The 140,326-nt window shown below is 52.7% G+C and overlaps 3 protein-coding genes and 1 long non-coding RNA gene across 29 annotated transcripts in view; 1 reads left to right on the forward strand and 3 right to left on the reverse strand.

The window, feature by feature from the left end:
• Positions 1-29,979: 29,979 nt before the first annotated feature.
• LOC112650722 (cytochrome b-c1 complex subunit 7) lies at positions 29,980-34,860 on the reverse strand. Of its 6 annotated transcripts, none has more exons than XM_049103816.1 (5): positions 34,726-34,751; positions 32,433-32,547; positions 32,032-32,107; positions 30,811-30,977; positions 29,980-30,191 (listed from the first exon to the last, which is right to left on the reverse strand). In XM_049103816.1, the coding sequence occupies exons 3-5, from the start codon at positions 32,057-32,059 to the stop codon at positions 30,114-30,116; spliced, it is 273 nt and encodes a 90-aa protein (XP_048959773.1). In that variant the 5' UTR covers positions 32,060-32,107; positions 32,433-32,547; positions 34,726-34,751; the 3' UTR covers positions 29,980-30,113. The 6 variants fall into 6 exon arrangements, with proteins under 6 accessions (XP_048959773.1, XP_048959775.1, XP_048959776.1 ...); XM_049103818.1 differs by having other exon boundaries at positions 32,036-32,107; positions 34,726-34,749; XM_049103819.1 differs by lacking the exon at positions 32,433-32,547 and having other exon boundaries at positions 34,726-34,860.
• Positions 34,658-105,720, forward strand: PTDSS1 (phosphatidylserine synthase 1). 6 transcript variants are annotated; one of them, XM_025433582.3, is made up of 13 exons: positions 34,658-34,771; positions 64,930-65,021; positions 73,594-73,638; positions 76,435-76,559; positions 79,523-79,681; positions 82,723-82,874; positions 86,484-86,625; positions 88,538-88,650; positions 91,358-91,423; positions 95,379-95,478; positions 102,441-102,509; positions 103,025-103,094; positions 104,678-105,720. In XM_025433582.3, exons 3-13 carry the CDS (start codon positions 73,629-73,631, stop codon positions 104,785-104,787), a joined length of 1,116 nt encoding a protein of 371 aa, XP_025289367.1. In that variant the 5' UTR covers positions 34,658-34,771; positions 64,930-65,021; positions 73,594-73,628; the 3' UTR covers positions 104,788-105,720. The 6 variants fall into 6 exon arrangements, 5 of the variants coding, with proteins under 5 accessions (XP_025289367.1, XP_025289363.1, XP_048959771.1 ...); XR_003130393.3 differs by lacking the exons at positions 34,658-34,771; positions 104,678-105,720 and adding exons at positions 54,921-55,192; positions 95,911-96,020; XM_025433578.3 differs by lacking the exon at positions 34,658-34,771 and adding an exon at positions 54,924-55,192.
• MTERF3 (mitochondrial transcription termination factor 3) lies at positions 37,664-58,856 on the reverse strand. Of its 6 annotated transcripts, XM_025433587.3 has the most exons (9): positions 58,791-58,856; positions 55,658-55,724; positions 51,656-52,004; positions 50,638-50,790; positions 46,043-46,232; positions 42,631-42,778; positions 42,194-42,265; positions 40,913-41,074; positions 37,664-37,952 (listed from the first exon to the last, which is right to left on the reverse strand). In XM_025433587.3, the coding sequence occupies exons 3-9, from the start codon at positions 51,987-51,989 to the stop codon at positions 37,758-37,760; spliced, it is 1,254 nt and encodes a 417-aa protein (XP_025289372.1). In that variant the 5' UTR covers positions 51,990-52,004; positions 55,658-55,724; positions 58,791-58,856; the 3' UTR covers positions 37,664-37,757. The 6 variants fall into 6 exon arrangements, with proteins under 6 accessions (XP_025289372.1, XP_035564430.1, XP_025289370.1 ...); XM_035708537.2 differs by lacking the exon at positions 58,791-58,856 and having other exon boundaries at positions 55,588-55,724; XM_025433585.3 differs by lacking the exons at positions 55,658-55,724; positions 58,791-58,856 and adding an exon at positions 54,515-54,579.
• Positions 105,721-134,584: 28,864 nt separating the features above from the next.
• LOC112650799 (uncharacterized) overlaps positions 134,585-140,326 on the reverse strand; it is a 13,257-nt gene continuing 7,515 nt past the window's right edge. For 6 of the 11 annotated variants that reach the window (XR_007407107.1, XR_007407109.1, XR_007407104.1 and 3 more), the window contains 5 exons: positions 139,556-139,793; positions 138,284-138,438; positions 137,634-138,035; positions 135,078-135,198; positions 134,585-134,789 (listed from right to left, as the gene is read on the reverse strand). This is a non-coding gene — a long non-coding RNA (uncharacterized LOC112650799). The remainder of the gene's footprint in view (positions 134,790-135,077; positions 135,199-137,633; positions 138,036-138,283; positions 138,439-139,555; positions 139,794-140,326) is intronic. The other 5 variants (XR_007407112.1, XR_007407113.1, XR_007407110.1 and 2 more) reach the window with 5 other exon arrangements.

Raw genomic sequence — 140,326 nt, forward strand, 5'->3', positions numbered from 1 at the left:
CAAGACTCCCTTCCACGCCTGCCCAACCTCAAAGATCACCCTCGGAGGTTGTGTTGCCCTTGTCATCGCCACAAAGTTAAATCAGGTTGGTGTCTCTCCTCCTGACTTCCTCACTTTCCAGAAAGAAACGTGGATGACCTCGGCGGGGGGAAAAAATGCTCTCAGCTGGAGGGATTTCAACAATCTAGTCCGGTGAAAGGGGTCTCTGTGTTGAACTGCAATTCAAGGGACAAGCAAGTGAGTCCTTTATTTGAACGTTCGGGGATTTCCATCCGTAAGAAGAAAAACACAATCCGTAGGCAAGATTTAAGACCAGAAACTGCAGGTTTGCAGGCTGGTAAATTTTTCTCGCACTCTGGTCCATATGGCAATAGCAAACGGAGTCTCTGATTTCCTCCATTTCTTTGGAGACCCTGAAAAAGTATACGTCTGCAAAATCAATATGTGTTTCCTCTTCTGCCATTTCAGATGATAGACAAGCACAGGCCCGGTCTCATAATAGAAATTACGTCGTGCTTTTAGGTCGCCCCAGAAATACGCACATAGCAATGTCCAAACTCATCAGGCAGTTTCATCTCAGAGCGCTCTGGTGTCCGGGGCCGGAAGCTCGTGGGAACGCACGTTCACATGGCTCCTGGGAAGCTTCGAGGACATCTAGGCAACGTCTGACGTTGATTAGAACACTATATTCCAGGAGAAACGTCCCGCAGGACCTTCCTGGAGGAGAGGGTCAGCACGCTGGGATGAGCCCCGGGGAGCCCACGGTAACACAGCTGGCAGCGGGACCGGCTGGCGGGATCGGGCCAGAGGCCCACAGTCAGCCCAGGGGTGCGACCGAGAGATCCGGGCGGGCGAAGAGAGCTTTCAAAGGCCGTGTGCCCGGGAAATTGCGTGACACTTGTTCTGAGCAGAGAGAGAGAGAGGAGAGGCAGGAGGGGTCCCTCTGCAGATCCAACCCCCAGGGTCCTGGAGCACATCAGCCGGACCAGAATGTGAGGGGGGGCGGGTAGGAGAGCACAAGGGCGGAGAGGTCTGCTACTGGGGCGCTGGAAAGGCCCCCTGGCACCATGGAAAAGTCACATTCAGGCTGTGCTCCCCCGAGGCCGGGACTCAACCTCGGGCTCTGCGCTTGGTTCATTTACGCGTCGCCTGGTTTGGAGATTCAGCAGCCAACGGAAGGCGCTGCCCCGTGAAGCCCACAGCCCACGGACGGGGATTCACAGCAAACCCCACTCACCTGGGCCGGCAGGAGGAGACGGGTGTCACGCGATCCGACCAATGGGGAGCAGGGCAGCCCAGAAGGCAGGGGCCTCAGCAGGTGCATCCTCAGGGCGCACCTTCTGAGCTGAGCCCTGGACCCAGTGAGGGAGGGAGGCCGCTCGGGCACAGCAGCCTTGCACGAACGTGTGCCCGGCGTGTCGGAGAACACCAGAGACACGGAGGCGGGCGCTGCAGGGGAGGTGGAGGGCCAGCTGGCGACAGCCGTGCACCTGGATGTGATCCCAGGCTCTGCTGCAGCTTCTCACCACCGCATTGACGCCGCCCCGATACCCTGGGTACCACCCTGCTCCGCCGACTGCCGCGTCCGAGGGGCTTCCACGGCACAGAAGCACGAGGGACTGCTGCCGGGACCGATGGCCGGCCGTGAATGTGCGCCGCCGGGACGCGCTGCTTCAGACCCTCTGCCCTCTGCCCGCCGCCCGTCTGCTGCACGAATGCGTTACACACGGTACAGGCCTGCATCGCATGCATGGCGCGGACTCTACGTATGTTTAAAAAGCTCAAGCTGAAGGTAACTAAATGCTGAATTTTAAAGCTGAATTAAAAATCAAAAAGTTATGAATGTTTGACATACCTACACCTGCTCGATAACTTTCAGCGCCATTTACTTAAGCAAATTGTGATGCATAAAATCACATACGTGAGTCAGTGACTTATATAAATGTATGATAATAATAGCAATGTCATCAAAAATTTTTTTGATTACTCAATTTTTCAAGAGTCAAGAAAATTATTTTTCAGCAAAAGAAACAATGGGGAAATTAATTTCTTTTTTTAAAACATTTTTTTAGAGATTTTATTTATTTATTCATAGAGACACAGAGAGAGAGAGAGAGAGGCGGAGACACAGGCAGAGGGAGAAGCAGGCTCCATGCAGGGAGCCCGACGTGGGACTCGATCCTGGGACGCCAGGATCACACCTCAGGCTGCAGGCGGTGCTAAACCGCTGCGCCACGGGGGCTGCCCGGGAAATTAATTTCTTTTTAAAAAAATATTTTATGTATTTATTTACTTTAGAGACAGGAAAAGCGAGAGCAGGAGGAGGAACAGAGGGAGAAAGAATCTTAAGCAGACTCCATGAGCGGAGCCTGGAGGCTGATGCGGGGCTCCGTCCCCCAACCCCGAGGTTGTGACCTAAGCCAAAACCCAGAGTCAGAGCTGAACCAACTGAGCCACTCAGGCAGCCCAGGAAGTCAAATTAACTTCTCAAAAATTATTTTTGGGGACCCTAAGTTTTCATTTTATTTTATTTTATTTTTTTAAGTTTTCATTTTAATTCAATCTGAGAAGATAATCGTTGCTAGATATATTCATCTGACGTTGCGGGCATTTTTTTCTCTCCAGCACTGACATAATTCTTTGTGGAATCACTTTTGTAGAGTTTGACGTAAACATGCTTTTATTCACCCAGTTATTTATTAGTTGACATTTTACTTAATTCTCAAAGATAGAGGCTCTGAGGAGCAAACACAAACAGCATTCACGGAGCAGCTGCTGTCAGCCACCACCCAACATGGGACTCTGAGACTGCGCGGTCAGCGGGGACACAGACCTCCGAACACACCTGTTCGCCACGGTTTTGCAGCATTTTGTGTAGTTTCCGTGAACTTGATGTCAGTGGTGAAATTATTGATGATGGTACAATTTAGGGCAAGGCCGCGGGCGTCGGTGGCTAACTGGGCTGCAGGAAAAGTCAGAGGAAGTGATGAAGTCAAGGGATGGGGGTCAGGGCGTTGGGGGAATCGTGTGTGTGGATGATGCCGAAGCCTCCAAGCGTGGTGACAGGAGTGAAGAAGTGAAGCTCCCTCAGAGCTGCTCAGAGCCAGCCCGTGTGTGCCTTAGTGTGTGTGTGTGTGCGTGTGTGTGTGGTTCCGGTGATGTTCAGGCTCCTTCGTGACAGGAATCCTCATTTCTGGAGCTGCACAGAGAGTTTCCATTCCTTGTCACCATAAAGCCACGATCAGAGTTCCTAGGAGGCCCTCCTATTTCCTCGTTCAAAAATCAAGTTTCTGTTTTATTTCCACTGAACTCTAGTGAAAGACCCTGGGAGCCGGCATGAGAGATGAGATGAGGTTGGGGGGTTAAGAAGAGGGAAGGCTGCATGGACTTCAGCTGGTTTCTTTGTGGCGGTAGACTGGCCCGGTTTCTCTAACGCTGCCCGAGACTCTGCTCCTCGTTCACACGCTCCAGCCACGGAGGCTACAGGCCATGCTCCACACCGGCAGGTCGGCCCCGCTGCGCTTGGTCAATTCTACGTTTAAACTTTGATCCATGTCCCAGACTCCTAAACACTATCTTTTTTTTTTTTTAAGATTTTTTTTATTTATTTATGAGAGACCCAGAGAGAGAGGCAGAGACCCAAGCAGAGGGAGAAGCAGGCTCCATGCAGGGAGCCCGACGTGGGACCCGATCCCAGGACCCCGGGGGTCACGCCCTGGGCTGCAGGCAGGCGCTAAACCCCTGAGCTGCCCAGGGGTCCCCCTAAACATCATCTTTTTGCAGAGAAAGGACCAAGATTTTCAGTCAGATCATGCGTTTTGCTGGACTTTCTTGACTCCAGGACATGATTTATGGTGAGTTAAAACTCAGCTCAATCAGATTCATTTTCAAAAGAAAGAAAGAACAGAAGGGAAGCAAGGAAGGAAGGAAGGAAGGAAGGAAGGAAGGAAGGAAGGAGGGAGGGAGGGAGGGAGGAAGGAAGGAGGGAGGGGAAGAAAGAAGAAAGAAAGAAAGAAAGAAAGAAAGAAAGAAAGAAAGAAAGAAAGAAAGAAAGAAAGAAAGAAAGAAAGAAAGGAAAAGAAGGGAGGGAGGGAAGGAGGAAGGAAGGAACAAATGAAAAAATACCCGAATGGTGTCATTGGATGGATCCTGCAGTCCGGAGACTCCATCCCACCCCGACAGTGACTGGAGCTTCCCGGGTCCTGGGGTGGGGCTGCCCTCGGGACCACGCGAGCCGCCCGGGGACACGGCTGCCCCGTCCTACTAAAATGAAGAAACCCCGTTCTCAGAGCGAGGCCCCCCACGTGCCTGATGCGTGGCAGATGCGCCCCATCACTGCCCCCCACCCCGTTCTTCTGCAGGACAGCCACGTGGCACCAAGGGCCGCAGCAGGTGTATCATCACTGACGTCCTCCGGCTGCCTGCGTGTCCCCACGGGTCGGCCCAGGTAACTCGGAAACCATTAGGACACGGGGACCAGCGGGACACAAGGAAGAGACCGCGGCCTCAGGGATCCCCACTTGGCCCGTCATGACCATCAGAGGGTCCTTGGCCAGTGGGATTCCTAGTGCCCCCCCCATGCGACAGCAACACCGGGGAGCCGGAGGGGACCCCGGGGCTCCCGTGTGGCGTCGCCCTCCCCGAGGAGCCCAGGGCGAACCGGGCCGGGGGCTTCGGTCGGCTGGGGAGTTCCTTGCAGGCCGTGGCTTCATGCCGTGCCGGGTGCGCACACGTGCACTAAGTTCCACGAGGTCTGAGACTGTGGAGCGGGGAGGAAGGCAAGAGGACCACCGTCCCTCCCTGGGCGAGAAAGACGCGAAGCCACGTCCCCGCAGTCCTCAGAGGTCAGCTGGCAGCTGGCGGGAGCTCCTGGGGCGCAGCTGGGTCTCACCTCCCAACCCTCCGGCCTCCGCCGCCACCACACCTGCACGTCTGAGGAACGTTTGTTGGAATTAGGTGTGTCATACCTGCGAGCCCCAGGCACCCACCCACACGCTCTTGCGTGACCCTGGAACCACCCCGTTAGACAGAGGTCGCTGCCCCCATCTCACAGACGGGACCACGGGCTCCGAGAGGAGTGACAGGAGCTGTGCCCAGCTCTTGTAAAGCCAGGTCTGGCTCCCCACGCCAGGCCGCCGCCTTTGCGATGCAAATTACTGGCCTCACCCCCCGCCCCCGCCCGCCCCCGCCCGCACCCCAGCCTGGCTTAATGCAAGCCTTGATGGCAGGACCTCCACGGGGGCTCCTCCGCTATCTTGGCAGCCAGAACCCTGCACGAGGGCAGGGACGGGTGCAGGCCGTACTGGTAGAAGAGGACACCCTACGCGGGCTGGCGTCTTACAGCCTTTTCCCGGGGGTCTGGCTCAAGCCCTGGCGTATCAGAGGTCAGCAGGAGAGTAAGAGACCCTGAGTGAGTCCAGAGGCAAACGGAGGGTCAGCCTAAACCACCCACGCGGAGACAGCCCTTGCCCCAACGGCCTTCTGGAGCCCCCCGCACGGTGCTGACGGTGGGAGTCCTACCGTCGGGGTGCTTCGGCCTCCGGCCCCCCAACAGCGGATCACTGTGTAGCCATGACTGCAAGGAAGCAGACTCCCACTGGGGCCCTTGTCAACCTCTCCAGCCCCATCTGCCCAGCTGGCGGCCACCCACTTTGCCATCCTAGATGCCCCCAAGGACCTGTGCCCTCTGCGCCCAGCCCCACAACACCACCACCCCATCTCCTGCCTCTTTACCTCTGCTTACGACTGCCCCGGATCCCTCCTCCCCACTCTTTCCCCGCCTACCCGCCCCAACTGCTAGTTGTATCTTATGACTCCACTTAGATGCCACCTTGATTTGGGGGGAGGCCTTCTGGGATTTGCCCCCAGGCTGACACACGGGCCTCTAGCTGCCGCTTCCGCGTATCTCCGGGGTCACCACATGCCCGCCTCCCACTAGGCTGTGGGTTTCTCAAGGACGGAAACCGTGTCCTTCATCTTTATGTCGCCATTTCCACGGGAGCTTGGGGAAGGGCAGGGGGAGAGGGGGAGAGGGGCTTCCCACAGATGGCGAGGTTGGGGCAGCAGAAGGCAAGGGAAGATGGTAGCAGTTCCCCAAGCCGGGGACGGCCTCAGGAAAGACTCCGTTGCAAATATTGGAGATGAAGGATATAATTGCAATGGGAGGCGCAGAGGGGGAAAAGCAGGCGAGGGCACAGTGGACTTGGTCCTCGCTGCCGCAGCCAGGGGACAGGCCCCAGCGGGGGCAATCGGATTCTCTAGGTCGGTTGCTGGGGCTCCTCTTTTCACTACGTAAGCGATTCGGACGGTACGTGCTGGCCTCTCCCAAGCTCGTACGGCTGCGCCAACTGTGCATAGTGCACATATTCCGTCGAGATGAATGTTTATGCTGAGCCCCTTGCACAAATACACAACCCGATGAAGTTTCTTCCCACCAAAGCTATCACTGAAAGAAACGTCGAGCCCGCGGTACGCGGGGGTTTGCTGAATGTTCATCCCGGGGCTGTGCCAACGTGGGACTCGCAGTCGTTCCGCGTCTATCAGGCGGATAAAAGGCGGTTGCATAAAATCATCACCAGGTATCGTTTTCACAGGGCCCCAGTTCACGCTCACCAAGTAATTCTAGAGGTAGGAACCTTTCCAAAGAATTCCTGCAGAGCTGTCCCGGGATAAAATCTGGCGCATTGTGAATATTAAATGGCAATTTTATTTAAAGAGTCGTAGCTCCTCGGATCCCTTCTGGCTGACTCGAATGCTGCTCCTCGTCTATGTACTTTGGACACATTTTCACTTTCCCCTAAAAAGAGCTTTACTGCGCCATCATCTTCCTCCTGCCACCCCTCCCGCCAGGGAGCCCCGTGCTGGAACCGACGGCCTGTCGGTGACTCTCGGCACGTGTCCCCAAGGCCGGCACGCTGGGCCATGCTGCCGTTGTCCCAGCCCTAAGACGCAGCCGACGAGTCCTAACACCTCCGGTTTCGTAGCTGCAAAGGGTTGCAGGGCTGTCCTACGGTTTCTCCGCCAGCGGGAAAAGGGCTGCACTTCGATGACTGTTCCACCCGCGTCACGTCTCTGGCAAGCGGGGGGCTGGAAGATGGATGTGGCCTGGAGCAGCTTTAGTAGTTTTGTGCAAGTATTTCGAGTTTACGGCCATAAAACCGAGCCAACTGTGCAAAGGCCAAACCATCTCACCATCAGTCGTGGCAGCATGACTTTGAGCCTCACCCAACGATAATGATTTACTGTTTGATTAGAGGAGGGCACAGATGGATGGATGCAGCCGAGCAGTCATTCTTCGGTGTGTAGTATGTGCCAGGCGTGCTGAAGCATGCGGAGGCTGAGGGTTGCTTGGTTGGTTAGGTTTTTTTTTTTTTTTTGGCCCTAGTGGTGGGAATGCACTAATCAAGGAGTAAAAACTCCCCTGTTTTTACGGAGGAGGAGGGCAAGGGATGTGATGAGCACTGGGCGTTGTACTATATGCCAGCAGGTTGAATTTAAATAAGATTTTTAAAAATAATTAAAAAAAATTTTTTTAGAGGAGTGAAACATGAAATGCTCGCGGGCTGCGCTGAAGCAGTCTCCGTGGCAGTGGTGCTGGCGCGGGTGCTTCTCAGTGCTCGACGGGATCTGAGCGAGGGCTCTGGCCTGGTTCCCTCTGCCCGGACCACCTGGCGTGGCCACGACTTTGTGCTTTTCTCTACCAACCCCGTGGCTGGAGTGAAGGACCGAAGCACCTCGGTGGGAGGGAGCGACACCCACGGTGGGTGGGCGCATCACCAGCTGCACCAGCCTCAGCTGAGCTTGCGCCCTTCCCTATCATCTATCCTACAGATTCCCCTCAAGTTATCAGTTTTCCTTCCCTTTGCAGCCAAATGTCTTGAAACAGGAACCCATCTTTGCTGCCTTATTATTTTTTTATAGCTTTGACCCCCCTCCGGTGAGTCCTCGGGGCCGCTCATGCTGAAGACCCACTTGCCTTACCACCCCGTGGGCGCACCCCAACCGGCCGGTGTCTCTCCTCTAAGGAGACGTGTGGCAAGACAGTTAACGCCTGTTGGGAACCTAACAGGTGCCAGGCATCGGCCTAACCGCGCGGTAACTCACTCCGCTCTCACAGCCGCGGTGGATCGGGACAACCATTAGCCCAGTTGACAGACGAGCAAGCTAAAGAGGTGGAGTGACTGGCCCAAGGTCACCTGTCTCAGGGAGGAGCCGGAAACTGGGCCCGGAGAGACCTGATTCGCCCGGAGCCGTCAGCGCCCGCTGCGTCCCCTGACTTTCCCAGAGGCCCTTGCTCCTCTCCATGTCCCACCTTAGCAGGTGGTTCAGCGCAAGAGGACACGCGGGCATCCCCGGGGACGGGCCCCTCCTTGTAGCTGTCGGTGTGGACGGAGGCCTGCTGCCCAGCCCCAGGCGGAGGCCGAGGCGCGGTCCAGAGGGGCCGGTCAGGGCCCCAGGGACGCCAGCAGCCGCAGTCCCGTCGCCAGGCCCGGCCCACGGACCCTGGACGTGCCAGAAGGGCCTTCTTCAGGCGGAGGAGACGAGGCGCATCTTTGGGTTAATCTCAGCAGGTCCCACCGTCTCCACCCCACCCCCGCCCCGTGAGCTCCCCACCTTCACCACCACTTCCTGGGAGAGCCCGGCCGCCGTTCCGAGACCTGCCCGGGCCCCGTGGGCCTTCCACGTACTGAGCCGGGGCCCTGCAGCCGGCACGCAGCTGGGCTGTCCCACGCGGGGCTCCACGCCCCTGTGCGCGCCGCTCCTGGGTACGCGGAGTTCATCTGAGCATCGGCGTCAGGTGCACCCTGGGGGACTCGCCGCAGCTGCAAGCCTAGCTGCCATCTGTCCCCGTCACGCCCCGTGTTTTGTTTCATGATCTCAGCAGATGCTCATCCCCTCCAGGCCCAACAGCCGCCCCGGCACCCTGCGGAAGCTGAGCCAGTGTGGGGGCGCCGGGCTGGGTTCCTGGCTCCGGGGAGCCCATCCTCACGCCGACCCCTGCCCGCTCGCCGGGCCTCTGCACCCCGCAGCGTAGTGATGACACTTGCCCCGGCCCAGCCCTGGAGCTACCGGGGCACACCTGTCCCCTCGCTGCCCGGCCCGCTATCTCTCCAGCCTCACCTCTTCCACTGCCCCCCTTTCTCCTGCTCTGTCCACAGCGGCCTCTTACCCGTTTCTCCTCCAAGCACGTTCCCTCCAGGAGCCTTGTAGTTTCTGGGAACTGGCCCGATCCCTCACACCCTTCGGGCTGCTTCTCCGGGGTCACCTCCGCGGACAGGTGCCTCCAAACACACTGGCGGTCCAGCCCGCGTTCTCCAGGGCCCTGGAGCCTGCCTGGCCGACGCCATCGACCTCTCACGTGCATGATGACTGTCACTGGACACGTGGCAAGCCCTCGGCTGGCTGCTGAGTGGATGACGCCCCGAGCGACTGGGAGGCCCTCGGGAGCCAGTATGCATCATTCTTCAAGTCCAGCGTCTGGGAGCCGTGGAAATAGGACAGAACAGGAGCTCGTTACTTGCTCTACGATGCAAGTGGGAGGTGCGCGCAGGAAGAGAACCGCAGGCCCTCCCCGCGGCCCGGGGCCACGCGCCGTCCTCGCGACTCCCGGCGTGGCTGCCACGGCCCCCACGTGAGACGGATGAGACTCGGCGTCACGGGCCCGGGGGGCTTGTCCCGAGGCGCCGCTGGTGTAGGGCAGATTGGGATTCGAGGCTCGGCGTCCCACCGGCTGCCTCTGCGGAGACCCCACCGCCCCGCCCCGTAAACAAGCGGACATTTGGTTCAGGCCACGTCCCACGATCAAGGACACGCATCTAGGTAGGGAATTTAAAACAGAAAGCTTTCTTCTAAGTAATCACTTTCCGTGATCCGTACGTACACTTTCCCCTAGGTCGGTGATACCCCCAGGGTCCCCCCCAGCGGAGGGAGAAGGGATACTAAACACCGTGGCAGGCACCCAATCCCGTGGTGGATGTGAAGGGCCGGGCGAAGCGCAGCAATTAGGAAGCCGCGGCCAAGGTCACCCCCAGCTTTCGGACCAGCCGCGTCTCTGTCGGGAAGACGAGGTCGTGTGACATTCGTGAACTTTTCACTTAGAGGAAAACAGCGACAAGGAGGATTTGCAGGTACAGCCCGCGGCCCCGCAGGGCACCAGGCGCGGCTCCCGTTCGCCGCGTTCAGGGAGGGCTGTTTGGAGACCGGCGGGTCTTGCCAGAGAACTGAAGCCTGGGCTCGTTGTATAAAATTACTGATTTTTAAATATTTTGCGTTTTCGTCAGCCTGGAGCTGGTGCAGGCGCCAGATGACGCCATTCCCCGGGTGGCTCTGCTCCGCGGAGTCAGTCCAGGGCACGCGGGGGCCGGAGGCCTGTGTGGACACGGCCGGGGCGGCGGCAGCCAAGGCCACCCGGAGCCAGGCGGCACCTGCCGTCCCCACGGCCGTGCTCCCCGCCCCCCTGCGGCCTGAGCCCCCTGAGCCCGGCCTCCCCCGGCCTCTCCCAGCCTCCAGCACTGCTGGCTGCGGCTTGGGAGCATCTCTCTGCCCTGCCTTCCCACCTTCTCCGTGGGCCTGTCTTCCGACAGTACATGTGGCTGCGTTTAGAGACTCCCCGGGTGATGGGAGGTAGTGGGGAGTAGGGACTCCCCACACCCCCACACCACCATGCGTGTTTCTGCCGCAGGACATTATACCGACCACTGCGTGGTCTAAGGGAAGCTTCGCACGTTCCAGGGCTGAAGGTGGACACATGCATTTTAGGGGCTGCCCTTCAATCACGGGCCGACCCACCTGCCCCGGCCACCTGTTCGGCCTCACCTCCTGCTCCTCTGACCCTTGCTCTCACCTCCCTGGCTTCCCTGCTATGCCTCGTGTACACCACGCTCAGTCCTGCCCCAGGGCCTTTGCGGCTGCTGCTCCCTCTGCTGCTCCTCCTTCAGGTCTGGCCTGACTCCCATCCACCTCCTCAGTGAGGCTCCCCGTGGCCGTGTTCACCACCTCAGCTCGCCCTGCGTCTCAGGTACCCCTTCCCTGCGATACTCTCCTCCTTAGCGCTTACGTCAGACATCCCTACCGCTTCGCCGAACGCACAGCAGCTTTCCCATAAGTGCAGAAGGCAACTGCCGGAGGGCAGGGCTGTTTGTCTGACTCCCTGAAATGTCCCCAGCACCTGGAACGACGCCGGGCCCATCGTCTTTCAGTATTTGTTGAAGAAACAAGGGCGTGGAGCACTTGACTCCCTGCAGGCCCTGTGCGAGGGTCCTGTGGTCGCTGCCTCACTTTAACGCCTGCGACGATCCAGGTGCAGACCGTTATTCCCGTTTTGCAGGGGGGGAAACTGAGGCTGCCAGGTTGGCTAAATCGCCCAAGGCCACACGGCCAGAAATAAGCGCAGCCCCACTGCCTGCCCCACGCCCGTGTCCACCGTGGTCACAGGTCCCTGTCGTACTGGTCAGCTGGTGCTGTGGTGACAAAGCCCTACTGACGGCTTGGCGGGGGGAGGGGGCCTGGAACGACAGACGTCTGTTTTGCTGTAGTCCCGACGCCTGCAAGTCAAGCCAGAGGCCCGCGTGCCGGCCTCCGGGGCCTCTGCTCACCCGGAGGCCTGTGTGCCGGCTCCACGGGGCCTTCCGCTGGGCGCGCTGACCACCCCCGTCCTGCAAAGATGCCGGCCCTACACCTGGGAGCCTCCCCCGTGACTCACCTGCCCTCATGGTCTCTCTGAAGGCCGGTGGCCGGAGCTCCCGGGAGAGGAGGTCCACGCGCGCGCGGGGCACAGTCAGCCCAGGACGCTATCTCATCGGACAGCACACGGAGGGGGGAAGGACCCCGTTAAATCGCTGGTCCCTAGCTCACCTTCCCGTCTTCAGCGGCTCCTTCTCTTCGGCCCCACAAACTCAATGATAAACAGAAATCTGTCCAATTAAAACAAACCCCACAGGCTTCCCCCCGGGGGTTTGGGTTGGCTCCCTCTCCTTTCACCCCGATCCCACAGGGCCGCTCCTGCTCTCGCTCCCTCGCTTGAGACCATCCTCTCCTCCCCACGTCCGCTCGCATCACTTTTCCAAAACTCCCAAGGCCAAGGCCCGTGGCTACCCCCCCTGCCCCGCCGTCACCGTCCACCCTCCGGATGTCCCCCCACACCCGGGCCTCCTCCGACAACTCTGATGCTCTTGCCTCGACAAAGGGGGGAAGGAAGCCGGTGGGTGGTTTTGCAGTCGGTGTAAGAACCGGGGTGTCTGTGTAGGGCCTCGGTACCTGAGGCTGGTATGTGGGGTGGCCGGGGAAAACACGGGTTACCGGGCACTACTTGGGCCCTGCTTCCACGGAAACAGTCCTCATCGATTATCTGAAATTCAAACTTAATCGAGCGTCTTCTGCTGCTAAACCCGGCAACCCCGCTGGTATCCAGTCTAGGTGAATGGATTCTCCGAGCCCTGAAGCTCCAGTAACGTCTGCTACCCCCAGTCGGTGCTGGTTTGGGGAGTAAGGGGACTAGGTAGAGTTCTGAAGAGGCTAAGGGGTGAGGAGGGGAGGACACCCACAAGACACTAAATGCAGAGAGCAGAGGAGAGAGGTAAGCCCGGAGACCCCAGAGACGTAGGAAAGGAATATGAGGTAGCCGCCCTACGTGCAAAAATGAAAAAACGTTCAAGCCAACTGATTTCAACATCAAAGGAACGTTCAAACGTGTTCTTTTCAACAGGAAGGCTGTTCATATTGTCTGTGATGTGGCTTAGAACAGGTCGGTGTAGACCCGGGCGACCCTGCCAGACCTAGACTGCAGGGCACCCTCGGAAGGAGACAGCACACGCCCTAGACAGCTGCCCCCCGCCTCGACGCCCCAGTGGGTTCTAAGGGAGCATCAGGAGTGTTCCGAGAATGCCCGACAGTGGAAGCGCTGGGGCCAAGGGGTGGGGACGGGCGGCAAACTTCGCGTGGGCACTCTGCATGGCCGGGATGGGGGATGGGGCGTCCAGCACCTGGGCCCCTCGGAGAGGCCTACTGCGCTCACCCTGTGGGTGAAGGTCGCATTCCAGTCCTGGGGTGAGGGGACGGCCCAGCGTGTGGGACTGGGACCTGGGCGGTGACCTCGGCAGCACCTCCACATGGCCCAGCTGGAGCCCCAGGAAGAGCACGGGCTGTCCCACGGGGCTGCAGTGAGGAGCCGAGTGGAGGACGGGGACAGTGGGAGGCAGGCTTTGTAGTACCAGGGGCGGTGGCCTGGGCTCCCCTGGACCGGGAGGGGGAGGGGCCTTGACTCTCAGGTACTGGGAGGGGGAGGGGCCTGGCTCCCCTGGACCAGGAGGGGTGGGGCCCGGGCTCCCCTGGACCAGGAGGGGGAGGGGCCTGGGCTCCCCTGGACCAGGAGGGGGAGGGGCCTTGACTCTCAGGTACTGGGAGGGGGAGGGGCCTGGCTCCCCCGGACCAGGAGGGGTGGGGCCCGGGCTCCCCTGGAACAGGAGGGGGAGGGGCCTTGGCTCTCAGGTACTGGGAGGGGGAGGGGCCTGGGCTCCCCTGTTCCGGGAGGGAGAGGGGCCTTGACTCTCGGGTACTGGGCTCCCCTGTACCGGGAGGGAGAGGGGCCTTGACTTTCGGGTACTGGGAGGGGTGGGGCCCGGGCTCCCCCGGACCAGGAGGGGAGGGGCCTGGGTCTTTGGCGCCTGTGACCGGTCTGTCTGAAGGATTCCGAGGGCTGGCCTGGCCGGGAACAGAAGTCGGCTACGAGGGACCTGTGTGAGCCTCTTGCGACAAGGGCGCTTGCCCAGGGGCCCTCATCTGCAGGAGCGGAGAGACGTGCGTGGCCGTGGCCCTCCCTCTGCTAGGTGTCAAGGCCGCGTGAAGCACCAGGCCTGATCCCCACCCCAGGGCCCCGGCTCCGGGTTCCCCTTGGCCCCGCGCGCCCACTCTGGGCAGGTGTCACCCCATCAGCCCAGGGGGAGAGCTGATCCCACGGTGTCCTCAGGTCTGCGGCAGGTGCAGCCGTAGGCCCGCGGGGGGGGGGGGGCAGCAGGGGAAGGTCGTGGGAGAAAGGAGCCCCGGCTTCTGCCCCTGGAGGGAGGTGGTCGTGGGAGAAACGGTCCAGGGCACCAGCAGCGCTGCACACCCGACGCCAGGGGGACGCGGTGGGTCCCCTGCATTTAACCAAAGGCTGTGTTTTCTCCTAAAGGGAGAGCATCCAATGCGCAGCCTCGCTGGGGCTCCAGGGCTTCCCGGCACCTGCAGGTGGGGCTGTGGCCGCCCCGGGAGCCCGGGCTTCTCCCCACGTCTGGTCCTCGCCGCTGCTCGGGCCCGGCTGGCACCTGGGCGAGGCCACGGCGGCCCCGGGTGCCCCGAGGGGAACGCAGGCCCCCGGGATCCGCGCGGCGCACCGTCTCCGGCGGCTCTGCTCCCGGGTTCGATTCTCGGCTCTGCGGATGGGCCCCGGGGAGCGCGGGGTCGGGTGGTCTGTGGGCTCGGCCCCCCCATCCCCGCGGGCATCGCCACGTGCTGCTCCGTCACGGGCCGCGAGGTCCCCGAGCAAGGCCTCCGGGGCGAGGCCGACGCGCCGCGCACGCGCAGTAGGTCTTCGCGGCCTCCGCCCCCACCTGGGCGCTCTGGGTCTCCGCCTGCGCAGCACCTGCCTCAGGCCCGGCCCTCTCGCTCCTCCCAGGGCGCCGCCCCCGCCCGACTCCGTCCCCCCGGCCAGGGGAGCCCATCGCAGTTCCTGGGGCGGAAGCGGGTTCACCAGGAGCCCCGGGCCTGCACCGCCTTAGCATCTCGCCAGTCGCCGCGCAGGGGCCCCTTGCCCTAGGCGGTCGCCGCAGACAGCGGAGCCTCGCACCGCCGTGACCTTCGCCCTCTGCCTTTATTTGTTATTTGTTTAAAGATTTTATTTACTTATTCATGAGACACAGAGAGAGAGAGAGAGGCAGAGACCCAGGCGGAGGGAGACGCAGGCTCCACGCAGGGAGCCCGACAGACGAGGGGCTCGATCCCGGGACCCCGGGGTCACGCCCTGGGCCGAAGGCGGCGCCACACAGCTGGGCCCCCGGGGCGCCCGATGCCGCTGTTTAGACGCGTTCCCCGCCCTGAAATCCTTGGCGGAACGCGTAGGAAGCGCTCACGGGGCGCCAGCCGCTGACCTACGTCACCCAGCGATCTCACGTGACCGCCATCCCGCCGGTTTTACAGGCGGGAGCAGAGGCCCAGAGGCCTAGCAGCTGCCCCGGGGTCATGCAGTGTGACGTCAGAGCCCTGGCTTGAGCCCCTCCCACGTGGGCCCGCCTCTCCCGTGTGGCCCCGCCCCCTCCCGCGTGGCCCCGCCTCTCCCATGTGGCCCCTCCCGCGTGGCCCCGCCTCTCCCATGTGGCCCTCCCACGTGGCCCCGCCCCCTCCCATGTGGCCCCTCCTACGTGGCCCCTCCCCTCCCACGTGGCCCCGCCTCTCCCATGTGGCCCCTCCCACGTGGCCCCGCCCCCGTGTGGCCCCTCCCATGTGGCCCCGCCCCTCCCACGTGGCTCCGCCTCTCCCGTGTGGCCCCTCCCACGTGGCCCCGCCCCTCCCGCGGGGCCCCGCCCCCAAGTGGACGCAGGTGGCGGCCGCCCAGCATCCAGGACGCATCTCCCCGCCGCCGTTTGCGGAGCTAAAGGGCCGCGGAGGGAGCCCGCGGAGGGAGCCCGCGGAGGGAACCCCCCTCCCCGGCGGCTCGGGGCCGGAGCACCGCAGGGACGCGCTCTCGGGCAGGCGGGGCTGCGGGGCTGAGCCTCGGGGTGGGGGCGCTGAGCCAGCGGCCGAGCCGGGCGCACCTGCGGGCCCTTCGGGGCGGCGGCCAAGCCGAGGATGTGCAGCGGCCGCGTGGCCACGTCCTCGTGTGCTCGTGCGCACCGGCGGAGGGCGGAGGGCGGAGGAGACGAGCGGCCCGCGTCTTCGCACCAGGCCCGGGATCCGCCGCCGCCGCAGCCTGCGTCCCCAGCACCTTCGGGATGCCCGACTGCAGAGGCCATCGCCCCAGGGCGTCGCGGGGAGCTGGGAGGGCGCCCGCCCGCCTTCGTCCCTGGCCAGCGCCTTCTCTAAGGCTCACGGCGCCGTGGAAAACCACAGAGGCCCGCAGAAGCCTGTGCGCCTGGACCAAGCCGGGGCCTGGTTGGTTGGTTGTTGGGGTGTTTTTCTAGAGATTTTATTTATTTATTCATGAGAGACACAGAGAGAGGCAGAGACCCAGGCAGAGGGAGAAGCAGGCTCCATGCAGGGAGCCCGATGTGGGACTCGATCCTGGGACCCTGGGGTCACCGCCTGGGCCGAAGGCACACGCTCACTCCTTGAGCCCCTAGGGCCCCCCAAGCTCAGAGGGGTAATTGCCCTTCGGTTCCCAAAGGGCTTATTTAGTGTCACGGGGTCACGAGGGCAGACAGCTCGCCTGCCTTGCTCATCACCTGCACCTGTCGGCTGTCACCTGCAGCTCAGCTGCTTCCCGAAGGTAAGGCCCCGGTTTCTCTAGATCCCCACAGACTGAGCGGCCTCTGTTGACTCACTGAGGAGATGGGCTCACTTTGCACGACGCCCAACAGTTTCAAAATTCAAAGGAGGTGAAGGTTGGAGAGGAAAGGAAATCGTGGGTCGGGATCAATCCAAAGATCTCCCAGAGTCTGGGAGGGACGCCTCCACCGCTGTTGAACCCGGGCACAAGCCCTGTGCAAAGGCCCAGGCTTGCTTGTCCAGGGACAGGTTCCCTTCAGACCCTTGCACGGCTGCCGTCCTGGGTCCCTGCACTCGCACCCCCACCTTAAACCTCCGCTCCAGAGTCCACAGAGCCCTCTCTCCCGGGAACGACGGAGTTACGGGTCCGAGGCCGTAAATTCGGTCAAGCCCCGACACCAAGTTCCAACTTGCAGTGTGAAGATGTTGATATTTTGCTTTCTCACGTCAAACTCATAATTTGAAACAGTTGTTCATCAGCAAGTCGGTTTTCCTACTTTCCCCCGCGACCTCCAGATAACAGTCTCAACAGCTAAAAGACGGTACCGCGTGGGGCAGCGAGCTAAGCGATGTTCTCAGCGCTCAGCGCTCAAGCTAACCTACTACATCTTATACCAACATTTCAATAAGGATTGGAAAGAACAGCACTTTGGGGAGTAAAAAAGAAGGAAACTGAGCCACTGCCCAGAAATGTGTGTTCCTTCTTCTGGCTCGCCCGTTTGTGCTGTAAATATTTGAGTAAGGTAAGGACGCGAGGCACCCTCTCTAGCCCCAGGGACAGATTCCAGCAAATGGATCAGCATGTTCTTTGCTTGCTCATTCTGTTTCCAGGAGGCAGCTCATCCCCAGGAGGGGCGAAAGCATCTGACTGTGTTGCTTATTTATACAAAGTTTTTGTCACCAAGTTAAGTAAGTGAGTCTCGCAGTTTTCTAACTAAGGACGTTAGGATTTGACCCTCACTCTGGAGGGCAACTTAGGACTGAGTCTTTATTGCCTTTTTTTTTTTTTTTTTTTTTAGATTTTATTTATTTATTTATTCCTGACAGGCAGAGAGAGAGAGAGGGACAGAGACACAGGCAGAGGGAGAAGCAGGCTCCCTGCAGGGAGCCCGACGTGGGACTTGATCCCAGGTCTCCAGGGTCCGGCCCTGGGCTGAAGGCAGGTGCTAAACCGCTGAGCCACCCAGGGATCCCCAGGACTGAGTCTCTCTGCTGCCCACAAACTGCAGCCAGACTGCAAGGATGGGCTGGTGGCTGGTATCTAACATGATTCAAATGGTGGCAAGGCAGTGGCGGCCTGTGGTCCTGGAGGCTCTGCCACACGTTCAACCCACGACACCTTCTAGGTGATGTCGGGGTCATGAGACACATGACAGGTGGGGCATTTCCAGGGAAGAGGTTACCTGGTGCTTCCGGGTAAGATGCATCTATGAAGAAGAGAAAGAGGTAAGAAGGGAGGAGGAGAAGCCTGAAACATCAGCACGTATCTTAGGGAGAAATGGAGAGAGAGGGACAAGGCATCCGTGCCCAGGGAGGTTGGAACTTGCTTTTCCACAGGAGAAACGCATACACGTTTGGAATTGGGGATTCTCAGCCAGGAGCACCCACATGATTCCAACATTTTTTTTTTTTTTTTTAATGTTCTGCATCCCAAGTCGGGATCTCCAGGTGGGAAGCATTGTAGAAAAGGCTCCCCGGGAGGTTCTAACACCTGCCCCTAAGAAAATGTGTGCTGCGTACATATTTTTCCTTTTATATTTTCTCCTGATACCACAGCTTAATTTTTCAATGCCATTAATTTTTTTAAATGCTCATATTATAAGCACAATTCGCTGAAAATCTGAAAAAGTACACCTGAAAAGGCCGAAATCATCTCTGACCGTTTTTTAGTCCAGAGAGTCTACCTCTAGAAGCCCTGGATGGATCTCAAGGGGCCCGAGGCCTCAACCTCTGGAAACTTACAGAAAATTACTGTTGCCTTTCCCCCCTCTTATAATATTAGGATCGTATGTTTTGTTTTGACAAGACGTGTCTTTAATCTCCCGTCCTCGAGTACTCTGAGCGCGCCGCCTTTGATGGGAGACTCTATTGCCGTGCCCAGCCCTGCAGTTGACCGTAAAATCACCCGTGTGGGGCAGCCTGGGTGGCTCAGTGGTTTAGTGCTGCCTTCGGACCGGGGCCTGATCCTGGGGACCCGGGATCGGGTCCCACGTGGGGCTCCTGCATGGAGCCTGCTTCTCCCTCTGCCTGTGTCTCTGCCTCTCTCTCTCCCTGTGTCTCTCATGAATGAATAAATAAATTAAAAAAAAATCACCCATGTGTGTGCGCAATAAACCGCATCCACGTACCCAAACCTGCACATGATTCCTTGTTCCCATCCTGAGCTGCAGAGCTACTGGATCAAATGGTATGTCCTTTGGCGGGCTTTTGGCATCTGTCGCTTTTGAGAAACCTCTTGCCAATCCGCACACCCACCAGAGACTGGGGGCTCCGGGGGGCTCCAGGGTTGAGCGTCTGCCCTGGGCTCAGTTTGTGGTCCCGGGGCCCTGGGGTCGTGTCCCCCATCCGGCTCCTTGCTCAGTGGGGAGCTGCTTCTCCCTCTCCCTCTGCCGCTCCCCCTGCTTGTGCTCTTTTCCTTCCCTCTCTCGGTGTCAAATAAATAAAAATCTTTTTAAAAATAAAAATACTAGGGATCCCTGGGTGGCAGTTTAGCACCTGCCTTCGGCCCAGGGCGCAATCCTGGAGACCCAGGATCAAATCCCACGTCGGGCTCCCGGTGCATGGAGCCTGCTTCTCCCTCTGCCTGTGTCTCTGCCTCTCTCTCTCTCTCTCTCTGTGACTATCATAAATAAATAAAAATAAAAAAAGTAAAAGAAAATACTAAAGCAAGGAACGCTAAGGGTTTGTCTATGCTTTTAGAACATACTGTGTGTCTCTGATTCCTTTCCAGGTACCTTTTATTAGTATTTGCATTAATCCCCTTTCTTTGGGAAAATGATAGCCTGATCAGGGCCCAGGTGTCCTTACCTGAAGTGGGACAGAAGGTCACTGAGCTGCTCTAGCAGCCGTCTCCAGGCCACCAGCCCAAGCAGCTCCGTCCAGGACGACGCCCTGGTGGCTGGTTCCTCCTGGGGTGTAGATGGGCTCCTGGCGGTGGCGGGAGGGCAGCCTCCACTGTGAGTCCCGGGGAAGGCAGGCTGCCTCTTGGTGCCGGAGCCTCGGGAGCAGGCCGGCCTCTCACAGCGGTGAGCCCAGGGTGCCCGAGCCGGGTTCCCCGGGCTCCCACACGGGGCGGCTGCGGATCAGGGTCGTGGGCACAGTGCAGGTGCGGGCGGAGCTGAGAAGCAGGGCCAGCAGGTGCGTCCCCGCCTGGAGGCCTCCCTCTGGCCTTCCGTGGAGGCTGAGTGGCAGCATCTGCCCCCACAGACGCCCTTGGCAAAGTCCTTGGCACCTGCGGCCACGGCCCCTCCCACGGCAGAAGGCACTTAGGCAGGAGTCCGGAGATGGGGGCCAATCCCCATCATCCAGTGGGGCCAGCGTCCTGGGCAGGGGCGGACGGGGAGGCAGGGGCCGGGCCCGCAGTGAGCCATCAAAGGGCGGAAGCGTGGCCACACGCCGGGCCGGGCGGCAGCTGGAGGACAACGGAGGGGACCCTCCTGGAGCCTCCAGCACAGAGCAGCTCTGATGACACCTGACTGCTGCTCCCTGACAATTCCTAGGGCTCTCGACCTCCGGGGGTGATAAACGCACTTGGATTCACATGACGTCCAGGTGATGGGTGACAGTGAAGCAGCTTCCAGCGACACCGTGGTGTCCTCCCAACTCGGACGTCTGCCGACTGCAGCCGCTGTCTATTCTGGTGCCGATTAGGTACCGAATGTCGCTCCCTCCACCCCCTACCCCGGGACTGGCTGGTCCCTACCCTCCATGGGCCCTCCCCACAGACACCGGCTGCCTCCAAGTCCTGACTGCGTGTTCCGGGCTGTCTCCAGGCTCAACGGCGACAAGGAGCTGGTGACAATTGAGCACAGCTTGTCTTTGGAACTCAGCACACCTCGCACAGTGTGGAACTAGATATTAGTTAAATGAACACATTAAAACCTATTTGCAGGGAGTACCTGGGGGGCTCAGCGGTTGGGCGTCTGCCTTCCACTCAGGGCTTGACCCCGGGGTCCTGGGATCCAGTCCCACATCGGGCTCCCTGCAGGGAGCCTGCTTCTCCCTCTGCCTCTCTCTCTCTCTCTCTGTGTCTCATGAATACATAAAATCTTTATTAAAAAAAAAACCTATTTGCACACAAACACATACACAAAAGGTGGAAATGACTTAAGAAATAAAAAAACATTCTGAGTAGATGTGGAAATGTTCACATGAGGCACCTTTTCTTTAGACCATGGGAATTATTAAAACAACAAACAGTTCACCGCTCGACCTTCAAGGAAAAGCCTGCCCTAATTTACGACGGGATTTTAAAGAGCTGACTTTTATGTGGACGTAAAATATGAAACACGCAACGTGTCACCTACATCGCTTGGGGAGAGTGGAAAGCAGAGCAAATGCAACCAATTCACGGCGTCATGAAGACCTAAGGGGAGGTGGACCGTCTGTCCCAGCAATGCGGGGCGTGTCCTGTTGCTCACACGTCGGTGTTCCTGGGGGCACCCCAGGTGCGGGCGCTCGGCTGAAGCTGGCTGTGTCCATCCTTGTGGGACGTGCACCTGAGCCTCCCGGGCTGAAAAGATCACTCTCCCCTGCATGGCGGCGGGTTTTCAGGGATTTTCTCCCCGCCCTGCCCACCAGGTCCAAGGTCTAAATTTGTTAAGCCCTTGGAGTCTATCCTACAAAAGTGCGAGAGAGCCAGGGCTGTGGGACGCTGGCCGCAGCTGTCGGCACCAGCACCGCCGTTGGGCCGCGAGGGCCGCAGAGCTCTGCTGCCTCTGGGGAATGAGGGACCTGTGCACACATCGCCCGCGGCCAAATCACACTCCCCTGCTCCGCTTAGCATCCCCGGGCTGCCCGTCGCAGTGACCTAGAACCCCAACACCTTCCCCAGGTCTAACACATCCTTGCCGGGTGGCCGTGTCTCCTCCTCCTACTTGGGGTTTGCGTGCTCCCCTCCTCTATTCAGTCAGCACGATGGCCTTCCTCACCTGCGCATCCCCAGTGGCCCCCAGTGAGCCACCACCACGGGTCCTCTGCACCTGCTATTTTCTCTGCCGCGAATGTCCTTCCCTGAGGCCGCTGCTTCTCAGCCGTGGTTTCGTGTCACAACTGTCTGCCTTACAGGCTGCATCCTACTGCAGGCCGTCCAGCCTCTCCGGGTGGCTCCTGGGCACCAGCTTGTGCTGCTTTGGGTCGCTTACTGGGGTTTTCACATCCCCTGGTGATTCTCTGCGCATCTCAACTTGAGAATCAGGGTGGTTTTGGGTGTGTCCCCAAAGTGCATGACACACGACACAGTCCCAATGTCACCTCCTCGGGGAGATGGTGATTCCCCAGCTTTCAAACTGAAGATTTCATTGGAGCAAGAGAGACTTTCCAAAGGGAGGCTGCCTGCGAAGAAGGAGCACGAACGTGTAGACACTCCGATGGTAAACGCAGGAGGGCAGACAAGGAGAAGGCCACATGCCGTTTTGAGGCCGACGGAATTGAAATCTCGGTTGGCTTATTTGCTGCCGTCCTGTGTCAGTCAGCTGACGTCTCTGAGCCTCCACGGCGACAAGGCCCAGACCCTCCTTGAAGAGTGTTCTGCAGGAACAAGGACAAGACTGTGGGCGGCATGGCAGGAATACTAGGTGGGTTGTCCCAGCTAATTGTAAACAACAGGTGGTTGGTCGAACAGCAAGCGCTTCAGAAATTCAAGAAGACAGCCGGCTGCATCAGGTGCCCTGGGGCCCGGGAGGGCCCGAGTTTCATTGTCATCTGAAAGCAAGGTTAGACCTCGAGCAAATGGGGAGAATGGCGCAGTGGTGAGTGGCGGCCCAGAGATGGGAGCAGGGGTGGACCTGAGCCGCGTGTTCGGGGAAGAGGGCTGCAAGCCGGGAGGACGGCTTTGCCCGGGAAGCCAGTGCAGCAGCATGTCAGAACGGGCCAACCTTCTGTTTCCCGCCCTGCGACAGCTTCTTAGCACGGGCCTTTCCCTGCATTAAGCTGTGTGGAAGAGTCGGCCCCTGACTAGAAGCAGATCCACGGGGCATGGAGGCCACGAGGTGGGGGTGCTGGGACAGGGCCTCGGGAGGGGTTCCCACCACGAGAGCATATGTGGTCGGGCAGCCTGGGAGACACAGGCTTGTCAAGTTCTCCAGATCACTTCCAAGCAGCAGTGCTTGGGGGTCCCCTGGAAAATCCCAACCGCTCTTCAGGGAGCTTGGCAAAGGGACTGCTAACAGAAGGCAGTGGGGTTGGAGGGAAGCCCCGGAGTGGGTGGGGGAGATGGCTGCAGGCACCAGGTGGGGGGCAGCACACGGCCCCTTCCCGCCTGCCTCTCCCTGGGCCGACATTGCACTAGCCAACCTATAACCAGCAGCCAGAGGGCAAAAGGTCAATGGAGGAGCTTCATACGGTCAACGCAGGTCAGCCTCTTGGGCACAAAGCCAGGTGGAGAAGCACAGGGAGTGGATCTGGAGTCTCGAGCACAGCGAGACACCCCACAGCATGACGGGCTCCCAAAGGGGCTGCTCAGGTTCCCCCGTAAGCATTCCCCTCGGGGGCCCCCCTGCCTCCCTCACCCAGTCTCGCCAACTGGACCCCCAAGCTCCTTGGAGAGCGAAGGTTCACGGTTTTACATCTTACAGCAAAAAGCACGGGATGAAAACATCCCTGGGTATTTGTACGACCTTGTAGAGGACGGAGGACTCCTCGAAGTGTGACTTCTAAGGTGAAACCACAGAGGAAAAGACTGATAGAGTGTGCTACATAAGGACTGGAAACTCGGGCGGCCCCTGTAGCTCAGCGGTTTAGCATCCCCTTCAGCCCAGGGCCTGATCCTGGAGTCCCGGGATCAAGCCCCACGTTGGGCTCCCTGCATGGAGCCTGCTTCTCCCTCCCTGTGTCTCTGCCTCTCTCTCTCTCTCTCTCTCTCTCTCTCTCTCTCTGTGTGTGTGTGTGTGTCTCTCATGAATAAATAAATAAATAAATCTAAAAAGAAAATAATTGGAAACTCCCATTTGGCCAAAACCACCATGAACAGGGTTGAAAAGGCATCAAAAATAACCTAAACAAAATCCAAACAATGAAATAAGAAAATAGCATCTCAGCAGATTCCAGCAAAAGGAGTACTGTCTACATACATAAAGGTCTCACACAAGTAGTACGTAAGAACTGGCCCAAACTGGGGTGAGGGACGCTGAGAAAAAAATCCAAAGAAGGAAAAATCTGTAAAAATAAAAAAAATAGAGGCATAGGCAAAAGATGTGAATAAGATTGATTAGGGAGGAAAAACAACTTGATAACAGCATGTGGGAAAGCGTGTAACTACAAAATACAAGAAATGCACATTTTTGTGTATTTTATATATATATATATATATATATAATATGTATTATTGGAGTTCGATTTGCCAACATACAGTATTTTTTATTTTTATTTCTTATTTTTAATTTTTTTATGTTTCTCCGATTAGAAAGCTGTTCACCACCTTCTCGGCTTGGTTGGCCCTTGGGCATCAGCTATGCCGCCAGAGGGCCTTCCCTGATTACCCTCCAGGTTGAGTGAAAAGTCTCCCTTCCCCCATGCTTCCATAATTCCTGGTCCATATGCTTCTACGGATGACTTGCACACCTGCATACTTGTGTATCTGCTTACCTATCTGTCTCCACCACTTTGGCTCCGTGCTGACGGTTTTCAGCCAGGGTCAGTTGGCACGGTCTGGAGATGGTTTTGGGAGCCACGAGGGATGCTACTAAACGTCCTACAATGTACAGAAAAGCCCCCACAGCGAAGAATTGCCCAGCCTACAATGTCAGTAGTGCCATGTTGGGACCCTGGTCCGCCCCTAGCTCCCACCTGGTATAAAACACATAAAAAGCACACAGCAAAAATGTTTTTATTTTGGCTACATAATAAGCAGTCGTAAAAACGACCTCTTCCAGCCCAATTTCCTCTTCCCCACAGTAGATGTGATAATATGTGCGTCAGCGGGGGGAAGGGAGGATTCAGAGACATGAGGGAACCACACGTGCAAGAAGCTGATGCTCCATCGACGGGAGTTTGTCCCGACAATCAAGCGCATGAGTGATAATCACAGACCCAGGCGGTTTCGGTGCTGAAATGAGTCTTAAGGACTTTGCAGTTAGACCCCTTCATTTTACAGCTGCAAAACCCCAATCCCTACAGGCTCAGGACGTGCCTCGGTGGCTGCCATCAGGCGCGAGCTCTCAGGCTGGCGGCAAGCACGTTTTACATGCGTGCGTAAGAAAGGAATCATAAACTGACTTTTTCGTAAACCAAATAATCGTCTTTTTCGAGGGTTTTGGCTTATAGATATAGTTTTCATATATGGTATAAAATTTTCTTGAAAATCGTCAGAATCCTAACAGAGCAATGACTCAGCCGAATAATGTTACCAGAAGTTTCACAGGGATTTATTTTGAAATTACATTTTTGGCATTTATGCAAAAGTAGGCAAATGTATTAGAATACAAAGTAAAACAAATAATACATACTTTTGACTGTAGGAGAGATACAGTCCGAGAATCCAGAATAACAATTTAAATAGTTTGTCATAATACAGAAACCCCTCAAATATTAACAGACTTTCTGGAATCTACGCTGAAAATGAACGGCCTTGTTAACGATCCCGTTCTTCTTCCCTGCTCAATTAGCTAACACGTACAGTGACATTTCCTAGCAAAATATAATTCAGGGGCACCGTCCCATCTGAGATCTCGGATTCTAACATGTTATGACTTTTAATATGAACACCGGTATAACCAGAATTTAAACAAATTATGGCAAATAAATTAAAACATTGATATTTTAACATCTATAGACTTTATTAGGTGTTCCTTATACAGTCATCTGGTATGTTTAAAGAGTGAGCAATCATATAAAAGGAAATATGGTCATAACTGATTGAAGTAATAAAATCCTGAAACTAAATAACATCTCATAATTCATTGCACAGCATATATTAGATTTCATTACATCAGTACATGGCTTAGTTGTAAATTCTCCTGATGGCCATAAACCTCTAAGGTGTTGTCATCCTGAAAAATGAAGGGGAGGGAGCTGGTGGGGCACAGAATGGATAAATCTTCCACTGGCCGCGGTGACCTGGAGGCTGTAAAGCTGGAGTGCGTCGTCACCTAGTGGCGGAGCTTAGTACCGTCTGCTAGGAAGGGCCCCTTTCCTTGTGTTTCCTGGAGCTCTGGGAGTCCTTCGCCCTTCAGCTCCATTCATCCGTGATACCCTGTGATGCCCTCGTTCCTAATATTCCCATCGCCCGCGCAGGGGAACCTCAATTCCCTTCCCCGGCCAGGCCAGGAGGTCGCGGGTTTGCTTAGCACAGTGTTGATGCTCACCGCACCGCACTTTTAAATTCCAAGTACTTGGGTTATTTTCAAGGCCACGCGGCACACAGGATGTCCATGTTAACAGAACCCCACCATGTTTGGGGATGTGAGCGGATTATTATGGCTATAGGAACTTTGGGGCTTTGGCTCAGTTTTTGTTCTTATGAGTGAGCCTTTCGCAAGTCGGGATTAGCGCAGAATTAATGCCTTAAAAGGGAGTCCTGAAGGCAAACATGAAGTCCTTATCAAGATCTGCCCTTGGGATCTTATTACGATTCTAGAGTCTTAAAACCGGCAGTGGTGCTGCCAGGGAGGATTCCTTCACTAACACGTGGGCACCAGTCACAGGACATCACCTGCGTGTTGGGGGCTCGGGAGCTCCGTCGGGGCTAGGGGCAGACCCTGCCGGCGGCTGGGGGTCGGTGCTTGGGGCCTGGGCCCCGCGGCCGCTTGCTCGCCTTCCCACCACCAGGAGCCGGTGGGGCCAGTTGGTGGGGCCGGGCTAGCGCCGGGAGCCACGCCAGCTGCTGGTGGCCCCGCAGAGCAGGAACACAAAGCAGACCACCTGGGGGTCAGCAAACCCAGCCTAGTTCGAGGTCTGGGGACCGTGTCGTCAAAGCCCAAGCCCACGGCCACCCGGGGGCGGTTACGGATAGCGGGCATTTCCCACTGCACAAAGTGAACCGGCAGGATGGGAGACACCATCGGTTTAGAAAAGCATTGCCAGTCCGGAGGGCAACGGGGACGCGGGAGATGGGAGGGCCGAAGCGGGGCTCCCCCGATCAAGCTGTCACGCGTCCCATTCCTCCTGTCTCGCACCTCGGCCGGGAAAGGACAGGGCCCCGTGGGGGGAAGGGGAAGGGGAAGGGGCTCAGCACCCGGGCCTCGGCCGCCCCACCGCCGGGCTGGATGGTCCGCAGCACCTCCGGGATGTTTACTGTCCCTGGATTCGCAGAGGAGCCCGGAAACTGAGCCTCCTAGAGCTCACCGCCAGCCCAGCGTCCAGCCAAGTCGGGTAATTTTCACGATATCCCTGTAAAGTAGGTCCCGTCATGAGCCCCACTTTAGGGCTGAGGAAACTGAGGCAGAGAGAGGCGAAATCATAGTCCTGCAGCTGCACAGTAAGGAGACTCCTGTCTGAATCCCTCTCCTGTGTCCGCAGGACGATGAGCCTCCGTATGGCAGATGCTCCCAAGCGGATTTCTCAAACAGTACAGCTTCCGGTAACAAAAAGACCTTCTCTTCCAAATGAAAGGATTTCGTTGGCCAATTAAGCAGACTCTCACCCCTTCAACTATTCTTTCCAAATATTGTTTCTACTTTCTTATTCTTCATGACAAACAGAACAATACTAGTAATTATCACCAACAGTAAAAACAGTAATAGAGTGTTCTATGGTTTTCAAAGAACTTGCATATCCTCTCCATTTAAAAGAGTAAGGTAGGGGTGCCGGGGTGGCTCAGGGGTTTAGTGCTGCCTTCGGCCCAGGGCGTGACCCCGGGGTCCCAGGATCGAGTCCCACGTCAGGCTCCCTGCAGGGAGCCTGCTTCTCCCTCTGCCTGTGTGTCTCATGAATAAATAAAATATTTTTAAAAGAAACAAAACAAACAAACAAACAAAGAGAGTCCTGGACAGTCCATTTTCTCAACCTTCTTCTGCCAAGCAGGACTTTGTTGAAACCTCCTCCCAGGGTGACCTGGTCTTTTTCTTAAGAACCTCCAGGGAGTCTTGATCTGCCCCTGGGTGGTTTCTAATCCTCGCCGTGCAAGTTCACTGGCAACAAGAGAAATACCAGGGCACCGCCGGCCTGCGGTTCCTCATCCAGTCTTCCTTATTCAGCCTGAACATGTTCCAGAATTATTCAGGCTTATTGCTAGCTACCGTTTCACCAGTAAGAGTGCCTGGGGCCAGGGGCTCAAGCAACGCAAGAGACCCTCTGACCTACAGCTTTTGTGCCAAGAACACCAATACCTGCTATTGCCTTTTCTATTGTAAAGGTGTTTGCTACTCAATTATAACAAGAGAAAAGGAAAGGCTATCAGAGAAAAGGAAAACTACAAAACCACCCTTATTCACTAAAAATATAACCACCGCTGTCTTTCCTTATATAATATCACAAGTTTCCAAGTTTTAAAACTATCCCCATAAATAAACTTTTCCCACTCAGCACAGCTTTCCTAAGCATGTCCTATTACTGAAAACTTACAGTGCTTGGGTTTTCACTGAGAAGCGATGCGGCAAGAAGCATCTTTTTTCATAAAGCAGCACAGCATCACGGTTTTGGAGCCACACGTTACTGTTGTGGACGCGTGACCTTGGGCCAGCTGTAACGTAAGCAAGCCTTGGTTTCCTCATTCACCAAGGAGTGATAATCCTATGTGGCCGCATCACTGTGGGATCAGTGACCATGAAGTACTTGCACAGTGCCTCACGTGCAGTGATCGCAAGCGCTCGACATAATGGTGGCTGCTACTGCAATTACTTAGATTTTGCAGTTCTTGACACATGTTGCCAAAACGAGATCCAAATGACTCTTATGCTTCTAACACCTATCAGCAATGTGTGAGCTTCAGATTTATTTGGAAAAGTGTGAGGAAAGAAACTGAATCGCTGCAACACTGGGCGGTCCCTGGTCGTCTGAGAAATTATCTGAGGGGCCTCATTAGGCCCGGTAAGGAAGCATGTGGACACAAAAATCTTAATAATCAACTAATCCTACCTATAGTCCCGCACTAAACCATTCCCGGACACTAGCGTCTGTGATACTGTCAAGTGGATTGCAAAGTCAAACCACGAATGTTATGTTACAGGAGAACTGCTTTTACCAGGACCAAAACCATTACCAAATGAGGAGCCAGGTAACTTGGACCAGAGCGAAGAAAATTGCCAATGATTAGGTATTTCAGAAAATATTCTGAAAGAGAAGGCTCTGAGAGCTTAATGAGGTTTTCTGATATTTTAACAAAAGATTTAAGACAGTTTTATTCATATTGTAAAACTCCAATGACTCTCAAACATCATAACACATTTGTAAACATAGGTGTGTATATATATTTTAAACGTAACACCAAACTTGCTTTTCACTGTTGTTCCATTCTGAGGGAGGATCCCAATCGGATGCTCTCTCCGCACACAGCAGAGGCTCATGGAACCCTGCACAGGTTGCAGGTCCTACACAGCTCCTAATGCTGAAGCATTTTTAATTTTAATTTTATTTTTTAATATTTTATTTATTTGTTCACGAGACACTGAGAGAGGCAGAGACACAGGAAGAGGGGGAAGTAGGCAACCCAAACCCCGGGATCGCACCCTGAGAGGAAGGCAGATGCTCAACTGCTGGCCACCCAGGTGCCCCTGCTGAAGCATTTTAGAAGTTAGGGGTGGGAATGACGTTACTGAATGGTTCTAATTTAGTATATTTAAAATTATAACCTTAACACTTTTACTTTGTATTTTTGTCAATTTAATGTCTAGTTTTTGTTTTCTAATACACCCATCAACACAAGAACACACTTATGTAACCTACACAGACCCACACTAGGACCACATACATAATCTTTTAAAAAGGACAGGATGTAAAATCAGTACTATCCAGAGAGCAGTGGTTGGGGAAGGCTGTTTCCCAATCCTGGCAAACTAGGGGGTGAGCCCTCTCTCGTTTCATTGGGTAACTTGTGCAGTCTGAGCCAACCTGCTAGAGTGCGGTTTGCTTCACACACAGTAAAGTCAACGGCACTTGCTCCTTGCTCTCCTCCAGCCCTGCCGAGTTAGGTGGCTTCTACGTATCCTGCTAATTTACAAAGGAAATACAAAGGCAACTATTCTTGCAAGAATCTCGCATCCTTCAATAAATTAAGACGTTACCCAACCAGTGAGGCAAGTTGATTAAAGTGACCTCCCTGAGCTCCAGCAAGCAGTAAAACACTAAAAAATATTTTAGGAGTCTAGAAATAATTTTAATATGTAAATTTAGTGCTTATCCAGAATAAGATTTAGAATTCAAACACTCCAATAATAACTACAGTAGACATTTATTTAAAGTAATACATTAGCAGCTCAAATAGTTCCAAAATTGTACATTTCACGTTTACCCAACTTCTTCGAAGTATTTGAGGGCAGCTGCAACCACAGATTTCAACACCATGATTATTTCTTTGCCCATTCTTCTCTCTCTTTTCTTTCTCGAATAACTTCTTTCAGATAAGGTTCAAGGTAGAATTTATCCTAAAGAATGAATAAAATAAAAATACATGCCACCACCACACGCTGATATATCCCACTCAAAAGGTCTTCCACAAAAGAAATTTATCAAAATTAATTTTTATTTCTAACCTAAGGAAATATATTTTTAAGCAGACTAAGAATTGTCTGTAATGTATGTAAAAGTGTAAAAACCCACAAAGATACTGTAATTAGTTGCTTTGATAGGTTGAGAGGGACAAGTGGGTCAGAGAAGACATGAGAGCAGAAGTGTGTGCAGTTCAAGCGGTGAGGGTTTACATCAGGCCCTTCCTGGGAGCCAGAGGTCACCCCACGGGCTCATCATGTGGATCCCACCACGTTTTCATCAGAGCAGGAAGAGAGTATAGAGTATGGAGGATCTGGGTCTCTACACTAGAGACCTGCTCAGTGATTTTGGAACGGTCACGTCACCTCTAAGTCACAAAGTGTTTCTCTATAAAGGGAGTTCACATTTGCTCTGTTAACCTCACCGGGCTGCCAGGAGGGTATTTATGGGACACAACTTTAAGAAGCCTAAGGCACTGTACAGATCAAAGTGTTTCTGTTTCTAACGCTCAGTGCTCAGCAGCCAACATTGTCAGATACACAAACTCTGAGTTACCTCCTCGTATTTCGTCCACTGCTCCTTAGGCAAGATCTGATGCCTCATGGTCAGGTCCAGCGCCCTCTTAATGCGGAACATCCTGTCATTGTAAAGGTTCTCAGGAAGCCTTCTTATGGCCTCCTTCACATCCTCATTTTCGTATATTGTATCGTCTCGCATTAACCCTATGACAGAAAACAAGACAGATGGAAGACAATTCTCAAAAATCAAACATTTTTTAAAAAATGAGTAAAATATGTTTAGGACATAAGACTTGAGTGAAATATGTATGCATTTCATACACAATATGGGTTACTTTTTTCTTTTTTAAAATTTATTTGAAACAGATTAACATACTGTATATTATTAATTTTGGAGGTAGAGTTAAGTGACTCCTGAGGTGCGTATAACACCCGGTGCTCAACCCATCACGTGCCCTCCTTAGTGCCCATCACCCAGTGACCCCATCCTCCCACCTCCCTCCCCTCCAGCGACCCTGTTTCCTAGAGCTGAGTCTTTTATGGTTTGCTTCACACACAGTATGAAGTCTTTTATGGTTTGTTTCCCTCTCTGATTTTGTCTTATTTTTCCTTCCTTCATAATGCGCTATGTCTTAATTGGTACTGTAGAAACAATATAGGAATCTTGCAAAATCCACTGTCACAGAAATTCACATTTTATCTAAAACAATTTTTTAAATATTCTATGTACTTTATTTTTAAATACACACCAGTAAGCCACATCTCTATTTGCTTATACTTTGAAATCAAGGTACTACAGAATTTTAGATGACAGTGTACTAAGCAACCAGTAACATTAATGATGCTTTGGTCAGGCTTCAATTAAGAAAAGACAAACCAAGAAAGTTCAGGTATCTGATGATTTTAACATTTGACAATCCTAACATTCGAAACATTTCTTACTTTCAGAGTCCATATAACTTAATTTTCAAATGCTAAATGGAGGAGTTGGGAGAGGGAACATATAATAAGGAAAACATACTGCTCCCATATTTCAAGAACTTATTTCCCCCTCAAATATATGAGGTGATTCTATTACTCTTTTCAAAATAGTAAAAAGGAAATAAGTGAACAATAAAATGTGACCTAATCTTAAAGTTTTCTAATGTACACAGGCACCATTAGTTAAATAAACTGTTTTTGGGAATCATGATAAGTCTTGCAAAAAAGCACTACTCTCAGAAAAGCAAAAAAAGAAAACCAAGGGAAAACCGGATACTCACCCAGTTTATTGAACCCTGCAGCATTGTAATACCACTTCCGAATGCCCTCCAGCCACCGGCTTGATGCTGCAACTGATATTGTCACAGTGTTAGTTGCTACGATTCACTTATTATACTATGTGAACGCTTGGATGGGCCAAGAACCAGTGCGATCGGAGCTACCTTGTTAGAGAATTGCAAACATAGGAAGGAATTTCTTTTTGAAAGTGTACATACTGTGTACTGTGGAAAAAAATTTCTTATTTATCTATCAGCAAAAGTGATCACAGATTAAAAAAAAACTGGGGAGCAAGCCATGGAAAAAAAAAAAGTAAAGTTGAGCATATGATGTACAAGAGTAGTTAGTGGCACGCCAGCCTGTGCAAGCCAAGACCCTCGTTTTTAGTGAACCCTGTACCGTCAGAATGGAAGGGGAGGCTGTGGGAAAGGAACCAAGAAGTCCTCCGTCTTCTGTAGTCTCGGATATAAAATCCAGGAAGCGTGAACCTTTCTTTTCAAGGGAGTTGGGAGTTCTATGAAAAGAAGGGGAGGCTTCAGGGTAGGCTGGCAGGTCCCACAGACCCGCATCCTCCAGAATCTGTTTTCTATGTTACCTTTGCTTCACCTGGCTACCGTCTTTAAGAATACACGTATTTCTGGGAGGATTTTGATACCATTAGCCAGTCATTTAAAATTAACATGGATTAATAGAAGCAGCCCATTTTCCTCCTCCCAAGTAGCTAGCCTTCCAACCCGGAAATGGGTATTTGAAACAGAGAAGAGGGGATCCCTGGGTGGCACAGCGGTTTAGCGCCTGCCTTTGGCCCAGGGCGTGATCCTGGGGATCCGGGATCAAATCCCACATCGGGCTTCCGGTGCATGGAGCCTGCTTCTCCCTCTGCCTGTGCCTCTGCCTCTCTCTCTCTGTGTGACTATCATAAAAAAAAAAAAAATGAAACAGAGAAGACACAGGGAACGTGCATGCTCTCTGGGCAGCAGGACTGAGCCTGGGGCAAGGCGTTGGTGCCTGAGCTCCGCAGGAAGCATGTAGTAAGGAGGGGAGGTACAAAAGCTTAAGGAGGGGAGTACCTTCTAAAATTTCCCCAGCCTTTCATTGAGGGATGCAAGCAAGCTCTTCTTTCTCCTGACTCCTCCTCCCTACTCTTTAGTAGAGCATGCATTACACAGCTTTGGTAGATCTTGAAGATCAAGCACCATGGAAAAGATCGCTTCTGGGAAAAACAAGTATCCGGACGCCTGGGTGGCTCATCGGTTGGGCATCTGCCTTTGGCTCAGGCCTTGACCTGGGGTCCCGGGATCGAGTCCCAGGTCGGGCTCCCCACAGGGAGAGCCTCCCTCTGCCTTTCTCTGTGTCTCTCATGAATAAATAAATGCAATCTTTTTTTTTAAAAAAAAAAAGGCAATAAAAACAAGTAGCAAAGAGGCACTGCACAAACGCAGTGGTGGAGGACATACTCAGCAGCAGGCACCACCCGACCTGCTTTCCGCCCTCGCGGGTACTTGCAGCCCGTCCTAGCAGAGGAGCAGCCTTAGGAACTTGTCCCAGCGAGCCGGGAGCCCCGGAGGCCAGCCCGGAGGCCGCGTCCCACAGGCGCAGCACAGCGCCTCCCAGGATCTGTCAAATCCACACAGTTCTTAAACGTCACCTCCCAAGGCTCGACCCCACGGAGACTACCAGCGGGATTTTCATGCGATGGGCGACTAGGAGCTTCACCGCTGCCGGGGGCGAGGGGCGCGGAGAGAACGGAGCCGCTATCATTTAAAAGCCGCTCGGGTCTAAGCCTGCGAGGGGCGGGGGCCGCGATCGGGTGCGGGTGTGCGGGGGCCGCGATGGGGGTGTGCGGGGGTTGCAATTAGGGGTGTGGAGGCCGCTGTCGGGGTGTGCGGGGGCGCGATCGGGGGTGCGGGTGCCGCTATCCGGGTGTGCGAGGGCCGTGATCGGGGGTGCGGGGCCGTGATCGGGGTGTGCGGAGGTGTGATCGGGGTGCGGGTGTCGCGATCCGGGTGTGCAGGGTGTGATCGGGGGGGTGCGGGTGCTGCGATCAGGGTGTGCGGGTGCCGCTATTGGGGTGTGTGGGAGCCGCGATCGGGGAGCGGGGGCCGCTATCGGGGTGTGCGGGGTGTGGTCGGGGGTGCGGAGTGTGGTCGGGGGTGCGGAGTGTGGTCGGGGGGTGTCGGGGGCCGCGATCGGGGTGCGGGTGCGGCGCGCAGCAGCCGTCTGGGGACCGCGGGGACCCGGGGCCCGAGCCTGCGCGCCCGCAGCACCCCAGCCCAGCCCCCGGCGGCGCGGCCGCGCCCTCGCCCAGAGCGGCCACGGCGACCTGCGGCTCCGCCCGCCCGGCCCGGCCCCCGGGGGCTCGCCCGAGGCGCGGCGGCGGGAGAAGCGCGCGGACCCCCGGCCGCGGGGCACGGACAGCGCGTCCCCGCGGGCACGAGGCCGGGGCCTGCTCCGGGGCGCCCCGTTCCTTTCGGTTCCGCGTCCGGGACTAACGGCCTCTGCCCTTGAGCGCGGGCGGCCGGCACCGGAGCCCCTCCCCCTCCCGCGAGCCGGGCCCGGGGCGGAGCGGCGGGGGCGGGGGCGGGGGCGACCCGGAGGCTGCCGCACGCCCGGCCGCTCCGGGAGGACGCAGAGCGACCCGCTACGACGCTGAGCGCGGCCGCGCCCGTCCGGGAGGCCGCCGGGGACTCACCTGACCGGCCCGCCATCTTGACCGAGGCTGCCGCGGGGCCTGCTGGGTAAGTCCTGGAGGACGCGCGGGGCCCGGTGCGCAGGCGCCCTGCGTCGCGTTGCCGGGCGACGAAGGACGCCCGCGCAGGCGCAGCGTCTGCAGCCGACCTGGGCACCTGCGGGTGACGTGCGCGACGCCGGGGGGGGGCGGGGCGTGCCGGGCGCCCAGTTCCGGGAAGCGCGTCGGCTGAGCTTCCGGGAAGAGCGTCAGCCTGGGGCGGAGGCGCTGCCGCAGGGCTGGCCCGCGGGGTTCGGGGCACCTGCGCCTTCTCACCTGGACGCTCGCACCTGGCTCTCCGTAAGGTCAGTGCCTCCGCGGTCCCCGTGGTGCGGAGGAAACGGAGGCGCGGAAGGGCCGCGGGGGACCCCGTGACCCCGTGACCCCGTGACCCTGTGACCCCGGGCCCGGGAGCGCTGACCCCCGCTGACCTCCGCCGCCCCCGCGCCTTCGCGGAGGCCGCCAAAACACTAGATCTAAGACGGGTAACAGAATTTGCGTGCGATTGTGTTTATTTTTATTTTTATATTATTTTTTAAAATTTCTTTAAATTTTTTTATTATTTTTTATTTTTTTACTATTTTTTTTATTGGAGTTCAGTTTGCCAACATACAGCATAACACCCAGCGCGCATCCCGCCAAGTGCCCCCCCCCCCCCAGTGCAGGTCACCTTTTTTTAAAATTTTTTAATTTTTTTTCATGTGTGCAATTTTAAGGAGAGATAAACTTTTTAAAATATATTTTTATTTATTTATCCATGGGACACAGAGAGAGAGAGAGAGGCAGAGACACAGGCAGAGGAGAAGCAGGCTCCCTACAAGGAGCCCGATGGGGACTTGATCCCGGGACCTAGGATCAGGCCCTGGGATGAAGGCAGGCGCTAAACCTTTGGCTGAGAAAAATATGGGTAGTTAAAATCAATTCACATTCCTTTTCCCTTTCATAGATTGGCTACACTTACGACGCAGTGGAGGCTCCATTAACCTCTGTCACTAAAGGTGATATGAAGCAGAGCTTTTTTTGGTCCCACATTGGACACGTATGAGATAAAAACTTCTGTGGTTTAAAAACATTTAAGATACGGGGCGCCTAGGTGGCTCAGTTGGTGAAGCTTTTGCCTTCAGCTCAGGTCATGATCCCAGGGTCCTGGGACTGAGTCCTGGGATCAAGCCCTGCATTGGGCTGCCTGCCTGTCGGGGGGTCTGCTTCTCCCTGTCCCTCTGCTCCTCCTTTACCTTCGTGCTCTAATAAATAAATAAAACCATAAAAAAAAAAAAGAAGACCAAAAAACCACGTCAGGCTTTAGGATTGCTCATTATAGCCTATTCTGATACAAGTCGTTCGTTGGTAAAGGCAAAATGAGGTTCTGAGCCATAGAAAGACCAGTTGAGATGGTTCCAGGCTTTGTCTTTTAGCTGAACCTTGTTTCCTGTGTATTGATCCCACCCATTAGAGAACTCCACGAAGGCACGTATCTATGCCACACTCAACACTGCCCTTTAGGAACTCCGATGTCTGTTGGGCACATGAATAAAACCTAACAGGGAGGCCAATATACTTGGCCCTGATCCAGGACAAATTTAGTTTCTCATGAGGCTTCTGGATATAGAACACACCACAGGACCCTGGTGCACAAGAGTACCCCCAAAGTTAGTGTTTCAAAACCCCCCCTTTTTTTTTTTAAAAGATTTTATTTATTTATTCATGAGAGACACACACACACAGAGAAGCAGAGACCCAGGCAGAGGGAGAAGCAGGCTCCAGGCAGGGAGCCCGACGCGGGACTCGATCCTGGGTCTGCAGGATCACACCCCGGGCTGAAGGTGGCGCTAAACCGCTGAGCCGCTTGGGCTGCCCTCAAAACCCTTTCTTAACCCAATTCTGAATTCAGCTGGATTGTGCTGCTGCACATTGTACCTGCTGAGGCTGAAACGTCTAAGGTGGCGTCCTCCCCCACACGTCTGGTGCTGCCTCGGCATGGGCGGAGCAGCTGAGGTTTGGCCGGGCGCCTCCTCTCCACCTCGTTTCTCCAACAGTCATGCAGCCTCCTTACGTGCTGGCTCCGGGTTCCCAGGACAAATGTTTCAAGAGGACAAGTCCCAGCGTGCAAGTCCTTCTCCAGCCTCTGCCTGATGATGTCTCATTGGCCCAGAGTCCGTGTGGAAGGAGACGAGGAGCACACATACCAGGGGGGTTCACTGGAAGCCACCAGTGTTAACTGTCCGCCCAAGCTTGTGATCCCCAGGCAGACGGCTGAAGCCACAGGCCTGGCTTCACAAGGAACAATCTGACCCAGGCGTTAAATTACTGGCCCGGGATCACGTGTCTAAATGATAGATGGGGAAAAGACTGTCCTTTCATGCTGCAGATCTTTGCCTACTGGCAGGAAGTCAGAGGTTTGCTGTGGCCTTTTACCAGGTCTCCTTGCCCTTTACTTACCGTCACATTACTCCCCCCACCCCCACCCTTTCTCCTTCCCTGGTTCTCAGTAGCCGATTGTGGGCAAATGTGGGTATCTATGCTCAGGAAGGTGACAGCGCAGATCGTCCAAACTGGAATGTGTTTTATCGCATTATCTACGTGAATAGTAGCTATTAGGTGGATGTGATCTAGCATGTTCCAGAAGCTCGTAACACGTCACAGAAAATACAGAGGTCTTGTGATGAAACCACGTTGGAAGGCCTGCCAATGTCAAAGGGAAGCCTCTGTCCTCGTCCTCACCGGGACGGTGTGCCAGCCTATGGGGAAGTGTCTCCTTCCCTCGGCTTGCTGTGCTTTAAGTTCTGTCCTCCCCAAGAAGGAAGGAAATGAGAGTCGAAGAAAAATTAAGTCACTCGAACTTGTGAGAAGGATCTGCCACAGGCGTCCCCACATTCATGGCGTCAAGAAATTGTTTCCAGCATTAATGGAGGCCTGAGGCATTTATTTAAAAATATGTATTATTCACTCATATATACATTCATTTTACATTATTACATCTTAACATTCATCAAAAACTAAAGAGTTTTTAAGAATTTCTCAAAGTCCTGTACTGAGGCTTTGGCAATCTCCTCACAGAATATTTCATCAGGTACAGACACAAATTTGTCCAGAGAGATGTAGTTAGGTTTTGTTGGATCATACTGTGCTCTTCCTAAATAGGTAAGAAACAAATGTCTTTCTTTGACTTTAAACAACCTTGTATTAAACACCTAAAAAAGAAAAAAAAAAGTTTTTAAAAACGACATTGTGCACTGAAAGATGACCTATTAAACTATTTATTTGGCTGAAAATTTTGATTAGGCTAACAATGATAAAGTGGTGACACATGCTCGGTAACTACGATAAATGCCACAGGCCTTAAACCATATAGCTTCTGCTAAAAAAATGATGATTCAAAAGGGATTCAAAACAAACAGGACAATTATAGAGTAATTAAGGGCTATACTGTAGGCAAAGAACATTGGGTAATCCAGATGGAGGAGATGTTAAAACCGCAAATCCTCCGGCCCTGCCCCCAAAATACTTAACAGCAACTCTTTGTGGGGCCCACCGGTTCCCCCAGGTGATTCTGATGACTGCCAAGTTTGAGAACCCAAGTTGGAGATCAAGGTCTATTGGCACCAAAAAGCTTCACGATCTGTGGAGCTTCCTTACTTTTATGAAATTCCTGCTGCTCCCGCTCTCTGCTTAGTGTTGGAATGAAGGAACCCAGCCTCTGGGGAGCAACTGGGGAAAGCAGTCCTGCCGGTCTTGGGGTTAAAACTCAAGGAGTAGCATGAGCGGCAGCAACTTTAGAAAGGAGCCAGAAACAGGCCAACGAGAACTTGTTTTTTACAAGAGAAAATTGGCTTCATACCACGAAGTTTCTAAAGCACCAGCCAAAGATTTCAAGTCCACCAGTTCCCTCACAGTCCTGTCAGTTAATGTGTATCTTCCTTTTTTTTTTTTTTTTTTAATGTTAGCCAGACCCCAGACCCCTACAAGTCTGAGAATCTCAATAAGGAAGTCCCAGTTCTGTAACTGGACTTCCCAGAAGCAAGGGTTTGAGGTGCCCAAAAGTCTGTGTTTTTTAAACAAATTATTTTGATGCATCCGGTCAAGTTCATAGTTTCTGTCCACCTCTGCGACCCCCACTCGTTCTTTTTTTTTTTTTAAAGATTTTATTTACTTATTCATGAGAGAGAGAGAGGCAGAGACACAGGCAGAGGGAGAAGCAGGCTCCAGGCAGGGAGCCCAACGCAGGACTCGATCCCGGGTCTCCAGGATCATGTCCCAAGCTGAAGGCTCCCCTAAACTGCCGAGCCCCCTAAGGTCCCCTCCCCCCCCAACTCGTTCTACTGACAACTCAAACGCCAGGTCTTAGATGGTAGCGCACCCTAGTTAAGAGCATGTTTTTATACCTAACTGCCAGAGTTCTAATCTTGGCTCGGCCCCGTTACCCGGGTAACCTTTGGACGGTCCTTTCATGCTTACATTGTCACCTGTGAAATAGGGCTAACAACAGCACCTATCTCAGATGGTGGCTGTGAGGATTACATGAATGAATACAAGTAAAGCAGTGAAGACAGCTGGCACACAGTGAGCACTCAGTAGCTCTCATTATTTCTATGATTTTCCTACCTCTTCTAAATTAACAGTTCTATATAAGGTACCTGGTTAAGACTCTAACACTGTGTAAGTCAATTACATGTTAGGAACTTGTCTTCCACACGAGATTACAGATTCTACAAGAATACAGATCATGTCTGATTGATTTTTGTATCCCCAAATCCGGTTATTAATTATTATTAATTACCTAACAGCCCAGGGGAAAACTAATCGTTTTTGCGTTTTACTTGAAGACCACTTACTTTATGATTGTTCCAATAAGCCAAGTTTGTAGCACTGCATTTTTAATAATGAATACATATACAGTTAATGAAACAAAAATTCTCTATTAAGGGCTCATTCGTAGCGAAGTATGATAGGTAAATAAACATTGCTGTTTGTGAAGGAATTATACCAAATGCAATCTAGTTTTGAGTTCTATGAAAGTCCTATTTCCTCCGCCTATTTTTATATCAAGAACACGTGTAGCAAACAGAGTAGGGAGGTCACTTTAATGAATTTCAACCTTCATTTATCCAGTGAATACAGAGGGTCTAGTCACATGGCAAAAAGGAAAGGATGACTTTGATTTAATTCAGTCATTCATTGGTTCAGCAAATATTTATCCAGTGCCTACTAAAAGTCCTGGTGTAGTTCCAGACGCTGGAAATCCGGCAGTGTATAAATCAGACAGGATCTCTGCCCTCGGAGAGTTAACATTCTTGTGAACAAGCAGACAATGTCACTTGCTAAAGAACAGGGACGTCTGACTAGCTTGGAAAATATAAAAATGGCTTTGGCACAACGGTAAACTACAACTGTTTTATACTTCGGTAGGAGATGATTAAAATATGGCTTATTAACTAATGGATCTATTTATTTATTTACAAAGGTTTATTTATTTATTTGAGGGGGGGGAGAGGGAGAGAAAGAGATCGCGCACGCATATGCGCGCACACACCCTCGACGGGGGGCAGGGAGAAGGAGAGAATCCCAAGTAGGCTCTCCACTGACCGCAGAGCCCAACGTGGGGCTCGATTCCAGAATTCATGAGATGATGGCCTGAGCTGAAACTAAAAGTGGGACACTTTAACCAACTGAGCCACCCAGGTGCCCCTAACTGACGGATTAAGATAGACTGAATAAAAAGTACACGTAGAACTGAAAGGACCCTTCAGGGAAGTGATCTTATTCCCAATTTAAATGGGAAAAAACACACTTGGGAATGTGTTAGATTCCAAGAGGCAAAAAAAAAAAAAAAAAAAAAAAAGATTCCAAAAGGCAGGATGAGCAGTAGGTAACAACTCTAGGGAAACAGATTCGTCCCTATGTCTCCTCCGGAGATGGACATGTGTGCCTAGAAGTTGTATACTTTTCACAAGTGTTCCCTCAACTCCATGTGCTAGGTATGTTGTTGATTTACAAGATGGGCAATAGAAATATGACCTTACTACCAGTGTCAATCTCAGAACCAGTATTGGTCTAATTCCTTCCCAAACAGCAAATAATTTTTGCAGAACACCCAGAGAACAGTTCTGGGTGAAGGGCGATGACAGCTCTGAGAGGGCTGTGTGCTCCTTACCTGGGGGAACCTGACAATGAGGTGGTGGGGAATGTTCATCACATTGTGCACGTAGTCGAAAGTCTCAGTAAGTTTCCTTTTATTTGCAGTTAACATCTTGGGGACTCTGGTGATCATATGTTGAATTTCATTATGTTTAAAACCTAGTTCAAGACGATAAACCTAAAAGAAAGTAGAGTTGCTTGCATCAGGAATGGAAACAGTCATCTTGGTAATATGCCAGAGGACACACTGATTTCTTTAAAATTTGAAACGAGGACACCAGAATCTGGGGACAGCTGTGCCAGGGTCCGTGGCTTCCTGCTCCTGGGGTAACCTGAATTTCAAGCCCCTCTCCTGAGAGGAACTGCTCACAGCCTGGGGATTATCACCAAGATCACCAACAGGAGCGGTCGTCAGGATGAGACACAAGGATGGTGGATGTGGAAAGCCTGGTCAGGCTGGCTGTAACAGGCCCTCCACCACAGACCAGCTGTTAAGATTTCAAAGTGTTTTTTTGAGTCTCCACTCCCAATCACACTCATTTACATGTTATCTGGAGAAACTACATGCCAAAATGTCACAGATGATAAAACTAACTACCCGAACGTGTGTTAGGTCCTCCGCTCCCCGAGCAACCCGCTGCTCTTACTACTCTGCATGCGCTGCCCCTACTGGGTCCTAAGCCCCATGAGAGCAGGGACTGTCACCCCAGCACAGCACATGGGCAGCTGCTCAATAATATTTCAACAATTGGACATGGAACACTGTAGGTTTTTAAATTTTAAATACTCCTACAGCTTTGTATACTAACTACTCCGCGGCCTTGTTGTCTTGGAGCGTCTGGTATATCCTGTGACAGAGTCAGAGCTGCCAGTGGGCAGTCTGAGGAGAGCAACATGCTGCCACTGGTCTCTTCACCAATGTCTTTTGGATCCAGCCTCCAAGACTCCTCTCCCGCCGAGGTGACATAAACCTGGGGTCTCAGACTGGGCAACAGGCGCGGTTTCCCGGTATCACCCGGCCCCCTAATGCACTGCTCTGGGATTACTGGTATCAGCGTCTGCAAGGTGATTCACGCCTGTGACACCTGGGAAATGTGAATGTATTATTAACTAAAACTGCCTGCTAGGTATTTATTGTATCATTTCTTTGTCCATCTTTTTAGAAATGACTTTTTTTTTTTTTTTTAAGGAATGACTTCTTTCACAATCTAGTTTTAAGATGACAGAGCGAATTCCATCCTCCTCTTAAGCACGTAGAGAAAGAAGCTGATTTCTGAAAAGCTTAAAGTCGACCTACCTTCATGTTTTCTTTCACGGGCTCCAGGCTTCCAGTTAGTAGCCTTGGGAGACGAACCACCAGATCTCTAGTCTACAGTTATAAAACAATCCGTTATTACTATACATGCACATCCAACTAGTTCGGGAAAACAAGGCATTGCTAGGGACACAAAACGAAAATTTAAAATATGAGCCAATCAGAAAAAATGCTAGGAACCCGGAAAATACATAAACTTAATACTGTTTGAGAAAAAAAACAAATACTGGAAATAAAATTTAAGGCACCAAGTTGATGGAATATTATAAAATGATACAGCTATATATTTAACCAGTAGAGTAATTCATTCTTGTACAAAAATACCTGGCATTTATATGTGCCAGGCATCTGTGAGAAACGTGAGATTTAAGTTACTAAATGTAGCTCACATGGAAATAGACAAATTCTCTTTTCTTTACCTTCTTCACGCTGAGTTCAAGTTCTTTCTGAAAAAATCCCAATCTGTTATCCAATCTTTCCACTGAAAAACTCAGCAAAAACGGCGCATTTCTGACCATCTGTGCAATCTGTGCCTTACTGAAATTTTTTGATTGTAGATAAGCCACTCTAGAGAAAAAAAAAAAATACACAGTACCTATAATTAACATTTACTAATGTCATGCTACTTTCCACAGTAACAAACAAGAGATAAAAAACATTCCATGATAATGGCTCAAATATGGTTAAAGCAAAACAAGCACCCATCCAATTCTAGAATGGTTTCCCATTTATACTTGGAAACCAAATAATTTTCTAATCTCATAGATTCTCTTTTTAGTTAATCTGACTTATTACTTGGTAAAAAAAAAATTAAATAGCTTCTATTTAAGAATTTTTTTTGCTAAGAACAGAAAATCCATAAATTAAATTAAGAGATTCCAAAGACCCTCAAGCATGGTGGAAATTGAAAGAGGAAATTTTTTAGTTTAGCAAATTTACTGAGGATGTATTTTCAAAAGTAATTTTTACTGTGAGATCCCACCTCACACCAGTGAGAATGGGGAAAATCAACAAGACAGGAAACCACAACTGTTGGAGAGGATGTGGAGAAAGGGGAACCCTCTTGCACTGTTGGTGGGAACGTGACCTGGTGCAGCCACTCTGGAAAACTGTGTGGAGGTTCCTCAAAGAGTTAAAAACAGAGCTGCCCTATGACCCAGCCATTGCACTGCTGGGGATTTACCCCAAAGATACAGATGCAGTGAAACGCCGGGACACCTGCACCCCGATGTTTCTAGCAGCAGTGTCCACAATAGCCAAACTGTGGAAGGAGCCTCGGTGTCCATCGACAGATGATGGATAAAGAAGATGTGGTTTATGTAGACAATGGGATATTCCTCAGCCGTTAGAAACGACAAATACCCACCATTTGCTTCGACGTGGATGGACCTGGAGCGTATGATGCTGAGTGAAGTGAGTCAGTCGGAGAAGGACAATCATCATACGGTTTCACTCATACGGGGAATATAAGAAATAGTGAAAGGAATTAAAAGGGAAAGGAGAGAAAATGAGTGGGAAGTATCAGAGAGGGTGATGGAATGTGAGAGACTCTTAACTCTGGGAAATGAACAAGGGGGAGTGGAAAGGGAGGTGGGGGGAATGGGGTGACTGGGTGACAGGCACTGAGGGGGGCAGTGGATGGGATGAGCACTGGGTGTTATACTATATGTTGGCAAATCGAAATCCAATAAAAAAGTACAAAAAAAAAATTTCCTGTGATTTCCATTGCATTTTGTTAACAGCTAAGAAATTTCCTAAGTTTCTGGGAACCAAAATAAGGTAGTAAAATAAAGAAGGTTTGACTATGAAATAACATTACTGATTCTTAAAAGCTGTTTATAAATATAGTAAAAGGCATAAACATATTAAATGTTTACAGCATACCAGAACGTTATCTTGCTTAATTCTCACCAGAAAAAAACAAAATGCCTATGATACTTCTATACTGTATACCATCAGAGCTAATGTTTTATAAGTGACTCCTATTCCTTTAAGGGACTCAGACGACACGAGAGAAAAAAACTGATAAATTTAACTATATAAAAATTTAAAATGCAAGGGAATCCCCCTAACTATTGACAAAATCAAAGTGGCAAGTATTAAAACATGTCACAGAGAAATAACTAATTTTGTTAAAATATAGAAGAATGCTTACAAAAGAAAAATACTTCATTTTAAAATGGCAGAGGATATATGTGATTTATAGAAGAGGCGATGTAAATAGAAATTCAACATAGGAAAAGATCCTCCACACATTTCTGAAACAACAGCGAGGCATGGTTTTAATCTATAAAATGAACTGAAACCGTGAAGTTTGATGACCCTGTATTAGTGAGGGTAAGAGGGAAACTGGCACTTCCGTATGACAGTGGGAGTCTAAAGTGGAAAACCACCCTACCAAGGACAAAATGTACATACCTTTTCACCTAGCAATTGCATTTCTAGAAACATATAGCAATTATGTTCCAGGCAGTCAGCAGCAGCAGAGCTGGTTATGTCAGACCGAGTCTCCTAGAATCACTCCTCCTCTCCCCTGTAACAGTTTGTCTATATTATACCAGAATGTAAGTCCCATGAAGAGAGACGCGTGTATATCTTTTGTGGCTCAAGTCTAACTTAGTGCCTTGTGTATATAGGAGCTCAACTTGTTCAATGTTAGGGAACCTTTTCCTAACTTAGAGACAAGGCATTGGACTCTGATGGTTCAAGGAACTGCACAGTTCTCTGAAATGCAGTGAGGCTCACCATCAGTGGGAGGATAACCTGGGGGTGAAGACCAGAGGCAGCCAGTAAGGAGACTTACAGCAATCTTCATGTGAAATGGGAACCCGAGGTGATCTTCACAGTGAAGATTAAGAGAAATGAGTTAACTGATTTAAGAGATAAAAACAGAATTGGTAGGTGATATATTAACGTGGAGAGTAAGCGAAGAGGAGCCGAGGTGCCTGTGTGGCTCAGTTGCTTAAGGGTCTGCCTTCCACTCAGGTCATGATCTCAAGGTCCTGGGATCAAGACCCCCGTTAGGCTTCCTGCTCCCTTTGCCCTTCCCCCTGCTTGTGCATGCTATCTCTCTCTCAAATAACTAAAATATTTTTTAAAAAGTAAGATAAAGAAGAGAAGCCAAAGTTAATAGCAATATTTCTGACTTGGGCAACAAGATGAGCAGTGATCCTACTCAGTAAATCTGGGAATACAGGGAAGAACTGACTTAGGTGAGAAGTAGGAAGGATGATCACTTCAAAAGGTGAACTTAGGGACGGTCCCAAAGCCTAGCAGGACTGCTATCTCACAGATCAATGCTATCTCATCTCCCTGTATCGATTCTCACAGATCTAATCAATTCTTTAAATGCTGAATGAATATAAAGAGGTTTATGGAAGTGCTTTGTAAAGAGGAAAAAAAGAAACCACCAAAATAGCCAACTTACGGAAGTGAGTAAGCAAATTATACAACAATGTGCCAAGAGGATGTCAAAGGTTGCCCAGAAAATTAAAACAATCCACAAAAGTTCAGACTTTCATAACTCTAAGTGCACTCTCAGCCATTTAGCCATTTGTTAATGGCTTAAAGATTTTTTTTTTATTCTGGTTTCTGAATAGAAACAGTTAAGTATTGACTCAGCAATAAATTGAACACATAAAAATGAGAAGTTGAACAAAAGAACTATTTTAGATACTTAACCTTGATCAAAGAAAGTCCGTAACAAAAAAATTAACATTCATGTTCATTATCAGCTGATCATTAGGCAGCTGAGTCTTAAAAATAACTTACAGACACATTTCCTTCATAACCACTTCTTGGGTTATGCAAAAATCATTGTAAAAGCCCCACCTGGTCTTAAGATTTTCAAGGTCTTCAGAGAAAATAGCGTAGTTTTTAGTCAGGTATGGTCCCAGCTGGTTATCTTCTATACCCAAATCTTTAAGAAACATGAGTATTTGCTTAATGTCTTTTTCAAAATCCAGTCTCAGAAGGAGGTTGGCTGCTTCTGGATGTTTTTCTATCTTTGAGAGATCCACTCCTATAATAAATTACACATACTGTTTGAAGATGACTATTTGGCTAGGTCATTAAACATCATACATAAAAACACAAGGAATTACAGATGAAGATCAACAATCTGTCCAAAAGAGAACTGAGATAGGCCGTTAGAAATTTCTAAATATATTTAAACTAAACTGGTTGCAGAAACAAAATTAAATGAAAATGAAGACGTAGTACTTATTTCAAAGTCACATATAAAGGAAAACAGTGCACTTGGGGCTAAATTCCTACCCAGAACAAATTCACTGAGTCATACTGCCCTAGCTAGGATCATCATCTTAATCCATGGTTTCTTGAATATTGTTTGAAGGATGCTTATGAGCCCCTAGTGATCTCCACAGTAATTGCTTAACTCGTAATTCTGCCGTGTAACAAACCCTTTGAATAGTTACTTTCTTTGATGTCTGTCATTTCCTTAGTTATAAGGATTATTTTCAAAATATGCTTCTGATCCCCTCCAGGTGGGGGAATAAAAATAACTCTATGTCTTCTCACTATAATCTCCGGGTCTTCAGCATGGAGACACGTACCTTGAAGGAGCTCAAGAAATCCTGTGTGAGAACAGGTGAGCATATACAGCCCTCAAATAGACAACAGAGAAGAAAGTTTACAGTCTTTAACCTTCAGATATCCTTATAATCTCAGGCAGTCTAAGAACGTGAGACAAGGCACGGGAGAAAGCAAGTTGTAAAAGTATTCTCTGGTTGTGGATATAATTAGATGGCAATGTTAATTAGGCATGGAAACAAAGTAACCTGTAATTAAAAATTCTCATTAAAACTGCGCATTTTATTCTCTCATTTTTTTTCCTCTTTTATCTGATTAAAAGAAAAACCATGAACAGGAAAGGGCTATTCCTTACCTTTAGAGTAAACATTTGAAGATAATGTAAAACCTTAAGGTTTGACTTAAATTTTATAGTCTTAAAAATATTTCTTCAGGTGCAAAATAACTCTCAAACTGATTTCCGGATGCAACTTTAAAGTCTTAAATATAAGAGCAATGAAATAAAAACATCCTTTCTTTAACGGTATACACAACCAGAAAAATAAATTATAATTTCATATATTATTAGATCCAAACATAATTCTAAACCCAAATTTCTTGATATTAAACAGGCATTGATATAAGATGATCGTGAACAGAAAAACAGATTACACAAACACACATACAGAATGGAGACTCGAAACAGATCCAGGATCAAGTAAATAAAATAAAAAAATTAGCATATGATAATAATGGCACTTCTAATTAATGGTGAAAAGATGTACGATTCATCACGACATAATGGGACCACTACCTATACATTTGAAAAATAAATGTTTCCATTACTACACTTACCATGGTGAGCATGATGTAATGCACAGAACTACTGAATCATTATGTTGTGTATCTGAAACTATATAATGTCAATTATACTTAAACCAAAGAATAAAATCCTTCCGTATCTGATAGAAAATTTTCAGAAAGATTAAGAATCTAACTATGTACTAACTCTAAAACTACTGGAAGAAAACAGTGTTAAAAATATTAAGCTTTAGTACATAAAAATATAAAACCCAGGTACGGCTTTCTATAATAAATATATTTGCACAGAAAAAGGTGGGGAAAGCTATTCAACAGACTGGTGACAGGGTTACCTTTGGAAAGTGGAAACGGGTATGAAAAGAAGGTGAGAGTTCTTTCTCTTTTAACACTTGCATTATTCACAAGGAGATGGAATTCTGTTATAGTTTAAAAATAATATTAATAACAAGTCAAATTATTGGATGGATAGATAAATAAAGACAGAAACTAGTTCCAAGAATCTGTGATAAATGTGGGAAGGGGTGCTTTAAAAATAACATAAAGGGTTCAGACTTCAAACTTAACTTACTATTACAGCTGACATGTGCTGAAGTGCCTTGCTCAGCATGAGCCGTCACACCCTGACTGTGCTCAAACAGAAATCCTGAAAAGCTGCTTTTTAACAGCAATAGGAGAACAGAATCTCATCAGGAGAGCACACTGCTGTCAGCACAAATCACATGGGCTTCCTCAAGATTTCATTAACTTGAAAAAATAGTCACGGAATTCCTACTATGGACCAGGCACTTCTGTCAGGCTCTGGGGATATTAAACAACGAGTAATACACGCCTCTAACTTCTGGGTGACCGCAGTCTAAGTTGCTTTTATCGCTTAACTACAATTATTACCACGGTGTTCGCTTGTGGTCACACTTATTTCGTGTATCGATCAAGGTCTGGCGGGCGACAGATTCCGCCCCGGACTGTGCGAACAAAGAGAACTCTAACGAAGGGACTCGACACAGTCAGTGAGAGTCGTGGGAACGAACAAGGGCACCCCTGGTGCTCCAGAGGCAGGGAGCACAAAGTATTACCCGAGCCCAGGGGGCCTGCAAGCCATTAGGAAAGGGCTGCTCAGTGGGAGCCGTTGTCATGGAGCATGGAGCCAGGCAGTGACAGGACCCAAAGCAGGGAGGGAACAGGGGAATAAATACTCCCACCTGCCCTCGCTCCCGTCCTGCAAGGGCCTCCCCCTGGCCGAAGCTGCCCAGAAGCCAGCTGGCAAGGGAGCTCTGGTGCATAGAGGCTGGCCTCCTGGGATACAGGGGAGGCAGACAAAGGCAGAAAAGACATCTGAGAAGCAGACAGGCAGCAGGACACTGGGGTCCTCACAACTACTCCCTGCCAACACAACCAGGGCTCCTCCAACGTACTGTCACTTAAGTGACTTCCCAGATGTGTCGGTGACGTGTCAACATACAGATGAAGGAGTGGCTGAAACATATTCCCAAACCCTCAAGTATGCTGGAAATTATTTCAAGGCAGGGGCCACGTCTTCTATTTATCTTGTACTGGCCACAGCACCTATCCTAAGGCTGGGGGAAGCTGCTGCAGAAGGAAGGGGACTGCCTCTCCCTTTGCAGCAGATGTCATCTTTCTCTCCACTTTGAAACCACAGAACACTTTGTCTTATGTGGCACTTCCCACTGGACCTTTCGTCCTTGCAGCCCAGTTATTCCTTAGTATATTTAGATGCCTCTGAAGACAAAGGCCATTCCCTGCACATCCGGGCAACTCGCGCAGGAGCAGGTCAGTAAACAACCGTAGTACTGTTATTAGGGCTAGAACGGAACTGAGCCCGGGGTGATGTGAGGCCCAGAGGAGGGTCACCGAGGACATCTCAGAAGTTGCTGGAACTAAGTCTTCCAGTTGTCAGAGCTGGAAAAAGGAGGGAAGGGGCAAGCAGTGAGGTTGAAAAGGGAAGCAGGGGCCAGACTAGATAGAGCTGTGACATCCCGGGAAGGCTCTGAAGGATTTCCAGGAGGTCACTGACAGGGTCAGCCCGGCATTTTAGAAAGAGAACTAATATTCCAGAGATCATCTGGACAATGTTGCTGGCAAGACGACTGTCAGGTTTGGAAGCTCCTAACCGTCCAGTGAAAAATGAGAGCCTACAGTGAAGCAGTGCCTGGAGACTGAGAGGAGCAGATGAATTTGAGAGAGAATCCCTTACCTACCCCGTCCCTTCAGTCCCCAGGGAGAAAGGAGGTCAGAGAAGTTGGAAGCGTGCCAGAGGCTGCAGTGAGGTGCTGGACGGAACAGGAGAGGACTGAGTACAGGTCTGCAGTGAGATGGTGAGATGGCTTGGCTGCCTTCAGCCACCCGGACCCACGCGTCCCCCCCAGCCCACAGGCTCAAGCAGTCACGGAGCGGGCCTGGACAGAAGAGCCCATCCATGTTAGGGGGTCAGTGGGCTCCAGGAGGAATGGTGGGGGGCGGATGGGGTGGGGAGGAAGGAGTTCCTCATCTGGTAGGGCTTACTGCAGGAAAATCTGTCCTGACAGGCAGGCTATTGGAAGTGTGGGAAAATTTGGCCCTAGAAATAAAGAAAATGAATCAAAGGAAAAACAAGAATTATTAGCGACTATGGAAAAATGAAACGTTGTACAGGGAAGGAAAACAATGCCAGAGAACAGCAGCAAACAATATTTATAGTCATAATATAAGGCTGGCTGATGATCCATCTAGAAATTGTTACCATAACTATAGTGGGCAAGTTGAAGAGGGGAAAAGTACATGTCTACCTACGAGAGGTCAGCTAAGGTCTAAAACCCATGAACGAAGCAAGGGCACTACGAACAGTTACATAAACAGGGTTAACTACAGACCCGAGGAGCGTAAAAGTTGAGAGCTGCCCGCGGGAACGGCGTGGAGGTCAGGAAGGAGGAAGGAGAGTATGGTTTTTCACGAGAGGCCTCTTCCCACTATGTGACTTCTGTTCATCTTGATAAAAACTACAAATGCTGATTTGAACAAAGTGAGGCAAAAAAACAAAGAAGAATACACTCGAGCACCCATAGGTGGTTCAGACTCACCTAAATGCACTAATTTCTGCAGAGTCTCGGAATGATCCACGTAGTCTCGGAGGGTGAACGTGTCTGGGGGCAACGGAGGGTCTGCGATGATCTGAATGGCCTCCTCCTCGGAGACGGGCTGCAGGGGAGCCAGGGAGGGCAGGTCGTCCAGAGCTGGGCAGGCACCGGGTGGAAAGACAGAGGCCGTCAGCTCCCAGCCCGCCCTACCGCGACGCCTCTTCCCGAGCTCGCCTCTCCTTAAATCTTGGGGTCACTTTAGAATTACATGTCTGACAAGTTTAACATCTGCCTTCTGAGAGGTAAGGTTACGACTCTAGAGAAATCAACCACTGTTGCTCCAAGGTTAGAAATCCGGTGGTAGGTTTCCCCTCGTCAGGAGCAGGTCCTACACAAAATCCCTCTCCACCATCAGGTAAGAATGCTAAAGATCAACTCACCTTCAAGTACGTTTTGAGACAGATTCTACTGTAGCTTGTTAAACTGGCCCAAAAGACAACATATTCTACCAGCCAGGTTTGTATGCGTTAAAGTCATTACACCCTGAAACGTCTTTCAGTGCAATGCCCTCTCCTCCAAGTTACTCTCAAGCTTTTTGGGATGTTCTATTTGTGTTCTTTTTGGTTTGCTGGTTGTGGAGGCTGTCACACTACCAGACAGGTTTGGCAAAATTCATAGGACTGTATGCTCAAAAATGACGACTTTTACTTGGATACAATTATATCCTCATCAGGAATACAGTATTAGGATAAATTAGACCCTAAAAAAACCTAAATTACCACCTGAAAATTTTTTTTATAGAGAATCTAAGTAATAAAGTATTAAGAAAGCAACTCTTACACATACATCTGTAACAAAATATTATAGACATTAATCTATAAACTTTTTTTTTCTCAAATAAGTGGATAGAACTGGCATTGTTCTCTTACTAGCCTGGTACAAAGTATGCCTTGAAATGGGCTAACACACTATTAAGAGTTAACTTGTTCCAAAGGGGACTTTTCTGGAAGTTCAGAATTACCTTCTAGAGGCAGCTCAGAATCAAGGCTGGGTATCTTTTGTGTCTTCGGTGTCTGTTCATTCACAGAAGGAAGCAGAGTACTTTGGGCAGAACCAATCTCCTGCCTACTTGGGTTGGCCGACTGGGAACTATTCCGTAAGGAGGAAGTCCTGTAAGCCTTAAATCCCCACTGGAGAAAGCAATTGCCAGAGGACATCTGTGGCTGAGCAGAAACGCCATGCAACAATGTTTTTCCTGCTCTCGGAAAACGTTTTCCCAGTTGCATAGCTGTAACGAAGCTACTCAATTTAACTGAATTGAACCATCTGGGTATCTGTCGGGCTGACAAAGCCATTTTTCTTAAAGTAGCCTATAAAGGAAATACATAACCATCAACGAAGAGAAACTTACTTAAATGTTTAGAACAGTATTCAAACAACAAAATGATAAACTGGAAAATCTTTTTTTTCCAATTAAAAGATGTTTAGTAAATTTAGAGGATTAGAATAATCGAATGCTTTTTAAGCACAGGAAAAAAACCAAAAACAAGGCAGTCCCAGTTACAAACCAAAAGACAGGAACTTCTGAACTAGAAAGATAAAGATTTCTTTATAATTTAAAGCAGAATCACTAAAACTTGTAAATGTTTAAACTATAGCTGAACCCAATAATCCCTGTTAAATTTAATATTTAAAGGAAGTAAGGGGATGCAATTAAGTGTTCTTAAAATTTGGTTTGAAGGGGGGGTGTCTGGGTGGCTCAGTGGTTCAGCGCCTGCCTTGGGCCCCGGGGGTGACCCGGGGGTCCTGCGATCGAGTCGCACATTCGGGCTCCCTGCATGAAGCCTGCTTCTCTCTCTGCCTCTCTCTGTCTCTCATGAGTAAATAAAATCTTAAAAAAAAATTTTTGGTTTGAACAGCATTTAAGAAACAGATTGTTGATGAAGACACTGAATTATCCAAATGCATTTTGTTTATACATTACTCATGAAATAAATAATTCTACTTTGTCCTAAATAATCAGTGTCCTGGGTATTATCACTGTTATCTAGAAGACTGTTTCTTGGTTAATCCTCTGGGCTGAACTGTTGATTATTTTGGATAAAGCTGTTCCTCAAAAGGGAATTAACAAAACCAATTTTGTCAAATTCTGTTTTTGGCTGTAGAAAAAAAAGAAAAAGAAAAGCCTTCAAAAACAAAAGGTCAAAACTAGCAAGCAAAATGAAATGACAGAAATACATAAGCAACGAGCAATGAATACATAAATGTCTGGCCAAAAATGCAGTTTTTTAAAAAGATTCTTATAAGGAAAGGCTGTTATGACGTTAAGCTCCAGGATTATGAAGAGATTTTATATTTAGCTTAATTAGGAGAGTAGATTTGATGTTACAATTTTATGTTACAATAAATAAGATAATCCACATAAAACATAGCATGGAGTCCGGCCTATGGAAAATGCTCAACACATGTTGGCCACTTTTATCATCGTTGACTATACATCCAAATACGAAGGAAGTATTTGCTGCTCAATTAATTGTAGCATACAACGTTTTGATCTGTTTTTCTGCTTATTGGAATTCAGCTTGTTTTACGCTCAGAATTAGAGCAGATAACCGAAGGTCTGTCTTCCTGGAGATTCGGAATTTAGGGAAGTCTCCAGAAAGATTCCTGAAAGTCAAAGTCTCACTGTCACTCTGGAGTGATTTTAGAAAGGAAGGAAGTCTGCACAACAGCCTCGTGGGGTAGATGCTTCTCCCTGAATCCTGGCAGGAGATGGCAGCCAGGCGTGGGCCTTTCCCGCAAGCCCGCGACATCCCGTCTCTGCAAAGTCGAAGGGAGGAAAGTGGAAGCGCGGGGGCCTCAGAGCGCGGCCTGGGCGACCCCCGGGGGCGGCGGACAACGGCCGTGGTGGGGCGCGGCCACCTAGGCCCTGGGCGCAGCCACCAGTCCTTGTCCCTGTGCCTGTAAAACACTGGACTCCGCAGGTCTCAGAGCAGGACTTCGGGAATCCTCCACGGGCGGCGAAGCCTGGCCGGCTCCGCTTAGTACGCCTCCCGTCCGCCCGCAAGGGGCCCCGCATCCCGCCCGCATCCCGCCCGCGTTCAGCGAAAGGCCTTCGCGGGGGCAGCCCGGTGGCTCAGCGGTTAGTGTCGCCGTCGGCCCAGGCCGTGACCCCGGGTCCCGGGACCGAGTCCCCGTCCGGCTCCCCGCAGGAGCCCGCTTCCCCCTCGGCCTGGGTCTCGGCCTCTCTCCCTTTCTGCGTCTCAGGAATCAATAAATAAACTATGTCTTTAAAAAAGTGCTTCACGTGCTTCTCCTGCCCGGATCCCGTCGCATCATCGCTTCGTTGCTGGGTGTGCCCCCGGGTGGATGGACTGTGCGCTGCGCCCCCCCCGGGTCTGGGGGGTCTGGGTCACCGCGTCTACGTCACAGCCCCCTGCCGACGTCACCCCGCGGCCTGGGTCGCCCCGGCCCCCCGCGACCCCCGCCCCGGGCCCCGAGACTCGCCGGCGGCAGCGTGCGCTGGCTGCAAATGGCCCCGCGGCCAGGAAGGACACCAGATCGCCGGTCTAGGCCGCGGCCACGCGGGCGAGGGGAGGCGGGCGGGGCGGGGCGGGGCCGGGCGGCTGACGCGGTGCAGCGGGAGCGGGCAGGACGGTGGTCGCCTCGCCGGCCCGGGACCCCGCAGGCCCCCGCAGGCCCCCGCAGGCCCCGCGCCCGCCGCCCGCCGCCCGCCGCCCGCCGCGGGAACTTCCGCAGGAAGCCCGCCCCCGCCTCCCTCCGCCGCGCCGCTGCAAGCCCCGCCTCGCCGGTCGGAGGAAAGAAACCGGGACGGGCCCGAGCCCCCGGGCGGCCCCCGCCCCCACCGCGCTCTACCTACCTGTGGCGGCCCCGCTCCGGGTCGCGCTAGCGTGCCCGGCCCCGCCCCCGAGGCCCCGCCCCCGAGGCCCCGCCCCTCCGAGGCCCCGCCCCCGCGCGCTGCGGCCGGAGTGGGCGAGACCATCCGCGAGGCCGCGCGGGGGGGGGCGGGCGGCGCGCGGCGGGAGGAGGCGGCCCGCGCCCGCCGCTGCCCCCGCCCCGCTCGCTGCCCCCCGGCGCCCGGCGCCTGCGTTGGGGCGGCCACGGCGGGGCGCGGGCGATGCGGCTGGCGGGGCGGCAGCGGGGGCCCTGCCGGCGGCGCCCCCCGCCCGAGGCCGCGTTGGCGGCGCCCCGACCCCGCCCTCCCGCGCGCGTCCCTCCCGGCCGCCGGCCCCCGCTCGGCGCCAGTCCCGGCCCCGCCGCCCGCCCGCCGTCCGCCCGCCCGCCCCGGGGTCGCGGCCTCCAGGGCCCGGGGCCGCCGCCAACGCCGCCAACGCCGCCGCAGGACGGGGAGGCGCGCCATGGCGTCGTGCGTGGGGAGCCGGACCCTGAGCAAAGACGACGTGAACTACAAGATGCATTTCCGGATGATCAACGAGCAGCAGGTGGAGGACATCACCATCGACTTCTTCTACCGGCCGCACACCATCACCCTGCTCAGCTTCACCATCGTCAGCCTCATGTACTTCGCCTTCACGCGGTGAGCGGGGCGCGCGGCGGGGGCGGGGGCGGGGGCGGGTCACCACGGGGCGCCCCCAGCCCCGGGACCCCGGGACCCCGGGACCCCGGGACCCCTCGCCACCTCCCGTGCACCAACCACTCTGAGCACGTCCCGCCGCGCGCTCAAAGCCCCGCGGCCCACGGCGCTTCCACGCGCCTCCCCCAGGCCCAGGCGCCCCGGGACCCCGCGCCGTGGGTCCCCCCGCGTGCCCCGCGCCAGCGGCCGTGCACAGACTGCACCCGCGAGTTGCACGACACCGCCTTCCCCAGGCTGCACCTCCGCTGTGCCCGGCACACCCGCCGCCTAGCGCAGCCCTGCCCCCAGCCCCAGACGGCACCGCAACGCAAATGAGGGAGACGTGCGTCCAAGCTGACCTTTCCCCTTCCAGCCCAGGCACCTGTCGCCTCTTGGGCTCGTGGCTACACAGACACCGGCCCGCACTACCTGTCGTTCGTGCTGAGATGATGTATCATCAGGCAATTGCAGCAGCGCCTGGCGCGTAGTAAATGCTCTGCAAGTGATAAATAAGACACGTAAGTCTCAGTACAGCACACTCTCTCCTCCCCGGAAACACACACACACCCCGACACGTTTAGCCACATGCTCCAAGCCCCCCTGATGTACACTTGCACAGGCCACCTCTTGATACCGACATCATAGAACTGTACTCACTGAACACGTGGCCCCTCACCCCCAGCCCGGGGAGCCATTCCATCCCAGGAGCATGATGACATGCACACCCGGGTCCTCCTTACAACGATATGTGTTTTCCGAAAGAGCCTCTTTAAAGAAACGAAAGGTTTGCCTTCCACACTCTTAACGGTTTAAAAGATCAACCCAGATAGGTGTAGCTTTGGAACCAGGCTGCTGGCTTCAGGTGTCTGTTGTCCACCACGGTCGCGCTCCTTAACCTTTCTCTGAGCCTCAGGATCCACACTTGTAAAATGGGGATAAAGCACGTGCTTACCTCATACGGGTTTATGAGTAATAAACGAATGCGTGAATGCACATAGCGGAGTACCTCATTCACAACGCACAATTAACGTCAGTCACTTCTCTCAGTATTTTTATCCAACAATCAATGGTTCTCATTCCAGGTCAGCAGAAAATGTGCAGAAGTGTATCGAGTGGCCACAGGCATTGGAACTTCTGGTTATTAGTAGGTGGGGATTAAGGTGCTAGGTGTGTTATGACACATAGGACAGCACTGTTTGAGAAAGAATGAACTGTCCCCTAGACAGATGTTTGTGTGTGCACATGTATGTGCAAGATCTATACACGCACATGCACACATGCAATGCCAGTGGTGTCTCTGTTGGGAATCGCCGCAGTCTTTCAGATTTTCATAGAACTTAAATATCCTCCTACAGCTCACTCCTTTCTTATTTCCACAATCCTTTTGACTCTTGGTTCTTATTTTGTGTTGATCTATTTGCATAAATCTACCTAAAGCTGTAAAGCATAAGTAACAATCTTAATGATTGAGGGATACAGCAACTATTATTGTAAAGTCTTCTGCTAACTCTAGTGGATATGACTAGACCTTTCCATGGTATCCAACCGAGAACGTATTTTTAGCCCTGCAGAAAACTCATTCATGTCCCTACTTTTGGTTATTCTCAAATACTTCATTGGTCATGTCATCTGATTTTACCACTCAGTAGCAGCGTGGCCACTTAATTTTGCTAGGCCTCAGTTTCCATATGTACGTACAATGAAGACACCTAATAATACTCCATGGGATTATCTTTTATGAAGGTTCAGTACATTTTTTGTTAGGTAATCTGTGTTTAGCTCAGTGCTTTCCAGAGTAAGTGCTCAGTAAACATTAGCCGTAACTATTATGTCGTTTCATTGTACGCTAATGCCTTCTACTAAATTACATCTGTCATTGAGCAAGGATGAAGAATGCTCTATTATTGAGAAAAAGGATGAAGGCATTGAGATAGTTGACATTGCTCTGCTTGCATAACAAACATATCTGTTGAGTATTTCAGTTTAACTTCCTCTCCTGTGTGGGTCGACAATGGTGGAATCAGTGTGGGGATTTCTTTGGAAGTAAGACAAGTAATTGTGATATTTTATTCTAAATAATGAGAAGCAAGAATGGGCGGTTCGTTTCAGTCTTTTATCTTTAATATTATTCTAGGCCCTCTAAGAATAGATCTCTCTTCCTCTTTTCTGATACAGAAAGTCACATTGTTCCGTCATTTCCCTGTTTGGCCAAAGCAGTTGATAAATTGCAGCAGAGGTTATGAATTTCAACAGTTTGTCAATAGTCATACAAGAGGAATAACCTGAACCTCAGACTGTGGCCTTTTATAAAAATGATAATCATTTTATTTCTTCCAATAATTTCATAAAGAGAAACCATATCTTGAAGAACTCATTAATAACAAGTTTTACCTTCTATAAAATCATAAGCACCACTAACATGCGTGGTACTTATTTTTTGTAATGAGTTGTGCCCCTTTATAAAGCGGAACATCAGTGATCGCTTTTTCCATAAAGATGGAAGGTAACCACTTCTTATATGAAAATGATTCATTATGATGCTCTTTTGAAATGATTGTCCTCGGTGCCTTATAATTATTTTATAACAGGATTTTAGTTGGATGACCGTTCAGTGCAGTTCCTTCAGTAAAAGTGAAAAAAAGTTTGTTTTCCAAAGTCGAGCGATGTGAGGGGAAAGGAGACAATACTTTTGGGGTGCCGTATTACTGGTCGAGGAGAAACCGTAGCTGGGTCCTGTCACATGCTGCGGAGGAGACACAGCAAGAATTTAGGATCGTGAGGGATTAGATACCACGTGCAGAAGTCTGAAACAGGTTTGGATTTGTCAAGTAGTTCTTTTGTTAGATAGCAACTAGGCTAAGTCACTGTTAAATCATGGTGTTTAAATCTCCTATCTCTTCCACCATTAATAAAAATAAAGCTGGGGTCGGGGGCGCCTGGGTGGCTCAGGGGTGGAGCATCTGCCCTTGGCTCAGAACGGGCGTCGGTGGGACCGAAGCAAACTCTGGGCTCACGGGCCTGCGGCGACGCCAGGCCTGCTCCGCCGGCCCTTGCCCCGCCCCGGGCTGCCCTGCCCTGCCCTGCCCCCTCCCCCCTCCCCCCCTCAGGAGGAGCCCCCCGAGACCGCCGCACCCCGGGGCGGTCTTGGGCAGAGGCCGGGCCCTGCTAGGACCCTCTCCGTGTGGAAACGGGAATCCCAGGTGAGGAGGCGCCTGTTAGCTCGGGCGCGGCCCCTGAGGGGCGCTTCCGCCGTTTCCCAGCAGGTACGGTCCTTGTGGAGGATCACGACGAGGCATCAGCTGAAGAAAAGCGTATTTCTCTAAAGCCCTCACTGGCTAGATCATGGCTTGTGTTTCGATTCCCTTGGCATTCACTGCGGGGGGCCCGGCTCCGTGCTGGCCCCGCCTCCAGCCCAGCCCAGCCCAGGCCGTGACCCGGGGTCGCGCTCCCGCGGGGGCCTGCTTCTCCCTCTGCCGGGGTCTGCCTCCCTCTCTCTCGGGGTCTCTCAGGAATGAATCTTTTGAAGACATGTGAGATCTGCCTCGGAAGCTGGGAAGCTCACCTGGGCCCTTTGTTACCACAGGCCCGTGAGCCCAGAGTTTGCTTCGGTCCCACCGACGCCCGCCCGACCAGGTGTTTTCCGGGCGCGCAGCTTCCCTGCCTTGGGGACGTTCTCTGTTCTCGCGTGGGTGGGCGGGACGTTCTCTATTGTCGCGTGGTGGGCCCCTACCTGTGGCAGCGGCGTCCGACTCGGCGCCTGAATATCCGACGGGCCGCGGGCGGGGGGAGCCGCCATGGTGGGCTCCGGGCGCAGGCCTGCCTCCCCCTCACGGGGCCTCACCGCAGCCTCAGCGGAGCATCGCCGAGCTTCATGGAGCCTCACAGAGCCTCAGCGGGGCCTCACTGGAGCTTCACGGAGTCTTAGCGGGGCCTCGCGGAGCCTCAACGGGGCCTCACGGAGCCTTAGCGGGGCCTCGCGGAGCCTCACTAGAGCCTCAGCGGAGCATCACGAAGCCTCAGGGAGCTTCACCGGGGCCTCACTCAAGCCTCACTCGAGCCCCACTGGGGCCTCAGCGGGGCCTCAACGGAGCCTCACCGAGGCCTCATTGGAGCCTCACAGAGCGTCAGCGGGGCTTCAGCGGGGCCTCAGCGGATCCTCGCGGAGCCTCACCGGGGCCTCAGCGGAGCCTCAAGGAGCCTCACTGGGGCCTCACCGGGGTCTCACTGGAACCTCAAGGAGCCTCACCGGGGCCTCACCGGGACCTCACCGGAGCCTCACAGAGCCTCAGCGGAGCCTCAGTGTGTCTCAGCGGGGCCTCGCAGAGCCTCACCGGGGCCTCACCGGATCCTCACGGAGCCTCACCAGGGCCTCACCAGAGCCTCACCGGAGCCTCACCGGAGCCTCACCGGGCCTCAGGGAGCCTCACGGAGCCTCACTGGGGCCTCACTGGGGCCTCACCGGGGCCTCACGGAGCCTCACAGAGCCTCAGCGGGGCCTCACCTAGCCTCACTGGAGCCTCACGGAGCCTGACCGGAGCCTCACGGGGCCTCATGGAGCCTCACGAGAGCCTCAGCAGAGCGGAGCGGAACCTCAGCCGAGCGTCGTGAAGCCTCACCGGGGACTCACCGGATCCTCACCGGGGCCTCACCGGGGCTACACTGGAGCCTCACGGAGCCTCACTGGGGCCTCACCGAGCATTAGCGGGGTCTCAGCGAGGCCTCAGCGGGGCCTCACGGGGGCCACACCGGATCCTCGCGGAGCCTCACCAGGGCCTCAGCGGAGCCTCAAGGATCCTTACCGGGGCCTCACCCTGGCCTCACTGGGTCCTCAGCAGAGCCTCGCGGAGCCTCACCAGGGCCACACCGGATCCTCGCGGAGCCTCACCGGGGCCTCACCAAGGCCTCACTGGAGCCTCACAGAGCCTCTTCGGGGCCTCACCGGATCCTCACGGAGCCTCACCGGGGCCTCACTGGAGCCACACCGCATCCTCACCAGGGCCTCACCCGAGCCGCACCGGGGCCTCACTCGAGCCTCACTCGAGCCTCACTGGAGCCTGACCGGAGCCTCAGCGGGGCCTCACGGAGCCTCACTGGGGCCTCACCGGAGTCTCACGGAGCCTCACTGGGGCCTCACCGGAGCCTCACCGGGGCCTCGTGGAGCCTCACCGGGCACACTGTGCCACCGCCTCAGCCAGTCCTGGGCCCCGGGCCTGAGGGCGCCCGCCGTGTGGCAGGAGCTGTGCTGGGCCCCGCAGCACCCAGGGCAGTGACCTGGGCGTGTGCTCGCAGCACCCCCCCCCTCCCCCCCCCCCGGCGGGCTCCGGGTGCCCTGCCTTGGCACTGAGCCCGCCGGCCCGTGTGTCCCGCTGTACCTGCCTCCTCCGCTGGGCCAGACCGAGCCAGGGCTTCTGCCTCGGCGCCCCCGGGGACGGGCCCGGTGCCAGCTGTAGGGCCTGCGGCTGCGGGGCGGTGGGCACAGCGGGGATGGTGGGCGGCTGCCGCAGGCCGTGTAAGAAGGCGGCCTCCTTCCCTGCAGGCGGCAGGGCGCTGGGACCCCGTCCTTGGGCAGTGCCCCGGGCGCCCCCAGCCCTGCGCCTGCGGGTACCGGATCAGGCTGCTGCGTCGTGGAGGTGCCGGTTCCCTTCTAATCGGATATAAAGCTGCCGACCTGCAGACCCCACTGCTACTTTCCTCAGGTTGGTCACCCTTTTTGTTCTCCCTGAAACTGAGCCATCCGTTTGATCCTGAAAATCGCTCAAAATTTACAGAAGCGCAGTTTTCTTGGTTGTATGTCCTTGTTGATTACCGACCTTAGGTTCTTCCGAAGGTAACGGTGATACATTGTCAAGCATCTTGACCGTAGTAATCTGAAGTAGAGACCGGTTTGCTGGTTCGCGTAGCCCTTCGTTCGGTAACATCTTAATCAATTCACTGTTTTGGAAAGAATAATGGACGCGCATTGCTTGAAATTCGAGCCACACCAGAGGGCATGGGGGGAGGAGGAAAGCGGCCTTGCCCTCCTGGCTGCGTTTCCAGGCAGAGCGCAGCCACCGCGCAGGTGGCAGGTGTGCACAGGTGGCAGGTGTGCACATGTGCCACACGTCCTGTGCTCGCCGCTCTCTGCTTATCATCAGCACGACGTCTCTTGCTCTGTAGCAGCCTGCCGTAGAAGGACTTTCTTGTGGTTGCCTCCAACTCCATTACAAGTAAATACATTCTGTAAATTATTTAATCAGTTCCTTTTGGTGGACATCTATTTAGCTGGTTTCCATTCTTCTGCTAAATACAGAGAAGGCCACAGCGGAGCATCCTGTGCATACGTGATTTTGTTACGTAAACGAGGGTCGGCCAGCGGGCTAAGTCCTCCTTTGGGAATTGCTGAGTCGCAGGGTGTGTGTCCTGACGAAGTTAACATGTTGCCACACTGCCCTCCCTGGAGGTGGTTTCAATTTAAGCTGCCCTGGCATCGGGGTAGATGACGACCTGTTTGGATTTTTCCTCATACCTGCTCCACCCCAGTCACTGAACTTTTACCTTTGTGGTGGGGACATGCCGCGTGGTCCCCTGGGGGTGTTCTGATTTGTCTGTCTCTTTCCACCAGCGACACCGAGCATCTTTTCACTTGCCTGAGAGCCGCTGCATTTGTTTTTCTTTGTCTATTTGTTGTTCTTGATGTTAATCGATTTTGCGGGGAGCCCCACGTACTAGGACGGCAGCTAACTCCGCCTTGATCTAAGTTCCACGGTTATCGCTTGTCCATTACGGATTTCTGTGTCTTGCGGACTGACCGGTTTTTGTCCTTTATGATTGCTGGGTTGTATCATATTGTAGAAAGGCCTTCTCCACTCTGAGGTGGTTGTGTTTTGTTTTTGTTTTTTTAACACATGTTTTTTGTTTTTTGGGGGTTTTTTGTTCTGCTTTGTTTCGTTTAATTTTTCTTTAAATGGTTCAGAGTCTGTCTTGGTATAATGTCAGGGTTACGGAATCGACCTTCTTTCCCGGACAACAGTGACTTATTTCAGCTTTGCTTTTATTCTATTTGTGACTTACAAATGTGTGTCTTTCGGACTCTCGTATACCTTCCCTGTGCATCTAACACGAGTCAGATAGATTTAGGACCACATCATTTTTTTAGGAGCAGCTTGGTGTAGGGGAAAGATCATCCTCTTCAGAGTCGAACAGACCTGGTTTCCGATGTGAACTCTGCAACTTCTTCAATATGTAGGCTTGGGCAAATTAAAATTACATAACCTGTCTGAGCCTCTGTTACCTCATTTGTAAAATATGGTTGATAGTAAGCCATTTCACAGATGGGTTGTGATAATTAGAGATAATGTGTAGAAACTGCCTATTCAGGGGCACCTGGGTGGCTCAGTCGGTTGAGCGTCTGCCTTTGGCTCGGGTCATGGTCTTGGGGTCCTGGGATCAAGTCCAGCATGGAGCTCCCTGCTGGGTGGGGCCCCCACCCCTTCTGTCTCTTTCTCAAACAAATAAAATCTTTTTAAAAATTAAAAAAAAAAAAAGAAAAAGAAACTGCCTGTTGAGTGCCTGGCACACAGTGAATACTTGATAACAGGAGCCATTATTACATCATTGTTGTTACCAATATCAGTAGTGTGGTGTTGGTCTGAATGAGGACACTGTGCCCCCGCCCCAGTCCCTGTGTGAGTCATTCTTCAGTAAAAGCTCGTCCTGGAAGCTAGACAGACCTAGGGCTTCCCTGCCTAAGCCAAAGACCATTGCACGTACCCAGTAACGAAGGGCTAGCATTTTAGGGCCATGCTCATACCTTCTGGGCAGATGTTAAATTGTTGGGGGTGTACATTAAGATAAGACCGCACTTTGCTGCAGGAGGAAGTCTGCCTGGTTGCACAGTTTGGTTTTATAAGCAGATCTGTGAAGTTAACAGTTAAGCATTTTGTCCAGCAGTAGTGTTAGTGCTGTTTGGCCAGATGATTTAAGAAAGGGGATCTCTGTGACCTCCTACCACAGAACTTTATGTGCAGTCCTCTCACAAATCTGGAAAGTAAATTGGTGCGAAAACTCAGCCTGAACAGAAGTTGATATCTAAGTTAACTTCTCTTTTTTAAGTCCAATAGCCCAGGACCTAGTCTTTAATTAGGTGAATCGATCATAGTTTCCCTCCACACTTCTTCCTGTATTCTGGGTACTTGAGTTTTATATGTATATATGGACTTGATTTCCCTGTAGGGTTTTTTTTTTTTTTTTTTTTTGACCTCCTTCTTTTCCTTCACCGATGTTTAATCTTAACAGTCCTTTCACAGATAAACTCCACTTTCAAAAACCACTTTTGGATTTATTGCTACTAGTCTCATTATGTCTAAACATCTCCTTCCGTTCTGTTCTTCTGTTTCCTGTCTACTCATCCTGCACCTTTTTAAACTGAAATGCTGGACTTCCCCTCTCTCAAGCTTCTTAATATCAATTCAGAAAATCTTAGTGTCTTAGATTTCTGTTTCCCCTCTTTTGTTTGCTCCTCTTGAGGCCCAAAAGTATGTGGCTAAACTTTACTTTTACTTGTTTTTTTTAACATAAACTGTCAGAACCTAATTATTTTCTGCCATCAATTATTTTTTCCTGCCATCAACGTTAAGAAAAGTTCCATTTGGGAAATTTTACTTGGTTTTATACGATAGATTTTCTTCCTAACCAGTAATCAGTCCACAGATAATCTATTGAGGGCTTATCATGTGCCAGCCTTTGAGGATGCAATGAGTGAATAATTCCCTGCCTTCAGGAGTTTACTTTCTGTTTTGTTGGGGGGGGGGGGGGCGCAAAAGAAGGAGAGAGAAAGAGAGAGAGAGAGAATCCTAAGCAAGCCCCATGCCCAACATGGAACCCGATGTGGGGCTAGATCCCAGGACCCTGAGATCATGACTGGAGCTGAAATCAAGAGTTGGACACTTACCCGACTGAGCCACCCAGGTGCCCCAGGAGTTCCCTTTCTATACTGAAGACAGACAGCGTATCAACCAAGGGATGGAATCCTTTAGTTACCTGGGTTATGGAGGAGATAAATGCAGCAGTAGATGAGAAGTGGCCAGGCTCAGAGGGAGGAAACTCATCCCCTTTCTTTACGGTTCTTTTGCTTCTTGTCTGACTGTAAATCTTGTATTCCATTTTCATGATTTTTCTTTTAATACTGTATTCTGGTACTTTCTTATTATCCAGTGTTTCATCCTTTCATTCATCCCTTAGATGGCCAACTGCTCGTTTTTGAGAATTGATATATAATCTCATTGCCTTATGTTCTTCTTCCTTATAATCTTATGCTTTCTTTATGAGTTCTCAAAGATTTCTTTGCCACAGTGTATATCGTAAAGGTCATCGTTAGTGCTTCTTGAAATCAAAAGGCATTTCTCCAAAATAAACCTTACCTTTTGACATTCTGGGCATTTTTTTTTTTTTTTTTTTTTTTTAAAGGACGGTGCTTCTCTGATGTTTGTCTCAGTGGAATGTGTGTCGGCATGTGAGGTTGCCAGCTGCATTTCTTGTAAGAACTGGACCACTATGAGACTGAGTTATTTTAGGAAATGATAGTGAAGAGTAAGTAGCGTGTATAGAGACTTTGCTCAGAAAAATGAGCAGTCACTACTTTTCAGAAAATGGAATCTTATGCCTTCGGAGTTGACTGTTTAGGTCCGAAAATGAGTACTCAGTGTTTTCTTTTCTGTTTTCAGGGATGACTCTGTCCCAGAGGACAACATCTGGAGGGGCATCCTCTCTGTTGTGTTCTTCTTCCTTATCATCAGCGTGTTGGCCTTTCCCAATGGTAAGTGGTGTCACACTGGATCACATCTCCCCTGTGCGTTGTGCCCTTTTGGTGTTCTGGGAGGTGCATGCCATCTAGAAGATGAAACCAGAAAGTGAGAGTAAGAGAAACGAATCTGTGGTGGTTAGGGCACAGGTGCCCGATCTGCCACGTGCTTGTGATCTTCCCGCCCTGGGAAGTGCCCCAGCTGTTTCACAGGTGCTTGAGTCTCTCACTTTTGCAAACAAGGGATTGGCAGGTAGGTGCAATTGAGAGAGTTAACTAAATTAATACGTGTTAATGTCTCTGAATAGTGACTGACAAATTGTAAGCTCTGTGAGTGTCAGCTGTTGTTCTTGTTGCTATTTTTGCTGTATCAGCTGAGTCATAAAATACTCAATTATTTGTTTCGTACTTCTTGCTAAGGACAGGGTCACTGCAATATGATTATTACTGAAATAATGTGTTGTCCCAGGTGATCTTTAATCATAGTAAACTTTGCTGATCATGCATTTGGGATATGTATTTTCATCATCAGGTGAAAAAAAACATTATTACTGTGAATTTTATTATCCCCATCATGATTATGGAGTGAGGAAAAGTCTTTAAAAAGGGAGGGGGGTCGCCTGGTGGCTCTGTGGTGAGCATCTTCCTTTGGCTCAGGGGATGATCCTGGGATCCCGGGATCGAGTCCCACATCAGGCTCCTGCTTCTCCCTCTCCCTGTGTTTCTGCCTCTCTCTGTGTCTCTCGTGAATAAATAAAATCTTCAAAAAAAATGAGAAGCCCATTGTGAATGCTACTCATTGCTGTTTGGAAATCTACCATGGTAATAGAGTTCTAATCCTAATTCCGATGTTATGTGTTCAGGAGAGGAAGCAGCAGGGAAGGGGGTGTTCCTTCACTAAGGAGCAATTTTTGGACACTAGTTGGTTACCCTAAGGTTGAACTGGATTCTGACATCATCTACCCAGAGTTAGAGTCCCTCCCACAGGGGAAGGGCTCAGCCCCATAGGACTGCCTCCCCTTCCAATGCCAACTGCAAGTCCAGGGTTTCACCTTTGCTTCCGACCAAATGGTTCTAAGTCAGACGTTCCCATGACCCCACCTTGGGTCCGATTAACTTGCTAGAGTGGCTCACAGGATGCAGGAAGTGAGGTTGCTCGTTAGATTGCAGTACCTGTTTATTACAAAGAATATCCACCAACAGCCAGATGAAGAAATGTGTAGGATACGGTACGTGGGAGGGGACTAGGAGCTTCCATACCCTCTCCAGGTGGGCCACTCTTTTGGCATCAGATAAATGTCCACCAACATAGAAGCTGCATGAACCCCATCCTTTTTGGAGTTTTTTTTGGAGGCCTCACCTACAGAGGCATGGGAACCAGTGGCCACTGGGAATTGCAGTCAGCCTCCAGCCTCTCACCCTTCCCTGGAGGTCTTGGGGACAGGACTGCGAGTTCTCACCCTCTAATCACATGTTTGGCTCCACTGGCAATCGGCCCTGTTCTTGGGCACTTTCCTAAGGCCTCATTAACATAGCAAAAAGTATTCATCATCCTTATCACTTGGAGTTCCTAGGGCTCGAGGAGCTCTGTGCCAGAAAAGGGCACAAAGACCAAATACATATTTCTTATTATAAATCACAGTGTCACACACATGCCAAGGTGTCTTTCCAAGATGGTGGCAATGCCATTATGTTCTGTAGTTTTGCTTCGTCGTGTGTCACACTGTGTGGTTTTGCTGGTGGCGTAATGATCCAGCCCGTGGAGCCATGACTGAATCCTGCGGAGGATGAACCATCTCAGGTAACAGTGTCATTTGACAGCTGAGTTTAACTCCCCTCCGCTCTGCCCCTTAGCCGTTCCTGTGAGTCTGCTGCTTACTCCGAGGTCATCAGACAGGACCATGGCCATTATTGCTCTGTGCGCTTTCTTCTTATTTCTTACCTAGTCTGTCCCTCTCCTACTACCTTTTGTTTTAAACATCAGTCGGCACATGGTAGGTGCTGAGGGAACTGGTCAGTCCAGAGGTGCCACGTCTGTTCTTCAAGCCTTCAGCTTCTCTGTGTTCATTGTCGCTTAGTTCTCGAAGGTCACTTCTTTGCGGCTTGAAGGTTTCTTTCCTGCCTTTGTCTTTTTCTTTTTTAGACTTGCTTTTTCTGAGTCCAGGGCCATTTTGGAAGTCTGAGCATCCTCAAAGATTGATGTCCCGAGAGCCATGATTTTACAGCCATCCCTTCCATGAGGTGTTAGCAGGAGCTGGGTCAGGGGCTTCATCGCGAGGGCTTTTCTGTAGGTAGCAAGGGCCCCGGGAGGCCGGGGGATGACGGCCGCTTGACGTCAGCCTAGTGGTGGCGGTAGGGCCTGGCTCCAGCATCTTCCTTTTAGTTGGTCTTACTCTGGTTCTTTCTCTTATTAGGTCCCTGGTGATGTGTTTTTATCTCCATCTTCCCATGTTTCCCTCTCCCTTTACTCCTGTTCTCTCTACCAGGGTCTGGCTTTTCTTTTTTCTCCAGGAATACGGCCCTAGGGTCTTAGTTGGTCTGTACCCCGTGGCTTTGGATCCTGCGGAAGTTGGCTGCTGGTTGTGCCCAGGTGTCCTCTGTGACCAGAGGGGCTAGCAGACCGCCTAGAGCCGGCCTCCTCTCTCTCTTACCTCGTCTGTTCCCTCCACATCCTCCCCCCACCATCTCCGCGTGTGTGTGTGTGTGTGTGTGTGTGTGTGCACGCACACCACTCCTCTGGGCAGAACGTGCCACGGGGAAGGTTTTTAGGTGGATCCAGGAAAGGACGATTCTAGGTAGAGAAAGATAGGACATAGGCAGCACATATTCAGAGGGATTCTCTGGGGCCGTGTGTGCACAGCGGACACTGATGTGTGTGCTAAAGGTCCACCTGTCCACACGTTACCTTTGATTAGTAAAATTACGTTTTCCACATTAAAGATTGTTCCCATTGAATATTTAAAAGTTGGAAGGCTTTAGAAGGTGCCAGTGTTGGTGACGGGGGAGCTGGCCAGGCGGCTGGGAGGGGTGCTCCTGGGCTCGGTGGCTGTCCCCTCGGGCCTTCCTCAGGGCCCCGGTGCTGGGTGGCTGCTTCTCTGAGCAGAACGTATGAGCCTCTTCTTGCTCCGGTCTTGTCACCTTATTTTCTGTCCTCCCACCCTTGGCACGAGTTCTCAAGTTAAGCAATGAAAATTAATGGGAAAGCTGGAGCCCAACAGCAGCTGCCTCCCCGAAAGGCAGTTTTGGGGGCGTGCCTGGGCAGCGGCGTTGCCCGGTCTGCTGTGTTCTGGTGACTAGGAACAGGTTCGTCCTTGACCCAGCAAGGTCTGCCCTGCACCTTCAAGTGGAGGCCTCAACCTGATGGCGTCCATGGTCCCGCATGCGTGAGCTCCTCCGCGCTGTGCAGGAGCATCAGTCAGCTCCCTTGAGACGGGGCCCTGGGATGCTTGTGGCGTCCAAGTAACCCAGGATGCCCTGCACTGGCTCGTGAGGCTCTCGTAACCGTCAGGATGCTTCTGGCCCCTGAAGAGAACGCCTGCTTCAAAACGGCCTGAAGAATAAAGGGAACGTCTGCTTTCCTGCGTTTCAGGAGGTTCTGAGGCTGACGGTGCCCGGGCTGGCTCATTCAGCCGCTTGGTGGCCATGGAGACCAGGCTCCCTGCTCCTCTGCTGGGCTGTCAGCCTGCCTGTGCCATGCCCTGCTGTCCTGTTGGTCCCATGGGTGCTGCCGGGCCCACGGTCACAGGCAGCATCCTGAGGGAGAGGGTGCCGCCCGCATGCCTTTGCAAGGCTGAAGAAGCCCTTTCTAGAGACCCTCTGGCAGTTGTCACTTCTCCTTGACTAGAGTTGGGCCCTGAGCCTCTGCTCCCTGCACCCCCGAGGCTGGGAGTTTACCAGGCCCTGGAGGGGTGGGCTCGTGATGGGTCGTCACGGACCACAGGGACAAGACAGACCGAGGATTGCTTCCGTTGGCCCACATTTTACCCCTGAGTTACCTGGGGCAGGAGTGGACACTCAGGGCGGGTGGGGGGTAGGTTCTAGAATCCCTTCCCTCGGGCCCGTGAACGGGAGACCCCGAGGGGAGGCCGGGGAAGGCGGATCTCATGTCTACGTCACTCTTCCTCTTTCCTGCCCTCTTCCCTCTTCTTCCCTCTCAGTTCCCTTAAAAATCGAAGTGCTGCCTGCGTCTTATGATAGCAACTGGCCGTGGAGCGGAGCACGACTAACCGTGGCCACCATGTCCTCAGCGCGTGATTGTAGCTGTCGCTCCATCACCGCAGGGCAATCGGGAAACCTGTTTGGCTGGGAGGTTTCTTTCAGCAGGTGGCTCGGGGCTTCGGGGCTCCCCAGCCTTCCCTGCACCCCCAGGGCCTGGCCCACGGGGATTGAGTCCCGAGGCTGCTGGGAAGACAAGTCACAGAATCCCCCCCTTTCCAATCCTCCTCTGCAAGAGGAACGCCTTCTGTCAGGGTCTCTGCCTTTCTGTGTGTCTCTCGTGAATCGATAAAATCTTAAAAAAAAAACAGTATTTTGAGGAGAGTGGAATGCTAGCGTTTCTTGATTTTCCTGAGTTTATCCTTTGGTTTGTCCTTTGGCCTCATGTGACTTCTCTGAGCTAAGATGCTCTTAATTGCATCTCCCTGAGGTTTGAAGGTGACCCAGAAGCTTCACCGGCCCCTGAATTTGAAACAAAAATCCTGTACCCCCCCACACCCCCCCACACCCCCCACCCCCGTTCTGCTTCCTGCTCCACCACTTTTTCTTAAAAAAAAAAAATTTCTTCCTTAGTTTTGAAATTCTCTCAAAGGTAATCTTATTCACCTCTTCTTAGTTTTTCCTAGAGGAATTCAAACTTTCAGATAATAATCTTTGTCACTCACGCCTCATTCAAGCAGAGAACCAGCGGTAACGGGGAAGGAGCAGACGCAGAGGGCACAGGCCTGTAGCTCTAGGGAGGCACCCAGTCCCCGGTTACTCCTGGGAGTAGCAGCAGGCTGCTGGCCAGGCAGCTGTGCTGCGATCGGCTTTTCAGTATTTTCCTCACCCTTCTCTCGTGGGTGTGATCCCATTCTCTAATTGCTGAGGCCACCTTTGAGGCCTCGCTTCTCCTAGCAAAGTCGTCTGATTTCCGTTTCTCTTGAAATCAAACTCCATCTCGGTATGTGGTTGAGACCCCTGTTCTAGATGGAGGGACTGGGAAGAGCCAGGCCGCGCCGGTGCGAGCGTGTCCCCAGAGACAGCCCTGCTGCCCGACGTAGCACCGGGCGGACAACCTGGGGCCGAGCGTGGACTGGCCCACGGGAGACCGCGGGCTGCGGGTGTCCGTGCCAGGCGCCGGGATGGCACTGCCACACAGGCGACCCGGTGCGCAGCGAGTCGGGGCTGACAACTGGCGATGCCACCGCCCTGGCCTCCGCTTTGGGGAAGCACTGACCGCCGCATTCAGCAGCACTCGCCGCCTCTGCTGGCTGGTTGGTCCAGTTGTAGTGCCGGCGGTGCCCACTCCCTTGGGCTCCTTGGAACATGGGGGCCTCTCCTGGGGAGCAGGCGGGCACACCGGTGCCTGAAGCGGAGCCGTACCCCACGGCGCAGGGCCCCCAGCGACACCCTCTGTGCACCACCGCGGCCCAGACCCAGCGCAGCAGCTGCCCGAGGCCTCCCGTACACAGGACGTTCTGGCGTGTGAGCTGAACGGCCACTTGTAAAGACCCTGTGCCTTCAGGAATGTGATGTGACGTTGCCCTGCGTGAGCGGGGAATCTGGACACGAAAGGGAAAGACTCGACGGGGAGAAGTCAGGACGGGGCTTAGCCGACTGCAGGAAGGTGAAGATCCTCATGCAGCTTCGGGAGCAACACGTGCCCGTCGCAGGAGTCTGGGCCGGCGGAGAGAGATACCCGAGGCCCCAGCAGCCGGGTCAGGGTAGGGAAGGGCCACGGGCCCGTACCCCCACGTCCCTGCACCACCGACCCTCGGATGTGTGCTGCACGCGCTGCACGGGTGACGAGGCGGCGCTGGGGGCACCCAGGGGCTCAGCGGTGGAGCATGAGTCCGCAGGGTCCCTGCTCGGGGTAGGGGTCCTGCACCTCCCCCTCCGTCCCTGCCGCTCGCCCTGCTTGTGCATGTGCACGCGCTCTCTCTAATAAATAAAATCTTAGAGAGAGAGAGAGAGGGCAGAGTTGTGTTTTCAAAAGGCTGCTCTTGGAGCACCTGGGCGAGGCCCTGGCGGCCCTGATGTAAGGACCCCACAGCAGCCCCCGCCCTGTCCCTGCTTGTCACCACTGGTTCCACATGGCAGCACGTCTCCCCGCCACCCGCTGGCCCAGAGGCCGCCAGGCCCGGCCGCCTTGATGAGGACATGGGGAAGCGCTGCGGGTTGGGCGGCGGCCTGCGGGCCGTGGGGAGGCGTGCACTGAGCCTGGGCATCCTTGGGCGGCTGGCTGTGGCACCCTTGCGGCACCCTCGCAGCACCCTTGCGGCACCCACCGGCTTGACAACCAGGAGGCGCGGCGTGAAGCCTTCCCCACCCAGCGGCCGCCCAGTCCCAGCGCCGTCCATGGCTGCAGAGTCACTCTCCGCCGTGCCCGTCCTCGGGCCTGGGGAGTGTGGACTGGGCAGGACTCTGCTTCCAGCCAAGTGGCCCTGCACTAGGCAGTGTCGACGCGCGAGAAGTCGCAGGGAAGCCAGGCCCGCGTGACGCCCCGAGGCCGGGGCTGGGGTTTGGGTGAAGCAGCTCGTAAGGCAGCAGCCGCCCGGCTGCAGAAGTGCCCCCCGGTGAGCGCCTGGCCGTGGGGACAGCGCTTGGAAGAGGACGCCACGAGGTGACCGGATCTGCCCTCTGCTTCCCTGGGACCAGTTGTCACGTGGAAGGGGGCCCGGTTCCTGTGCGTGGCTGCGCCTTCTGGGGAGAACCGCAGCTGCCAGAAAGGATGTGATGTTCCTCGGTGTCTGAGCCTTCGGCAGCAGCACTCAGAAGGCCGGCAGCTCCGGGGGCCTCTCACCACCTCCGTCGAGCCGAGCTCTCACCACCTGCCGTCCCGAAGCTCAGGCCCTCCCGACTTGCATAAGCCAAGGCCCCCGGTCCTCACCCACTGTCTGGACTGCCCCGGTCCAGGCTGAGGAACAGGCTGCACGTTGGTGGCAGGGACGCTTGCAGCTGGTTTTTCTAACGTGAACCCGATCCCTCAAGAGAAAGCAGTTAAAATGTTTCAGCGTCATCTTTTTTAAGATGAGGTGGGTGATCGAGGAGGAGTTCCAGAATAAAAATTATGATGTGATGCTTCCCTCGGATGGGATTCCAGGTTGCCAGCAATGGAAACTGCTGAGTCAAAGGACCTCCGGGGTGGTGCCCGGGGGCTCAGCGGTGGAGCGGCTGCCCTCAGCCCAGCTCGTGACCCCGGGGTCCTGGGATTGAGTCCTGTGTCGGGCTCCTTGCAGGGAGTCTGTTTCTCCCTCTGCCTGAGTCTCTGCCTCTCTCTGTGTGTCTCATGGATAAATAAATAAAATCTTAAAAAGCAAAATAAAAAGACTAACTGGATGTTGGCTGCAGGCCTCCTGGGAAGGCTGGAAGGCTGGGTCCCAGGCTGAGCTGGGGACTGGCTGGTCACCCAGAACTGACCAAGGAGGAGAGCACACCGAGCGCCGAGTGCCCCGTCCCCATCAGCAAGCTCCCTTGGCCCCACTGTGCACGTTGGCTGCTGGTGCAGGCGGAGGGAGAGGCTGAGGATGGCACACCTGGCTTGGTCTCACCAGCCCGAGCCCCCGTGTGGTGCAGGGTGGCTGGAGGACACGGCCCAGTGGTGCGGGAGGCCAGGCCACCCCCCTGCTGAAGACCCTCGGGGCGTGCGGGCAGGCTGTCCCAGGGGCGCGCAGCCCCAAGACGATCCCGCGCCACCGGAGCAGGGCTCCGTATTTGTGACCTGTACCCCTTCCGCTGATGACGGTAGGTCCGCTGGGTCCGTCAAGGCCCGGCGGGCGTCCACTTGTTTTTAAGGAGATAAAGCAGGAGGGGAAGTGCTGCGCGGCCCTGTGGGCAGAGGGAGTCCGTCCAGCAAAGCCCATGTGCGCTCTGCTGAGGCCGCATCTGCCTCCCACCTGCTCACAGGTGTCGTGTCACCGCAGTCCCCTCTGGGGCCGGGTGCTCAAGCTCCAGCTGCACGGGTTTGTTCCCGAGTCCTGTCCCCCATGATGTCCAGGCACCGCCCGTCCTGTTGCACGCCCACGGGGGCGGCCCAGGGGATGTCACCTGCTAAGCCGCCGCAGTGTCCACGCTCTTACGGGCCGTGGCCTGCGAACCTTGCTGCCCTGACCCCATCTCCAGGGGAAATTAGGGCCTGAGTTCAGAGACAAAGCTCTAAAAACAAACTGCCGTTGTGGAGACTTGTACCGGCGACAGTTGTGGTGACGGGTGCTACAGTGAGAATTAAACATTTCAACCTAGACTTTGACCTCAAAATATTTATGTAGAAAAAAGTCTTTGACAGCGGAGACCTGTTTAGTTTTGTTTTAAATCTCCATAGAGGTCAGCACTTTGGTTTTAGTTTGTGTTTGAAAGCAGTTTCCTCTAACCTTGCGTTTTCTGTCTGCAGGCCCATTTACTCGACCCCATCCGGCCTTATGGAGAATGGTTTTCGGTGAGTTACCCATCAGTACATTTGGAATGTGTCCTGCTTAAGTCCGTTTTCTGTATGTCATCGTAGCAATTTGACGTGCTGCTCGGCAGTAAAACTTCACAGCGTTTAGCTCTTTGGTGTTCCTCATATCCATCTTTGTGGAAATTCCTCAGGGCCACACAGACACACTGGTGGTGACCTTAGATTCCCACATGTGGCCGCCGCTGCACCTCCGCTCGCCCCCCGCCTGCGCTGTTGTCTCTTAGCGTGCACGGCTCTGACTTCGGGAACGTGGCTTGTTTTTCTCCCTACATGTTCATGTGGCTCCTCCCTCACGGGTCCTGTGTAGGCATCCAGAAGGGACTGGAGACCCCACAGTCTCCGGAGCTGGAAGCGCCTGGGAAGGAAGCAGTCCTTAGCCCTGATTTGAATTAAGGCTTGGTGCTCAGCATCTCTAGAAATACTGGATTTCTAGTCCGTCAGTCATCATATCTCCTGAATGGACCTCAAACACGTCTTTCAGATGTTAGCTCTTGGCTCTGTCTTGCCTATGTAAGACATCAGATAAATTATTTTAGGGTGAGAACATGTAATGTCATGAAAAGGACCCTAAAAATGGATATTTTCCCTCACGATCACCTTTTTTCTTTCAACCTTCAGAGGTGGTCAGTGAATCTCTGAATGGAGTGGCCTCAACCCTTCAGCAGGTGTTCACTGAACGCCTCCTCGTGGCAGGGCTGCCGCGGCCCTGAGGCTGCCGGAGAGGGAGGCAGCACAGCTGTCCCAGACAAACTATTAAATCAGGAATCAAAAAACATTATATGCTGCCAGGAGTTAGGAGGTTAATTAAAACCATATGGGGTGACGGTGACCGAGTGGCTGCTATGACTTGCAGGTGCAAGGAGGGATGCGTGCTGGAAACGTGCACGCACAGTGGGATCCGGCAAGGACTGGGGTCACTGGAAGCTAGGAAGGGGAAGGCTGCCAGAGTGGCCTCCGCCAGCAGGAGCGCGGTGTGTGGCAAGCCAGGCTGGCGGGGTAGAGCAGGCCCTGGGGGAGTAGTAGGAGGGGGCCAGGGTTGGCCTGGGTGGGACCCCAGGGGCTTGTGGCGGGGAAGAGTCAGATGGGAAGGGTGGCGGGGAGTCCAGGACGACTTCCTGCAGAGGACGGATGCGATTCACGGCCATTTTCAACTAGATTGTCCTGGCGGCATCATATGTAGGTCTCACGGACGCGGTAGTGCTGTGTGGACAGATGAGGCGTGCTCAGCCGCGTGGCCAGACCTGAGCTTGTCCTATTGCAGATGACCCATTGTGGGTGATTACTTATTTCTTGCCTGAGGTCTTTTTGGGGTCATGGAGCCCTTTGATAATCTCATGAGAGCTCACCCTTTCTCAGCACACACGCACACACGTGCACTCACACACACACAAGTGCACGCACGAGCATACACATGCCACATGCGTGCACGCACACACATGCATACACATACGTGCATACACACATGCACATACATACGCGCATACGTCCATACACGTGCACACATACACACACGTGCACACACATGCACACACACGTGCATGTTACATCTGGGGCTCCATGAACTTTGCAGCTCAACCATGAATTCCAGTTTGAGAAGCTCTGCTCCATCCACACAGATGGTTTTCTTTTTTGTCTTAAAATAATTATTTTGAAAGGATTTCAGTAAAAAGGTGTAGTGGGAGGCACGCGAGATGAAAACCTGTAAAGCAGCTGGTAAGAAGGCCGAGGAGGTCCGCGCACGGCAGGCCAGCCCCGCCGTGCCCTGAGCTCCCAAGGCCAGGCAGAGGCCCCGTGGCAGGGCCTGGCGCCGCACACGGTCCAGGGCGCTCGTCCCAGCCGCAGACGTTGTCTCCTCTGGAGCAGCTCGCGGGAGCAGAGGCTGAGCCAAGTTCACACGGAATGCTGTGATCCAAGGTCATTCGTATCTCGGTGTCTGGGTGCCCTGCTCGCAGGTTTTAATTCCAGCAGGTTCTGGGGAAAAAGACCTGATAAGCCACTGGCGTTGGGTTTCCACGTCCTCTAAGAGGCTTTTGCTGTTTAAAGAGCAGATTATTAAGTTTATTTTTCAATGATATGCGGTGAGTATTAGGACACCAGTTATGAGGTGACAGGGACGTGATGCCCATGAGGGTGGACGTGGGGCGTAGGGTGTAGGTATGTGGCCCTGGGCCACCTCCGGGCGCCCCTGCCTGGGCTGTCCACACCCGACTTGCCCACCTCCGTCCACTGTCCACACAGCAGCCAGCGTCTGCTTCGTACAGTGTTGCCCGGGTCATCTTCCTTCTCCCATTCAAGTCTGTCCTGGGCTCCTTCCTCACTCATGGTAGAACCTGGAATCTCTGCCACGGCCCCCGAGCCTCATCATGGCAGTGCCGCCTGGCTCCCTTCCCTTTGGTGCTGGCACCCCTTGGCCTTACCCACCCCCCAGGCCCTCCCCCGCACCGTGGCCTTACCTTCCCCCTGACCTTACCCCACCCCCAGCCTTACCTCCCCATAGCCCTGGGCTTACCTGGAGGCCATTTCCCTACCTACACGCCACCTGTCCTTGGAGACCCAACCTGAGTGTCCCTTCCTCAGAGAGTTGCCAGCCCTCTGGGTGTAAACCAGTTCGGCCTACCTGCCTTGCTCCTCGGCGGGCGTGCCGGTTGTCACGAAGACCCCGACCCGCTGTGTTGCCGTGTCTGTGTCTGCCTGGCCCTGAGAACTTGGTCTGCGGCGTGCCGCGCGTCTGGCTCAGAGCTGCCTGAAACGTGAGAATGTTCTTGTTTCCCTCAGGACTCAGTGTGCTCTACTTCCTGTTCCTGGTATTTCTCCTCTTCCTCAACTTCGACCAGGTTAAGTCCCTCATGTACTGGCTAGATCCAAATCTTCGATACGCCACAAGGGAAGCAGATATCATGGTATGTACCTGTCGGGGTCAGGAGTCTCCTAGGGACTCAGTCGACGCGTGGGAGGAGGACACAGTTGGCCTCACGTCCTCGCCTTTTGCTTCTGTTTCCTGTGCAGGCCACGTAACAGCCAGGTCTCTGGGGAGGTGAGCGGTGTGGTTTGCATGAGCGATAGGGTCCAGGGGAAGGACATCCTCTCTCGGAGTAAAGGGGATGCTGGGAGGCGTGTGGCCGTCATGGTCAGACTTCCGCCACTGCCACCTGCTCACTGTAAGACTCTGGGCAGCGTACTTGTTAGCCAGCCCCTTCCTTTCTTGGAAACTGAGGGAATAGTCCTTATTTGGGAGTTTTATTGTGAGCGAAACAGAGTAGCATTATCTACGTCGAGGCCTTGCACACTCCAGGTCCTCAGTGGTGGTGGTGGTGGCTGTTCTAGCAGGTGCGACCCTCAACACCACTGCTTTCTGCTCTAACCCTGACACTGTGATCCTTCGAGATGAGGGTGTCGACTTGAAGGATCCAGGCCAGAAGGGGCCAGTTTTAATGATCCAGGCCATTTTGTTCATTATTATTATTTTTTACCCATAAAAATAATTTCATTCTTGGGTACAGCTACTCTGTACTTCAGCCTTTAAGGGAGAGACTATTTTATACAGGAATGCTATTTCTTTCCTTTTTTATTTTTATGTTTCTTAACAATACCTAACACTTGGTACAGACTGAGGGAAGAACCTAGTGATGCTTAGAAAAGGAGAACAGGCATCGGGCCGTACGCAGGCCTTGCTTAAGAGACGATACCAAGGGACTCGATGAAAGGTCCAAGAAGTGATCGTTCCACTGGACTTGAGGTTGGACAGTGTTCCAAGATTTTATCTTTGACTTCACAGAGGACATGCTAAAGGAAGGGAGAGGATGCCAAAAATGACCTAAAGTCTCAGGATGGAAAGTCCGTTTGGGGGTTTCTTGCTTGGAGGAGCCGAGTAGCCTGGGGTGACGTGGAGCTTTTCCTGATGACAGCAAAGGCAGTGACGGGTATGGAGGCCGGGGCGTCACTGACTGTGGGCTGCCCGTCCCACCAGGCCCCGCATCTGTTCTCTGTGTGCCTCACGTGCACATGCTAGGCCTTAATGTCCCCCATTATATCAAGAAGGGAATGGATGAATATCTCATTGAAATCACAGAGCTGGTAAGAGCCCTCTAACCTCAGGACCTGATGGTGCCCTGGGTGTATCGTTATCACATCAGCAGCGTGTTCACACCCATGGGGGCCTTACGAAATGGAGATTGGAGGAAATAGGACTTATTCCAGATAGGATCATATCCCCCATGATTTTCTTGAGTTTTTGAGCAAAATTGGTTACATCACGAAGTAAACTGATCTGCAGCGTGAATAGGACTTGGTATTTGGTCAAGTGTCCCTGGCTTTGGGACGCCCTCTCCCTCCTGCTGCCCAGAGTTGTGCCTGTACCCGCTCCCACGTCCTTCCCACGACTAGGACCTCGAGGCCTACCTGATGGGATTGATCGTCGGCAAGTCTTCATGGATAATTACGATGCCAGTAGTTACATTTGGCCCCTTATGACTGTCGAAGTGCCTCTGCACATGTTCAACTGCAGAACCAGTCCCACGAAGGGTAGAAAGGCCTCCAGAGTCATCTTCGATTCACGGTGACTTGAAGAGCAGCCTTCTGAGCAGCCTCTCTCGTCAGCCCGTGCAGCAGGGGCAGCACACATACGAGGGTCGGTGGTGCAGGAACCACCACGGGCCCCCGCGGCCCTGCCCTACCCTGACCCCACTGCTTGGGCCTCGGGGTATTTCTCTCCGCCATCCGTGACTCCTGCGACGTTCCAGAAGCTGGATGAGGATCTTCACCTTCCTGCAGTCAGCTAAGCCCCCATCCTGACTTCTCCCCATCGAATCTTTCCCTGTTATCTCCAGATTTCCCACTCACATGTCATAATATCACAGTGTTTCTGGAAAAAAAAAAAAAAGTTTTTTTAAAATGTCCTTTTACCTTTGCAAACTGGAATGACCTGGATGGATCCAGGAAAGGCCTCAGGAACCTGCTGTGGTGGGTTTTGGAAGAGAGAGATGAGTACCAAAGTGTTCTTTCGCTCCCTTGGGAGGTGTCGTTTCTAGAATTTGGAAATACCAATACTTCACAGGAATTCTTTCCACTGGCTGATGACAGGTGCCTGTTTTCCAAATCTTGCTTCATCCTATCACATTAATTTTGGGAAGAAAGAATGTCAGACATATAGAGGTCCCTGAGAAATGTTCTATTCTCAGGTGATAGTTGGTTTCCTACTAAATACAGACATATAAGGATGTAGGCTTAACATTTCTTTAAAATATGTCATTTAAAAGCAAAGATATTAGAAACAAAACCAAAAATTTTAAAAGTTCTGTCATTTTTGAATATTTAAATCACGTAGCATCTGATAACATTTTGGGGGATGGGAGGTTTATTTGGTTTCCTTCTAATTTCTGAAATTGGATGCTTCAGCTTTTCCTCTTGCATAAATATTCAAGGCTTTAGGTTTTCCTCGGAGTTCTACTTGGGCTCATCTCATCGTTCTGAGACGTGATGCGTTTATTGCCATTTAATGCTGACTATATTTCACATTTCTATTCTGATTCCCTCTTTACGCCATAGTATTTAGATGCGTTTTTAAGTTTCCCAAACTTCCTGTTTATCGACAGGGATTCTCTTTATGTTTTCATCACCGGCAAGGTAATCTTGCGGAGGCTTACTAGCAAAGAGCACAGCAGTTCCGATTCATGAGCTGTAGTGTTTGTCCGTCTTCCTGAAGGGTGTTGAGTCACTGAAACTTTTGGGGGGCGGGGGGGGGTGGTGGAAGGGGCACAGGTGTTAGTTGTCCAGGTCAGGTGAGTTCTGCATGTGTGGTCAGCGTCCTGGAAGGGCGTCCATGTCGAGAGGAGGCCCCAATCATTTCCCTTTGCCCTCCGAATAGGAGTACGCTGTCAACTGCCACGTTATCACCTGGGAGAGGATTATCAGCCATTTCGACATATTTGCGTTCGGACATTTCTGGGGCTGGGCCATGAAGGCCCTGCTGATCCGCAGCTACGGCCTGTGCTGGACAATCAGCATCACCTGGGAGCTGACCGAGGTAAGCGGGCTGCCCGCGCTGGCTGGCCTGGGCAGGGCAGCCTGGTGGTAACTGGCGCCTGCTGCTCCTGCGGCGCTGTGCCGCTGATCGAGTACCCTGCCGACCAAGTATCCCGCCGACTGAGTACCCTGCTGACCGAGTATCCCGCCGACCAAGTACCCTGCTGACCGAGTACCCTGCTCACCGAGTACCCCGCCGACCGAGTACCCCACCGACCGAGTACCCCACCGACCGAGTACCCCACCAACCAAGTACCCTGCTGACCGAGTACCCCACCGACTGAGTACCCTGCCGACTGAGTACCCCGCCAAGGGACGCTGTGGGCTGGCCTGCGCGGGGGTGTGGCTCCGGCTCCCTGCCCCCCTGACAGGTCTCCTGTCTGTCAAGTCTTAAGGGCAAAAGTAGCAAAAATAGTGAGGTTAGCATCCCTGGGGGGAACGCATGGTGCTGAGAGCCACTGGAAGCAAACGGGCCTGGCTCGTCTGCAGCTGGAGAGGGACTGGCCCTGTGGCGCAGTGGTCACAGGAGCGTCCAGGGACCTGTGTGGGGTGCGGCCTCCCGACCTGGTGCCAGCACTGCCCGTGCCCAGAGAGGCAACGGACTCGACAACCTGTTAGGAAAGTGAGGTTCGGGGACTTGCTCGTGCCAGCCCGCTCACTTGCTGGCGCAGGGTGGCGTGGCTCTGGGTGGAGCGACCGTGTGGGACCGAGGTTGGGAGCACTGGCCACACAGGCCTCTGCCAGCGGCCTCCCACAGGCCTCTGAGGCCTGGCCTGGCGCCCCCTGCTCTGCCTGCGTGGGTTTGCACTGGGGGACAGTCAGATGACGGCCCACCTCAGCCGCGGGGCAGCCGGGTGGTGGCTGGGTGACAGCCCCGCCTTAGCTGGTGGGGTGGCCGGGGGGTGGCTGGGTGAAGGGCCCGCCTCAGCTGCAGGATGGTGGGTCACGGTCCATTTCAGCCACAGGGCAGCCGGGTGACAGCTGGGTGACGGGCCCGCCTCAGCCGCGGGGTGGCTGGGTGACAGCTGGGGGACAGCCCCACCTCAGCCGCACACTTCCGGGGAGCCAGCGTGGGAGGCTGCAGACCGGATGGTCCGCAGGAGGCTTCTGAGGGGACGCGCGTCAGTGCCCTTCCCCCTGCCGGGAGCCTGAGGAAGCCTCTGCTGCCGGGCACGGACGGGGTGCTTGGCCTGGCTGCCCGTGTGAGCCTGAGGTGAGCCGGGGGTCCGGGCCGCCCTCCCCTTCCTGCCCACAGGGCTGTGCTGCGGGCCACACCCCGGGCCTGTGCGATGGGCGCCTCGCTCGCCCTCCCGCGCCCTCATGGCACCTGCTGACGGCTGCACCTTCCATCTGAAGAGCAAGTCCAGGGCCCGGGGGCTCAGCGGTGAGTAGCCGCCTTGGGCCAGGCGTGCCCCCGGGTCCCGGGATGGAGTCCGCGGCGGTCGGCGGGTCTGCAGGGAGCCTGCCTCTCCCTCTGCGGCGTCCCCGCATCCCTCCATGTCTCCTGGGAGTACGTAAATCAGTCTTTACATCAGAACGTGTGGACAGCGCGCCCAATGCCGCTGGGCCCCGCCTGCCCACCCACTGGGCCTGCCGGCCCGTGCAGCTGTTTGTGCGTCTCCTGTGGTGCCCGGCCGCGGCGCCCTCCTCCCGCCCCCTGAGCTGGCTGCAGCCACTTGTCCCTGGACGTAGGGCAGCGGGCCCTCGTCCCCTGAGTGCTCCTCACGGAGCGGGAACCCGGAGTGTCCCCTCCCTGCTACGTGCTGTGCCCACCTGTCCCGACGCCGCGGTGGCAGGTGCGCCCACCTAGCTGGCGAGTCACGGCCTGCCCTCCCAGCTCCTGCCCAGGGCCTGACACACGACAGCCAGGAACCCAGCGCCCTGCTCCGTCAGGTGGCCCAGCCGGGCCCAGGTGTGTCCCCCCACCTGGACTCCCCGCAGCCAGCCTCGCCCCCAGAACCCGGGACCCTCAGGAAGCCCCAAGGCCGAGGCACATCCTCCACCTGCCATTCCCCTGCGGAGGCCTGTTTCAACCAGTTCACATCCTCGGCTGCTGCCGTCAGGTCCCCATGCCCTGCGCCGGGCACCAGGCCAAGTTCTGGACATGCGTGCGTGAACGGCTTGGTCTCACAGGCCCTGTCCCGTTGCCGCCCGGGCTCCTTGTGCAGCCTTGCCTCCTTCCAGGGGCCGCCCTGGCGCCGTCTTTGTGATTTCTGAGCCCTTGACGTGGGCCTTCCCGGCCCCTGCACGCAGCTGGTGCCCTCGCACTTGGCCTTGGATGAGGCGGCGACTGTGGGACACTTACCCCCTAACCCCCCCCTTCCCCTTTCTGGAATGTGCTCAGTCCACTCCTCACTGCCCTTCACGGGCCGCCCACCGTGTCTCTCTGCTCAGCGGCTGTCAGGGCCGCTCTCTGTCCCCACCATTCGCATTGCCGTGGTAAGGCTGCCAGGCCTACCGTACTCTGCGGTTCTTGTGAACGTGCGACCCCTGTCCTTGAGACGGGAGCCTGGACTGGCGTCTGCTCCCTCCCCGCACACCAGGAGCCCTGAGTGAGTGATGACGATGGTGAATCGGTTGTCGGAGGTTTCCTGTCCGTCTCCTGAAACATGTCATGAGAACGTAACGTCGCTACTTCCACAGCATCCCTGCTGTGGCACCTAATGTCCCTAGGGTGGAGCAGCTCGGCGCCCAGGCTGCTGGCTTTGAGGGCTGTGGCAGTGCTCTGTGGTGGGCGTGGGGGCTCTTCTCCTCCTCCTCCCCCCCACAGCCTGGTCTCCTCGCTAGCCTGGGTCAGTCGTCAGCAGCAGTCGTCGGGGCGGTTACTGTCTCCCCACGTCAAGGCAAGAACGGCTTGGAGTCCTAGTATTTGTAAACCATCGCCAGCACGACAGAACAAACCTGATTACAGACCTCGCTCTGTTCGTACGTTAGGAGATCTTGACACGTCAACAGCTCCTCCCGGAAGAGTGTCTGGTTATGGGGGAGTCGCTCTTTCTGCAAAGTCTTGTCCCTAAAACCATGATCTCTTGTGCTCCTCAGCTCTTCTTCATGCACCTGCTGCCCAACTTCGCCGAGTGCTGGTGGGATCAGGTCATCCTGGATATTCTGCTGTGCAACGGCGGCGGCATCTGGCTGGGCATGGTCGTCTGCCGGTTTCTGGAGATGAGGACCTACCACTGGGCCAGCTTCAAGTGAGTGGCCTTGCTCCTGGAGGGGTCACCGCCTGCACACCTCCCTGCGGTAGTCGCATGCGGCCGCGGCACGGCCTTGGGTGATAGGAAGTAGACCACACGTCAGTAATTGATGAGAAACCTGATTTTGGGCGTTTATCCAGAAAATGCTAAACCATTCATGGTTTCCTTACGTGCACCATATTCTTATGCTTCTGCTCAGCCCGCATTAGCCCCCTGCCATCCCTGGGTGGATTAGTCCCCTGTTCCCTGCTTATCCCCTCAAAGCCATCTCACACGGCCGCCGGAGGGACCCTCTTGAGGATGTCACATTGGTCGTGTCGCTCCGTGCGATGGCTTCTCATGGTCTGTAGGATGGAGTGCACATAGTGGGCCAGGCAGGGGCCCCTTCTCCACGCCCTCTGGGGCACCCAGCATCTGAGCTCGTGCACATGCCCCCTCTCTGCCCAGCTCTGACCCATGTCCCCATGTGCCATGGGTCAGAGCTTCCTGCCTTCCTGCCTCGACTCCCTTCCTACCCCGTCAGGTAGTCGTTTCTGACTCGGATTCAAGTCACACGTCCCTCTGTGCCACCCCGGGGGACAGCGCCCACCTCCGCGCTCCCTTACCCTGCTCCCCTGAACTCGCTCTCAAGTTGACGGTCAGAGGAACCGTGCTGTTAGTAAGGAGGAAGGGAAACGGCAGGAGTGGTGGTGTTTACACTGTCATTTATTTATCAAACAAAATATGAACGTTTCCTACCTCATCAATAGTTTTCTAAATTGTGATTTTAAGGGCTGCTTCATATCCCAACGTATGATGAGATTGTGAGGCATTTAACCAGTTCCCTTTTGTGGTCACTTAGTTGTTTTAAAGTTTTCAGTTTTGTGAAAAAAGCTAGGGTGAACATTTTTTTTCTTTCTTTCTTTTTTTTTTTTTTTTAAGATTTTATGTGTTTATTCATGAGAGACCCGGAGAGAGGCAGAGACATAGAGGGAGAAGCAGGCTCCCTGCGGGGACCCGATGTGGGACTCGATGCCGGTACCCTGGGGTCACGCCCTGGGCCCAAGGCAGACGCTCAACCTCTGAGCCACCCGGGTGCTCCAAGAGCAAACATTCTTGAACATATATCTTTGTGTAAATTTCTCACTTTTTTTTTTCTGTAAATAAACTCTTGAATTTATTCGTTATACCCATTTATATTCTCACCCACGTTCACTGATGTGTATAATGTGTCCATTTAACTGTTTCTTTGAATTTTACTTTTAATCCTTCTTTAATGTGATCACACGTCGTGTGATGCTGTATTTCTAGCCTACGTGTATTAGGCTTTCCCTCTTTTTATTAGTGCTTTTCACTAATAAATTATTAGTGAAAATTATTAACACTCTGTCATAAATGTGACTTTATTTTTCATCGTGTCGCCCAGGTTTGATTTTCTTTGTGGTAGGTACTCCTCTTAAACTTTAAAAGCTTTTTAGTCTTTCTGTTTAGGTAACTATTAGCCTGTATTTTCTTCCAGTTCTTTGATGGTTTGGTGTTTTTCCATTATGCGTAACTTATTTACTGTGTCTCAAACTTAATTTGGTATATATGGTGTGAGGGAGAGATTCCTCACAGTTTTTCCGATTAATTTCCTCACTCCTTTGCAAATAGTTTTCCCAATTCTTTTCTAAATAATCCTTTCTTTGGATATTGACTTGTAAGCACGCTTTTTCATATATTTAAGACCACGTGTCATGGAACAAAACCTGTAGCTGTGCCTCATGTTGCTGCAAAGAGCAAGCTTTATAAGCAGTATCTCGTTTGAGCCTGACATCCACCCTGGGGGCCGACACTCCGTCCTCCCCGGGACTGACGCTCCCTCCACCCCGGGGGCCGACACTATTTCTCTCTTCCTTCCAGAGATGGTGACTGTGAGAATTAGGTTTAGAACTTTGCCCGAGAACACTCCGCTAGCAAGCAGCTGAGTCTGAATTTACGTCAGGCTGTCCGGCCCTTTACGTGCTGCCATAACGGTTTCCCATTGTCATACATTCATGCTTTCGATTTAACTTGAGAACCATTTTGTCAGGTTACGAAAACACATGCCCAACCGCAGAAATATATAAATGAACGGAAAGTCTAATTAACCCCTTTCCTGTACAGAGGGTCCTGACGTACAGTGGTTTGACTCAATGATTCTTTGACTTCACCTAGTGTGAAAGTGACACAGATTCAGTAGAAATACTTTGCATCCGGAATGTGGATCTTTGTTCGGGCTAGTGATGCACGTAGGACCATCTCTCTCGGTGCCGGGCAGGCGCGGCCCAGTGCCGGTCAGCCAGGCCATCACGCCTGCGGACCTCCGATAGGTCCCCACACCCGTTCTGCGCCCAGACAGCCACTGCTCCTCACCTTCGTACGGTGCTCCGTAAGTGCCGTGAGATACTCGACACTTTATCATAAAAGGGGCTTTGTGTCAGAAGATTTTGCTCGACCCCCATAGACGAATGCAAGGGTTCAGAGCAGGTTCAAGGTGGGCTGGACTAATCTGTGATGTTTGGTAGGTTAGGTGTATTAAATGCATTTCCATCCTGTGATATTTCCAATTTATGACGGATTTATCAGGACGGAACCCCATCCGTCAAAAGTGGAGGGAGATGTATACTGAGCCCTCTAATACGTGGTCACTCTGTGTCACTCTCTTTATGCCTCTGTTTCTCTACCTCTTTCCATATAGTTGGGTATTTTTTTTAAATACAGGTCCTTCATAATTTTTGTTCATTTTTGGATGATCTATTTTTTCGTTACTCATGGGCCTCACGTCTTCTTGCTGTGAGACTTCACCAATACACACTTGTTGTTGGGTTTGGGTGAATGAATGAAGGAACAGACCTTCACGTCTTCCCCCAAGAATAAAAGGCCCGACCTGTTCGCTTTTACGCCTTCCGCACTTCGCAGTGTCTGGCATAGGGGCCGGCGCGAGGGGCCAGCGCATACTCGTGGCTGTGATGCTCACGAGGGGAGCCGTCATGGGCCAGTTGAGCTGAGCTGAATGTTCTCATTTGTCATGCATGGGAATCTTCTTCCTTTCTGCCATGGGAGGGTGACATTTTTAACTGAGTGATCTCTAGGATTAAAACTAAGGGAAGGTTAAAAATCAGCCTGTCCTCTGCAACCGTTCAGTTAGGGACAGATGGGATGAAGAAATGGTGTGGGTGACCTCAGAATACAAGTGCTTGCTCTATTTTACAAAAGTGCCCTGACTTGGGCGACATGCAGCGGGTGGGATCGTGTCCTTGCTGGCGTCCTGGTGCTCCCTGGCCTGGTTCCAGGCGGACCTCGTTAGTGCCTCTGCCCCTTTTGTCACTGGTTGGCAAGTTCAGGCCTCTCCTGGCTCTGCGGTGACCTGACCTCTGCCCTGTGCCTGTCGCCACTGGGATTCCCATCCAGTAGACCCCTCTCCACGCTTCATGGGAATAGAGAGATCGTTGTTGGAGAGCTGGTTCAACTAGGAAGGAACCTTTTTGTTCTGAGAGCTTGTCGTAAAATTGTCAGCCGTTTTTTTTTTTTTCCCTCGACTTTGTTTTTCTTCTTTTCCCTTCCTTATCTCTCTGGATTTTCACTGGAGCCGTTCTCTTCTTACAGAGACATCCATACCACCACCGGGAAGATCAAAAGAGCTGTGCTCCAGTTCACTCCTGCCAGCTGGACCTACGTGCGATGGTTTGACCCCAAATCTTCATTTCAGAGAGTGGCTGGAATATACCTTTTCATGATCATCTGGCAGGTATTCTTTCAGATGCTCAGAACTTGGCGGGGGGGGGGGGGGGGGTAAGAAACCAAAACCAAAGCAAAATAAAAACCCTCGAGGAATTTAGAGTTAACGCTAGTTGACACTGCCTACCAGCTGGCGGCTGGTTTGGAAGGTATAAAATCCTACAGCTGACATAGAGAATAATTCAACAGAACACTGTTGTCACGCCTACGGTCTTGCTTCCTGGTGTAGATATTTTCCAGTTTCTTTCTTTGAATTGCAAATTAGGAACAGCTTAAAATTCCCCAAAAGAAGCTTTTGGTCAGCAGCTGTCACCCAAAGCATCAGGCATTGGGTAGCTTTTCAGAGTGATCATTTTGAGGACCAAAGGAACAAAACACAAAGGTTTTTTCTTACGTTCCAAACTTAACGTTTGATTTGTAAGATTGTGCCCGAGCTGTTACCACTCTGGGTAATTGGTGAAGAGCTTAGTGAAGCAGCCGTCTGCCATCAGTGGGGGACTGGAGCCCTCTGGGGACCCGGGTCCTCCGGGATGGTGCCGTCAGTGGACGGAAGGTCTCCTTCCAAGCAGCCCACTGCGCGACTGAAGCGATTCAGACAGCCACGGGTCTTGGAAGAGGATTACCAAACATCTCTGTTTTCTAGAGATAGCCTTTAGTGTCGATCCTCCTGTGCCTACGTTAATTATTTTACAACTTTGGGAGACTAGCTTTTGCCTGAAGAGTCTTTTGGAATCAAGAGAAATTATATTTTGAACACAGGCTGGAAATACTCCCATCATAAGAAAAAATAAGCGTGCATCACCTTTAAGACAAGCGTCCTTGCGCACACGCGGGGAATGATAATGCTCATCTTCGTAAATGGAATTTAAGGCGACGGAAGTGTAGGTGAAGAGTTAAACAGTCACCATGGTTTGGGGAAGCCAGTTTGTATAAAAATGGGACTTCAAATGGGTGGGGATTAAGTTTTACCTTATCAGAGCAGTACCCAGGAAGGCGTACTCTTTCCTTGACTACAAGAACTGAGGAGGAGTTTGGATTTGTCCCGGAGAGAGAGCAAGATGTGCCCCCAGAACAGCAGCATCACAGAGCACGCCACCCCTGTGAGGGTGAGCGCTGAGTGGTGATCAGCTTTCCACCTGTGTTAATTAGGGGACCATTTTATATCCTCGAAATCCGTGCTATGGGAAGAGAAGCATGTCTTCTGTCACTGAAGTGAACGTGCTGGTCCGTGTGGGTTCAAAGCAGTGCCCTTCCCCAATCTCCACTCCTTGCTGGACCTGGAGGGGCAGTGCAGGAGGCGGGCCCAGCATGGAGCTCATCCCCGGGGCCGCCTCCTGCGATGAGCTGTCCCGGGATGCTAACCTCGGGGGCAGGTACCACAGGCTGCAGGGGAATCCTTGAGCCAACCCTCACACCCACCTCTCAGAGCTTGCCTTTGGCCGGGGCAGGTGCTTGAGCAGTTCACAGTCATTTCTCGTCCTCAGGCTTCTTCTCACCTTCCTGCAGCTGTACATCGTAGAGATCCGGCCCGATTTCTGTAAGGCTGCTTGGGTGTCCCACGGCGAATACTTGTTTTCATGACTTTTACTGTTGTCCACGCATCTCTTTCCCAACTGCACCTGCAGATCCCACGCGTGACCCAAGTGGCAGCCGCACAGCGGGAAACGTGACAAAGAGCTGATGCCACCTTGGACCCCTTCCCCCGCCCCAGCTCCTCCCCCGTAACCCCCAGTTGGTTGGTGCCAGTATTGTACTGGCCATTAGTTTACATAGCACCTGTTCCACTAGCCACTTGGGAGACCCCATACATTTTCTGAAAACGCTTTGAACGTCCTCATCATGTTTAGACGTCCGTAACAAGGAATATGCTACTGTGACTCCGCGTGCAGCATCACGTTGACTAATGCTTCCTTCTTTTTCAGCTAACTGAGTTGAATACCTTCTTCTTGAAACATATCTTTGTGTTCCAAGCCAGTCATCCATTAAGTTGGTGTAGAATTCTCTTTATTGGTGGCATCACGGCTCCCACAGTGAGGTAATTCTATACACGCCTGTCATTTGAGCACATGAACCTGCTGTGTGTTCTCCTGTTCAGCGTGAGGAAAGTCCTGTAGAGTTGCAGATTTCACATGAAAATGTTAAAGAATTAGACATCAGAAATATGAAGACAATGTTTTGCTTTCAGGCCCCAATGACATGAAGTGAGAACAGCACACCCACCATTTTCTTCAAACCTTTTTATAATGTTCTACTGCTGTTGCTTTTTACCTCCCTTTAACATCCTTTAAAAAAAATGGGGGTAGCAGCGGTGCTGACTTTTTTCTGAAATGAGATGATTGAAAATGCAGGAGTTTTAATGGTGACTCAGAAGTCATAAATGATGGTATTTTTAGAATGATACTTTGTTAGCTCCTTTAGAACCGGTTACTTTCCTTTTAAAGTGTCCTTATCTGTGCTGTTTGTTATTCCCCCTATTGGGGGTAGGGCCCAAGACTGGAGGCGTTCTTCGGGGACTGCCCCTCATGTAGACTAATCCCACTGACTATCAGACACTGTTTCATCTGTCGCATTTTTCCTGTTTAGAGCTAGTGGCATTTGGGTTTTACAGTTAACGTGAAGCTCCAGCATTGACCAGTAATGACACCAGCAATATCTGCACAGGTGATGAAAATATAAACTAAGCAGTTACAAGGGTTAGTGTTTCAGAAGCTGTAGGATGACTTAATTCACTATTTTTAATGTGCATGCAAACCACACAAGCAGAGCCCTTGCCAAGAAGAGTGGGTATTCTTGGTCCAACAAACCTCCTCCCTCCAGCCAGCACCTCTTCTGGTTTTCATTAATTATTACAAGAAGTAAATAAGCATCTATCTATCTCCCGATATACCTGTATATATGTATTCCCCACCCCTCCCCTCCCCAGATCCTGGATTGAACAAACCAAGTAAGATACAACTGAGTCCTGGGGAGTTAAGGCCCAAAATTCTCTCTCTGGTTTTCATTATGAACCAAACAGGAAACCAACAGTTGGTAGGCAGGTGGCGTCCTAACCCGTCACAGACCAGTGGTCTGCTGAAGTAGTTTTCTTGTAAATATGCCATTTTCCTTAGTGGATTGGAACCTTCTTCTCTTATTTCAAATTTAATTTAATTTGAGGCTCACAGTTATCTTCAAGAAAGATTAGCACAGCTTCTTCATAAAATTAGAAATGATCAACAAAATCAGTCAGCAGGGAAAGAACTCTCATAAAACAGAATCGCAAATCACATCTGATTGTGAAATTCCAGTTTCATTAAATAAACATTTCAAAGCAAAAACTGGAGACTGTCCCGTTTTGAGTTTTGAGAGCTTAACATTTTTGCCAAATCCTATGTATGGATTTTTACGTGATTCTTTCTTGTTTAAAACTCAGCCATTTTTTTCTATGCTTTTATACCAACCTGAGGCATTTCCTATGTAAGAAGATGCTTTCACAGGCTGCTTGGAAGGATGGAAGAGCTCTAGTGGGTTTTAGCACAGCCACTCCAGCTAGCAAGTGCCAGGCCCTAAAAGGAGAGAAAGCTTACAGGCTTCGGGTTGAACCATACAGACCACATCTCCATTTTCTTCCTTTTTGATTCGCCTCTCTTGCTTGGAGAGGATGTTTGAACATTCTTCTCATCTGATAATATGAAGTGCAGTCTAAGGGGAGGGAATGGTTGGACAGTAGAGTAGCTAAGCTGGTAAAAGCATATTAGGTCATAAAAATATAAAGTGAGAGATGGACCTGAAATCTTCATGACTAGAATTCTCCACTCAGGCCTTTGCAGGTGAGGTGGTAGTTTGTGGATGACCTTCAGGTATCCACGAATCCCCTGAGGCTTAATGCAAAGTTTATAGCCTGTGTGTTCGTGTGCATTTATCATAGGTGTCATTAAATCCTCAAAGGAGTCTGTGACCCCAAAAAGATGATGACTCCTGCTTCAGGTGCTACTTCTGAAGGGATATATGAGTTTGGGGGGGTAGTTAAGAGGGTCTAAGCTTGCGCTGTCCTAAACAGCGGCCACTCACCCCTGGTGGTGGTCGAGCACTGGAGATGTGACTGGTTTGCGTTAAAATGTGCTACACGTGTAAAATACACACCTATGTAGACTTCTTTTACTTCTTTAACATGGCCACTGGAAGATTTTACATTGCACCTGTGGCTTGTGTTATATACCTATGAGGACGATGCTGCTCTAAGCCTTTCAACCCCATACCATCGCCTGTTTTTTTCCTATCTTGTCAGTAACATTCAAAGTCATTGGTATTCAGTGAACAGTGGACGGTAGCCAGGGCCCCATTCCAGTTCCCGAGAGCCAGGAATGTGTGTCCGTCCTGCCTGGTTACAATCAGCAACCTTTGTCCTGGAGAGTGCCAGAGGGGACCGTTGATGACAGTGTACGTGACCTCCAGAGTCACTTCCATGCACAGAGGCTTGAAGCACCCACTCTGTCCCCAAACCAAAACTGCCTTTGCAAATAATCGGAGCTTTAAACCATGCTCTCCTCCTTCCAAACCCAGCCCGAACTCTTAACCTTTGCAGGAATGTTTCTGCGGAGGCCCCGGCTTCCTACCCCCTTGACTAGCAGTAGACCAGGCAGCCAGAGTATGTAGATCCAGGCCGAACATCTTTTGTATTTACTCTGTCAAAGTGATTTAATGCTATACTGACCCCTTGGTCTTCCAGAAGCTCTCAGTGAATTCCGCCTTTGTTCTTTCAGGCAGTACTATGCTTACCTCACTGACACACAGTGCAAACGCGTAGGAACACAGTGCTGGGTGTTCGGGTGAGTAATCTGTTTCTGTGGACACTTCAGAACCACTTAAGCCTTTAAATCTCCTTGGTTATTTCTTGACCCTAAAGTAAGGGTCAGCCTTTTGGTACAATTTGCCTGTGAAGGCTCACTGCTGTTTTCTCATATGTCTTTTCATTTTTAACACTTTCTGATTGAAGTTTAGAATATTGTAGTTGATTGGCAAATTATAGAAAGATGATATTATATAAACTGCTTTTAAAAAAAAACAAAAAACAAAAAAGGAAATCGAAAGATCTTTCCTGCACAGAACTTGGGAGACCTTATTTTATGAAATCAAGACAATGGATTATTCAAATTCCCTCTAAATTCAGTGACAAGTTTGTGACATCATTTTATGATAGGTTTACCAATGCTTGCTTGTTACTTTCACATCCAAAAGGGCCCTCAAAACAGTTGCTTGCTACCTACCAAGGTATAACTTTATTGTTCCAAAGAGAACTAACACAAATGGTCACAATTCATGGTCTTGTTATATATATCAATGCAATCTTAATATAGTATTATTTAAATGCTTTGAAAGACTGTAAGAAACTCTTAACTCTAGGAAGCAAGCGTAGGGTCGCTGGAAGGGAGCTGGGGGGCAGGATGGAGTACGTGGGTGATGGGCTTTAAGGAGGGCACATGTTTTAATGAGCACTGGGTGTGTTCTGTGCAACTGATGAATACTAAACTCTGTGCCTGAAACTACTACTACACTATATCGTAATTAACTTGAATTTAAAGAAAATCTTGTAAGAAAAAAAATAATAAAAAATAAATATCTGAGAGAAACCATAGGCTATATAGTTTAACCCCACAGGGTTCAATGTGAGACCATCTTCAGTGTCTCAGGTAAGTGATTCTTTGGCTTAAAGATCACCAACAGTTTACCATTCTGTTTAGCAGGCAAGGGTCCAGAGATGTCCCACACATCTGTGTGACCTTCAGTCCCTGAGGCAGTTAGATTCAAGACCTAATCTAGGTTCTAGGTGGCATGTGATGGCATAAAGAAAATTTGATGAAACCCATAGGTGGGAAGAAGTTACTACTATCAACAGATTTTTAAACAGTTAAAACAGTTTATTTTTCCCGGTTAAAAAGGTAATACAGGGCAGTCCTGGTGGCCCAGAGGTTTAGTGCCGCCTTCGCCCTGAGGTGTGATCCTGGGGTCCTGGGATCGAGTCCCAAGTCAGGCTCCCTGTGTGGAGCCTGCTCCTCCCTCTGCCTGTATCTCTGCCTGCCTCTCTCTCTCTCATTCTCTCTCTCTCTCTCTGTGTCTGTCATGAATAAATAAAATCTTTAAAAAAAAAAAAAAAGTAATACATATGTGTAGATTTAAAAAGTGGCAAAAGAAGAAACTAAAGAACATCCAGAGAAGTCACCTGGTCAGAGATGATCGCTGTTAACATTTCTGTTATTCCTTCTAAACATTTTTCTGTGTGTATATGTGTGTGTACACGTGTCCAGCTCTTAGAGTCTGAGGGGTTACCCAGGTTACCTTATGAAGTGCAGTCTAAGGGGAGGGATATGGTTGGACAGTAGAGTAGCTAAGGGATAAGCCTTTTCACCTCCTAGAACACACAGGGTCATTGTCCTTATTTCTCAAACATTCTGTGATGTAAGCTGACTGGCATACCCAGAGTAGCTTAATGGGTGATCACATGGATTAGCTTTCCATTGTTGAGTGATCTAACGGGAGACAGAACTACAGATTGAGCAGAGGCCGGGTGAGAGAGAGCACAGTTGTTGAGTCATGAAAAGGAGGTAGGAGGACTCTATTTCCTGTCCTGCCCAAGGAGCGTGAAAGCCATGGGTTTTGCATCTCCATGTCCACAGAGCGGTTGAGTCCTCCTCCCTGGTGAATGGGAGTCCACGTAGTCTGCTCTCCATGTGCAGAAGTCCTTGCTAGAGTCTTACTCCACTGCAGGTGGACATACTCTCCACATAACCACCTCCGTTGACCCGTTGGGGAAAAGGAAGGCCAATCAGAGACAGAGGTACTGTCACCAAGAAATGGTTTCTCCTCAAACAGCAAAAGTACAATCCAAGGTGCTAGGAGAAATGGAAAGATAAAGAGGGATGGAATGGAAAAAAACACAGGGCTGCGGAACATCCCCACCACGTCCAGAGTGATCAAGGAAGGCAAAGTGCAGGGAGAGATCCTGGGCCTAGTGCGCTTCTCTAGGACGGAGAGCCCCAGGGGTGGTTAGTGTGCTTCTCTAGGATGGAGAGCCCCGGGGGTGGTTAGTGTGCTTTCCTGGGATGGAGAGCGCTGGGGTGATCCTCAGAGACTCAGGCCAGCCACTCCTCAGCCTTACCTGGTTGGGACTGGGTGGGAAAGAGCCCCAAACTCTCTAACAATACATTAAGGAAATTTTGCTCTTTGGTTCAGGTTCAAGGTGTTGAGTTGTTAACAGCCTAGAACCCTCTGTACCCCTGTGGATGGCAGGGACCTTGCGTCTGCTCAGGAGTATGGGGACTGACGCCTCCTGGGTCCCTTCTCTCCTTTTGAGAGAGTGTCTGTGCAGCTACACCAACCCCTGACTGACGCCCCTCCACCTTGAGTAAGGAACACTGTGGAGCTGTCTGAAGTCCGCATTCTGGCATAGTCTTGGGATCGCACGGCCGGCTCTGTCCTCAGGTCATCCGTTCTTGCCACCAAGTTCTGAACCTTCGTAAAGGTCTGGTCTTTATAAGGTCTGATCATAAATGAAGATGCAGAACAAGAGTGGGTTTTTTTTTTCTTTACTCCTTTATTTTTAACAAAAGAGTAAAATGAAATTTGTTTTGACTCGTTTATATTTAGAAAATAAAGGATTATTTCTATGGTCAGCAAGAACGGGGAACAGGGGATATTGAACGTGGAAGTGCTTAGAAGTCTGGGAGGGAATGGGACTGCTGCCTTCAGGTTATTGAAAGACTTGTGTGAAAGGCTTCAACTCAGGGATCCCTGGGTGGTGCAGCGGTTTGGCGCCTGCCTTTGGCCCAGGGCGTGATCCTGGAGACCCGGGATCGAATCCCACATCAGGCTCCTGGTGCATGGAGCCTGCTTCTCCCTCTGCCTCTCTCTCTCTCTCTCTCTCTCTCTCTGTGTGTGACTATCATAAATAAATAAAAATTAAAAAAAAATAAAATAAAATAAAAAAAAAAAGAAAGGCTTCAACTCAACTGTAGGACTAGAGGACGGGGTTAGGGTCCACGGGCAGAGAGAGGCCGATGCCAGCCCGAGACGAGGAAGGCTTGCCAACAGCTAACGAGACTGAGTGACAGAGTAAGTGGGCTCCAGCAGAGGTGATGACAGTTCACCCCGAGGGTAACAAGCTGACTTGGAGGCTTCCAGCGGTTAAAATGTATGAGTTGAGGTCTTGATCCGGGAGAAAGAAAAAGTGAACAATGCTTTATTATTTCTGGGAGGCTGTGGAGAGACTGATAGGCAGAACACGGGCTTCTCGGGGCAGTGTAGCGAACCATTCTGCATGATCCCGTAAGGGCAGATGCACATCCCCGTCCGTTAGTCCAGACCCACAGAGTGTACAGCTCCAAAGGAATTGTCACGTGAGCTCTGGTCCCTGGGCCCTGATGGTGTGTCCTGTAGCTTCATCAGGTGTAACACATGGAGCACTCTAGGGAGACAGCAACGAGCAGGGAGCTCTGCGGGACATCTCTGTACCTTGTCCACAGTTGGCCGTGAACTCGAAACTGCTCTAAAAAAAAAAATCAAGTCTTAGGAAAAATAACAGCAAAATAAACTTAGTGTTAAACTCTAAATAAACACCTAAATATAGGTGTTATTTCTGAAGAAGCTGCAGTGGAACAGAACAAGTGGAACATTTTGTGGGGAACCTGTTACCAGGGTATAGTGATGGAGGATGGAGTCCTGCATATTCCTGGTAACGTATGTGCTTGGATGAGAATTAATATTTGATCTCTCGTTCTGTCTAACTAGGGTCATCGGTTTCCTGGAGGCTATCGTGTGCATAAAATTCGGACAAGATCTCTTCTCTAAGACCCAAATTCTCTATGTTGTGCTTTGGCTTCTCTGTGTGGTGAGTCATCACTTTTTTACCCAAAAGTGTTAGCAGAACTCCCCCCACCACCCCGGCCGCTCTTAAGAAAAACAGAACAACAAAACTGCTGTGCACCAAGTTCTCTTAGAAATTTGTAGACAGGACCTTGTACTTGTAATAACCCCAAACTGGCCAGTAGTCTGTGAAGGTCGAGGTTAAACACGTGAGACCACCCAGCATCCAGACTGGGTCACCGTGGCGGGTTCTGGGCACATGCGCTCAGCAGGTGCACCATATGTGCGCTTATTTCACTTCTGGGAATTCACGCCCCTGAAGGGATGAGGACAGTTACTGTGCCCTGTAGCGTATGGACCGCGGTGCGCACACGGTTTGTGTACGGAATGACGGACTGTGGTCTGTAGGTCAGGTGAGATGTTCTTGAAGGTAATCAGACCAGCTTCCGCCCCACAGGCCGACTTCACGGGCCCAGGCCCGATGAGATGAGCTTCCCCTCTGAAGGGAAGAGCCCTTGGGGGCCTCTAGCTCCACTGTCCTCGGACTTCCTCGCTTCCTTCAGTGAAGTAAGATCTTCCCTTGTGGTCCTCCACCTCATTTCTTAAATTCCACCTATGAATGAGATCGTATGATAATTGTCTTTCTCTGAAAGGGGAAGGGAGGGGAAAAGAAAAGATTAAATCAGAGAGAGAGACAAACCATAAGAGGTGATGAGCTCTAGGAAACAAACAGGGTCGCTGCGGAGGAGCGGGTGGGAGGTGGGGTACCTGGGTGACGGGCATCAAGGAGAGCACGTGATGGGCTGAGCACTGGGTGTTGTACGCAACTGATCAATCACTGGCCTCTACCTTGGGAACTAATAATACACTCTATGTCAATTGAATTTAAATCTTTAAAAAAATGAAGATCTTAACCTACTATTCTATGTCTTTCCTTTTTAATTCGTTTTATTATTTTGGAGAAAAGTCTTACTTTATATTTAAGCTTAAGATTCTCCACTTTTACTTACTTGGTCCAGAAAATTGACTCAGGTTTGTTTTATAATCATAGAACATTTCTTTTTTTCTTTTTTTTTTTTTTTTTTTTAAGATTTATTTATTCATGAGAGACACAGAGAGAGAGAGAGAGAGAGGCAGAGACCCAGGCAGAGGGAGAAGCAGGCTTCATGCTGGGAGCCCGAGGCAGGACTCGATCCCGGGTCTCCAGGATCACGCCCTGGGCCAAAGGCGGAGCTAAGCCGCTGAGCCACTGAGGCTGCCCTATAATCATAAAACATTTCAAACTAATTTGGAAGTAGGGTAGACGACCCCTCGTGTCCCCACACATTATCCAGTGTCCACAGCGACCACCTCACGGGCATCCAGTTCCCTTATATTCTCTACCTCCCATCCCCATGCTGAATTATTTTGAAACGGATCTACCTTTAAGAGTCCTGCATGCGTCTCGAAAAGAAGAATGCTTTTTTTTTAATACAACCACCGTCCAATTATCACATCTGCAAACAAATGATTTTGTAATACTAGCAAATATCTAATTGATGTTCAGACTTCTAATATTTTTTAAAACCTAGTATTTTTTAACACTTTATTTGAATCAATATCTACCTGTTGCGATTGGTTGGCATGCCTTTTAAGTCTCTTACTGTATAGTTTTCCCTGTGTTTATAGCTCTCTGTCCTTCACGATTTATTTGTTGAAGGACCCAGCTTTTTTGTCCTGTAGATTTTCCCACAGTCTGGATTTTACTGGTTTTATAGAGTACCCTACTTTAATAGAGGTCTTTGTCCTCTATTTTTTTCTGCAAATTGGGAGGTGAATCTAGAGGCTTAATCAGATTCAGGTCTAAATCTTTTTTTTTTTTTTTTTTTTTTTTTTAGCAAGACTAATCTTTGTATTTTTAAGGTTTTTTTTTTTTTTTTTTTTTTTATTGCCTTTCACAGCATGTATTTTTAGGGTTACTTGTTAGACATCTGAACTGTGCCAGAGCACCTTGAGCCTGTTCTGTCCTGTTTCACGGTGAACAATGAAAGGGAATAATGATCTCCTTTGTACCCGTTCTCCAGAACTAATGTTCAAGTGTATTTTTTCCATCCCAGGGGGACCAGAGGTAAGAATTGGTTAGGGGAGCGCGTCAGATGCTCCTGGAGACTTTAACCGTGTGCTTATCACGTGTCTCTGCACGTGCACCAGGTATGTGAACTGTAGCATGGCCGGCTGCAGAGGGCGGGCAGAGTGGGTGCTGCCCTCGCCTGGTGCCTGGGCCCTGGGGACGCAGAGAGGCTGAGGTGGGAGGCAGCATCCCTTCTCCACATGCCTGCAGACGCCCCAGCCTGGAGTATCAGTGGCTAGAAGGGTCTTCCCGAGGCCGCGTCCAGGAAGCCCTCTCTGGTCGCCGGTCCTGCAGCAGCTCCTCCAGCCTCTTGAAGTTTCAGAGACCTTTCTCTGTTGTGCTTATTTGACGCTTACACACGCTCCCCTACGTGGGTGATGTCTGGCCTGCCCTGGTGCCTTGTGTCGTCACCTCGTGGAGCACGTGAGCCACTTCTTGCCCAGCGCTGGCTTCTCCTCCACCTGCCGTGGTCCCTGTAGGTCTGTCGTCTGTTCACACAACGCCCACTGAGTGTTCATTAAAGCGGCCCCGGACGCTGGACGTGCTCAGATAGGTGACGGTGATGGCGGGGCTCGGGGTGCTTACCAGGGGCCAGGCGCTAGGCTCAGCGGTCCTCATGAATGTCTGAGGATTACTTTGAGGGGGACTTCCTCAGCCCTCTTCTGTAGATGAGATGCAGGCACAGAAGGTTCACTGCGCGGCCCAAGGCCACACAGCAGAGAGCGAGGGCCTGCGCCCAGATAGCCTGGCACGGGAGCTTCTGTGGGCCTGCGCAGGTGCCCTCTGCCCGGGATCTCCAGGCGCAGGTGGGGGTCGCCCCTGCACTGGTCACGCCCATGTGGTAGACATCATGAGGGGCGCACGCAGAGCCGGGGGCACTAGAGGGCACCCCACGCACTGGGAGCCGCCCAAGTCTGCCTGGACGTGACCTGTGGGTAGGATTTTTAAGGGCGGCGGTGGGTGCTCTGCTCCTCGGGCCACTGTCTACACGGCTGCCAGACTGTCCTCCAGGACTCAGGTCTCTCTCTCCGTCCCTGCTCGGAACCATTCCCTGTCGTTGGGCCTGGATGGTCCCAATAATGCCCCGCTTCTCGGTGCAGAAGAGTCCGAGCAGAAGGTGAAAGGAGGATGCGGAGGTAGCATCGCCTCTCTTCTGGGGATGCACACTTGGCGGCGTCAGCTCTAGAAGGAGCGCACCAAGGGCTCCTGAAGGCTGAGGCCCAGCACGCGACCTGCCTCCACCCCCAGACACGGGCCTCGGCGCCCAAAGGACAGGAACCGTCCAGCTTCTTACGTCGGGCTCACCAGGGGTGAGGAGACAACACCTCTCTAGGGACAGGAATGAGGGCTGCAGGGGAGCGGGGGCACCACACCAGCAAAGCTCCGTCCTGCGGGAGGAAGGATCCACAAGGAAGACGGGTCCTGCCACCAGGCCCACCTGTGACCTCTGGCTTGTGTGTGAGGACGGTCAGTGTCTGTAGCGCCCGCCGCGCCCACCCTCCGGGACTTCATTCTCTGCCTGCCCCGTGCTCGTCTCAGTCACTCAGCCAGCGCTCCCTCCACACGTCCCCTGTCGTCACCTAGGGTGCTCTCCCTGCCACATCCAAATGCCTTCCCCTGCTCTTTCCACCGAGTGACTCAACATCAAGACCAAACTGGATTCTGGCCCTGACCCACCAGGCAGGCTAGTTAAGTCCCCAGGGGGCTGCTCGCCCCTAGCATGCATTCCTGAGTTCCGGTAACCTCAGCACAGCGAAACAGGTGATGTGTGCACACCTGTCTCCTCCACGTTGTACCTCTTGCTCACGAGGACGTTTGTTGTCCTTTTGTCCCCCCCGAGGCGAACACAGCCCCTGATGTGTGGGACTCAGGCAGCAAATGCAGGAGAATAAAGGAGTCAGTAGAAGAGCCGGAGGCCAGGGGACCCCTGGGCGGTGGAGACAGGTGCTTCAATGCCCAGCGTCTCAGGAGGACGGCAGCCTGCTGCCAAGGTGGGGGACAGGGAGCGGCTGCGTCGGAAGGACCCTTGTGTGTCTGCAGGTGGAGAGCCGAGGACGGCTGCCCTGGGGACCCGGTTCACAGGCAGGGCTGCACAGGGTGGAGCAGTCTGGAGGGGAGAGGTGCTCTCTCGGGCTGCCGAGGCAGCGAGGGGTCGGCCCAGCAGGACACCACCCCGGTGATGGTGGGCAGGGCAGGCGACTGCAGGGTTTCTAGTTTGTGCCCCTGGGTGGCTGTTGGTGGTTTCTCTGAAGGGAAGCCCATTGAGGGAAAGGAGCCGCTCCTGATTAGGGCGTCAGGGCTTGAGGGCCCTTAGAGCTCCCAGGGGAGGACGTGCTGTACTTCTGGGAGCTCCAGTCCGCCCAGTGACGCTGGAACGCTCGGCCAGCTGTGCAGCTGGGAGGGTTGAGGGCCACTGCATCAGCAGTGGGGAAGGGTAGAGCGTGGACCTCTCAGAGCAGCTGCGTGCTCAAGGAGGCGGGGCCGGAGACGCTGGCCCCCAGAGCGCAGGCCTGGAGCGCAGCAGGACGCTCTGGGGAGGGCCGTCATGTGGGTGCCGGAGGGCCTGGGCTGAAGGGAGGCCGCTGGCCGGGATGCTGAGGTGCCCCCCTGCCCGTGCTCATGACCTCGGGATCGACCTCAGTCAGGGAGGAGAGCATCATCCAGCAAGGCAGCATGGCCCGGCCCCTCCCTGCTGGTGCAGTTGAGGGCCCTGACCACCCCTGACCCGGTCGCCGGACGCCCCCCACCCCGAGACTGGTGCCGAGGCGCAGATGCCTGGGCTGCTCGCGGTTGGCCCTCAGCCGCTGTCTGATGGGCTGTCGCTCACCTGGAGGCCCTCCAGTCGTGCACCCCGCTGCCCACGGCCCTGTGCTGCGCTGCCTTGGTCTCCCCGCGCGTCTCCTCCCTCTCCCTCAACGCTGTCTGTACCCCTGCTAAGTCCAGGCCTTGACGTTTTAGAGGGATACGCGTCTAGATTTTCCCAGTGTGATTGCCAACCTGTGGCCTACAAGCCTTTGTCCCCTGGGATGCCCGCGACCCGGGCCCTCAGTTCCCAGGGAAGGGGTGACTTTGGCCCCACGCAGGCCTGTGTGTGGTGATGCTGTGACGAGCACCTGTCGCTGCCGCCTGCCAGCGCCTGCTGCAGGTTGCAGAGGCCCACTGTGCCCCGGCTGCCCGCAGAGCGCCCCCGCCGCCCCCACCCGCCCTCCCAGGGCCCCACGCCGTGGAAGCAGCCCCTGGTGGCTGTGCATGATGGGAACCGGAGTGAGTCCTAGGACACGCGTGTGAAGGGCCAGAGGTTGTTTCCGTGTCACAATCGTAACACATCCATTCACGGTGTGACTTCGACGGGGGGCGGGGGGGCCTGAGCTCGTCCCCAGCCCCTCATCAGCTTGCGTGCGGCTTTAGAATCAAGTGAACCGGTGGCTGCTGTATCTCGTGTTGTCTCCACGTGCCGCGCCCCCCTTCACTGACGTCGGAGACGGCCGCCGAGCACGGGCTCCTGCCCTGAGCGCACGGAGGTGATGCGGAGCACCTGCAGGGCGTATCAGTGGACGGTGGTGATGGCCGAGACGTGGGCCAGAGCGCCCTGTGCCAGCCCCTCTTCCCGCAGCCGTGGCTCCTCCCTGCAGTCAGGGCTGTTCCCGGGAGGCCCGTCTTCCTCCAGGGGTGGGTGAGTGGATGGAAGGGTGGAAGTACGTGGACCTGGAGACAAGGCACCTGTACTTCTCCACGTCCACAGCCACCCTTACAACATCGGGAGAGCTGGGTCCAGGCCCCGTTGCTACGTGCTGGCCGGGTGCCGCCGGGGCCATGCCCTCCGCATGTTCGTTCCTGTCTGTGACGTGAGGACTGGGAGGATGCTTGAGGCCACCCTTTTGGGTGTAAAGTTAGGACTCTTGGAAAGAATTACAATCATTCAAGAAGAGTTTCCACGACGACCTCACAGCTGCGCAGACGGTGGTTCAAGGTGACAGGGTCTCACCGGACGTGCCGGCGCTTGGGCGTCAGTGAGCCCCTGGGGCAGGGAATCCTGGACACAGGACGGGCGTTGGGCTCGGCTTTGCTTTGGTGATTCGGTCACAGTCGGACGGTCAGGCCGGGCTGCGGGGCCTGGCGGGGACTCCCCCGTCCCCACTCCCGCTGCGTCCCTTAGGGCTACGGCAAGGCCACCAGAAAGCTGCATGATGCTTGGGCCCTGGCGTGCCTGAAGCATGGGATCCCTGTAGGTGCCCTTCCATGCTTAGCGTGTCACCCAGGGCGTGGGGAGGAGGACGTGGGGTTACCCTGGCCGTGCGGACCGCAGCCTTCCTGTGCTGCGCAGGGGCCCGCTGACAGCACCGTCCTCTGTAGGCTCCCGTCCACTTACAGAAGGGAAACAGGCAGCCAGAAGTGGGCCGGGGTGGGGCTGACACTGGGCGTCAGGCCCCTATGACCCCAGGGACGAAGCCCCTTTCTCAGCCAAGACTCCTCTTCCCACAGAAGCTGATGTCACGTCCCCGTGACGTCCCAGAGGTGGGGGCAGCAGGGCGGCCACAAGAGCCAGACTCGGAGCATCCAACGTCCGGGGTGTCCTCCCAGGGAGCGCCAGCAGGGCCATGCTGGGAACACGTCCCCCTTACACTCCATCTAAAGTGCCCTTGCCTGCCGACTGTCGGCGTCCCACGTGGCGCTTCGGGCCTCCTGGTGACGCTCATGCAGAGCGCGGGGGCGGGGGGCGCCCGGCTCACACCCCCAGGCCCATGTCTGTCCTCTGTAACGGTGCCTGGGACACAGGGCTACACTGCGCCGAGCCCTCGTGGGCGCCGTCCTGCTGGAGTCGGGGAAGGGGATTCAGTGCCTGTCGCTGATGGAGCGTGGGGGCTTGTGTCTTCCAGGCCTTCACCACCTTCCTGTGTCTGTACGGCATGGTGTGGTACGCAGAGCACTACGGCCACCGGGAGAAGGTAGGGGCGGGGGCGGACGGGGCCGCGTCCTGCTGGCAGCTTTGGCGGGGCCCCTGGAGCGCCGTGGCCACCCCAGACTCGCCCCCCAGCTGCCCCCTCGGAGCCCCGAGCTCCACCCTCTGGAAGGGGTTCGAAACCCAATTGTGTGTCTGTTTACAAGTGAAACTGCCTGGAGAGCCCCGGGCCGGGTTCACGAGGCTGGGCCTCCCTGCCCCCTGAGTCCACCTGGGCCCCTCGTGGGACGTGCAGGGGTGGATGGGAGCGGGCTGGCCACCTGCCTTCGTGGTTGCCGCACAGCATCATGGCTAGGTGACCACGGCCCTCGTCCTGACTCACCCCACGCCCGAGGGGCTGGTGGCCCCGTCTAGAACACGAGTCCCGTCCCCGGGAGACCCCGTGGGCTTGTAGCAAGGAGGCTGGGTCCCATGTGGGGGACGCGGGTGATGCAGCCTCACCTGCTGGGCGGCCACCCAGTGCCTGGCACCTGTCCTGACCTGTGCCTCTGTCTCCCTTAGACGTACTCAGAATGCGACGATGGCACCTACGGCCCGGAAATCTCCTGGTCTCATGCGAAAGGTTCAAAAGGTATGTCCTTCTCAGCCCGTGTTGAGCCCCCTGCTGGGCCCTGCTCGTCTCGAGGCCCAGCGCGGAGATCCGGATCCGGGTTCATCCCTGGTGTTGGCAAGCGTTCGCCCGAGGCCCCAGACTGCCCGTCGCGTCCTCACTACGCGCCCCCGGGGCCTGCACAGTCGTGGCCGGACCCCGCGGGGACCTGGCTTCCTGAGGAGAGGCGCCCCGTGGGTCTGCGCCTTGTGACGGGAGGATGTCGGGGGCCTGGAGCCTGTAGCATCCTGAGGGCCGTCCTGACTGCCAAGGCCCAGGAGCGACGTGCGGGGAGGAGAGCTGCTGGCCGTAGCCGGGGTCTCCACCGGCCTCTGCAGGGCCTTGGGGAGCTGTGGGCCTGGCGGCATCGGCGGGCAGGCTCGGGCCCGATGCCAGGGAGGTGCCCCTGTGCAGTCGCCCCCCGCAGGCTCTCAGGGCCACCTGGGGGCTGGACCGAGGGGACAGTGGCAGCGCAGGAGGCCGTGAGGCCACGGAGGGGTAGGCCTGCGGGCGGCTGTCCAGGCTTCCCTGGGCCGCGCGATTCACGCTTCTTCCTGCGGGGGGCGCCCCGCGAGACCTGGGCCAGGGGCGGGTGGACACCTGTTTGCAGGCCGGTGCAGGTGGGCGGGGGTCCCACGCAGGGCGGCCCTGGCTCCTGGCCCGCCGAGCCCTGCTCCCCAAGAGGCGGCGACGAGCAGGCAGTGCCGCACACGCGTCCCTGTGACAGGGAGGCGTAGCAGTTACAGAAATAGCCCTGCAGCTGGTGCCCTGCCCCCGAGACCAGAGCTCGTGCTTCTCTGGGGTTCCCGTAGCGGCAGCCCTGGGGTGGGCCCAGGCCTGAGCCCCGGTGCAGAGAACCCTGTCCGCAGACCCACTCGCGTCCCCGGCCCCCCGCGCGCTCCCCCACCCCCTGTCCTGGGAGGCCTGTCCTGCGAGCTCTCGGCCCACCACAGTGTGACCGGCGATGCCCCGGGGACTGAGCATCCTGGGGGGTGGCATCCCCCGTGGGAGGCTCCGGGGCTGCCCTGAGCAGTAAGAGGCCCACTTTTCAAAGTGTGCTCTGGGCCCCGATAGAGGGCAGGAGATCTTTAGTCCTGTGAAGTCCAGAACCTTCCAGTGTAGGGAGGTAGAGACCCTGGGGCTTGCGGGTCAAGGCGGGACCTTGGGTGATGCCTCCTTGGTTGGGAGAGGCCCCTAGACGCCCTGGCGGCTTCATCATTCTGCCTCATGCCAGGATTTGATGTGTTCCCCCCACCCCCCACCCCCACCCCAGCACGGGGAGCATAAGGCCTCCCACCCCCACCCTCCCACCCCCACCGGTGAGGGCCTAGGGCATGCAAATTCTTCAGGACGCCCCTCCCCTCGCCCTTCCCGGGGTGAGCGGCTGCCTGCCCTGCTTGCCTGCGGGGTTTGCAGCCGGCCCTGGTGCCTCCACCAGCTGCCACGAGCCACTAGATGGAGTGCAAGGATCAGCGGCGGGCGGCCTGGGCGGAGAGAGGCCATCTGAGGCCCAGCCCACAGGCCCTGCAGCCCTGACGGCGTGTTCTCCTTCCTTCCTCCGCCAGGTTCTGAAGACAGCCCACCCAAGCACCCAGGCAACCACGAGAGCCACTCTTCCAGAAGAAGGAATCGGCATTCCAAGTCGAAAGTCACCAACGGACTTGGAAAGAAATGAAGGAGCCTGGTTCACGTGGACGTCCCGGAGAGTGCCTAGAACTGGGAGGGTGGACAGGTGGTGTGGCCCTCCCTGTGCCGAGGGCAAACAGGTGGTGCCATCCGGACGAGCACAGGGGCCTGGGGTCATCACTGGACAGCGTGAGTCTTGTTTCCCGCAGACCTGGTCACGCCCGGCAGGTCCTCGCCTGGGATCCTTTGCCAATGCGGGGTCTCGTCCAGCTTCGGCACTTGGCATGTGGTCCCTGGTAGGGGCGCAGAGCTCCGCGGGAAGGGATGGCCCTGGCGCCCAGGCTGTCCGGGCCACAGCGTGCGTGGGTGTCCTGTGGTTGCGGGTCGTCGACACACCTTCCTTCCAATGTTCAAGCTGGTGACGGGTTTTTGTTGTTAGGGACCTGCCTCTCCCATCCCGCGGATTGGTTTCGGGTCAGGCTGCTGTTCTGTCTCGTGTTATCGTCGTGCTTCTTTGGTTTTAAGTGAGAGGCCACTGCTGAAGCTGCACTGGGGAGGGCGCGCCCCTCGCCTGCAGATGAGACGGGGAGAGTGTGTTCCCTCCAGCACATGCCCCCCTCCTTAGGACGCGGTGGGTGGAAACCCATGTGAGGACAAGTCAGCCCCCCACCCAGGACCCCAGGCTTCAGATCAGAACCTTTCTCGTCCGTTCCAAATGTCGTTTGTCCCGACGTGTCCACAGTGCACAGAAGTGAACCTGCTGCAGAGGCAGCGCCCGCCATGGCTCCTCTCCCAGCCAGGTGCCTTTGACATTCTGTTTTCCTTCCTGGTGTGTGGCTGACATTGTCCTTTAGTCCCATGTCAGGTGCTGGTGAGTATTACCTTTCACGTGTGCCATGCTCTAGAACCTTTGCCCTGGTAGTTCACCACCTCGGATGGATTCCTGTTTTAAATAAAATAACTCACGTTAAAGTCCATCAAAGATGAGTCTCTGCAGAATGCTCATTTCTTTGCATCTTACTGGTACTTTCCACCACCTGTCAGCAGTCACTGTCCTGTTCAGGTGACCTCAGGGTAATCCGCATGCCTACATGCTTTATGAGGCAAGAAGGAGGGAGGCAGGTATTTCAGGGGGCTCACAGACGCGCGCCCTATTTCCTCAGCTCCCCGAGTGACCAGTAGGAGGCGAACAAGATCGTCCTTGTGTTTTCACGTGGCTGCGTGAACCCAGTGGGATTTTCCCCTCCTACAAACGGCCAGTACTCAGCTGATTAGCAGACGGACAGAAACTGGCTGAAGGAAATCCTCTTGTTCCTTCACAGAGCAGAGTTCTCCATGTCTTTCCCCCCAAAACAACACCTTTCACCTAGGACTGTCATGTTTTTCTTTTCCTGCATAGGAATTCCGGGGTAAAGGGGTTAAATGAATCCTGCAGAGCTGGGGTCACACGCTGCACCCTGGGCCTGCTCTGACCGCTGGGTTCAGAGCCTCGTGCAGACCTGCTCCAGCAGCCGGGCGCATTGCTGCCGCCGGAGGAGCAGAGAGGCAGTTTGTAGGCCCGGGCACAGCGAGAACCTCTGCAAGCAGGTGCACTTGTTTCGTCCCCCGCTGCATTCTGCTTCTCTGTGCACTGAGTCCTGAGTGTGTCACGGGATCACGTCCATGGTCTACCTCGACGCTCCTTCCTGGGCCTGGCCCACACCATCGAGCGTTTCCAAGCTCTTGACCGTGCCTCTGACTCCGCTTGTTCCTTGCTGCAAGGCTGGCATAGATGGAGGCCCCGTTGCACACAAGGCGGCCGACTTTCCTGGGGGGCATTCGAAAAGCACCGTGCACAGGAGACCGTTTTTCCTCCATGCCTTTGTGTGACATCCCAGCAAAGTCCCCAGACACTGTCTGTGCCTGCTCTTTGAGTCGGAACTTTCTTTTTTCCCCTCCCAGTAAAAGCTCTTGACACAGTAGTCAGAAAACCAGCGCTTTCGGTGACTGGCTGAGCCTCGGCCGCCATTCCTCCTGGAAGCCATACTGCTGGGTTTGCCCTACTTTTCCACCCGTTTCTTTTTTTTTTTTTTTTTTTTTTTCCACCCGTTTCTATGGAAATGGACCTCGCATTGATGGAAATAGACCAGAGGCCTCATTTCATACCAGAAATGATTTGATTGCCAATCATCTCACATTTGCCATTTGCAGACTGCCCTGCTAGCAGACACCACTGTTTGGGACATAACGCACGAGGAATGTTTCATGGGTCTTTCTCCGTAAGTAGCGTGGTACCGAGTGTTGGGCACTTTTCCCTTCATGTCATTCTTGGTCTTGCCATGGCCTTCCCCGGCTTGCCTCACGTCTGCTTTCACCACTTGCAGAAGCCGTGGCCAAACCGCTCCCGCCACGATGCTAGGACATTTCGTTGACCTGTGAAGCATGTTGATGATAAAAGACATCCCATAAAAGCCAACCTTATTTTCACTAGCACCTCTTCTTTGGTGAGCTTGTGAGTTCTCACCCAGGAAAAATAAAATTCTTCACCAAACTCGGCAGGCTCGGCCCTGTTAGTCGGCCCCTCCGAAGCTGCATCCCAAAGTGACAGGTCTTTTTGTCAGGGGTCTCCCTCTGGAAGTGGACACTGGATTGTTTGACGTGTTTCTAAGAGCGCACTTGGTCAGGGCCATACGGGGTGGGAGAGGCTAATAAATGCCCAGTAGAATGGAAGCACCCATTCACTGTGGAAAACCAGACCTTGCGCACAGGGGGCTTGATAACGTGCTCCGCACGTCCTGCGGATTCTCTGGGCCCGCCGCGATGCTCGCCAGGTGGCTTCATCTACGGCGTCCCAATTGTCAGGGGCACCAGGGCTCCTAGGCAGGCCATCGCAATCCTCAATATAGGTCCCACATACAGGATCGAAATCAAGATGCGAGACTTCGGTCCGTCGCTGAGCGTTTCGCCGTAAATGCATGTCTTCCCGTTGTACGTGCATGTGCGCTGGCAAGGCTCATCCTTGAGATTTGGTTCCTCGCAAGGGTCGGCTTGAGTAATGGCTCAGACCAGTGGGCTGCACGGTCGCATTTGCTAGCCCATAACGATTCACTTTTTACGATATTTCTCTAGGTTGCGTTTCATTCTACACCTGATGCTAGGACTATCACAGGTGAAGGTCACCAAAAATGTCAGGTGGAACTTTGATATTATTTTTGATGCAATAAATACAGTTTTTTTTCACTTTCTTATCTTCTGTGAATTCAGAGGAATTATTAAGGTCTGCCTGCGAAGGAGGAAAATGGTTGCAGGTGATTTTTTTTATTTATTTATATTTTTGGTTTGTCAGAATGCTGACTCGTAACAATCTCCCTCGTCTCCTGTGTTTACGGAAGGCTGCCTTTAGTCCATTTCAGAAATCCATCGGTGACTTTGTCCTGACATCCCTTCCTTGCTCTGTCGGGTAGATTTGGAAGCCGCTTGCTCCGTAAGAAAATATTGGTGGTTACAGTCTCACCCCGTGAAGGGTCTGTAACAGGTCCAAGCAGCTCCAAGGCCTCCCACAGCTAAGCTTGGTTCCTGTGATGTGTCCCGGGACTCTGGCTGAGAACTGGCGTGTGCGTAGAGCCCGCCTGGCTGGCCGGAGGGACGGGGAAGGCAGGCTTCCTGCCGCCGGGCTGGCAAACCAGACTCCCAAGTCCCCGCATCCTCGTCCCGCTGAAGCAAGGTGAAGAGTATTGGCAGACCCGTCCCCTTGTCATAAACGCAGCGAGGACAGCAATTTCGTGCAAGGGAACAGCACGTGCCCACGGGTTTAGCCTGCAGGGCTGGTGCAGCCCGCCACCGGCCTCCACAGCCGTCCTGGGCGCACGCTCCAGCCGCTCTCCCCGGGAGGTTGATTATTTTTTCTTTGTTACTGGAAGGCTCTGAAGACACATGCAGAGGGCCTGCGAGTGGTGGGCACCGATGGTGCCCCACGGTGTCTGGCGTCTGCCCGGCGTCCCGCCCCCGGCCCCTGCGGTCTCCCCAGCGCGCAGTTGCCGGCCCTCCTGCTCCTACGTAGGCTGTGTCCCGTCCTGGACACTCAGGAACCTGGACGCTCAGGAACAGTGACTTTGCAGTTTTACAAACCACAGGAAGTAAGGTCTGTTTGCCTTTGAAAGACAAGTAGAAGCATCTGAGACTAAAAGGTTGCCTTTCCACGCCTGGAAAACACAGGGAAGAGCCTTAATCCCGGGGTCAGACCTCAGGCAGGGTTCTGGCCATCCAGGGGAGCGTCGGGCTGCGAACCCTGACTGCCCCCACGCCGCACCCGGGCCGCTTCGGCTGCTGCCATCCACGGGACTGCAGGCGTCCTGGAGCGAGCACGTGTCTCACGGTCGCAGCCCCGGGAAGGAGGATCCCCAGCTCCCTGTCTAGAGTCCTCTCCCTTTTGGAGCGGACGGAACCCGGGCCAGGAGCGGGGCACGGACTCCATGCGCCACCGCCAACATCCACAGACCAGCTCCCAGAGCACTGAGAACCCTGGGAGACCTCCGGGTGGCCCTGGGGACCCCGTGTCCCCACTGCGCCTAACAGCAGTCCGCGCGTAGGGGCCTAGCACCCGGGTGGCATCTTCCATTCCAGGGGAGGGGGCATCCCTGCCGCCACCACCACCCGCCCCACAGGTCCAGCACTGTGTGTGTGTCATGCATGTGCTCCGGGTCTCGCGAGTTTGGTGGCTTTACCCGCACTCCCTGGGGTCAAGCTTGGGGAGGGTGAGTCGACTCACCCCAGGGCCTCAGGCTCTGTCTTCGCCTCCGGGCTCCCTGACGCGCAGCTCCAGCGCCCGTGGCCAGACCAGAGTCCCCGCCTTGCTTCCCACCCGCGGTGGTGGCGGAGGTTAGGACAGCGAGAAGCCTGCCCACGGCACCCTGAGGGCGGCAGCCCGACCCCGTCAGGTGCCCGCCGCCAGCGAGGCCCGAAGTCCAAGGCCTGGCTGCACAGCTGGCTCCCGTGCCCCGGACGGGCTGCACGCCCGAGGCGGGGCCGGCGGCCTCATCAGCCCGTTGTTCTGCGGCCCCGGGTGAGTCCAGGGTCGGTCCGTGAAGCGGGCCCACGTCCGATCGGGTTCTTTTCCTGATGCTTGGACGCCTCCTGCAAACGGCCCGAAGGCCGTGCCTCAGCCGGCAGCAGCTTCCCTCTGCCCTCAGGAATCTGATTTATGGTCTGGGGAGGCCAGAAACCTCTGCTCTTCACTTCTGAAAAACAGCGAAGTATGGGAAAGAATGTAAATTATAAATACCGAATTCCTACGGTCAGAAATAACGGAGTGGCCTGGGTTTTGTTTGGGTTTGTTTTTATGGCTTTTTTAAAACTATGGTATACATATGGCTTTAATTTCTGAGGGCCCGGGCCCCCTGCCGCCGCCACCGTATTGCCGGGGGGCAGATAGCAGTGAAACTCCGCTGAGATGTGAACGAGAGACCACCGGCCGGCCGTTGCTCAGAGGGGCGGGATCGTAGGTGACGGCCACACGGCCACGGCCGCCCTGCTGACCAGGCCTCCCCACCCACGAGCCCTGGTGTCTCCGCGAGCCCACGCCGCCCCAGCCTTCACCCAGGAGGGGTTCCCTGCCCGCTCCTCGGCTGGCCAGGCTGAGCGCCCCGACGGGGACGGCCTCTGCGCTGCGGCCACAAGCAGGCACAGCGCCCAGCGGCGCCCTGGGTGCGAGTGTTCCTTCCGGAGGTGGGTCGGCCCCTGCTCAGGTTCCCCGGCCGGGTGGACACGGCCCTGCTCCATGCTGGAGACAGGGAACCAGGCCGTGTGACCTCGGGACGCGGCCTGTGACACTGGGGACGGCCGTGAGGCTGGTCAGCACGTCCCCCGAAGCCGGCGTCGGCGCAGCCCACAGGGATGGCGAGGCTGAGCGCACAGCCAGCCGCCGTCCCCCACGGCCCGGGTGCCCCAGCTCTGCTGGCCGCCCAGGGGCTGCGTCTCCACGTCTGGTGGGCAGGCCCACATCAGGGGCAGCGCGGGAGGGGGCGGCGCAGACACCCCATGTGGGTCCCCACGGGCCCGTTCATCACCCCCGTGAGGTGTTGACCCCTGTGATTCACACCAGGCCAGGCTCGGCGCGAGTGGGGGGCTAGTGGGATAGTGGGACAGCACCCGGGCTGGGGCTGCAGTGGACGTGCTGGCCACGCAGATGAGCTCCGCACGGGCCACACACCAGGTCTGTGTACGGAACTCAAGTACCCTCCACGGAAACAGGCAAGGCCCACAGCGCCGGCCAGAGGACACGTCCATGTCGGTGGGGGAGCCCAGACGGTGAGGGACGGAGAGCCCGGCCCGGGTAGGGGCCTGAGGGACGAAAAGGAGAAGGAAGGGCGACTTCGCTCTCCCCGATAGAGCCCAGAGCCATCTTCTCCCACCTTATGGTTCCTAGTCCTGGAGCTTTCACGCCAACCCTGTGACAACCCTGACCGAGCCACACGCTCCACCTCAGGCCTCTACCCAGGGCAGGCTCCCCCACACATGCCCCACCTCAGCCCTCTAACCGTGCCGGGCTCTCCCACACTCCCTCCACCTCAGGCCTCTCCTCAGGCTGGGCTCTCCCTCACTCCCTCCACCTTAGGGCTCTGCCCGGGCCAGGCTCTCCCACAGACCCTCCACCTCAGGCCTCTTCCCAGGCCGGGTTCTCCCACACACGCCCCACCACAGGCCTCTACTGGGCCGGTCTCGCCCACACACGATTAAACCCAGGTCTCTACCCAAACTGGGCTCTGCCTCACTGGCCCCACCTAAGGCCTCTACCTGGGTTGGGCTCTCCCACACACCCTCCACCTCAGGCCTCTCCCCGAGCTGGCCTTTCCCTCACGCCCTCCACCTTAGGCTTCTACCCGGACCAGGCTCTCCCTCACACTCTCCACCTCAGGCCTCTACCCGGGCCATGCTCTCCTACACACCCACCACCTCAAGCCTCTACTTGGTCCAGGCTCTCCCAAAAAACCTCCACCTCAGGCCTCTACCCGGGCTGGGTACTCCCACCCACCCTCCACCTCAGGCCTCTATCCAGCCCGGGCTCTCCCAAATACCCTCCACCTCAGACCTCTACCGGGCCGGTCTCGCCCACACATGATTAAACCCAGGCCTCTACCCAAACCGGGCTCTCCCACACCCGCCCCACCTAAGGCCTCTACCTGGGCCAGGCTCTCCTACACACCCTCCACCTCAGGCCTCTACCTGGCCCGGGGTCCCCCACACACCTGCCACCTCAGGCCTCTCCCCGGGCCGGGCTCTCCCACACACACCCCACCTCAAACCTCTACCCGGGTCAGGCTCTCCCACACACCCTCCACCTCAGGCCTCTGCTTGGGCCGGGCTCTCCCATACACCCTCCACCTCAGGGCTCTACCCCGGGCCAGGCTGTCCCACAAACACCCCACCTCAGCCCTCTTCCCGGGCCGAGGTCTCCCACACACCTTCCACCTCAGGCCTCTACCTGGGCCTGGCTCTCCTACAAAGCTTCACCCCAGGCCTCTACCCGGGCCTGGTTCTTCTACACATGCTCCACCTCAGGCCTCTACCCCGGCTGGACTCTCCCACACAACCACCACCTCAGGCCTCTACACGGGCTGGGCTCTCCCACACACACTCCAACTGAGGTCTCTACCTGGGTCGGAATCTCCCACACACTCCCCACCTGTGGCCTCTACTGGGGCCGGGCTCTCCCACAAACCCTCCACCTCACGCCACCGGGCCAGTCTCTCCCACATATGCCCCACCTCAGACCTCTACCGGGACAGGCTCTCCACACACCCTCCACCTTATGCCTCTACCCGGGCCAGGCTCTCCCACACACCCTCCACCTCAGGCCTCTACTTGGGCCAGGCTCTCCCACACACGCCCCACCTCAGGCCTCTACCCTGGCCGGGCACTCCCACACTCCCTCCACCTCAGGCCACTCCCGGACCAGGGTCCCCAACACACCATCCACCTCAGGCCTCTACACGGGCCGGGCTGTCCCTCACCTGCCCCACCTCAGACCTCTACCCGTGTTGGGCTCTCCCACACACCCTCTACCCTAGGCCTTTATCTGGGCTGGGCTTTCCCACATACCCTCCACCTCAGACCTCTACTGGGCCAGTATCGCCCACACAGGATTCAACCCAGTCCTCTCCCACATACGCCCCACCTCAGGCCTCTACCCGGGTGGGGCTCTCCCACACACCCTCCACCTCAAGCCTCTACCCGTGCCAGGCTCTCCCACACATGCCCCTCTTCAGGCCTCTACCTGGGCCGGGCTCTCCCACACACCCTACACCTCAGCCTCTACCCGGGCCGGGCTCTCCCTCACACCCTTCACCTTAGGCTTTACCCGGACCGGGTTTTCCCACACACACTGCACCTCAGAGCTCTGCCTGGGATGGTCTCTCCCAAACCCTCCACCTCAGGCCTCTACCCGGGCCGAGTTCTCCCACACACCCACCACCTCAGGCCTCTACCCAGGACGGGCTCTCCCCCACACACCTCACCTTAGGCCTCTACTCGGGCCGGGCTCTCCCAAACACCCTCCACCTCAGGCCTCTACCCAGTGGCCTGTCCCACACACCCTCCACCTCAGGCCTCTACCCGAGCCAGGCTCTCCCACACAAGCCCCACCTCAGGCCTCTACCCCGGGCTGGGCTGTCCCACACACCCTCCACCTCATTCCTCTACTCAGGCCGGGATCCCCCACACACCCTCTAACTCAGGCCTCTATCCAGGCCGTTCTCTCCCACACACGCCACACCACAGGTCTCTATTCGGGCTGGACTCTACTACACACTCTCCACCTCAGGCCTCTATCCATGCTGGGCTCTCCCACACACCCTCCACCTCAGGTCTCTTCCCGGGCCGGGGTCTCCCACTTGCCCCACCTCAGGCCTCTACCCAGGCCGGCCTCTCCCCCTCACGCTTAACCCCAAGCCTCTTCCTGGGCCGGGCCACTCCACTCACTAGCGCTCTGGCTCTCCAGCCTTCAGTAGTGGGCCTTGGGACCTGTCTGCCTGCAGACCCACGTTAGCAATTCCTGGTACGTCTCATAGATAGAGATACGGGTACAGATATAGACACAGACACAGGTGTAGGCACAGGTACTGGGGTAGGTACAGTTTCAGGTATAGAGGCACAGTGAGCTATAAGCATACAGGTATCTATAGGTGCAGGTGCAGGTGCAGATCCGGATATTGGGTAGATACGGCTACAGACGTAGGCGCAGACCTAGACCTAGGCGCTCCGTTGGCCTGTTTCTCCGCAGGACCTTGACTGATACAGGCAGCCTTGTACTTGGAGTGGGGTTTGTAACTTAACCTTCTCAGGGGAAATGAGAAAATCCGGGTAGAGCTCAGATCACCAGCCAGGCACCTCCTGCCTTCAGGACGGGTCTCCCTTTGGGGCCTCAGTATCCATCGCTGCCGGGGACCAGCTAATCCATCCAGGAGACTCCCATAAGCATGACGCCAAAAGGGCAGAGTGAAGCTTTACCCCCCCAGGCTCTCTGTCACCTGCCCGGGACAGCTTGCCGACGGCACGTGCTGCAAGTGGGTGCCACGTCACAAAACCAGCAGGCAACGTCCTGCTGCCACAGCTTCCTTATTTCCTAGTGTTCTGCTTCTCTCCCTATAAGGAGCTGGCTTGGATGTGCTTCATTGGATCTGACAGTTTACAGAGGAGTTCCTGCTCCCCCGTAAGCCGCTTCCTTCCTGACGAGACCTACAGCCCCTCTGGTTTTCAGATGGTGACAGCAGTGTTCTTGGGGGCTCGTTCCAGAGCCACAGGGGCTGGGCTGACAGGCGCTGTGTCCGCCGGGAGCCCAGGGAAGACGTTCTTTCCATATCTTGGAAGGTCTGGTTACTGCTTTGGTGAGAAAAGAGCCCCAAAGGAAAGGCGCTTCCATTGGTGGTTCTCCCCAAAGTGAAATAATTCTCTTTCATCCTGCTAACTTCATCCTGCTGTGACTGGTTTAGTTTGGGGAATTATTTTTGCTTTTGAACGCAAATGTTCTTCCTCTCTGCATCTGCTTACCACAAGCTTTCCAAACAGGCAATGACAGACCATTGAGTAAAATGCTTTATCCCCTGGATCAAGCACTTACGTGTTTCCTCACGAAAGCCATGTGCTCTTCCGAGCAAGTGTCTCTGCGAATCGGACTTCTCTCTGGGGTTAACAGAGCCAAAAATAAATCATTCCCTTGGCTGCAGGGAGCGCCGGCCTGCCATTCTGCAGGGTTACAATCCCCTAATCAGCCTACCGAGCCCTCCTGCTGATTGAAGCCAGAAGACTGGGCTGCGTAAAGGATGGCTGAGGAAATGACACAGAATAGCACATTTTCACCTCCTTCCCAATCCAAAGAGAGTTGCTCCCAGATGCTGTTTCTGCAGTCCAACTCCGACTCCAGGCTGTTCAGGGAGGTTGTGGATGGCAAAGAGCCCGTGTGACCGAACCTTCATGTTGTGACGCACACACATGCGGACCGAGGAAACCAGGAGACCTTTGGAGAAGGGGCTCAGAGTCAGCCTGTGGTGAAACCCCTGTGGTTCACAGGTCGGTCAAGAAACCAGGGTGCCCCTCCCCCATCAGGGTGGCCACCATCCAGAACAGCAAACAATAGCACGTGTCAGCCAGGAGGTGGAGAAATTGGAAGCCTTGTGTGACGTTGATGGGAGCATGCAATGGGGTCACCTCTGTGGAAAACAGTAGGTGGTTCTTCAAAAAATTAAAAATAGAGCTACCAGATGATCCAGGAATCCCACTTCCAGGTCTACATCCAAAAGAATCGAAAGCCGAGTCTTGAAGAGATATTTGTACACCCGTGTTCCCAGCAGCACTATCCCCAGTAGCTGAGACATGGAAGCAACCCAAGCATCTACGGATAGAAGACTGGATAAAGAAACTGTGGTGCATGTGCACAGCGGAATACGGTTCAGCCGTACAAGAGGAAGAAAATTCTGCAGTGTGCTGCGACATGGAAGAACCTCGAGGACGTCATGCTGAGTGAAATCAGCCAGTCGGAGAAGGACAAATACTCCAAGATTCCACGGATAGGAAGCACTTAGACTGGTCGGAAGCACAGACACACGCATACTGGTGGTTGCTGCCGCGGAGAAGGGGGAAATGGAGAGATGTTATTGAATGGGCACAGAGTTTAAGTTTTACAAGGTAAAAAGAGTCCTGGAGATGGATGGGGATGACGATGGGACAGCATCATGAATATATTTAAAACCACTGCACACTTAAAATGGTTAAAGTGTTTTATGTATGTTTTACAATTACAAAGAAATTGGGAAAAAAAGAAGGAAAGGAAAGGAAAGGAAGAAAGAAGAAAGGAAGAAAGAGGAAGGAAAGGAAGGAAGGAAGAAAGGAAAGAAGAAAAGAAAGAAAAGAAAGAAGAAAGAAAGAAAGAAAGAAAGAAGAAAGAAAGAAAGAAAGAAAGAAAGAAAAAAAAGAAGAAGAAAGAAAGAAAAGACACAGAGGCCCAGAGTAGTCACATACTTGGCCAGAGTCACCCAGCAAGCCGCACCAGAGCGAGGGCTTTGCCTGATCCCGGATCCCCACTCGTGCCCTGGTCCACTGCATCCTCCTAAGGCTCCTGTAGTAAACGACCTGTGTGTTGCTTGTGCCGCTGCCAAGGCTTCCTGCATGTAAGGTATTCATCCTTTCAACCAAATTTCTCCCCCCCCCCCCCAGTCAGCACCATATATTTCTCACTTTCAGAAGCGGTTCCAAGCTCAGAAGCCTCTATCACTAACAAGTTCAGAATGTTAAAAGGCATCCACAAAAACAGAAAGCACATAGCTAAGGATGCTCATAAAAGAGGGACAAAACCCATGTAAAAGTAGAGTTTCAGAAGTGGCCAAACCCTGCGTGGTATTTGGAAAGTGCTAAGGACAAGTTGTTGAAAGGAGGTAGGGAGAGTTTCTGCAAGTCACACACAGGACAAGAAAGGAAAACAAAAGATTGGTGTCCACGATTTGAAAAGAAGCGTTCAATCTGATTACATTTTATTATGTAGTATTTCCCTTCTGCAGATCCTTCTGTGATTTCTCTTTGCTCTTTACTGTGGCCCATGAGTCAAGTTCTGGGCCTCCTGTATACCGTCTCCCGCCCCCATCCCTGTACTCCAGCCATCCGGGCCTGCTTTTATTGGTTAAATATCTGCCAGGGCCTTTCCCATCACATCCTGCCCTCACTATTCCCTAGTAAACTCTCCACATCCTTTCATTCTCAATGAGATCACCGTTTTGGTAGGAAGACCTTCATCAACACCCAGACTAGCTTACCACCCCCACAGCACCATCCACCGCCCGCTGTAACTCTCAGTTCCTGTGCGACATCTGTCTTCTCTGCCAGATTATGGACTCCAAGACCATTGTCCAGCTGGTTCTAGAAGGAAATGAACATGAATTAGCAAAGAGGAGGTATGACATCCATGGGAAGCAGTGGGAGGAACAAGCAAGTCCGACTCAGTCAGTGAGGACCCTGCCTTGAGCGCAAGTGAGTTATTTTAAAGATTTCCTTTATGTGTTTCCCATCAATAGTATATGCTATACAACCCAGAAAAAGGCAGGACATGCTTTGGTAGAAGGGAATCGGAGCCCAAGATAGCACCTAACTGTATGAAAGATGTCAACTCCAGGTAAACATAGGGTCGACATGGTGCTGAATTCTAGAGCTGTTGTTGGTTAAACCCTAAGAAACAGGAAAGTGTCATCAGGAGAGAGGAGGAAAGAGGTAGATTTTGAAAACTACAGATCATCATGCTTGGTATTAATCCACAGTAAAATTCCAGAACAAGTTATTAGGTGGTCTGTAACCATCCTTATATAAAGCATTAATCACTGAGCATTAGCAGAGGTTCACTAGGAACAAACCATGCAAGGCTAATGTGTCCTTTTTCACAGGATTACCAGACTGGGAGATCAAATCTTTTGAGTACAAATCCCATCTAAGCTAAAAAATTATATTATTAAAAAAAAAAACAACCCGGGCAGCTCGGGTGGCTCAGCGGTTTAGCGCTGCCTTCAGTCCAGGGCCTGATCCTGGAGATCTGGGATCGAGTCCCATGTCGGGCTCTCTGCATGGAGCCTGCTTCTCCCTCTGCCTGTCTCTGCATCTCTCTCTCTCTCTCTCTCTCTCTCTCTCTCTCCGTGTGTCCTTCATGAATAAATAAATAAAATCTTTAAAAAAAAAAAACCCACCTCAACTTTGAGAACCCCACTATGCTAGTATACCTCTTCCTAGTCATGGTGCATATTAGCACATTAAAGGTTCTGAGAAGTCCCGAAGCAAAGAAACCTATTTAAAATACTCCACTGAGCAAATGTTTCACAGAACACACTTGCAGGAAGGACGGCTTGGGCAAATTTCAGCAAGGCTTTTTACAAAGTCTTTTATTACATAGACTGTGAAGGAGGTGAAGAGTTAAAAATAGCTCATTGGAATCACAACTGGATAGACAACTGTCTAGTCAAGGAGGGTAGCCCTTCTATGGGAGGTCTCTAGAAGAATGTCTTGAGGCTTTGCCCTTGGTCTTGGCATGTTCAACATTCTTACAGTGACTTGTATCACGACATTGAAGACCAGGCCTACTTTAAGAAATTTCCAATAACCTAAAATGAGAGGGGCGGCTAATACGCTAGGTAACGTATTGAAATACTATCTCAAAACAAACCAGGAGAGGAATCCAACAGAAGCCATCAAAATTTGTTAGAATCAATAGTATAAGTAAAGGATACATGAACTCTGACGTGGAACCAGCTCATATGAAAGACACAGGGTTGTAGCTACATCAGGCAGGTGTGTGATGGGGCTACCGTGCTTCTGAAGTCAGTGCAGCCACCCTGACAGGTAAGGTGGCTTGCCGTGCAAGCGAGGCAGGCAGGATGGTCTGGCCACTCTGGGAATGGCATTCCAGTCTTATGCTGCATTTTGAGAGGGACATTGACAAATGGGAGCACATTTGGAGAATGACCGCCATCAGGAAAGTTCTGGAGAACGTGTGCTCTAAGGAGGAAAGTCTGAAGAAAGCAAGGACATTTAGGTGGTCTGTAGAAGAGCTAAGGAGCATGTTGATAACTGACTTGGGGAGGCAAGGTAGTAGAGAAGAGGTGAGTATGGGCTCAGACCTCTGCTCTCGGGTGCTTCTAGGCTTGTGTGTCCTTGGACCAGTTCTTAACATCTCTTACCTTCCAAGCCCACAGATAAGAAATCATCATCCCTATTTAATGGGGTTACCATGATGTCCTGGAGCAGAGTAGAGGTCAGTGTGTGCTGCTCTTTCCTTTCTCTGTGCAAAGAAGGGCAATCCTAGCAATCAGGAAGGGGATTTAGTTAATGTAGATCCCCTGGGACCAACAGGAGAAGTCCCCTAAGGAAGGCACACTTGGCTGATGAAAAATAGAAACTTTGGGGGAATCGAACCTTGGACAACAAAGGAACTGGCTTCGTTGCCTTTAAGTTGACAGTGGAACTACCAGATTCTGTAGAAGAGATCTCTGCTTTGGGTAGGAGGTGGCATTAGATGGCCCCTAGCTCTCTTCCAATTCTGAGATTCTGTGATTCGAGGGCTCGGACTCAAAGATTCGGTCAGCTAGGCTGTTGATCATTCTTTTCCACATGTGGTCAACTCCTATATGTTCAACGCCCACTCATTTATATTGAGGAGATACTTAGATGTACTTTCTTTAAATTGTTCTTTGGCCATTTCCTAGTTTTGGTGCTTTCTCTCCAATGTTACGGCTCCATGACAGCCTACTTCAGGGATTTGTTTTCAACGGGGACTTGATAAATGTTCATTTGTTCAAATCCTGGCTCTACACGTTGGCCATGTGACCTTGGGCAAGTTGCTCTTTGGGCCTCCGTTCCCCATCTGTGACATAGAGACAGAGCTAACATTTTATGAGATAAAATGAATAGGATATTTTAAGTCCTTAGAAAAATAGTGCGTTTACAATAAATGTTAGAGATCATTATCTTTGTAGTTGCTGTCAGTGAAATTAAATCTACAGGAGTTTCCTGACTACACAGTAAGAGTCTTAGGGATGAATTTGTCCTTCCTGTGCCATCTTTCCTGGACCAAATATTTTCTCTTACAGAGTGTTCTTGGTTATCATGCCCCAAAGCCCACTTAAGTCTATTACCCTAGTTCCTGCGGCATTCACAATTGGGACAAAGAGGAATCAACTGGAAATAAGCGAAAGTGGAAACACTGAAGTGGGGGCAATTTAGCCTTGGCCAGAAAATCTATGACAAGGCCAGTCTCCTGGGGAATGCCTGGCATGCAGTCAGTCCGTGCTGGAGACTAAGCTAGCCTCTGGCTGTGGCCCTGCCTTTTGTGGATGTGCTCTTCAGAAGAGGGGGTGTTCACCGGGAGGTGCCGAGGGGACTGTGAGCATCTCCGGACAGAGCCTGCACCTTGGTTAGTGCCTAGCCCAGCACAGGCCATGGCCTGGACCTAGAGATATTTGCCCAGGAAGGGAGGGAGGGACCGAAGGAGGAAGGAAAAGAAGGAGAATGATGTAGAGATGGTTTTTAAAGGAAATTTTGGGGGGTGCCTGGTGGCTTAGTTGGTTAAGCATCTGCCTTTGGCTCGGGTCATGATCCCAGGGTCACGTCTGGCTCCCTGCTCAGTGCGGAACCTGCTTCTCCCTCTCCCTGCCTGCTGCTCCCCTTGCTTGTGCTCTCTCTCTCTCTCTCTCCCTCTCTCAAAAAAATAAAAACTTTAAAAAATGTTTTTTTTTAATTTTTATTTATTTATGATAGTCACACACACAGAGAGAGAGGCAGAGGCACAGGCAGAGGGAGAAGCAGGCTCCATGCACCGGGAGCCCGATGTGAGACTCGATCCCGGGTCTCCAGGATCGCGCCCCGGGCCAAAGGCAGGCGCCAAACCGCTGCGCCATCCAGGGATCCCCTAAAAAATGTTTTTAATTGTAGTACAAAGAAAAACAAAACTTAACATCGTAACCATTTTTAAGCGTACAGTTTTGTAACTCACATTGTTGTATATTCACATTGTTGTACGACAGATCTCCAAAATTTTTTCATCTTGCAAAACTAAGACTCACTAAACAACTCCCATTTACTGCTCACTCCAGCTCCTGGCAGCCACCCCTCTACTTTTTGTTTCTATGAATTTAACTACTTTAGCTATTCCGTGTAAGTGGTCATACAGTATATGTCTTTTCGTGACTGGCTTATTTTAATTAGCGTAATGTCCTGTAGCATGTGACAGGACTTCCCTTCTTAGGGATGAATAATACTCCACTGAAGACCGAGATAGAGGGCAGGTAGGTAGGTAGAGAGCAGGTGATCACATCTTGTTTGCCCAGTCGCCCGGTGGTGGTCACTCGGGTGCTTCCACCTCTTGGCTCTTGTAAATGACGCTGCCACGAGCGTGACTGTGCAAATGCTGACATGCTTTTAAAGGAACACAGAAGTCAAGGTTTGGGGAAGGTAGGAGGGGATTTTTTTTTTAATTTTTATTTATTTATGATAGTCACAGAGAGAGAAAGAGAGAGAGGCAGAGACACAGGCAGAGGGAGAAGCAGGCTCCATGCACCGGGAGCCCGACGTGGGATTCGATCCCGGGTCTCCGGGATCGCGCCCTGGGCCAAAGGCAGGCGCCAAACCACTGCGCCACCCAGGGATCCCGGTAGGAGGGGATTTAGGAAAATAAATTTGTAGGGACAGACTCCAAAAGCAGGTCATGCCCACCAATGGCAATTTTGAAAGAATACCTGTGAGCAGTTGGCAAAAAAGTCATTAGGCAAGGGTTGCTGAGTTGTGAGAAACGGAGCCCGCTCGTACTAGTTGAAGAGCAGAGAAGTGCTTATCACGGACGTCGGGGTGGCTCATGGTCCCAAGGTGGGGCCTCAGGAGGGGCCGGACCGGAAACTGCAGTTAAAAACCAAGCTCCTCTCTGCATCTCTCAGAACTCGCCGTTGTTCTCTCACCCGCAGACGCCGCTATTGTAGGATTTGAGGATCGGTGTAAATAAAACCGACTTTACACTGGGAAGAGGAGTGACGAGCAACCACATAAACAAGAAATTCCAAATTCTGTAAATTGTGTGAAGAACAAAGCAAAGGCCGTGAGGAAGCCGGGCCGGGGAGGCGGGGGGGGGGGGGGGGGGGGGGCGGGGAGGGGCCTGACCTCATCCCAGCTCGTCCCTGGCTGCTGGAGGCGGGGCTGGAGGGACAGGAGATGGCAGAGATGTGGTTTGACGAGTAGGGAAAGGCGGGAGCGGGGAGGTGAGCGAGGGACAGTGTCGCGGCGGGCGCAGATCCCGCAGGGCCTCGCTGGCCGCGCACTGACTCGGTTCTGCTGCGATGGAAACCACTGACCTGTATGGGGGGGCGGCAATAGCGGGTTGTCATTTCTAGAATATCCTCCTGGGAGTGGGGTGGAGGGTGGGTGCGAGAGGGGGACAGGGAGGCGGGAGGGTGGGGACGAATCTCCCGGCCGGTGGCCCGCGCCCAGACCAGGGACGTGGAGAGGAGGGCCTGGCGGCCACCCCGGCACACGGGCGCCCCTAGTTGTCCACGGGCCGGAGGGAGGCCGCCCGAGTGTCGCCGACAGATGAACGGACAGGCGAGTGGCGGTGCCCACCAGGGGCTACTGCGCGCCTGGGGAGGGAGGGGCCCCCACGGGGTGCAACGTGGATAAACGTGAGAAAACTGCCAATTGGAAGCAGTCAGTCTCCAACCCCACAGCTCTTTGATTCCATCCTTGTGTCAGCGCAGGACGGGGAAGTGTGCAGACACGAGGACCGGTGGCTGCCTAGGACGGGGGCGGGGGGGGGGTGACACCTAGGGGTGGGGCTCTCTCTGAGTGACCAAAACCTAAAACTGCCTGGGACGGCGGTGGCGGGTGCCGGCCAATGCATGAAAGTCCCGGCGGCGCTCTGCCAGCGGGTCACTCCTGCGGTCCGTGGATGCGGCTCAGGAACGCTTGAGAGACAGAGAGAGACCCCGGGGGCCGGGGTGCGGCCTGTCCCCCGCCGTCCCCCCCTGCGGCCTGTCCCCCTGCCGTCCCCCCCTGCGGCCTGTCCCCCCGCTGTCCCCCCATGTGGCCTGTCCCCCACTGTCCCATGTGGCCTGTCCCCCGCCGTCCCCCCTGTGCAGCCTGTACCCCCCTGGGGTGGCCTGTTCCCCCCGGCCATCCCCCATGCAGCCTGTCCCCCCATTGTCTCCCCCCGTGCGGCCTGTCCCCCACCATCCGCCCCCGTGCAGCCTGTCCCCCTCCATGCGGCCTGTCCCCCCGTCGTCCCCCCGTGTGGCCTGTCCCCCACCGTATCCCCCCGTGCGGCCTGTACCCCTGCTGTCCCCCGTGCGGCCTGTCCCCCCACCATCCCCCCATGCAGCCTGTCCCCCTCCATATGGCCTGTCCCCCCGTCGTCCCCCCGTGTGGCCTGTCCCCTGCCGTCCCCCCGTGCAGCCTATCCGCCCCCGCCATCTCCCCCGTGCAGCCTGTATCCCCCCGGTGTGGCCTGTCCCCCCTGCCGTCCCCCGTACGGCCTGTCCCCCCACCATCCCCCATGCGGCCTGTCCCCCTGTGACCTCTCCCCCCGTGCGGCCTGTCCCCCCACTGTCCCCCCCCGTGCCGCCTGTCCCCCTGCTGTCCCTCGTGCGGCCTGTCCTCTTGTTGTCCCCCGTGCAGCCTGTCCCCTGTGGCCTGTCCCCCCCATGTGGCCTGTCCCCCAGCCATCCCCCATGCAGCCTGTCCCCTCATCGTCCCCCGTGAGGCCTGTCCCCCCACTGTCCCCCCCATGCGGCCTGTCCCCCCGCCGCCCCCCGTTGCAGAGAGCCCTTTGTGTCTGGACCACTGGTCGCGCAGCGCGGCCCCTCCGTGCCGGCCAAGGTCTGCGCAGGCAGCACATGCCGAGCCCCCCCCATCCCGCGTGGCCCCCGGGCGTGGGCACAAGCAGGAGTGATGCAGGCTCGGCGGGGTGCAGCTGGGGGGCAGGCCCCACGGGCCCTCGAGGCCGCCACTGGCCCAGCCCGCGGCCCAGGCCAGGCGGGGCCTCCTCGCGATGGAGCCAGGCCCGCAGTCGGGCCTCGGGTCCCTCTGGCGAGTGGCTCTGGGCGGCAGGCAGATGCGTCTGGACGAGGCGCTGAGAGCGGCCGCGGGCAGAGGGTCCGTGGCAGGGACGCGGGGCTGCCCCCACCCCGGGGCCCCTGGCCGGCCGCCGCTCCGGAGGCTGGTGGCACACGCCGGAGGCCCAAGGTGCAGAGCCAGGCCCCAGGAAATCCATATTCCTCAGCCAGGTCGGCTCTGTACGGAGGCAGAACCCAAATGCAGACCATATTTTCCAAGAAGACTTCCCCTCTTAATTCTTAAATCCCTGTGTGTTATGTGAGAAATGTGATCCATGTGTTTCTTGCTCATTTACACTTAACTCATCAAAGCGTTTCCTCTGAGGAGCCATTTGATGTCCAAGGAGACTTGAGAGCCTTTTCTTTCTTTTTAACAAGCCTTTGTTCTTAGAAATAAAGAAGCTGCTGAAGTTGTTATATGCAAAGAACAAATGAACTTGAACCCCAGAAAGGTTGAGCTTTGTTTCAGGGAGGTTCTATATTGGGAAGAAACTTTCGGAATGAGCTCTTTTTCTTTTTAAAAAATTTTTTAGGCGGGGCCTCCGAATGGGTGCTCGGACTTTCATGCCCAAACGATTTGCTCCTCAGGTGTTGCTGGTGGGCACCGCCGATGGAGAGAGCCCGCCTCCTGGACGCCTTCCTAGGTGGTCTTCAGCTTTCAGTCAGGAGAAACCACAGCTGATTTTTACCTCTGTCTGATTATTTGAGGCAAAAATCTGCCGAAGGCAAGATGCATCCTCCTGAGATTCCCAAGATGTATGTTGGAAAGAACGAAGCTCCCTTGATGAAAGGGGTCCGTGGAGCCCTGGGGCTGGCCACCTCCCCTGTCCTGGATGGGGACCATCCCAAGCCCCTGCAGAGTGTCGGCTCCTAGCCCCTCTCCTCTCCCACCCCAAAACTTTTTCTTAATTTGCTAACCTTTATCTTTATGCTTCATTCATGTCACATTTTATCGTGCGTCTCTTAGGATAGCTGTGTCCCAGGATGGAGGGAGGGGAAGAAGGAGGAGGCGCTGTTCTGGGGTATCTTACGGAGATTCGACTCTTGAACCCTCCAGACAAGAAGTCATTTTCTTGACTTTCCCTCAAACTCCGTGTTCGCTCCATTGGGCCGATCACATCAGCTCTACTCTTGCCGGGTCCGCCCTCACTAAATTGAAACGTTGAAATCTTAATCCCCAAGGCAATGGTGTTGGGAGGTGTGGCTCCGGGATGTGGTTAGGTCGTGAGTGTGGAGTCTCGGGAATAACATCAGAGCCCCACAGAGCTCCCTCACCCCTTCCTCCAGTGGGGGTACAGCCAGGGGTACAGCCTCTGTCCCTGAGGGGTTCACCCTTGGGAGACAAGTAATCCGAGTGGGAAGTCTAGCAGGGATGCGCTTGGGGGCACTCCAGGACCGCCAAGAAGGGAAGGAGGGCCGAGGACAGAGCAGCAGAGGCTTCCCAGTGCGGATGTGGCCATACCCGATGGAGATGCCAGCTGCCGGGCCGGCCCCAGTCGGACACTCCTCAACTGATGTGTTAAAAATATCTGCTCAATGTTTCTTGGAAGAGAAACAGGAGTGACCGTGTAAGGCGCGCAGGCCCGGAGGTGGCGGGATCACTGTGTCTGTGCCCCCTGCCGTTCCACTCTGCCCCGCACCCCCCACCCCCAGCAAACCCAAGCCACGCGGTCGGCTCCTGGCCTGTGGGGGACCATGGGCCGTGACTGACTGTTCATGCCCTTGGGAATCTTGCAGGCGTTGAACGCTCCCTGCGTTCTAGTAAACACAGATCTCTGCGCCTGTACCATCCCTTTGCCTTAGCAACCCTTATGGACTGCTCTTGGACAACTGCCTGCCTGGGATGATACGAGCTGTGGGCCAATATGTGGCTCATAGAGAAAAGGAATAAGATTAAGAGAAAATAAGGTCCAGGGAACCAGCATTGTTTGTTTTCTTGTGTGTTCCAGGCTAGTGCTTGGTATCATACAAACGTGCTCTTATTTATTCTCCATCTCAGCGCTAAGGCAGGCCCTGTGATCTCATTTAGTAGGGGAGGCTAACACGCTTGCCCGTAGGCAGCTAACAAGGAGTGAAGCTTGCGCACAAACCCAATATAAGGTTAGGATAGATGGGCAGCAGGGGAGGAGGTGGTTGGATGAAGATCAGAGTCAGGAAGAGCAATGAGGAGCCACCGGGAAACCTCCTGAGGATAAAGGGAAGGGGTCAGGGAGCTAGAAACAGGACACTTAGTGGCTGCCACATTTGACGGTTGGGCATGGGTTTGGAGGGAGAACAGTTTCTGGTCCTAAAAAAGCATTGGTGACACTAAAACCTGGGAGGGCATGGGTTTGAAGGGAACCATGCTGAGCTGTTGTGTTTGAGGTTCTGGAAGAACTGCGGTCTAGGTTTCTGGTCTGTGCTGGAGAGTGATCAGGGCTGGACTGGAGAACTAGGCTTGGGTAGATGTCCCGAAGGCCACAGACGGACGCCAGGCAAGGAAACAGAGCAGCGCACCGCACCCTGAACCTCTGGGACCACCACACTGTGTTTTCTCATGACACGATGCCTCGACTTCTCAGTGGGGACGCTGCTACCCCTGATGCAGAACATTGAAAAATGGGGGGTGGGTGTTGCTTTGGTTGTCCCAGTGGTTGGAGGGTGCCACTGGTCTTCAGTAGGCATATGGGGTGCACAGGGACAGAAGAAGTCCTACAATGCACAGTGAAAAGTCACCCTGGGGTCCTCATGATTTCTAAATACCCCATTGGACATTCATTTAGGTGAAAACGCTTTATAAGACTCTCAGCGTAGACTCTAAGTTTCCGTATATACATGTATATTATGCTCCACTTAAATTTATACTGTTCTGTAAGAATGGAACCATGTAAACAAAAAATTGTACTCGGATTTATTGGAACTTGACTGAGCTGTCGAATTTCAGAAGATCACATCTCTGCTGGTAATATCATTCCTAGAATCTGCGTTGTTACTCTGCATTAGTACCTACCCCACTAATGATGATTTTGCATATGCCTTCAAGCACGATTATTTTGTCTTCAAGTACTCATAATCTCACCATAAGTTAAAATACATTTTTCCTATGGATCCCTTTCCTTTCATTTACCCTTCACATTATGGTTGGGCCAACTTTCATCTCAGGAGAGTGAAGGGGGTGTTACAAGTTGATCATTGTAAGGGAGGGTAGAGGCTAATGGAGTGGAGGGCTACTGGCTCTAGACTAGCGCCATCCTCTAGAAATATAATGCAAACCACAAATAAAATTTTAGGTTTTCTAGTAGCCACCTTAAATTAAGAGGATGGACTATTACAATGCAGCCTTTAAAAGGAAAGGAATCCTGTCACATGCTATAGCATGGATGAAACTTGAGGATATCGTGTTAAGTGAAATAAGCCAGTCACAAGAAGACAAATACTGCATGATTCCACTTATATGAGGCATCTAAAGTAGTCAAATTCTTAGAAAATACAGTAATGGTTGCCAGGAGTTCGGGGAGAGGGGTAAGAGGAGAGTTACTTAATGGGTATAAAGCTCCATATCGATAAGATGACAAAGTCCTTGAGATCTGTATCACACAAAGTGAATATACTTAACACCACTGAATTGTCCACTTAAAAACGGTTAAGATGAGAAATTTGTGTTATGTATTTTTTAACCAAGTTTTTTCAAAAGGAGCATGTGAACTTAATGTTAATACTATATATTTATTCATCTAACATGTCCAAAATTCTATCACCACAACCTATAATCAATATAATGACTATTGATGAGATATTATATATTCTTTTTCTTAAGGTCTTTGAAATCTGTGTATTTTATACCTATAGCACCTGTCAACCCAGACTGGACACCTTTCTGGTGTTCAACAGCCACACGTGGTTAGTGGTTACTGTCCTGGACAGCCAAGGTCTAGATTATAAAATAATCACAGTAGAACACTGCTGAGTAGGCTTTAAGTGCCAACCACTGTTGTGCATCCTTCACACGGAATGACTCATTTAATCCTCGTAACAGCCCTATGAGATTGGCACAATTATTGCCCCTGTCACACATGAAGAAACCGAAGCCCAGAAAGCTTGAGTAGCTTGCCTGAGGTCACACCCCATCGTGTCCGTGAATAGAAAGCTGAACCCGGGTGTTCTGGCTCCAGAACCCTGCCTTAACCACTGTGCAATAGGTGCCCCTGTAGATCTCTCCCTAGGATTCCCTTTCTGGCCCTTGGGGAGTCTGCATGGACCTGGTGGGTCTTAGGGCAGCAGGGACATGGCTGAGCCACCAGGGAGCCGGTGTGGCTTGTCTTTCCCTGCCATTCCCGAGAAGCATAGCAGAGGCGCTGGCTGGTCGTTCTGAGAAGCAGAAAGAAAACCCGTGCTTGCTTCACAACCCCCAGCACCGTCTTCCAATCTTCTCTGCATTTCCATTAAAAGAGGCAATGGGTCTGGGCAAATCAAGATGAAACACAGATAGGAGAGAAAGCCTGTCCCAACTCATGCATCTAATAAGGACTTGCTGCCAGGTGACACTGGTGAGTGGTCTGCATTCCAATAACTTTCTCTTGGGTTCTCCTTAAGAAAGATTTCTTCGTTTCCTGGGACTTCACGGAGATTATGCTGACAACTTTCCCATTAATTATTAAATTATGCTCTATCACAAAATGATTGCATTTGCTTCCTATCTAGACACTCCCCGTCATTGATGAAAACTCTCATTTAAACTAATATGCTTTTAACTTGCTTCATTTCAACACCTCCGTGGAGGCTACTAATGAGCTGACTGTTCGCCCAGCTGGTCCCTTGGCCCTTCCTTGTGTTCTCTGTTCCAAGACCAATCTTGCTGAGTAGGAAAGGGGAGGACTCGCCATTTGAATTGGAGTCTAGGCTGGAGACTTCCTGCGGGATGTGTACACTTAAACACGCAACTTTGAGTCTGAGCCCCTCACAAACGTGAGGACTCCACTTGCTGCTTCCAGAACCACAAAAATTGCCTAGGAGGGCCGCCACAGGAGTAAAACAGCCTCCCAGTTTCAACTGGGTAGCTTCCTGAGTCGGGTAATTATACCCAGATTCCCTTTACAGGGACCTCCTAATTATTAGTTAATAAAGAGATGATTCTAGGCTGTGACCCAAAAGGCTGGCAGGATCATAACTGTGGAGCTGGAGAAGTGCCTCTTCCCAGATGTTGTCCTCTCCTGGCAAGGAGACAAGGTGCTTTGGAAGGACCCTTCTTTGTTGCTTTTGGAGAATAGCATTTGCCAAGGAACTCATCTTCCTGGCGCTGTCTTCTTCGGGGTGTCAGATGGGTCACTTCACTGGAGTGCTGTGAATCAGGTCAGTCTGTTCCTCTGATTAACCCTGATCTCATTCTGTTGGCAGCAGGCAGTAGCCTGAGGCCCTGCTGCCTTCTGAAGGCTGCCCACTCATGCCAGGGGTACTGGGAACAGGAAGAGCTGACTGAGCTCACACCATGATCCAGGCTCATTTCTAAGTGCTCTTGAAACCGGTCTCAAATTTTTACATAGGCATTATTTTACTTCCCTCCCTGTTTTACAGATCAGGAAACTGAGGCTCACCGGGGTTATGCCCATCGCCCAACCCTACACAACTAATGTAATTAGGAGAGCTGGGACTTGAACCTACGTCTCTCTGGCTCCAGAGCCTAAAGGCTAAACTCCTCTGCCATACCGCTAGGGGTTAGCAGGCCAGAAGGGGAATGGTCTGGCCAGGACCCAGCTAGATTATCTAAGGACACCTATTTTCAACCATATGGATGATGCGTCATGCTCTTGGCCTCTGATCAGGGGCATATACAATAATCATAGCTTCCCTTCCCCATCCAAGCCATATTCATTAGATTAGGGATGTGCCCAATATCCCAGCCAGAACAACGGGAGGTCTTCCCTAGGAATTTTCCAACTGGAATTGAAGACAAGAGGAGCCTTTTCTACTCCAGGAGTGCAACAAGATAGATAAGAACTCTAAGTGGCCATAGGCTGTGGTCTGGCTTGTGGAGAAGGGTAAAAAGATAATGCTTGATAATATACAGAGAAAGGGAAAAATTCCAATGGCATTTGAGCTCCTGATTCAAATTTCTGGGGTACACCCTTGTATTTCCCACAATTCAGCTATGTAAGCAAGTGAATTTCCCCTTTTCACCCCAAATAATCCTACTTCAGTTTCTATCACTTGTGATAAAACCACACTAAAACACCTTGCACTGGAATTTGGTCTACTAAGGACGATGCAGAGCTTCTCAAGGGCTTTAATGTGCACTGGAGAGAAGGAGGAGTGGGGAGGGGACACTGTAAGCAGGACGACAAACAAGGAGCCGCTTGCTGTGTGAGCAGCATCAGTGGCCCCACAGAGAGATGATGAGGGCTGGAACCAAGGCAGTTGGGGATGGAGTCAACTTGGGAGAAGTGCTCTGATTTGGCAAATTGATTAAAATTAGGGAGACGATACAGGAGGTACCCAGGATGGTTCTCAAGTAGATGGCGATACCATTAGCTGAACAAAAAAGCATAGGAGGCACAGCCGACTCAGAGGAGGTAAGCGGAGAAGCAATAGGTAACACGCTTGGCCGTGGTACTTGACGCAAGTTCAGCTGTGTGGGGCTCCTTTAAGCTGACACAATGGGTTTTGGCGCCAGTGACGAAGGTGTGTTCTGGCAATCACCTGCTGGTCACAGCCTTGGTCCTGAGTCACTCACCCTGACCTGTGCCTCACACCTCTTTCCATCCTGCTTTCAGCTCTCGCAGTTGCCAGGTGGCCTCATTTTGTCCTTGCGTCACCTGCAGATTTGTCAGAACTGGCATTGTCTTCCTGGTAGAACGGAGGCTCCTTTCCATGGAAATCTGTCCTTCCTGCTGCTCAGCTGAATCGAGCCACGTCGGACAACTCGCTCCCTGGAGTGGTGGGGATGGATGGCTAGCACTGTTAAAAACAAACAGCAGGATCCTGCTGTGGAAATCTGACGCCAGCCAGTTTGGCTGCTTATAATTATTAGGTTCTGTGCCGGGCATCTGTAGCCTACCGTGGCTAATGATGAGGAGCATTGTAGATCTTCTCCGCTAAGACTGCCCGACTAAGGCGTATGGCCAGGTTGCACCGAAAGCAAGAGCTAGACCAAATCCAGATCCTGTTATACGTGCTGACATTTATTAATAAGCAGGCATTACGATAATGCACAATCTTTTTTTTTTCTAAGTTTGATGAAATCTCTGCTCTCTGACATATGCTTTGCACGATGAGATAATGTGCTAGTGGCGGAATTCTAGTCAAAATCAGGCAACAGCCTCATCTGTTCATTGCAGCACACAGATAAGGTGGAGCCAGTGGCTTGACAGGCCGTTGTGAAGGGTTTACGCCGTTGAACTTGAAAAGTCCTTACACTGTGTTCATGTAAGCATGGAGGACCTATCTTGTATTGTATTTCTGGCCATCCACATATCTCCTGCAGCATTTATTCCACCAACAAAAAGTCATTTCTAAACCCATTATGCAGTGAGCAGACCCTCCACTGCTGATGGAAGATAAAGATTGCTAAGGTTCTACTCAGGAATAAACCCATGCGTGTGTAGTCAACTAATACTTGACAAGGAAGCTAAGGAGACTCAATGCGGAAAGGATAGTCTTTACAATAAATGGTTTTGGAAAAACCAGATAACCACATGCCGAAGACTAAAATTGGATCCCTATCTAAGACCACTCACAAAAATTAACTCAAAGTGAATTAAACGCTTAAATGTAAGATACAAAATGTAGAACTGCTAGAAGAAAACATAGGGGAAAAGCTCCTTGACACTGGTCTTGGCAAAGATTTTTTCAGCTAGGAACACTAAGCACAAATGATAAAAGCAAAAATAAACATGTGGGACTATACCAGACTAAAAAGCTTTTGCACAGCAAAGAAACAACAGCACAATAAAAAGGCAACCTACCAAATGGGAAAAATATATTTGCAAATCATCTCTATGATAAGGTCTTAGTATCCAAAATATATAAGGAAGTCATACAACTCAGTAGCAAGAAAATACAAAAAATTCAATTAAAAGTTGGCAAAGGACTTGAAACATTTTTCCAAAGAAGACCTACAGCTGGCCAAGGGGTCCACAAACAGATGCTCAACGTCACTAATCATCAGACACTTGCAAATCAAACCACACACCTGTTAGAATGGCTATCATCAAAAACACAAAAGATAACAAGGGTTGGTGAGGAAGTGGAGAAAAGGGAACCCGTATATGCTGTTGGTGGGAATGTAAATTTATATAGCCACTATGGAAAACAACATGGAATTTCCTCAAAAAAATAAAAATAGAACTACAGTATGATCCAGCAATCTCCCTTCTGGGTGCATATCTGCAGGAAATGAAATCACTATCTGGGAGAGATATTTGTAATCCCATGTTCATTGCAGCATTATTCACAATAGCCAAGACGTGGAAACAACCTAAGTTGAACAGGCAGAGAAAATGAGTATTTGTGAATAGGTAAGGAAAATATGGTATATATGTGCAGTTGAATTTATTATTCAGCCACAAAAAAAAGAAAGAAATTTTGTCTTTGGGACAAATAGATGGGCCATGGGGGCGTTATGCTAAGTGAAATAAGTCACTCGCAGAACTCAGAGAAATAGAGACTAGAATCATGGTTGCCAGAGGCTGCGGGGTGGGCGAAATGAGAGATGTTGGTCAAAGGGTACAAACTCCCAGTTATGAGATGAATGAGTTCTGGGGATCTAATGTACAGCGTGGTGACCGTAATCAACAATACTGTGTTATATACTTGGAAGTTGTTGATAGAGTAGATCATAAATTTTATCATCACAAAAAAAAAAAATTTTATCATCACAAAAAGTGGTAATTATGTGAGGGGATGTTAACTGACTTTATTGTGGTAACCATAGTACCATGGAGATGTTTATCAAATCATTATATTGTACATCTTAAACTTGCATATAAGTTAGTAATATCCCAGTAACACTGGGGGTGGCTGGGGGAGTCACCAAAGCTCTTGTAGGAGCTACCCTTGAGTGTAGATTTTTCCAATTAAAGTCTCTCAAAGATTACAAAACAGGGATCCCTGGGTGGTGCAGCGGTTTAGTGCCTGTCTTTGGCCCAGGGCGCGATCCTGGAGACCCTGGGATCGAATCCCACATCGGGCTCCCGGTGCATGGAGCCTGCTCCTCCCTCTGCCTGTGTCTCTGCCTCTCTCTCTCTCTCTCTCTCTCTGTGATGACTATCATAAATAAATAAAAATTAAAAAAAAGAAAAGATTACAAAACATTCTGGAATGTGTAGTGCTGATGAGGGCACTTTGAACGTTAAGAAAATGCTCCTAGGATATAGGTTAGAACCAACATGTACATCTTTTGGTCTATAAATACAATAAATAAATAAATGGTAAAATAATGTACAGATATATGTAACTCATACCACGTGCTCGCCTCGGAAACTTTTCATAAGCTGTTCTCTGTGCGCAGTGTCTTTACCCCTTTCTCACACATTTGCCTCATTGACTCTTGTTCCATCTTCAGGATTTGGAATAGCTGTCACCTCCTTTAGGAAGCCTTCCCGGATCCTCTACTATCCCCATCAAGGCCAAGTTGAGTGACTATCCCTTGTCTTCTGCATCTTTATAGCATCTTGTGCTAACTTCTTGTCATTGGAAGTCAATCAGCCAGTCTGTCCCTTTCACTTGACGGGAATTCCCAGTCCCTTTCTCTGTAATGCCAGCAGAATACCTGGTGGTTAGTAGATGCTTGTTTGTTTGTAAAATTGAATTTAACTCAAAAGAGGAAACCAGTTTGGTTTTCTTTCCTCCTTGTTTTCCATCCATGTACTGGCAAAGGAATCACCAAAGATTATTTGTTGACCAGAGGAGGACAGCCATCGAGAAGGGGCTGAATGGGACACTGCCCTAGATAGCTCACAAATCTGAGAATAATTTGGAAGTGACCAAACATAGAAACATTTTAAATTTGTTTTCACTTTAAATGTTCCACGTGTTCACTGGTTTGCTCTCAGGGAGCTGGAGTAGCGGCAAAAGTCTCCTGTGTTGACTGATCGCTGATATTTATCTTGAGGAAAAGAAAGTGACCAGAGGCCTTATTCATTTGATGCTTCCCTATGGGTCATGCAATTCCTCATGGAGTAAAGGTCAGTGAGGGGCTGTCAGCCAGCCAGACAGCCCACTGGGAGGCCGCTGACTTCATTTTGTCCACCAAATACACAGACTCGGGCTTGACATTTGCCAAAGTACAGCTAAACAAATGGTGGTAAAATGATGCTCACGTATCCAGCCCCACATCGAAGTGGCTAAATAGGGATTTAGTGTTAGAATATAGACTTAACGAAAATTTGGAGACACAGGTCATGTATTTGGAGATATTTTTCCTTTTGCAGCTCTGAATCTGTCATTTTAAATAAGACCAGACCCATATCTCATTGGGCATTTCATCTCACTTAAATAAATAGTGAAGGAAAGAGGGTGATGTGGAATTCATGCATTCAAAATACGTGGAGTTTATGTTTGGGGATTATGTGGAAAATATTCCCAGTGAATGATTGCTGTCCCCTGAGGTTCCAGGAAAGGAACTGGAGGCCGACAAGGGATCTGTTTCTCTTCTGCATCTATATCCACAGCCCCAACATTCCCGCCAACCCTCAACCCTCTTAACCTTATAAAATACCACAATGTCGTAAAATCACACCGGGCTCGGCATGGAAAACAATGCAAGAGAATTCTACAACATAAAGTTGAAAGCCATAGTTCTAGGAAAAAGACTGGGTAGCAGCTGCTAAGGATCCCTGGGCCTGCCTTCAGGTGGAGCTGGACAGGTGAGTATGGCCTGGGGCTTGCTGCGGGGAGCAAGGAATCCTCTGAAGAGCTCTTGGATAAAGTTTCTTTCAACGAAGGTCATTCTGCGAATGAAATCTGGTGTGCTGTCTTCTTTGCTCTGGTAAGTAGCAAAAAAAAAAAAAAAAAAAAAAATCAGAGATGATTTTAAAAGGCTCCAAAGCCTTCATCCAAAATTCAGAATGTTTCAGGCTTTAGACAGGGAACTCAGGAGCTGATCCCGGACCTGTGATAACATCCCCCCCGAGGGACTATTGCCTAGTGTCACTATCTTAAGAAGAAAAAGTTTGATTTCCACTCCCCCATTTAGGAAATCAAGAACCAGCGCACAATTTCAGGCTCGGAATCCTGGTTCTCTCCAGATGAACCTGTGCCAACCCATTCGCACCTGCATCTTCTTCCCAGAGATTTTAAGACTCCGTGTGTGTCTTTTCATTTTCTCTTCCTTTCTGCGTTGTGCTGAAGGCAGTGTTGGCTTCATTGCTCCCGTTGATACCCACTGTGGTGAACTAAGACAGAATCACAGCTAAGGGCTAAGACTTGTGGACGGGAGAAACGTGGTTAAAATCCTACCTCCGGCGCTCTTTGGCTGTTAGTTGGATACCAGGAAGCTGCTTAACCTCTCTGAACCTCACTCATTCAGCTCTAAGCCCTCCTGCAGGGTTGTCCTAAGACTTAAATTGAGGCTATGCAGTCACTGGAACTTGCAGAATGCTTGCTCTGTGCCAAGAGTACATTAAAAGTTCTACAGGAAGGGTTATTCTATCAAACAGAGGAAGCTGAGGCTTATTTTATGAGGAAACAGGCCCAGGAAAGCTAAGTCCCTGGAGCCATATTGCAATCAAATGGAGAGGCTGGCATCCAGTGAGTGGTCTGACCCCCGGTACCCTTAACTCCTCTGCTGTGATGGCTCAGTAGGTGGCCAGTGGAAGGTTTTGCATGGTTTCTGACACAGAGCGAGCTCTCGGTGGAAGTAACTATGATGTCGGAGCAACGATGACGACAAAGGAGGATCCAGCTTTCAAACAAGTGGAAAGGGGAGGAAGACCACTGAGCGATGTGGCTGTCGGGGATTACGTGTGTGCTGCTCCTGAGCCCGCAGCTCGGTCAACAGCCTTGTAAGTAGAATCACAAGTGTAACTGGCTCAGAGCTTTTCTAAATGTTACAAATCCCTTCTCTACAGCCTCTAGGCCAGTGGTGCAGTAGCACTAATGTTTTAGGCCAGGTTCCTTGGGAAACTTGCACAGATCTCCATCTTCGTGCTCAGAAAATTTATTGGTAATCTCGAGATTATCGTCCGTGGGGAATACAGGGAGCAGGAGTGGCAGAGGGAAGGACTGCAGTGCTATGCAGTCCTAACAAAAGCCTCAGTCTATCCCACAGGGAATGTTGAGGCTGATAGTCTGTGGTGGGTGGAATTCTAAGATAGCCGCACGATCCCTACCCTCTGGTGTACACGCCCTGTGAAACTCCTTTACTTTCAGCGTAGGCAGAAACTGTAGATGTGATGGGATATCGCACTCGTGATTAGGTTACTAAGAGGTTGACTTGGATGGAGTTAATCAAAAGAGAGATTATCTGGGTGGGCCTGACCTAATCAGATGATCCCCTAAACAAGCCTGTGGTCTTCCAGAAAGTGAGATTCAAAGCATGAGTGGGAATATGGGGCGGGAGGGGGGGGGCACATGGCAGGAAGCAGCAGGCAGTCTCTAGAAAGGCAAGCATGGTCCCTGGTGGATAGCCAGCCAGGAAATGGGAGCGCAGTCCTACAGCCAAAGGACTGAATTCAGCCAACACTGAACTGAACTTGAAAGAAGACCCTAAGCTTCAGATGAGACCACAGCCCTGGCTGGCACTTTAATGTCAGCCTGGGGTGAGCCCTGAGCAGAAGACCCAGTTGCGCCAAGCCTGGACTTCTGACCTACAGAGCTGTGAGACCATGAGAAATGTAGTTTTTACTTAAATTTTTAAAGCTAAACCTTTAATTTTGAGATAATTGGTGATTCATTTGCAACTGTCAGAGACAATACAGAGAGACCCTGTGCGCCCTTTACCAAGTTTCCCTCGATGGTAACATGTTGCCGAGCTTTACTACAAATCACGACTAAGGTCTGGACGTTGAGGCAGTCAAGCTACAGAACATTTCCATCACCACGCTGACGTCTTCCTTTTGTCCTTTCATGGCCATGCCCCCTTGCCTCCTGCGAATTATGTGATTATCAGGGAGCCCCCACTGCAAGGGCAGCATCTGTAGGACAGAGCTTAGAGCTTGAAGAGAGACCTCCTCTTTCACATGTCTGCCGTTCACCCAAACTGCTCATTTCTTCTCGTGGTGGTTCTCTCAAGAGGACCAGCTCAGCGGAGGAACACGGGGCGGGGAGGGGGGGGTGTTCAGTATGTACTTGCTGAATTGAACTGAACTAAATGTGGTTCAGCCAGGGTATTGCTTTACTGTTATTCCTTGTAATTAAATCTGTCTCTCTGGGACTTCTCTTCTCCTTGCTCCCACTTACCTCAATATTAGAAAACCCGTCCCCTCTCCTTGCTTGCCTGTGCTTAACCGCAGATTTATGGGAAGCAGGAGCCCTGGTCACTCAGGGCCACTCAGGGCCACTCAGGACTCCTGGAAACCAAGTCTGTGCACCAGAGTGATCCTTCCAGGCTCTCAGGGCACTTCTTGGTCTGGATGGTGATAGCCTTGAGGGCAGGGATTGAGCTGTCTTGGTGATGAGGGTGGGGGGCATGGCACTCCAGTCCCAGCTCATCCAGGGACAGAGGAGTATTTGTTTAATCAATAAGTGCTAACATTTGTTAGATGTGAAGGCCCCAGGAAGTCATTCCAAGAACACAAACTGGCATCCCAGGGTTCAAGTTGCCCAATCCCATCCATCACCACCACCAACCCCCACCACACACCCAACTGCCAAAGACTGAACTCCTTACCTTCCTTTCGAATCTTCTCCTGAAGCCTTCTCTGAGTCCCTTCTATGTCACTCCACAGCCTGGGCATCCACTCTCAGCATTCTGTTCTGGAGCCCTCCTTCCTCCCCTCTTCTGGCCAAGGATGCTTGTTCATACCTGTTGTATCTCCATTTATAATAGCCAGCTGGGAGTTCCTTTCAATCCCAACCCTGTCTGCCTCTGAGTACTATCTGCTCCACCTCCTCACCGTGAAGACCCAGCCTTGCAGCCTCCTGCCTCACATTCAGGAGCTTTGGTGGTGTTGTCGACAGTGAGAGGAGTGGCTTCTGAGTGTTCCTAGGGAGTTGTGAGGATGTGCTGGACGCTTGGTTGAAAGAAGAGGCCTTCAGAGTAGAGGTTTCTAGGAATCACCTTTGAGAGGAACTAGAAAGGCATAGAAATAATGGCAGATCATACATTGCTCTTTGCCAAGGATTCAGCTCCCATCACATCCTATAAAAAATAAATTTCCTATAAATTTATTATTTATAAATTTATTATTTATAAAAATATAAATGTTTTATTTACTATTATTTATTATTATTTATTTAATATTTTTATAAATATATTTTTATATTTATTTTTCTGTAAATTTTTTATTTATAAAAATAAAACCGCTCTTAAGATCATACCCACTCCTCCAAGGTTGGCAGTGGAAGGAGATCCTCCGTGTGGATAAGGTGCTTCATGGCCCCAATTCCCAGGGAATGGCTGCCGCTTCGAACGTCCTGCCCAAACCCTGTCCATGAGTCTGCTCTCTGCGTCCAGGCCATCCCAAGGGAGCTTGCTGGAGAACAGACAATCCTTAACGAGAGCACTTAGACGCCAGGGATCCCAGGCTCCTCTACTGTGTGCTCCCGCAGCATCAGCATTTCCCCAGTCCAACGGCATAGACGGCCATTTGAACCCTATGAGAACCAGTGGCTGTCATAGGTCTGCCCTCCCTAGACTGTGTCTGAGTCATTCATCCCCATATTATAGATCAGAGCTGAGTGACTGCCACGGGAGAGATGCTCAAAATAGGTTTGTTGGGCGAATGAATTTTGCTTACGGCTCAGGGATGGCAAAAGAGAAAACGGGCCCAGAAAGCTAGTCCTGGCTGAGGAATGGGGCCCGCAAAGTGTAACGTGCTCATTCCTCCAGCTTGCATTCTTCTCCAGGGTCTCCCTGCTCAGCTCCTGGATTATCTCCACATCTTTTCCTTCCCGCCTGGCATACTCCGACATGGCTACGCTTCTCAGGACAGACCCTCGGTGTGAGGGAGAGACAGGAGATCTGTCTCGTGGTGTCGAAATTCACTCTCTAAGTTTCCAGATTCTGACATGAGGGGCTACATCTCTCCTGGTTAATAGATTCTGGGACTGTCCGCCTCTTGCGAGGTGTGCACTTGCTCTAGGTCGGAAGGGAACATTGAGAATTAGCAAGAAGGAGAAAGTAGTCAGTTAACAGTGACTGTGGGTGGGTGGGCGTGGCGAGCAGGAAGGAAGGCACCTGTGAGGTGTATGTGCCCACGGCCTCAGCAGGACAACCTGTTTTTATATAACAAAAAGGCTAAGATCCACGCTTCGGGGGATTTACGTCATATGTACTATGTAAGGATTTAAGGCTTCCCTTGGTAGCCTTCACACCTAGGACTCCACTACAGAGACTTGAGGAGCGGGAGATTTTAATAATTCGTATCCATATCCGATGTGATTTCTCTTCTGAGATATAACAGAAGCTGAAGGAAGCAATTACAACGGGAAGGTATTTCTCAATGACTCAACTTGATCATTTGTTTTTTTAAATTTTAGAATCTTAATGTGAGCCCGTAATGGGACGCTGTGCCATCTGTCAGGCATCACTCCCAAGCACTGGCAACGGTGATAGATAAACCAGGGACAGTCCAGATTGTTCCTCCTCACCTGGGCCCGAAACATGCCCCAGAGGGAGTCTGGCTCACCAAAGACACCAGGACCCTCGACATTGGAGCTCCTGATGGGAAACCAAGAAGGCTCTTTGGAGCACCCACGAGGGCTGTGGGTGATGTAGCTGAGGAAGGGCACGCGTGGACGTAGGTTGGTTCTGGGGATGTTTTGCATCAGAGGTAGAGGACGATCTGATCCACTTCACTTCACCAGCCCCCGGCCGGGAACTGCAGACCTGGAGAGACAATGACAAAATGCCTGGAAAGCTAAAACAAAAGTTGGGGGGTAGCCGCGTGGAGGGAGGGTGAGGAGTCACTGCTGGAGTGACATGGGAAAGGCACAGGGCCACGTACTCCCAGTGAAGTACAGCTACTGCCCGTGAGTGCTCAGACCACCCGGGAATTTCTAGTCCTCTTCCGTACTCTGAGACCAAACAGTGCATGCGACATTTCTTTCTCTTTCTTTCTTTCTTTCTTTCTTTCTTTCTTTCTTTCTTTCTTTCTTTCTTTCTTTCTTTCTTTCGAGAGAAGGGCAGAGACACAGGCAGAGGGAGAAGCAGGCCCCACGCAGGGAGCCCAACGTGGGACTCTATCCCGGTTCTCCAGGATCACACCCCAGGCTGCAGGCGGCGCTAAACCGCTGCGCCACCGGGGCTGCCCAAGTGCAACATTTCTAAAACTGACTTGTTTGAAAACCGCTAGAAACAGAAAGATGGAGATGGGTTTTGACTTAAACATGGAAAGGAGGGTTTCTCTCTGGCCTCGGAAT

The sequence above is a fragment of the Canis lupus genome, chromosome 29 (assembly GCF_003254725.2).
Source record: "Canis lupus dingo isolate Sandy chromosome 29, ASM325472v2, whole genome shotgun sequence".
Lineage (NCBI taxonomy): Eukaryota > Metazoa > Chordata > Mammalia > Carnivora > Canidae > Canis > Canis lupus.

Bases quoted from the DNA above. Each gene is read 5' to 3' on its own strand.
- LOC112650722 (XM_025433590.3), bottom strand. The intron at 30,978-32,035 runs GTGAGTATCCGG...TTTCTGTCATAG, and splicing joins TGCAGGGTTCAATAAACTGG to GGTTAATGCGAGACGATACA. The intron at 30,192-30,810 runs GTAACTCAGAGT...TTCATTCTTTAG, and splicing joins AGTGGACGAAATACGAGGAG to GATAAATTCTACCTTGAACC.
- PTDSS1 (XM_025433578.3), top strand. From the start codon at position 55,014: ATGGCGTCGTGCGTGGGGAGCCGGACCCTGAGCAAAGACGACGTGAAC. The intron at 73,639-76,434 runs GTGAGTTACCCA...TGTTTCCCTCAG, and splicing joins CTTATGGAGAATGGTTTTCG to GACTCAGTGTGCTCTACTTC. The intron at 79,682-82,722 runs GTAAGCGGGCTG...TGTGCTCCTCAG, and splicing joins TCACCTGGGAGCTGACCGAG to CTCTTCTTCATGCACCTGCT.
- MTERF3 (XM_025433587.3), bottom strand. From the start codon at position 51,989: ATGGCTTTGTCAGCCCGACAGATACCCAGATGGTTCAATTCAGTTAAA. The intron at 42,779-46,042 runs GTGGGGCTTTTA...TTTTTTCTCTAG, and splicing joins CTTGAAAATCTTAAGACCAG to AGTGGCTTATCTACAATCAA. The intron at 42,266-42,630 runs GTAAAGAAAAGA...TTATAACTGTAG, and splicing joins TTGAACTCAGCGTGAAGAAG to ACTAGAGATCTGGTGGTTCG.